Source organism: Paroedura picta, chromosome 6 (assembly GCF_049243985.1).
Source record: "Paroedura picta isolate Pp20150507F chromosome 6, Ppicta_v3.0, whole genome shotgun sequence".
NCBI lineage: Eukaryota > Metazoa > Chordata > Lepidosauria > Squamata > Gekkonidae > Paroedura > Paroedura picta.
Window position 1 is genome coordinate 84121200 of NC_135374.1, and position 144179 is coordinate 84265378.

Here is a 144179-nt window from a genome sequence, read left to right on the forward strand (position 1 = left end):
TGTGTCAAGTTTTCATATAGAAAACTTTCATATAGAAAACTCTGGTCTGTTTCCAGAGCCAGTTCATGGTATTAGCAATCCAAAGCAAAGTACTCCCCATGGCACCCTCCACTACATTTGAACCTCTGTGGTCCTTCCTCATTGTGCTGCTACAAGCAGTTTCTTGGGTGGTTTCACCAGAGAACTTGCCCAGGCTGCCTCCCTCCAAGCATTTCATTGAGGACTTTGCAAACTAGGGAGAACAGAAACTAGTTAAGAATATTTCAGCATTAAAATGTTGATTTTTGTTGGCAGAGAGAGATTCCTGTCCTGCCACATTTAAAATTTAATTTACTTCATTGGAAGTCCTACTCGTAGAGACAGAGCAAGTTATGAATACACACACTATATTAATTTCCTTTTACAAACACAGAAATGAAAAATAATAAGCAATCGTTATACATTTAACTCAAAGGGTCTTGTTATGAAATATTTCCTTTGGCATCGCTACTTCAGAGTCCATTTTAAACACAGGATTACAAATATTTATAAGTTTATTCATATCTCACTTTTATAAGATGTACAGTCATATCAGGAGATTTGATATAATACAATCGAGAAGCAGAACTTATGATGTCTGATGGATTCCTAAAGGAAAAGGCATGCGGATGTAACTAAAATTATAAAAGGTGTCTATTTACTTAACTGTATCACAATAGCAGAAGGCTACAGAATTTAATCCGGTTGGTTTTAGATGGAGTGTTTTCCCCCTATTGTAAAATTCCCTGAAAATCCTGTAGATTCAGACTGTGTATATCGAATTAAAACTCTTCAGTGATAGAGTCAGTCATACTGGCTTCACAGAATCCAGCAAAGCAACTGCTTAAAAGTATTTTTAAATGCAAATAAATATCAGATTTACACTCAACATAATTAAAACAGTATACATTAAAACAAAACAATAAATAAAACACCTGCATACTCCATGACAATGAAAGAGCTGAATTTGCCTCTGCAATACAAGAGTCATAAAAGTACTGCCTTTCAATAAACATTTCCCATTGCAAATGTGATATAGGGCTAGAACACCACAGTGTTAAGAGTACGGCTTTGGATAAATGAGACATCTGCTGGTCTACTGGCAAGCTTGTCCATGGAGACTAAAGCCTTCTACTCGGTACTGTCACTGTAGGCACTCTACTCATTTCAGCCGCAGTACTGCTGAACAGACTGAGCAGAATGCCTAGCCCTGAATGACTGATCATTCTGCTTAGACCGTGCTTGAGAGGTACATTACTAAGAAGCAATTAATTGATCATATATTGGAGGTGAAACTTAGAGAGTGAGAAATTCCAAGCATGGCATGTTGATACTAAACCATCAGTTTTAATACAAAATAAAACAAGAAGTTAGACCACAATGCAGTCAAAGTTAATGACCTTCAAGTGCTATCCTAAACAGAGTTGTGTGGGTTTTTGCCATAGAGTGATAGCCCACTTAAGGTGACTCCATAGGGCTTCCAGCTCAAGAGATGTTCAGTGGTGATTTGCCATTGCCTGTATCTGCATATTGACCTTCGACTTCCTTGGTGGTCTCCATCCAAATTCTAATCAGAACTGACCCTGCTTTGCTTCTCAGTTCTGATGAGACCAGGAGGGTATGGCTGTGCTTAGGATCATACTGATAAAACCCTACTGATTTCACACAAACATTTTAACATGTACCTAAAAACATCCCACTGACATCAACTTAAAAGTGTTTTTTAACAGGCTGAAGCATGCCGAAATCATACCTTTTTCAAAATACCTTAACATGTTATACCATCAGCTGGTCATTGTTTAGAATTCTTGTATCTATCCAGTCCTCTCTGATTTATCAGTCAGCATTTTAAAATAATGATTGAACTGTATTGATGTTCTCACTGGTCTTGGAATCCTTACTGATGAACTGTAATCACTACATAATAAGAGGAGACTACAGGACAAAGCCTTTACAGAAAGGCTTTAACCAACAGGAACTCTGTGGAATATTTCCTTTTTATACCTATCTAGGAATCAGGCTTTAGCACAAAGAGGCTTACTTCCAAGTAAACATACGTAGGCCCAGACTGCTATAGCCAACTTTCAGCAAAACCTGCCACTTCCATAACTTAAATGCTAGAGAACGTTAAAATAATCAAACAGGATGCTTTTAAATGAAGATAAATAAGTAACACCACTGTAGTATTTCTGAATATCATCACTTAGAAACAATAGATTTTCATGGCAAAAAGCTCAGATATCACGGGCCTGTATCATACTACTTAAATGAGTTCCAGCTGCAGAGAATGTTAAAGGTTTAACTGCCATTGCAGTCTGAACTCAAGCATTCGTTCCCATTGCCTTGGTCTTAGCAATCCATCCACGTCGCACAGGAGAGCATTAAGCATGCACTACAAGTAACATTTCACATGTTTAACTCTGTTGCACGTAGGGAACAATGGCCACATGCAATTTGTACATATGCACAATTCTTTACCTAGTTGTTTTATTAGACTTTTGGAACCTAGCCTACATGACATATATGGTACCCTTGTGGGGAGAAAAGAATTTGCCCCACACACTGCTCTGGATACGGCCAGTTGACAAAAGCGCATGGCAGGAGTGCAGGCCTGACATCATTCCCTCTCCTTCTACATGTACCATTGCCTGGCAGAGCAAAGATTCAGAAAGCCATTCTTTTGTTTGCTCTTAACCTGCACTAACATCGACACAGGCCTTGTCGACCTGCATTGTAAGATCGGTAGCAATTCAAGAAGGCCCCGAATGAACATTGTGCTGTCCCTGAATGTGGGTGGGTTTTGGCTGAGCTGGATTCTTTTCAGATCAGTCCCTTTTCAGCAGACCACGTTGCCTCCAGCTGACCCAGAAAAAAGGTGGGCCAACCGAAGCATATGTACTCAGGAGTAGTTTAAAGATTTGTGGGGCCTGTAGCACCATAGCCAGTTTAAGGACTTGCAGAGCCCTAGCAGAGTACAATTGCAATGGAAGCAGCCAGACTGCGGGTGCAAGGATCCCCCACAGTGAAAAAGGATGCCACTCCAAGTGTCCTTAAAGAGAGAAAAGTGGGGAGGAGATAGGCTACAGCCCTGATCCATAGGGAGGAGACGACTGTGCAAGAGGGCCTGTAGCACGTGCTATATGTGCTACATGGATAAACCAGCCCTGTATTAACTTCAGTGAAATCCTATTACAGGGAAATGCTACACACCCCACACCTACAGCACAGGGATCTTGGCATACCGTATAGCTGTCCATTCACAAATACAACCACTGATGCCATAATGCTATGGAATTCTAAAAGATATTTCATAAAGCCTGCCCAAGTTAGGCTGGAGCATTTTTCCTGTTGTTTAAGCTACTAAGCCAGCATGGTATAGTGGTTAAGAGTGGCAGCTTCTAATCTGGTGAGCCAGGTTTGATTCCCTGCTCGTCCACATGCAGCCAGCTGGGTGGCCTTGGGCTAGTCACAGCCCTGATAAATACTACCAGGGCTTTCTCAGCCCTACCTCCCTCACAGGGTGCCTGTTGTGGGGAGAGGAAAGGGAAGGCAATTATAAGCCACTTTGAGACTCCTTCTGGTGGAGAAAAGCAGGGTATAAAAAACCAACTTTTCTTCTAAGCCATTTTTAAAATGCCTGAGAATATGGTATAGTCCTCTCATGGACTTAAACGTCTTCCTCACAATGAAAGCAAGTTATCACTTCCTTGAAACGCTCCTGTTTCAAGAATTCTGAATATGAAAAGTTAACATATGGTATACATTTTGTTTCAAGATTTCCTGTGGAATGTGATAGCTTTCCACATTCCGGGAGCTTTGGCAATGGGTTACTTTCATATAAGTGATTTCCACCCCCACTGCCACCCTGTGTCTCCTGATTCCTGAGATGGCACAGGGCCATGAGTTACGTGGACATCCCTCTTGGCAAGTTGGAAAGTGCTCAGTCACTATTGAAGCTGACAGCACTTGATCATTCCGTCTGTATGCCTGGAGTTTATAATTTTTAAATCCTGTGGGACAGTAAGAAGCATCCTTGGGACCTTATAAAAGATTGTGTGTTCATTTCTTCAGCAACAGCAGAAAACAATAGCCAGAGAGACAAAAGTGCAGGAAAGTAAAGTTCTTCCATAATACAAATCAAACCTTCTGTAGCATAGGTAGCTGGGGCAGCTGCCGCCAACAGAAGGGCAGGTCTGTTTCCTGGTCAGCCCACCAAATCATGAGCATCAATTTGCTTCTGCTTCCATGGGTCTAGCCAGAGAGAAAGAAAATGAGGACTAGGTACACCCATTCAGTACTCGGTACACCCTTTCCTTTGAAATCATTGTCAGTCTATCTGCTAAGTAAAAGAAAAAGTTGTAGCAACTGGCATCTTCCTTTCTATGGCTGGAGATAGACAAGTTGTTTTAGGTTGGCATGAGATATGAAGCCCTGGATTCTGGGATTTTGGGGTGCTGTTTTTTATTGGTGGTCAAACAGCTTTACAGATTTTAGAGGCACTGAACAACCCTGGGGAAGGGGGTGTTTGATCAGTAATTAAGATAGACTAAAATGGGCACTGCATGGGAAATGATGACTTTGTTGGGTCACTTTTAGCTCTCTAGAAGAGGGAAAAAACTTCCTCCTGCACTTTTGTAAAGGCAACCTCTGCTGTTATTATTGCACGTTAAATGAAACCCAGGAAAGTGTTTCTGCTGTTACCTCGAGACGCAATGCTCTGCAGATTCCTCCGCAATGCTTACTTCTCAAGCTGGCTGCAGCTGACAGTTATCACGAACCATCTTCCACTTTTCCAAGAGAGAGGTTAATAATACAGTCCTTAGTAGAGCTATTCCAGTCTAAGCCCACTGAAGTGAATAGTCTTTTACTACGACAACTATGCCCAGGATTGCGCTGTGTAGCTCGGCCAACTATCTGCTGAAATGACTAAGAGCTGACAGTTTTCCCACGCCAAGGTAGCTTCTGTGCAGCGAAAAAGTACATTACACCATCATATCTGAGGTGAAGCGAATGGATTTATTGTGTCGCAAAAACATGGATCAGGCAAGTGCATTTCTGGGAAAATAAATGTACCTGCCACATTTTATAAGTGATACGCTCTTTACTGGGGGAAATGGTATATGAAGCGGACCCAATTAATTGGCACAAACAGTACTTCCCCAGTTGAATCCTGAACACAACTATCACAGTCCAGTTATCAGGTCAGTTATATATTATGTGCACAAAGTGCATGAATTTAACTAGTACTTATCTGTGCATAACTGTGCAATAGACAGCACTGTGATATGCAAATTCCATTCTTTAGCATCAAAGTATAAAACCAACAGTTCCCTTCTGGGAGGAAAATTACTACTGGCCCAGTCGTATTTTACTAAGAAAACATCACACCCATTGTCCATTTAATCCAGTATGCTGTTTCCAACAGTGGCTGGTACTCTGATACAAAGCAAGTGTACAGACTGTTGCGTATGCTTGAGAAGGATTGCATGACATTGGTACAGTCCTTATGAAAACAAAAGTATTATTGACATACGAAGTCCATACTGTACAGATCACCACTGTCAGAGAAAATCTCAAGTTGGTAGAAAGGTTACCTAATACGCAGAAATGTCTTCTATGGACAATGATACACAAAGCAATGCAGCTATGGGGTTAAGGTCCTGAAGCACCTCTTTTACTAAAGGCGGCAGATACCCCCCCCCCCAATAGACAACTCAAAGGTATAAAATGGTAGGTTAGCTTAACTGCCATTATTTTGCTCAAGACAGATATATGCTTTTTGTGCTTTGAAAAATCCCACTGGACCTGATGTTAAAGGGCCCAAATGGGTCCTTCTAATAGGGTTAGCTGACTGACCTACTCATCTATGGCAAATGGAAATCTGGTCATTTCTGTTAATAAAAACAGCTCAAGATCTGAAACAAACAACTGTTTTCACTTTAAAGCACAAATGTCTATGTTGTAATTAGTGCACGTATGGGTTAGTTATTGTACAATATAAATCTTTTATTAGTCCTCTCATAGTACATGGGGGTTCAGTTCAAGTGGAACCTGTCATGTTATTTTGTCATATGATGACCTAAATTATTATGAATCTCCTTTCCCCCACCACCACCACCGCCACCAAAACAGTGTGTTGCCAACACAGCAGTGTTCTGCTTCTTTGTGGTGAATTCAATGAAACAATATTGACTGCACTGAAATTAACTGGTTCAGATTCCCTTCTCCCACTTACATGCAGAAGCTGTATGAGAAAGGGAAGAAATATTTGCAATTTTCTGTGATAATATATGATTATCTCTTCTTATAAATACGTTTTACTTTTCTAATTGGAGTTATATACAGATTCATAAAGGATTTACTGCTTGACTTTAGTTCTCCTATTGTTCTCTAGCATAAAGCACAACCCAAAATTTGGCTCTTTGTGCTATTCCCATCAGTTTAATTCAGTGGGACTTTCACACATAACATTCCTTATAGCTTGTGTCCTTTAGCTGCGACCTTGAATCACCTATCTAGATTTTGTAGCACAGTCGTGCTACAAGCTCAAAACCAGTTTAACTGTCATGGTTTTTTGTGGGTTTTTTCCCCTGTAAAGAATACTGGGAGTTAACAGTTCAATGACAGCACTCAAGATGTCTGCCAGAAAATTCCCAGGATCCTCTGAAGCATGCCATGGCTGTTAATCTGTGTAAATCTGGTTTTAATGTTGCAAGTGTGCTATATAACTTATTTTGTGGTATTTGCTTGCAGGACTGCAGCTCTATTTAATTTTATGTTTGCACTACATAGCCTTGGCATCACGAGGTACTGGGGCTTTCACAAAGAGGTAGGAAAGTCAGGAATCATGTAGCAATATTTAAACATGTCGAAAATAAAATCACTTTACACAAAATAAATATGTAGAGAAAGAGGGGGTACAATCCTGACAATGAGGTTACAAGTTGGCTGGAAAGGGGGAGCACAAATTGCAACCAGAAAGAGGGAGCACAAATTGCAAATATCTACTTATATATATTTTTTAAATGCAGTGGCCTTTTTTTTTTTTTTTGTCCTGTGGACACTGATCAAAGTTCGCAAACATTTCAAACTGCAAACAGATTTCTTTTTTAAAAAAAGAAAGAGAAAAATACACTGGAAGGAAACACGACAGGCTGAATGACTTTATGACACTGTTATTGAGAGGCAAAGAATTCAGCTATGAGGCCTTGCAAGTGAAGGCATAAACTGAGTGGTAGAAGTTGACAAGACCAGTATTTTTCCCCAGAAGAAGCACCAGTTAATACATTGATCAAAAGGAATTTACATAAAAGTGAGGGAGACGGGGATCATCAACCCAGACACTTTGGCAATTTCAGTTCAAAGAATTTTCTCCCATTTTCAGAAGTACTACGAAACCAGTCTGATGTCCTTGAAATGAACTGATGCGAGAGATGTGTACAAAGTGTGTACCCTTTTTAAAAAATCTCAGCCACTGACCGTGTCTACCTCTATATGACACCGGCTTGGTTGTTGTTTCCTTACTGGAAAACAATTGCCAAATAATAATAACAACAATAATAATTAATATAGACTTTTGACCTTAGAAATATGGCACATGAATTGGGTTCAGAATCATGGTATTTTTGCTTTTATATATGTAATTCGTATTTTATTTACCAATCTCTAGAAGGCTCAGAACTATATTCTTTTGGCAACAAAACAGCAACTCCCTGGTCTGAGCACATAGGACCCAATTACAGTTCCTACAGAGTTGGTTATGAACAGAATAAGAAGGCGCAGCTATTTTCCCCCCGTTTAATCTATAATATATACAGTATTGCACTTTACTGGACTTAATTGCATTTCACTAAAATCAATGCTGCATCAGTATTATGCTTTTAAAAGTGTGTGTCCATCTTTGACAGATGAATCAACCATTCTAGATCCTGTAAAACCAGCCTGGCTTTCCACTGAGAGATCCAGACATTTGGAAACAAAAGTGGTGATGTAAACTTGCTCATATGGCACAAGCATCTCGGCTCGTTCAGATGGTGCTCAATAAAACAGATGTGTTCAAAAGGGTCCCCGTTACCACGCATTTGGGTCTCTCTCTTTCTCTCTCTCTTTCTCTCTCTCTCACACACACACACTCTCTTGCTGTTGTTTCTTCCATGTGAAAGATGTAGCCGTTTGGACACATTTTTGTGTTATTGCTGCTTTGTTTAAAGAAGAAAACTGCCTGGTCTCAGATCTGAAATTCCACGTTTAAATTCAAACCAGTTCTGCAGCAGCGGTAGCAGCAGCCGTCCACGACGATGGAAGAAATTCATGGGATTGAAATAATACTGTCGGCAACAAAGAAGAAACATCATCTTAATGGAGACCAGCCCCAAGGATACTTTTTTAAGCTTTCATGTTTCAATGTAATTGGTGATTTTTCAAATGGTGTTTAAAGTTAGGCACATGCACAAAATAGCAAAACTGGCAGCAGCAGACAGCATCGGGCTGACGGGATGATCACTTTGGCCAGGGTCAAACTCCAAGTGTTCCAAGAGTGACGGATTTCAAACAAGTCGGTGGGTTTTCCCCCTCACCAACTTCCCCCCCAAAAGTTGTCTGGATTCTTGTTTTAAACCAACATATCGTTGGGATCCAGGATGTTCTCACCCTAGCAATATTTATCTGGTGGCAACAGAAGAGTTTAATAATTAGCACTAAGCGCCCTTTTTAAAAACGAGACAGCAAGTTGGATGAGTCCTTCAGTCCTCAGGTCAACTGAATAAGTTGCTGAAAGGAAGGAGTGGGGAAGGACTGGCCAGTGTGGATCATCTCTAGAAGAACTTGTGAAAAGTAACAACTGGACAGATCCCAGCCAAGCTTGGAGATGAGCTAAAGGAGAGACGAGAGGAGGGAGAGTTATTGTCCATCCTTCGCAACGAACAGGCATCTGGGAAGGAAATGTCAAAGCCCCAGGGCCTCTGCGTGTTTCCTGGCCTTCAGCCTCAAATCCGCAATACTTGAGTTTTTGCTGTTGCTCTTTGCAGCTGCAGCCACTACTGCAGCTGCAGAAGCAGAATCTGCCAAGGAGGCAATTGGGAGTCCAAAGGGGGGAGGAGGGAACATCAGGTAAGGGGCATGCGCTGCCAGGTGAGGGTGGAGGTGAGGGTGTGTATGGGTGACTCCTTCCAGCTGCAGTTGAGCTTGGACCTGGGGAAAGAACCACACAAGAGAGTTAGGCCTGATCTACACAATGTAGCTTACCATGTGCCTAGCTGGTGACATGATGTCTGGCAAGAGTGCTGATTATTGTAAAAGTTGATATGCATTTTTTTAAAAATTCCACTGCAATGTGTGTGTCTCTCTTGGAGCTCTGGAATGTCCGTATCCCATGTCAGTGCTAACTATCTAAAGGAAGTTGTAGAATCCATTGTTATAAAGAAAAATCATAGACATACAGGCAGCTGGGAATATCCATTCTTTCAGGTGGTTTGGAAGCAGAACTCTATGGCCACCTGATAGTAGAAGTTTCATTCCTGGGAGTATGATGCAAATGTTCTAGCTGCTACAGGCTTTTAAGAACCCCATGAAGTTCTTGAAGCTGATGCTTATGATGGCAAAGCACCGATTTAAGATGCCAGATGCAGGTGATATAAATATATCAAGTAGAAAGATATTCCTCAGTAATGACTGTTTTGTCTACACCAGACCTCAGAAAAAGAAACTTTTGTATGATATGGTGGACAAATGGTCCATATGTGTTCATCATGTCTGCTTTCTAGAGGAGTAGGCATAGCTTGCAATCCCGTTGGATACTTGAGAGTTTCCTATAGTTGGAGGTGAGCATCACCAAAGTCATTTTTAGGGAATCCATCCTCATCAGTTCAAGGGGAGAGCCAAATTAGTCTGTGATTACAAACAATGAACAAGCGCTTTATGACTCCTTCAAGATAAATACAATTTTATTTTGAAGACATGTGCCCACAAAAGCTTATGCTGTGATAAGGCAATGTTAGCCTTCCCATGGACACAAACTTGTGCTTCTCGTGATCATTAAATAATTGTATGTCACAGCGCTGCCTTGGGTATCACTTAGGGAACTGGGTGGCTGGTGTGACAGGGGGTGGCGGTTATGCATCAACTATTAAGCAAAATAAGCACATGCTTGGGGCACCAAGTGAAGGAGGGCACCACAGAGGATTGTGTTGCTTATATTGCTTATCTCCACTGAGTGTTTAATTTGTTTTTAAAGTTTATATTTTATAAAGTTGTGGGATCTAGGCTAGGGAATGGCCTGGAAGGAAATTGCATTTTAAATCTCACCTTCAGCTCTTGTTGAGTCTTAATGTCTTGTCAGTTAAGCAATGGAAGGGTCAAAAGGCACAGCTTGTTGGGCTGTGTTGATGGCATCTGTTGGGCTTAATCCAGCCCTGGTGAGTGGGCATAGATTTCCTTTAGGGTGGGGCTTTCCCTGAGTAACTATTAATTCATGCATAAGAAATCTGTTCCCTTGCACAAGTGGGATACAAGGCAAGGAGGACCTTCCTGTGACAAATCAAAACAAAGAGGAAGCAAATGCAGGCAGAGTGCATTAAAATTGTCTTCACTCTAATCTACTGTTCACAGAACCCCTGTTTGGGCCTGGAAATCAGCTGCAACCTACCTTCCAAGATCCCTTTCCTTGCTACACCCTCCTGAGAGTGTGCTAAGTTCCAAAGGGGTCACCATGTTAATGTGCTGTAGCAAAACCAAACAGTAGTCTTGAGAAATCTTTATAAAACTAAGACTCATTATGGCATCAGTGAGAAAATGCATCGTTGTCCAAAGCTGATGGCGCAACATATGGGTTAGTCCTAAAGGTGCCACCAGGCTCCAGTTTGTTTATCCTGCAGTGTCCATTCAGCTATCGTAATAAAAATAGTACACATTGCCCTGGCTTGGATTTGCTGCTGCCTAACCCATAACAGAGAGCCTCTTGTGGCGCAGAGTGAGTGGTAAGGAAGCAGACATGCTGTCTGAAAGCTCTGCCCATGAGGCTGGGAGTTCAATCCCAGCAGCCGGCTCAAGGTTGACTCAGCCTTCCATCCTTCTGAGGCTGGTAAAATGAGTACCCAGCTTGCTGGGGGGTAAACGGTAATGACTGGGGAAGGTACTGTCAAACCACCCCGTATTGAGTCTGCCATGAAAACGCTAGAAGGCATCACCCCAAGGATCAGACATGACCCAGTGCTTGCACAGGGGATACCTTTACCTTTTTTTTTTTAAGGTAAAGGATACCTTTACCTTTTAACCCATAACAGACCCAAAATTCTGGAGCCTGGCTCAAGATCCTGCCAAAGTTCATTCTGTCCATCTCTCAAAGAAGGTTAATAATTTTTTCTGTGTGTGAATAGGAAAATGCAAGATGGTGTTAGACTAGGATATGGGAAGGCCAGGTTCGAATTCTGCCATGGAAGTTTGCAAGGTGACCTTGGGCCACTCTCAGGGTTGCTCTGAGGATACAACATAGGAGACAACTAGGAAAGTTGCTTGGAATCCCTATTGGACAGAAAGGTGGAGTACAAATGAAGCAAATAAATAAAGCAGACCTTGCAGTTTAAATAGATGTGATCCTAGACAGAGTTACACTCCTGTAATTCCACTGAAGTAAGTGGCTTAGAAGGGGTTAGCTCAGTGCCAGACTGCACTAGAAACAGTGGTTAGAGCTGTGATCAACACCTTCAAACTTTAACAGACATATTTGCAGCCCTAATCTCAGCAGAAACCCCTCTGCAGACTCCATGCACTTCAGGTCTCACGTCAGATAAGGAAGGGGAGGTGCAGAATCCATCTAAGGCAGTGGTTCTCATCCTGGGGGTCGGGACCCCTTTGGGGGTTGAACGACCCTTTCACAGGGGTTGTGGCAGGGTGAGCAGCTTGGCAGGGAGGGGCACTGCTACTGTTGCCACTCCTCCTGAAGGCGCCAGCCAATTTATATACAATTTATATACAATCATGAACACTTGCATAATTTTATGGTTGGGGGTCACCACAACATGAGGAACTGTATTAAAGGGTCCCGGCATTAGGAAGGTTGAGAACCACTGATCTAAGGCTTTATACTATTCACAATTGGACACATACTGTCACTTCCTCCTCTGATCTCTTCTCCTTTCTCCTAGTTGATCTCTTTCTGGGTAAAATGGCTATTTTAAGGTGTGCTTATTAATAGCCACCTCTCAAAACGCTAGAGAGGCTTAGCTGTGTTGAGGAGGAGGAGGAGGAGGAGTGCAAGGGCCATGGAGTGGGAATACAAAGCTGCCTGCAAGCTTGTGATTAAAACTATCTATTCCAGGTCAGAGGAACTGAGCTCTGACTCTGGAAAGCTCCTGCTGGGATAGTTTCTTAGCCTTTAAGGAGCCACGGGGCTGGATTTTACTGCTGCAGACTATCCAGGGCCACCCACCTGGAATTATCACCTCTGATGTGTAAGAGTGTGGCTATTCAATACTTCTTTAAAAAAAAAAAACTGAAGCGCCTGTCAGTCATCCCCGTGGCTTTCCATTCATTGCAAGCAGCCTTACTTCCGGCCCCTCCCCCAGCCTCGAGGTGCATTTGACTTTGCATCCCTGGTTATGAAAAGGTTATTTAAAAGCGTAAGGGAACGCTGATAATTCGGTGTGGGGAGGGGGGCTTGGATAGCCTCCCTCGGCTGGCCACTCGGGGTGCCGTCTGGTCTCGGGGTGCCCCTCTCCTCCCTTGCCCGGTGCTACAGACGGCCGCTTCCCATAAGAGGCAACAGGGAGGAAGCGGGAAAGAAGCTGGTGCTCTGCTTCGCGCCCTTTTCAGGGCAGGCGGGCAGACAAGAGCTCCGAGGTCCCCACACACACACACACACACACCATTCCCCCGAAGCCGGCGCAAGCTCTGCCTCCCTGGGGCTCGGGCGGGAAGGGCGCTTTGGGAGGCAGCCATGCCGGCGGTTGTCTGGCTTTGTTTTCGAGGCCCTCCTCCGTCCTTCCCTTCGCTGACCTCGGCCGGAAAGCAGAGCTGGCCTCCGCCACGTCTCCACCCAGCGGGGCCCCCAGCCCCAGGGATCCCAGGGGGGGGGAGGGCTGCAAAATTGCCGCCGCCTGCCCGTCTCCGGCGTCTGGCCTGGCCGCAGAAGCTCCGCGTGGCTTCCGGCCTGTCGCCCGTGCGGAAGGGGACCAGGCTCTTTGCGGCAGACCCAAGGCCCTGGGCCGGGACATGCCGGCAGGATCGGCTGGAAGGACACTGCCACGTTTCGCGCCAGCTCCTGTCGCCCTGCCTCTCGAAGGGAGGTGGGGGGGGGGGGTGAAGAGAGCGGGCACCACCGCGGCCATCGCCCTCCGGCCGTAGCAAGGCTATACCTGGTGCGGCCCTGGCGGCTCAGCGGGGGGGGGGGGGGTCCGCAGAGCATCCCCCCTGACCTCACTCAAGGGCGGCAGGGGCACCAGCCCAAGTGGCTGCGGGCACCGGCACGCCAGCCCCCCTGCCATTTGGAGGAGCACGATCCCTCCGCTGCCTGGTCAGCTCTGCCTCACCCAAGGACATGCCGGGCTGGGGCTGGCCTTCAGCTTTGGTTTAAAGGGAAATCGAAGCTGTACTGGAGGGCCAGAAGACCACCTTGATCTTCCACACGTCAATGGTGTAAGAAGAAGAGGAAGAAGAGCTGAGTATTTTGGTCTTCCGCTTTTCCACTACTGGAAAGGGTTTCAAAGCAGTTTACAATCGCCTTCCCTTCATCTCCCCACAACAAATACCCTGTGAAGTAGGTGGGGCTGAAAGAGCCCTGACAGAACTGTTCCTCGAGAACAGCTCTAACTGAGCTGTGACTAGTCCAAGGTCAACCAATCGGTTGCATGTGGAAATGTGAGAAATCAAAAGCCAGTTCTCCAGAACAAAGTGTCGAACTAGGCCTTGGGAGGACCAGGTTCAAATCTCTAATCTCCCCTGGAATCTTGCTGGGTGGCCTTGGGCCAATTACACACTCTACCTCACAGGGTTGTTGTAAGATTAGAACAGAGGAGAGGAGAAGAACGTGAGTCACTTTGAGGCCTCATTGGTGAGAAAGCCAGCTTATAAATAAAGTATTTATTTAATTATTTTTCATTTATTCTGTTTAGATACTGCCCCTCACTGTCAGGTGTAAACAGAACCAAATAAAAACTGCGCTTTAAAAAAATTCCCCAAAACACCTTATAAGGATCCTTCACATTTACCAAGCGATGAGAACCATGTTTCTTCCTGGTTCCTGAGGGTTCTCTTTCCTTTAACAGCAGGCCTGAAACTCAACTTGTACTAATGGGAGGAGTGCATCTGTTAGATTTCTACCTAGCACTCAGCTATGGCAGCTCCAGGAGCCCCACCACACATCAAAGTGACAAACGTGGCAGAGGACAAACCCCACTCATGACTCTTAAATTTGAACAGGTGAAGGGCGTAGACGCCTCCCACCAGTGCAGCCGCGCCAAACCTCCAAATCCTACTGAAAAGATTGGAGGCGACTTCCGAGGAAAGGATCTTGGGGCCAGAAGTGGCCTCTGAAACCCCTTTCCAGGATCTAGGACTCAACTTTGGCTCTCTGGCGACCTGCTGAGGTGAGAGCTCTGAGGCCGCGGGCCCCTCACGTGTTTGCCTCCAGACTCCCGCCCTGCTCTTTCCGCGGACCGTGCATTGGCAACAAACGCCAAGGGGGGGGGGGCAACTGGTCAGTGAAGGAAAAGAAACGAGCTACCTGCTGGAAAGGCATCCTCAGCGCGCCCATGTTGACGTAGGGAGCCACCCGGCAGGCGTCTAAGTGGCTGGCCGTCCCCAGGATCACCCCTGCAAGCAGAGACACACCTCGGGTGAGGAAGGAGCCCGGCCGAGCCCCGCAGGCGCCCCTCCTCGCCAGCCCTTCCCTCCGTCCTGGACCCACCTTTGTGCATCTGGTTCTCTTGCTTTCGGCACTTGGCTCTTCGGTTCTGGAACCAAACCTTCCGAGAAAAGAGAGAGAGAAAAGAGGTGGGCTATGAGGGCTGAAGCCAGGCCAGGGGGAGACGCGGGGTAGTCTGAGAGCTGGAAGCCAAGGCAGAGTTTGGTTTGGTTCGAGAGCCAGCAGCCATTCCCAAGGCACCTTACCTCGGGCGGTCGACTGAGCCTCCTCTGCAGGCACAGAAGAAGAGCCAGGGGAAACTTCTCTCTCACTCTTCTAGCTAGCCATGTAGGGAGCAGGCCCTATTCTATCACTCTCTGCGCTGTCACAGTTGTCCTTCCATAAATAAACTTTTTCCTCTTTTAACCTAAATCACAGCGTGTGCATATCTATGATCTATATCACCCTGCATATCTATATCACCCTGCTAATATTTTATACCCTCCGCTCTCCGAAGGAGTCCCAAAGCAGCTTACGAACACCTTTCCCTTCCTCTCCCCACAACAGACACTCGGAGAGAGCTCTGAGAGAATGGTTCTGAGAGAACTAAGAGAACTGTGACTGGCCCAAGGTCACTCAACAGTCTGCATGTGGTGGAGTGGGGAATCAAACCTGATCCTTCAGGTTACACCATGCTGGCTCTCAGGATAGGGCAGGATTAATCAAGGATGACACACTTTTTAAAAAATTGAGAGGACGGGTAAATCGATAACAAGTGATCAATTAGATTCAAGAGCGTAGCCCTGGAGGTCTGAAGCAGCAGAACAAATGGGGGGTCCAGGGGCACCAATAAGACCCACAAAGTTTTATTCAAGCTATGTGTGCACACACATTGTATCTGACGAAGTGTGTGTGCATACCTTGAATAAAACTTTGTGGATCTTAAAGGTGCCCCTGGACTCTCCATTGGTTCAAACAATTCGATTGTGAAAAAGAAGGAGGTTCGTGAGACGGTGTCTCTCCCCCCCCCCCTTCCATTCGCTCTGACTCTTTCATCACCACTGACAGCAGATGGGGGCACGTAGAATATAGGTGCCACCCTGTGTGATGGGTGGGCACCATGCCAGGTCTACAGCATGATCTCCCGCAGGGTGTCGCAAGAACACGCCCCCCCCCCCGCCCCTCAGAATCGTAGCTTTCCGTGCCCTTAGAGCGCAGGAGGGAGGAAAAGCACCCGGCAGCGGATGGGTGATGGGATGGTTGAGATGAGCCCTGCAAAGGGCCAGAGGAGTGCCAGAGCTGGAGGAGCCCACATCTCCACAGCTGGTATGGCTGGCTCGGGTGCATTCAAGTTGGAAAGATCCCCCAGAAACCGCAGCCAGTGCTAACAGCGAGTCAGACAAGCATCTGCCAGAGATCCTGTGCAAACCTCCTTTTCCCAAGTGAACTGCTGATGTAATCGGCATTCTTATATACAAGTTACTGAGCAGTTAGTTTCAGGACCAAACTTTGCAGGTGTGACCTGGGAGAAAGACCCATGCCCAACCCTCGGAGTCGATAGCATTAAAGTGGAGATGTTACCCAGCTGTGGTTTTAAGCACATTTATTCCACGGGTTGTTTGCCGGTTTCAGTGGGAATTCCTCCCCAAGAAGTGTACTGAACGGTGCCAGGGTGAAACCATTCTAAGACCCATCCACTCTGTTTAGGATGGCGCTGCCAGAGGGGCAGCCGGAGTGGCCTTGGCAACAGGATTACTGAACCAAACCCACTTCGCTGAGGTTTTGTCAGGATGCCTGGGAGAAAGGGGGAATGCTGCAAATCATGGAGGGTCCCTAAATGGGGTATAAATGAATAAAACAAAGCGCCACGGTCTTGGCGCAGGCTGGCGGTTTCAGAGAAACCGAAGCCTGCCCTTGCAGCGAGACCTCACAAAACCGACTTATCTATAAGTCCACTAAGAGGAGGGGGGATCCGGCTTCTATATTCCAGATTCAGTTGCAATAAAACCAATGGGTTTTAAGAGCATCGCCTTTTCTTTATGCCTAAATGACCCTAACAAAAGTGAGGGCGATCAATGGTAACCATGCCAAGGGATTTGTGCAGTCGGCATCTGCCCATTTTACGGATAAGAAGACTAGACAGTGTGTGTGTGTGTGGGGGGGGGGTGAATTGGCTGCGATGAGTTGGCTGCGAATAGAGAAGAGTTACTGCCCTTCCTATCCAGAGGAGAAAGTGAGGCCCTCCAGGAAGAACAAGAGAACAATCAGTGTGGATTGTGTTCTCAGAGGAGGAGAGCAAAACAAACCAACAAACGCGCATGCAAAAGATCCATCAACCCACCCAGCCCAACTGCGGGGGGATCAGCATGTCTCTTTTGTTCGGGACTGAAGGCAGAAGGTAGGAGTGCAGAGAGGCAGCACCTTGTAGCGGATCAACTATGCCTGTGGACATAGTTTCCCAAAACATACAAAACCAGACCACAGAAGGGGCAACCTGTGAGCTCCGCTTGCAACCTTGTTCGAAGGCTATTTCGGGTGGCAAGCGGGGGCTGGCAGCCTTCGGGCCCTTTCCATTCCGGCGGGACTCTCTGTGTCAGCATGAGCCGCCGAGAACCCTTCGGGAGGGATTCTGACCAGAAGAACCATGAAGTTCAGCTTGCAAAAGAGCTCCCTTGGGCGAGAAGCCTTGGCTTGTATTGCCGCTGCGTCTTCACAACACGCCTGAAGAGCCGCCGCTCAGGGAAGCAGCAGCCAGAGCCAGAGCCAGAGCGAGGCGGCCGGAGAGCTCCTTGGGCACCTGCGGCCGAGTGAAGCGCCCTGGGGGCCTGGGACTCTGCCGGCCACCGACCTCGGCTGGCTTACTCGGGCGCTTCCCCGCTTCTGCTGGCTGCGGAGCGGCGCCAAGCGGCCCTTCCCGCGGCCCCCTCGGACCGTTTACGCACTGGAGGTTTCATGCCAGGCTGCAGGCTGGAGTTTTAGTCATGGCAGGTAGGCCCACCTCTTCCTGCACCCACATGGGGGAGCATTTGGCCTGGTGTACCTCATCCGCACCCAATTTGTGCTCCTGCATGGAAGCCGGGGCAGTGAAGTTCCCAGTGCATAAACGGTCTCGGAGGCGATTCGGAAGGGAAGGCAGCGCCGCACCTCAAGCCTCACCGTACGACGGCGGGAAGGGCTTCTGAGCGCGCCAGGTGCAAGTCTCGAGGGCTTGGTTTATTTATTTTTAAAAGGCAGCCTGAGAACTGCTGGCCCACAGCTCAACAAAGTCCAAAGCCGTCTCTAGACGTTTAGTCGACAGACGCTCCTCCGAGATCAGGGGGGGATTGCAGCCCAGCACATGCAGGCCTTTGCTGGAACTTATCGCCATTGAACCTAGCAGGAGGAAACAGGCCTGAGATGCAGGATTTGAACCAGAGATCTTCCTCCCTCCACCCCCACCTCACCTCCAATTTATCAGGGCCTGACTCATCAGGCGCTAGGGAATCAAAACTGAAAATAGAGCGGCTTACTTTCGAGTAAAGTATTTATTACTTGTTAATGGAAAACATGCCGCCTTTCCTCTTGGTTCAAGGCGGCTCACAATAATAGTCCAAACGACACCAGCTAAGCCCGACGCAGACCGGCAGGGCAGGCCCTTGACCCAATACAGTCCTCCTGACCATCAGAGTGGGTCTCCCGTCTGAGCAAAGACTCGAGGGCAGCAGTGTTTTGAGGCGGCCTTGGCATGTTTGTTCGGAGGTCAGCCTACCTATGGCTGCCTCCTTCACCGCTTGCTCGGGAGTTCATGAAGCCCCTGGGCATGAATTGCCACATGCAGACCAGTTGGGGACCGGTGTCCATTCGATCCCGGTAGCGAAACATTTCTGTTTTTCAACCGACTGGGTGATCCCACCGTAAATCCACCGGCGGTGGCGTCAGCACGCGTGGCTTGTCTCCTCGGAGTCCCCGCTGAGTTTTTAATAGGCTTCACTTCCCGGCGACCATCAACATCTTTCCAAATCTGGCTTTAAGGAATTATTTCTAATCCTGCCATCAAGATGGTTTTCAGAGCTGGCAGCCAGCAAGCCGTCCCTGAATCCGGGAACACTCCCCTCATTCATCCAATGCGGAAGTTTGCGGGAGGGGGTCCCCAGTTCTCCCTGGGGTGTCCCATAGCATTGGAAGCGGGTCCCAGGAGAGAGAGGGGTTTTTTAAGGGGGAGGGGTGGAACTACTGTCTTTAAAGGCTTCTGCCCCTCACCCAATGCTCCGGGCCACGCCCCCTCCCCCCACCCGCTGTGCCGCGTTCCGTAAACACCCCGCCCCGCCCCTCGCCCCTTTCCCCACTTGCCAAATGGCTCGTCCGGGTTAATTAGCACTAACTGCGCTTCCTACCTCCCGCTCTCGCCTCCAGACGTTCTTGCGCCGCCTTAATGTCGGCCATTTACAATGGAGTAATTAGTGCAAAGAGAGGCTTCCAGAGGCAGTCATGATCCCGGGGGACTCGGACTCGGCTGCGATGCTGATGTGGGACGCGGCCAGTCCGGGCGCCCCTCCCCCCCACTTCCTTCTGGATCGGAGGTCTCCTGGCAGCATGGAAGCGGATCATCAACCCCAAGGAGTACCCAGGTTCCTCCCCCCCCCCACTCTCCTTCACCAAGGCCACGCAGTGCCCCCCCCCCACACACACACACACAGGCAGGCAATGTCATCTTTAGAAAGGCAACCCCACCCGGCCTTCCTGGCTGTCCTGGAAGCCTGGGGAGTTCTGGCCGACTCGAGCTTCAGCCTGGAATTGCCTTCTCCCCGCCTCTCTGCCCTGGGGAAGAAGCCCATTGATTGCAATGAGACTCCGCTTCACCAGTGCCGGAACTTGGGGACGCGCGTTAGGCCGCGCATCGTCCACAGTCCAAACTCTTCCCCTCTTGAGGACCTGCAGCCTGTGCGCCAGCAGGAACATCCCACCTCGAAGAAAAACTCCCCCCCCCCTCCACGCTAGTGCTACCACGAAGGAGTCTAAAGAACGGGGTTCTTCCAGTGTCTCTTAGGACCCTTCATATTGTGAGTATGAATTCCCAGGAGGCTTCACAGCAGCCTCCGTGCAAGCCCTGGACATCCTTTCAGTCGCATCATTGATGACCAGAAAGCTTCGTCCAAATCTTTCCCCCTTCTCGGGCTTATTCTTGCCGCTATGAACTGGAAGGGGACTGGCGTTCAAAAGGCCGCTGCGGGGAGGGGGCGCAGATCTTCTGCTCGCCCGGTAATGTGGCGAAGTGCCTTAAAGGACAGCTAATCGGGTGGTTAATATCACGTCCCGGGGGGTGCGGGTGGGCGGGCAGCCTTGACTCTGCAGTTAAGGATTCCGGAACGATCTCTGCCTGGAAACAAATGCACCTCGGCGACACCTGAGCCACGCTGGCAAATGGAGGAAGGGTTTTTGCCTCCCGGTGGCTGGCGAGTCATTGGCTCCTGATGGCGCTGAAGCGAGGGGGCAGAGGAGCCCAGGCGCCGCCGCTCGGCCAGGCCGGCTCTCCCCCAGCGCAGTGGGAACTAGAGCACCCCTTGCCTCGCTGCCCGGAAGGGGGGAAGGGAGAGGCGGCACATAAAAGTGATGGATTGGCCGGCGCGCGCCGCCATCATAAATCAAGCCGGGTGCGATTCCCGATCAATTCCAGCGCGTCATGAATATGCTAAGTGAAGCGCCGGACAGTGTTTTAGACAGTTATTTCTTCATTAAGGATCACTCAGTGATTTCTTTCACAAAAGCTCTAATCTGATTTCCTTTTGATTTCCATTAGAGACAGTGAATAATGACATTTAATTTAGCCCTGCGCCATAAAACCCGAAGATATTTGCTCGTAATTGAATTACTGCCTGCTCCTCACTATGGTCTCATAACTTTCAATTATAACCCTGACAGCTGGGCGATATGAGTTGCCGGTACAACACTAAAAATAAAAGGTTAATAAGGAGTAGCTACTGTCGGAGCTTCCAATTTATTTACAGCAATTTTCCGCACTAAATTGAAACGAGAGCCTTTAACAACAAGGGACAGGCGCTACAGATTGGGATTAGGAAGCAATTCTGCCAGGATTAAAATATCTTTGGGATTCTCCGTCATCGTCCCCCCCACCCCCCGCCCTTCCTTCTCCTTTTTTCACTCTCTTTTATCTGTAAGAAGAAGCCGATAGAGCCCTATTTGGCGGATCAAGCCGTGTTTTATGTTTTGATTTAAGGATTCTCTGTAAAATGGCTCTTTCTCGATTGCTTATTCTCTTTCAGTGGCTTCTTGCAGGCGGCAGGGGGAGGGGACAAGGAAGAATCTTTTCCTCGTTTGGAATTCCCACCTGAATCCAGATAATCATGTGAAAGAATGAAAAAAAAAGACACAGGGGAAAGGAGAAGGGGGGGAGAGAAAGGGGGGGAATATTTCAAGACCCGCAAATGCTTGAGACACCAATTTTCCTGTAACTCTGAATATCCTGTTAAAGGTGCCTGCCTTCGCTGGTAATAAACTGCTTGAAAGGAAGAGTGCAGAATTCAATTACAAGTAATTTATTTTATAGAAACACTACCAGTAATTTATTTTTATAGAAACACTACATCAAGGCTCTGGCAAGATATTATAGAGCTCGGGCTAGAAGGACCTGGAACGATGACATAAAAGTTGATGTCCCTTTCAGCCAAAGTTTAATCTTTTCATTCATTTATCTTGGACGGTTAGATCAATCTTCGACCGCGGGTGGGGGGGAGAGGGGAGCGAGGGAGGGAAATGGACACTGCTACTTCACCCAAGCAGTGCCCCCCCCACCCACTATCCTCTTTTAAAGGGCACCCAATCAATGGAAGGAAGAAGAAAGAAAGAAAGAAGAAAGAGAAAGAAAGAAAGAAAGAAAGAAAGAGAAAGAAAGAAAGAAAGAAAGAAAGAAAGAAAGAAGAGAAAGAAAGAAAGAAAGAAAGAAAGAAAGAAGAAAGCGGGGTTTTGAATTTTTTTAAAGTTAGAAGGCTTCTACTGAAAATAGAGAGTCAGACACCAGGAGTCCAAAACTGCCCAAAACCCAGTTCCTACCATTTATCTTTATGCACAGGCGTTTGACGCACGTGACGTGGAAGTCAGCCCGCCCCCCCCCCAATCAATCGGCACACGCAATGAACTTATTGGGGGATCGGCTTCCAGCCTGCACACCGCCGCTCTTCACAATCAGGAACTCAAAGCTCTCCGTTCAATGCAACTTGTTCCTCGCTTGCTTTGCGCCCTGTTTGGTTTCAGTGACCCCCACCCCCACCCCCACCCCTTTCCCTGTAGCATCTGGCGGAGAGAAATCGATGCGAGGACGATTGCCTGAGTTTACCACTGTCCCCCCCCTCCCCGCAATCCGGCCTGTAATGAACGACCCCTAAATGACAGAAGATTTCGAAATAATCCACAGCACCTAACCAAAAGCTCAGCAGAGAAACTATTCTGTGTGGGTGGGGAGAGGGGGGGTTACATACATCCTATTTTAGGGGAGGAGAAAGGAAGAAAGAAAAACCCCAGAGCAGATGGAGGCCCATGAATTCATACCCTTGTCGTGCAAGTCAAAGCATGGAGGGCCGTTTCCCCGCTGGCGGGAGTTAATCCGGTCCAACGCGCCCCTCCCAGCCGAGCTTTTTCTGCACCGGTTGTTCTCCGCAGTGGCCTCTCATCTCGCGCCACACGCCTCCCTTCTTTGAAGAAAGAGGGACCCTGTGCAGAAAGAGGCCTCTTGGCAGGGGCCGGTTGCTAATCCAGAATCCGGCTGGTTGCAGATTGGTGCGTGTGCACGGGGAGAGGGGGGGTCAAGCCTCACCTGGGAAGTGAAACTTCTCGAGGGCCCAATGGGGAGGGCGGCCTCAGGGCCAGAAGCGCCTCCGACAGCCTCTCCTCCCAGATGGCAGGCTGGGGGTCTGGGCACTGTCTGCCAGCTCTCTTTCTTCGCCTCCTGCCGCCCCTCGGAGCTTACCTGGACCCTGGCTTCAGACAGCCCCAGCCGCTGGCTCAGCTCCTCGCGCATGAAGGCGTCCGGGTAGTGCGTCTCGTCGAAGAGCCTCTCCAACTCGTTCAGCTGCTCCAGGGTGAAGTTGGTCCGGCTTCTCCTCTGCTTCAGTTTGGTCTGCCCGTCTTCGTCTTCGGACTTGACGTCCTCCCGCTTGTCTTTGCACTCGTAGATCCCTGCAAGGGAGAAGGGAAGGGGCACAAAGACTCCATTGGACACCGGACCCCGAGATGGCACCAGCAATCTCTGGGAAGCCTTCGGACTGCACAGAGCACTTCTTCTAGCTGAAACAGGGTCTGGGGTTCTTCTCCTCTGGCAACATGAATGGCCAGCGTCTCCTCCCACCTTTTTCCGTGGGGCTAGCGTATGTCTTCAAGCAGAGCTTCATTTCCCTCGCGCTCCCTTAGAGGAGGAATCAGTTGCGCTGCGTTCGAAGGGGCCTAGCTGAGCGCACACAAGCTGGGAAGGCTAGCCATTGGCGAAGAGACCAGTCCACCACCATCACGTCTGGTCCCAATGTCTATGTTTATATCCCCCTCCCCGCTGCCAAGCCTAGACGCCAGCGCAGAGTTATAGCACCAGATGTGTCCCTGATCCTCAACTTGGCAGCGCTTGGAGTCCCAGCGAGCTCTTAAGAGAGGAAATGACACCCTTCAGCTAATGCAGAAAGGTCTGGGAGAGGGGAGGTCCGTAGTGCCCAACTGGGCAAGCTCCGTGAGGGGAAAAGATGCCCTGAGATGGATCGGGGCCCCTGGGGAGTGGGGTTGGGAAAGACATTGCTTTCTGAAAAGATATGAGGATTTTCAAATGCCGGAAGGAAGGTGACAGACTGGATTTTTTTTTTTTAAATTGCAATAGTAACCTCTAACAACGTGGCTTCGGCCAGCCAGAGGGGGCACCTGGCATAAAAATGTCCTCCAGTGCGAGCACCGAGGGAGACTGGCATCTGCCCAGGACTCCAGGGACGGGCTGGGGAGAGTTTCCTGCTGGCTGCTAGGTCACCCGGGACTTGGAGACTGCAGGGCCTGAAAAGGAGCGATCAGGTGAATGGGCGACTCTGCCTTTGGACGGCCCGTTGTCCTTGGGAGCAGGAGGCTCAATTCCCCAAGGAATGAAGGAGATGCTCCTTCGGCAGGGCAGACCCGACACAGAGTGCCCTGGGAAGACCCAAGGCCCCAAGGCGACCTCATCTCACCCTGCAGCCCTCGGAGAACTTGGCCTCTTGCCCCTCCAGCTCCAGCTGCTCTGCTTCTTTTTCCCACCGTGCCTCACTCCTGCGCAGAACCTTCCCGTTCCAAAGGACGGTGGCCTGGTGTGGCGGGGGCAGAGATGGCTGTGCAAAGGTCGATGCCTGCTTTGAAGGCGACAGGGGCGAGGAAGTGCGGGGCATGGGGGGGAGGGGATGTTACAGCAGAGCCACCGCGGGTGCCTAAGGCCCCGGTTAAAGCGCTACAAAGGGAAAGTCCCGTTCTCTCGCCCAACCCGACCCCTTCATTTCCTGGCAACTCAACGGTACCAAGGTACGTGGGAGTCACACGTGAGTCAAGTAGATTTGGGCTTGCTGCTCCCATCCTTTTTTTTTTTTTTTTTTTTGCTGCTACAAACATGGCAATCCCAAAAGCATTCCGCGGAAGTAGAGCCCCCGGATTTCAGCACAAGTGAGAATCCGGAACAAATTGTGCGAGGATCTGGGCCAAACACGGCTCCTCCTTGACTGTCTAGCTCTATTGCTTGAGAGATCCTCCCCCCCCCCCCCGCAGCCTTTCCTGAAGCTACCGCCCCCTCCCCGCGGCTGAAAAGGTAGGGAAATGAGCGCCCAGCTTCACTTCCATGGAAATGTTCCCTGCTAATCGAATTACAACCAAGTACATGTTTAGAGTTGTGATACTGGATCTCAGCAACAATTTTACTTAGTGGATAAGGAACATGTATTTTAATGAGACACACTGAAAAGTAAAACTATCTTAGCATTCCCCTGCAAGTCTCAAAGCGACCATCAAGGGAACCAGCTGTCCTACGGACCCTTGGGCACTATCAGAGAGATATTTCCCTCTCTTTAGTGGCTAAGTTAACTGGAATTTAATGGCTACATTATTGGAGGCTAAAATAACGGGGTGGGGTGTGTGTGTGTGACAAAAACAGTTAGATCCCATGATGGTTTCATGTTGTTGTTGTTTTACTTTCTACCGCCTGGCTACAATGTTGTAACAGACTGTTGTCACTAATAGCAAGATTTCTGGACAAATGATCCAGAGGTCACTCGCTCCTTATTTCAAGACTCGGGCGTGTTGGATCGCAGCCTTGTTCCCTGCTCATGACGGTTCCACGGTCTCCCCTTCTTGCAAGTCCTTGGATGGAAAGAAGCTTCCTTTCCAAGCATTCACAAATAGGGTAACGATTTTGTTTCTGTAATGTGTGCTACACCTAGGCACCCTGGATGCCATTTGCCCTGTGATACTTTGAAGATCGACTAAAATGAATTATATATGTGAGTGTGAGAAAGAGTAGATTTATTCATGCTGTTTTATTTTATTCGATTGGCTGTATAAAGTAACACACAGCATTTCGAATATAGAGAGAAAGGGGGAATACAAGAGAATATCGTAATATAGCAGCGCAAGTATTTCAGCACAAGTGAGAATCAGGAACAAAGAGTTCCTACAGTAACATACAGTATTTTAATAGATATTCTAAAAACTATATTGTACTGTGTAGCGTGAATTAATCTGCTCCCCTTATACCAGCACACATTAAGCCGGCTGATAAGCATGTACCTGGGGAGATAGGGAGCATAATTTAAAACTATCACGAGGACTGTGTACATTTCCCCACCATTAAAGCGATTTTAATAGATACCAAAAAAAAAATACAGAATTACAAAACGAGAGCAAAGCTGAGTGAAAAGGCCTTCCTGGAAAGGCAGATTTTAAAAACAGAGGAGGGAAATCCAAAATGCCTTGGTAAGGAGACACTGTAAGGTCCAGAGTTCCCATATTGTTTCTGGAAGGGCAGGAGCCGGTCTAGACAAGCAGGGAACAGAGGCCTCGCCGAGATTGGGAGCTATTTTAAACCAGGGGCTTATGGGGAGGGGAGTTGTGTATCGGGACCAGCTGGCCAGGCCAGCTCTGATTCCCTCGCACGAGCCCCGGAGACGCGAAACCTGTCCGGATGGCCGCCAAGCACTTTCTCAACTTTCTCCTTCGCTCCCCAGCTGGGGCTCATTTCAGATGCCTCTTTCTTTGGGAAACCGGGAGCCGAAAAGAAAAGAGCGACCAGGCTGAGGAGCGAAAACTCGACTTAACAACAGGGACTCCACAGGAAGGCGCCGAGCGGCGGCGGAACAGAGGCAAAACGGGACTCTGTTTACAAAACCAAATAAAACCAAACAAAAGCTCCCGGGCACGTTCCCCTCTTCTTTTGCCCCATCTCCACGCCCCTCTGTGACCCCCGAATTCGTGGCACCCTTCCCCAAATTGACCCTAATGGACGCTTCTACCTGGAGGCGCAGTCCAACGGCTGTCTTGGCCCGAAGGCCAGGCCAAAACGAACGGATTCCCAGCTCCTCGCCTATTGTTCGGAGCCGAGGGCGGTGGGCAGAGGAGCTGAAGTTCCCAACTCTCCCCTAGCCTGCCTTTCCCCCAAGATCGGCCCTGGGGGGCGGGGGGGGGGGCTTGGGCCGAGGGCGCCTTACCTTCGGCGGTCCTGCCGGCGTGGTTGAAGTCCTTCAGCTTGTCCTTGTCGCTGTCGCCGTGCTCCTTGAAGAGGTGCACCGGGCAGTGGGCGCCGCTCTCGGCCAGCTCCTGCAGGCTCGGGCCGTCAGCGCTGCCCAGCTCCCGCGAGCGCGCCAGCCCGCTCTCCAAAACTTCCCGGTACGTGATGGTGTCCTTTTTGGAGCCCGGGCCCCCGCCGCCGCCGCCGCCGCCCCCGCCGCTGCTGCCCCCGCCGCCGCCCCCTCCGCCGCCACCGCCGCTGCTCTCCTTGCTTTTCTGGTCGAAGGATTTGGAAACGAAGGCGGTCAGTTCTTCCATGGCGAAGGGGCGGGCGAAGCAAGCCTTATCCACAGTGAGATCCTGGCCGGGTTTCCGGCACTCCGCGTCCTCTGCCCGAGCGGCTCCGATGGGTGCTGGGGCGCGGGAGGGGCGCGGGGGGTGCCTGCACGTCCGGGTGCTTTAAATTTCCCTCATTGCCCGCCGCAGGGCCGCGCAGAAAGACGGGGCGCTGGGCAGGGGTTCGATCCCGCCTGCTGTTATTTATGCCTTTCAATTGGAGATCACACTATTTATACGCGGCTCCCTCAGCCCAGCCCCCCAGCTCGGGCTGTCTCCAGCAATTACTGCCTATTCCACAGTCGCGGGCGGACTCGGAGGAGCGATCTCCCCCACCTCAGGCCAGCAATTGGCTTCCTTTGCATTTCATCACGCTTTGGCATCCCTTGCACCTTGATTTAGGGGAGCGCCAAAGAGCTGAGAGAGAGAGAGAGAGAGAGAGAGAGAGAGAGAGAGAGAGAGAGAGAGAGAGAGAAATCCAATGAAACTCTCCCCCTCCTCTTCCCCTCCCCACCCAGCCTCCTCCCAAACAGGTATCTCTCTGCAATTCCTCCCCCCCCCCCTTTCCAGCAGCTTGCAGAAACGAAACACCACCAAAAAATTTTTTATAAAAGCGGAGGAGGACTTGATTGGCCTTAAGGAGACCGCTCTGCTTAAGGACACACACCTAGAAGGCAAAGCTCGTCCGGTAACTCTTGCTAGACACCCGGGAAGGGGGAGGAAATGAAAGAGAAAGAATCTGAGTGTTCAATAAAAAGGTAACATCCGTGCAAGCTTGGAGGCGTGTTGTTTCTTGTGATCCTTTGCTTGTCTCCTTTGTCGTTGGTGGATTGATTTACATCTAAAATAGTCATCTCTTCTCCTCTCCCCCCCCCTTCTCTGTACATTCTTTAATATGTTCCTTTTTTGCTTCTCGTAAAGACCTGGGGGCGAAGGGAGGTTGATGCGTTTTGTCTGGTCGGGTTGTTCGGGACTCGGAAGCTTTGGAGACGCAGCCCGGATGGGCTTCATTGCTACCGAGGGCCGCTGGGGGTGGCCTTGTGAGTCCGTCGCAGCCAAGGCACCCAAAAAAGTCAGGTGGCCCAGGAAGAGTCCTGCCTTGCTTGGGGCAGGAGGGGGGGCCACTCGGCCAGAAGCCTCCGGCCCAGGAAGGCCACCCGCTCGTTAGTCTTCCAGATGGCACAGGGCTCTTTCTCATAGTGCTTTGTCACTTGCAGAGATGCACCAAGGGTCACAGAGATGTCTGTCTGTCTCCCCTCCCCCCCATCGTGAGGGACTCTTATGCGGGGGGGGGGGAATCTGTAACAAGCAGCAGCCCAGTATGACACTGCCTGCATTATTTCGAGCAACCTCCCCTCCAAAGACGTGCTTTCGCTCCTGCAGGGTCCCGATCCGGTTATGCTTACCTCCGTAAGGCTAAAGCGGTGTGCGCCGAACACCGGCGCAGCTGGATTCTATGCCTGTTTACTCGGAAGGAAGGAAGTCCCGAGGAGGACCTGTTCTTAGGGCTGTGGTCCGAACCTAAGAACTTGTACCGAGAAATCGCTCTCGTTGAGTTTGGCGGAGTGGGTCTGAAAGCCAACGTGCTTCGCCTATGAGCCTTAAAACGCAATATTGCACACAGGCACACACACATACAGCCGGAAGTAAGTCATTAAAATCAACGAGGCTTTAGCGTCCAGTAAATGGCGGTGAGTCCGGCTAACATTATGGTAATCAGCGGGGTTTTGGTTTTGGTTTTAATTGCTAAATAGGTGTCAATTCGCATCCTGAAGCCGGCATCTAACTCCAGACCGCGGGTTAACCCTGCAGTGACGGTTCATTCTCCCTACTTGCAAATGTGCAGACAGCCAGAGAGAGCTGCATATCAAGTGGATGCCCCCCCCCCCTTTGCTGGGCCGGAAAGAGGATGGAGATGAATGATCACATCCCAGATCACAAAGGAGGAATTCGCCTTCCTGAAGACGCCTCCTCAGTCCAGTCCTGCTCCAGACTCCCAGATCCCCTAAACACGCCTTCAGGTATAAGATCCTACGGATGACGGGTGAGGAGAGCTCCCGCAGCCATGCCCTGCTTGTTGGGAGTACCGAATCATTGTTTCCTTCCTAACACGCCTCCTTCTCTCCCCACCCCCCCATCCTAAAGCTGGCTCTTGTCCTATGCACGCTTACCTGGTGGAAAGTCCCCTTAAACACAGTGGGACCTGCTTCCGCGTAAAGGTGCATTGGATCGTCAATTCCACGTTTAGTCACTTGCAACGGAATGCCATGGCTTTTTGCACCGGACCTGTTTCTGGCAAGAAACCGGGGCGATCTCTCAGTGGTTCCCAGGGTGCTGGAGCCCGGCACAGGCGCGCACGGCCTCTTCCGCTGGGCCCCTTTCTTTTCTTTTCCTTTCCTTTCCCTTCCCACCCCTCCTCCGAAGGCTGTTCTGAATTAATTCACCCAGAGCCACAACAGCAACCTTGGCACCTCCGCCAAGGGAGAGGCGAGGTGAGTGGAGGAGGGGATGCAGGAAGAGAGGAAACAATTAATAAAAGCGCCTTTTAAGAGGAGATCAATTCCAGCGTGAATTTTAAAATCATTATCTGGAGGGACGAGGATTGATTGCAGCAGATGGGTCTCCTCCGACGGCTCTGGCTCTCTCCCCGGGCGGAGAGCGGGGGCACCCTTTGAGCGGAGGGAATGGATCCCGCCTCTCCACACACGCCCATGAGAGGCCAGCCCATAACCGCTGGTCCTCCATGGCCCCGACTCAACTCCTCAAAGGGCCATGATCCCAACAGTCCAGAATGTCGACCCCGTCTCCCACATCCAGCCATCTCTCAACAGCCAGCCACCCACCCACCTCATGCCGATCCAAGCAGCTCAGGGCACTCGGAGAGCTAATCTTCACAACAGCCCTGCAAGGTAGGAGGCCTAGAGAGAGTCCACTTTATTCTCTCCATTCCTCATGTGGAACCTGGCCTTCTCTTCCGAGGATCAGCAGAAATACTAGAGCTGCAATCTTAGGCGCCGCTTCCTTGGGATTAAATCGCCTCCAAGATTTATTCCCTAGTGACTATAGACTTGTGCTGTGAGTAGAGAGGTATTTCCTAGGAATACACATCACTGAGCAAACTATGTGTTGCTTGGGCCGGGAAGGGCAGAGCAGTTGGAGCTATTCTTTAGTTACACTCAAATGGGTAGCATTTGAAGTAGCCCAGTAAAACCTGTAGCACAATGGTCTGAAGTAGCACAATAAAATCAGAGTCCAGGAGCACCTTTAAGACCAACAAAGATTTATTCAGGGCGTGAGCTTTCAAGTGCAAGCACTCTTCGTCATACTCTTGAGTCTGACGAAGAGTGCTTGCACTCGAAAGCTCACGCCCTGAATAAATCTTTGTTGGTCTTAAAGGTGCTCCTGGACTCTGATTTTATTTAGTTACACTCTCACCCTTGCTCAGATGAGTGAGTAGTTTAAGAGTGCTGAGAAATAACCAATCCGAATGGCGTGGTCCTAGAATATTTGAATGAAAGGCTAAAGAGCAATACAATTATGCTAAGCTCTGAACCATCCCCGGTTCTGCCCCTTGAGACCAGTGGCCTGGGGAATGAAGGCCCTCAGCAACAGAGGGAAGCATTTTGACTGAGCAGCTGCTCTTTAAGTTCTGTCCCAAAGTGTTGTCATTTTGGTCATTAGGAGCCCTGCAGTCCTCCAAGGCCAGCCTCTTGAACAGGGCTGCTCAAAGCTCAGCTCCGTCAAGGGGAAGGTCCCGGGTGTCTTTGTCCCGCTTCCGAGTGAGCCCAAAGGTGGCCGAATAAGATGCTGCTGCCGCCAGGAAGACCCCCGCCCTGGCATTTAAGGTCTTTGTATAGAAAAGGTCAAGTGTGAATAAGAGTAAAAAAAAAAAAAAACAACTGGAAAAATTACGACCATTCAAACGCCGCATTACTAAAGCCTTGGATGGGACTTTGAGCGCTAGAATTTCGGGTGTTTGAGAAACTTTCCCCCCACCCCAAATCAATTAAATAAAGCCACCGATGTTCCAATGGGTGAACTTTGTGCCAACTAATGTTGGGAAGGGAGGTGTTTCCAGTCTCCATTTGTTGGGATAAAGGATTTCGTGATCTGGGATCTTAGTCTTTCCTCAACATCAGTGAGCCCGATATAGACGATATGAAGTGGGCCTGGCCAGATTTCTTGCCCCACGGTCGCTGTGGAAGGAGGAGGATGTTCCCAGACATCTACACTCAGAGGGGCAGAGGACACGTGGCTGGCAGGGTCGTCCACAGGCAGGCAAGCAGGCAAGCAGGCAGGCAGGCAGGCAGGCCGGCCAGCCCCATGTCTGGTTTCGCTTTGGCTCATTTTCTTCTGGCCTCTTTGCCCAGGAGTGTGCGCTGGTGTCTGGGCCCGAAGCCTCCTTTGGGGAGCAGACCAAGGCCGAGCCCCTCCCGGGCATTCAGGAAGAAGCGGGGGGGGGAGGGGTATCCATATAAGGGCCCTACTGAACTCCAGCCCGGGAAGCAAAACCACCTCGATATTTCTTCCCCTGACATTTTTACGAGCGTCCCGTGGCAAACATTGGTTCACCTATTTGCAACACAAATTAGGGTTCGTTCTCGTCCGTGAGTTGATGAATTGGGCCATGGAAGGAGGAATAAGAGGGGGGGAATGCCCAAGCCCGCGTGGTCAGGCAGAGGCGATTGGACGCGCACAAGGCGCCCCCCCCCCAAAAAAAAGGGATTGGGCAGGGCAACCTGGACGGTCTCCGCGGGGCTGGAGAAGCCTCTTCTTCTCAGGCATGGGTCTGGACTCCGAGCCTCTCTCGCCTGCCCTTCTTGGCAAGAACCGACTTCTCCACCAGCGGAAAGTTTGCTCGCCCGAGCTCTGCGGACACCAGTGGCCCCCGCCCCCATCCGCCAGCAACCCGGCCAGAAGGCCTTCCAGAATGGGCCGAGCTCTGCTCGAAGCCTGACTGCTGGCGAAGCCACCTCGGCCTCGGCCGCCCGTAGCAAGGCCAGGGGAGGGATGCCACAGCGCTTCCGCCGAGGGTCCCGTGAGACCCGCCACCTCCCATTCTCCTGCCCAAAAGACCTTCGGGCCCATCTCTGCCTGAAGTATGTGTGGGACCAATTCAGGTCGGCAGGACACGCCCGGAGACACCGGGCCAGTGAGAACTGGAGACCAAAGGCCAGGAGGATAGGGACACTCCCAGGAGCCCCACAACCCCCCCCCCACACACACACACCCTTTGCCTCCCATCAGAAGGGTTTCCGTCATTAGACACCCTTTTTAATCAGGATTGAGACAGCCGCCCCCCCCCCCAGTTTTACAACAACTGGGGGGAGGGAAAGAGAGGTTGTCTAAGACAGCCTGCCCGTTGGCTTCCCCCACTGGCCGGTCTGCCTTGCTCCTCTTCTCCGGCTGATGGGAGGGGGGGGGGTATACTGCTTCGAAGTTCGCCTTGGTGCCTTCGCTACCTGACCAGTCGACAGTCTGCTCATGTGGCTGCTCTCTTGCTCCAAGGCATTGGGTCATCCGCTGGGCCTCCAAGCTTTGGTTGGGGAGAGCAAGGAAGGAAGGAGCACCTCACTTTTATTGCCTCCCCGGCTCTGTCCCCTTGCAGTCCCAGATCTAGGCCAGCGCTCGAAGCACGAAGCACCAGGGTGACCGGCTGTCAAGCGCACCCCTGCCCTGCCTTGCTCGCTTCAAAGGCAGGCCTGCTGAGGAAGTTTCCCTTCGGGTCCTGAACGCTCCACGTTCGCTCGGGAGGGCCTGCGCCTGGACCGGGGAAGCGAGCCGTGAAGAAGGAGACCCCCGCCCGCCCGCCCGCCCGCCCGCCTGCCTGCCTGCCCGCCTGCCTGCCTTGGCAATGCGCTGGCCGAGGAGCCGGAGCTGTCTTTGGCGGCTTCGTGGCCCAGTCTTGGCTCCCTTTCTGCATGTCTGTCCATTGAGCAGTAGGCATAACCTGGCTTGTCGGGGCTCCGGCAGGAGTTCTAGCTGCTGGGAGGTTTTGGTGTGTTTGTTTTACATGAAAGTAACACCCCCCCCCCCGCCGCCGCCGCCACCCGCCTTCACGGCGCATCAGGCCAAGGCCAATTTGTCTGATGAATAGGAGCGGATGCCGCGCTAATGCTTCGCAGTTTTCCGCCGGCTGCGCCGCTTGGCGCGGTGTTTTGGCTGAGGTTCCCCCTCCCCCGCCCGACCCTTTCTTCTCCCAGTCTACTCAATATTTATCAGGATCGATCCAGGGATTTCAGAGGGCGGATTAGGTGCGCGTGTGCGCGTCTTTCCCTTAACGCATTTCAAGTGAGAGACCTTTTTTTTTTTTTTTTGGGGGGGGGGGGAGAAAAGAAAGCGCGCCCGTTGCTTTTTATGCCCTTTATTGATTTAAGCCATAGCCGCGTCTCCCGCCGAGGAGCTAATAGATTCTAATTCAAGTAGGGGCCCTCAATCCTGATTATGAATGGAATGGATTGATCCACCCCAGCCACACGGCTCCATCTACAAAATTGAATAAAAGGCGTGATTATGGCGAGGGAATGCGTGGCCGGCGTCACGTGACAGCCCTCCCGCCTCCGTCTCCTCCCCCTCCCCCCCCCATTTAAAGATTTATTTCAGGATCATCCGCAGGAGGGAAATGCGCTGGGATGAATCAGCTTTTATATTGCACACACACACACACACAGCGCGATCCCGTGGGAAGTTCTCTTGCGCAAAGGCCGCTGGAATGAGCAGGGCCTCTTCATGGCGAGCAGGCTGGGGCAAGACAACTGCGCCAGGGCCCACCGGCTGCGTGTTCCTGGGCGCTCGAGGAGAGATTTTAGGGCACTTTCCCCAAGCAGCGCCTGGACAGTTGCGGGATTTGCGCGCCTCCCCCCTCTTTTTCTCTCAAGTACCTGGTGCTTTGTGAGTGGGGAGGGAATGTCTTGTTAAGAAAGAGGGTTCCCCTTCAGACTTATCACCTACTGAATTTCTCCGTGCAAACAAAGCAGAGCGGATGGATTTGCTGAGGGGCTCAAGCCACAGCATGTGCAGGGGGAGAGGGCACGATCCAAACAATGCTGAGCAATTCTTTGGACTGGAAGGAAGGAAGGAAGGAAGGAAGGAAGGAAGGAAGGAAGGAAGGAAGGAAGGAAGGAAGGAAGGAAGGAAGGAAGGAAGGAAGGAACTAGCTGGGAGAATCTTAATCGATTAATATGTATGAACCGTTCATTTCATTCAGAATAGATTGTAAACGTGGTTGATCATCTCAGCAACGGCCCATGGCTCTTCCTAGGTCGCCTGTGAATATCTCTCATTCAAGCAGCGCTGGGGAAAAATTCAGGCAACATTGGTTTCCTGATCCTGACCTTTAACCCTCCCCCCCAAGTGTATGGGTACTTTAAGAATAAAATTCTCCTTTGTCCCATTCTGTAAGTGCGGGGCCTCTGGGCGACCTCTTCCTTACAGCCTCCCCCCACCCCCAAGAAGCCACGTCTCACAGAGAACTTCTTTAGGAAAGAGCCGATCTCTGTGCAGACCTTCCACTCTACTTTCTGCGCCAGCTAAAAATAAAGAGGCGAGCGCTTTGGGACACACAAGGATGCCGCATCTCTGGGACTAGACCGTGAGGCTTTCCAGGACAGCTTAGATATCAGTGCTCCAATTGGACCCCTGGTTTCTCCTCCAAAAAACAAGCCCTTCATGCCATCCAAAAACTGCCGTGTATTCAGGCCTGCGTTCTGGGGAAGGAAGAGAGTTCATAAAGTTTAGCAACTTCTGATTTATGGGCTGCACTGCGAGCGAAGAATTTCCGTGGAGGGCTGAAGACCTTCCCAGTAAGGGTGCAAAAGGAATCGGCCCTGAGATTGCCACCCCTTTTTAAAAAGGCCTCAGAGAGAGAGAGCGCGGTGTATGGGGGACATTCCTCTCCATACACCCTCTTTCTCCTGAGCAAGGGATAGATGGACATCTGCAGGGGTGTCATCCGCCCTGGAGAAATCTAGAAGGAGCTGAAACTGAAGCCTAAGAAGAAAAGGCTTCTGTTGAGCGTGAACCGGAACCGTCTGCGGAACCTTCGCAGCAGACGGCCGGCGGTGGAGTCCTTTCATGTGCGTGGAGGGCGATTCTCCGTTCTTCCTTTCACAGTTCCCTAGGATGATCCACAACGGAGTGAAGTAAAGGGGGGCATTTCTGTCCTTGGAGAGAGTTTCAGTGATCGAGGTAAAGGCTCCTTGAGGGAAAGACAAGCAGACAGAAACCCTCAAGTTTTAAAAAATATTTTTTTAAGGAACTATTGCTTTCCTCTGAGTTCTCAGGAAAGATTTACAGGATTATGAAGGCGGCAAGTGGAAATATTATACACTGGAAGCCTGGCGTCTCTCTGGGATTGTACACCATTTGATAGCAATTTCCAGATGTTAATATCTTGTGCGCGAGTACAAAAATCAGTGTATTAGGAGAGCGGCTATTATATTTGATTAATTTGGTGCCGTTGAGGAAACACTACTGTGTGTGGGGGGGTGTTTTTTTAATTCCCTTCATTTAGAAGCTGGTCTCATTCCCAGCTGGATGAATGACTTTCTAGGTGCAGACAGGATACACGCAGCCGGAAAGGGGGCGGCCGCGCAAACCTGGCATCGCGGGTTTAGACAGAGGTGCCTATCAGAGCTGCTGCTTCCCGGGGCGCCCTGTGCGGCCGTGGCGAGGGCTGACCGGCACCTACCGCCGATCCGGCGCACACGGCAGCTTTGCTAGCAAAATTAAATAAACACATTCCAGGGTGTCTCTGGCTTGCTCTTTTCCTCACTCATTTCCTCACCTCCGCGCTGCAAAGGCTCAGCGCGATCCCTTTCATCTGGGGCTCCGATGGACTGCGGTCTCCGGGACCCGCCTGGGGATCAGTGCCTAAGGTCTGGTTCGGAAGGACTCCCCCCGAAGAAGTCTGTCCAGCCCCCCGCCAGGGAACGGTGGCATAAACCATTCGCTTTGAGGCAAGATCAACTTTGCCCCAAAGTCCCAAGTCTAGATCAGCTTCCGACCCGGCCACATTTAAGAACTGTCCGCACCGATTTAAACGAGAGCAACTTCGGTAGCTCCCCCGCTGGAATGAGCAATGATTCCTTCCTAACTTCATTTTGACTGAAGCCGGCGGGATAGTTTTGAACGCGACTGGCTTCGTGGGAAATGTATTTGGGATCCCTTGTGGCATCTAGAAGAAGCCTTAAATCCCTGGACGGGTTTCCACCGGTCCGCATCGTTGCAGAGTCCAGCCGGCCAAGGGAAGTCAGCCGAAGGGAAGAGGAGCTGGAATCTCTGAAAGGGGGGGGGGGGGGCTGTAACTTTCGCAATAAAGGAGCTGAGGATATGCCAAGCAGTTCTTCACTCGTACCCAGATTCCCAGTATGCCCGGCCAGACGGACATTTCTACTAACATCAACTAGACATGAGTTTTTGACCTACCGATATGTCCCTATAGATCCATCAGTGCTCAGCTGGGGAAGCCTGACCCAGCCGATCCTGTGCACGTTTGCTCGGAAAGACGCCCCTCCGCCTTCCTTGAGATTTCTCTCTCTCTCTCTCTCTCTCTCTCTCTCACACACACACACACACACACACACACACAGAGCCCGTTTGCCAAAAGTCTGCCAAAACAGTCCGTCTGGGAAGGAAGTCATCAGCCAAGGAAGCGCATCCATTCAGGCGCGGGTAGCAGAAGGCAGCGATCCCGAGCCGCTCTCTGCAACGAAATGGGTTGCCAACAGTGCCCGGACAAATTGTCCCCCTGTCCCTTTAATGGAGGCTTAATGTGTGCAAATGAGCAGTGAAAGTTTTTCCTGGTGGGGGCCGCCTGAGAAGTAACATCTCGTTAATCCTCTATTCAAGGGGTTAGTTGGTGTTTCCCGCTGGCTCCTCGGCTAAGTCGGAGTCTGCTCTCTGCCCCCGGCCTTGAAAGAGGCCCAGTTGCAAGTCTCAACCCGGGCTAGTCCCTGGGCCACTTGAGAGGCGAGCCTGGCCAGCCAGTGCCTGGGGCGCGGCTGGGCTCAGGACCTCACGCCAGAATCCCTCCTGCACAAGGCGGGGGGGGGGAGCGTGGTGGGCTAGCGTGGTGGGCTGTGGTTGCCGGGCGGTGGGGGGTGTGCGTGTGCGTGGCGGTGCCCTCCCGCGCCCCATCTGCTCCCCCCCTCCCTAGGCCAGTGCAGACAAAGCGGGGGGAGGGGGGCGGGCCCGGCCTGGTGGCCGCTCTAATTGAGGGTCCAGCTGCAGCCCTGGCGCCCTGGCAGCGGCTGGCCTGGCGGGCTGCTCATGGCCTTTCCTCGCCCCCAGGGGCTCCTGGCCCGAGGCGAAGCCCGAGGCGAAAAGCTCAGCTCGGGTGTACAGCTCTGCTGGACAGCGGCCAGATACCCGCCTGCCGCCCAGAAAGCCTCACAGGCCGGGGCAACGAGGGAGACGGCAGCCAGGGCAGCTCTCCACGCCTGGCAATGCGAGGGGGGCGAGGGAGGCAGGAGATGCCAGCCGGCAGCCTTGGGGTCCGGCCCCTGCTTGCCTACAGGCGCCCGCCTGATGCGCACTTTCTCCATCCCTTTTGAGCTGGGGACACTGCGAGTCCACTCGGAGAAAGTGGCAGGTGGGTTGTTCTCTCCCTTGCGGAGTTCCCCAGGGGTTGGCCCTAAACAATGAGTGCTACCATGCAAACACCAGTGGCTTCTGTTTGGCCCCCACCCGCATACACACAATTCGATTTCCAGAGGGGGAGTTTTGTGAGTTCGCTGCAGCCAAGAGGAGAAGAGGTCTCCTAGTACCTGGGAGACGAGAGGATTGCCAGCTTTGGAGCCTTCTGGGAACAGAGACAAGTCCAAGTCAGGAAAGTAGCTCCTTTTGTCTAGTCTTGTAACTTTCCCATTTAGATCTTTATATGCTGCTTTTCCCCTAAGTGGGAGAACAAAGGGCTTTACAGCATCCTCCACCTCCTCCATTTAAACTACACAACAACCCTTTAAGGTGGATTAATTTACAAGATAACATCTATTACCATATTTGTTTCTCCAGCTTCTTCAGTAGGTCAGGGATTCCCTTTGGATATCCTTGATCCTAGTCTTCCCCTGGAGGTTTCACAGAGGTCAGTCAGACACCTCTGAGTTGACCTTGTCCTTTCTTTGGCCTTGGAGCAGACTGTCTCAACCCAAGCGTTTCATGTTGAATGGCCCTGAAAGGATTTCCAGAATGGGTGGGCGTAAATTTATTTTCATTTATTTATGTGGGTATGTATATAAAATTTGTTAAACATTTATCAGGTGATATGACCGTATATGGTCATGTTGACCTGCTTCCCTTCCCAAAATGGCCAGTGATATGCCTGGGGGTGGGAAGGGGAGGGGCCTGGGTGGGTATGTACACAGCTATGATTCCCAGCCATATTCTATAGGATCCTGCCTCTTCTGGGGGCTTGTTTCTCCATGGTAAAGAAGTTGCAAAAGGCTAACAGAGATATACTCCCTTTGACAAGGGAAATTTTACTCCTTAGTATGAACTTCTGTTCCTCCGTGGCTGGATCTCCCTAGCTCTGGCCATGGGATGGGGCCACCCACCCCAAGGGCTGCCTTTGGTACACTTCTGCCAGGTCCGACCCAGCTGTTTCTTTCCTGAAGGGCTGAAATCCACTTCTCAAGAGGGATTTCAGCATTATTTCTCTGCTGGTCTGTTTTGATGGGGGATCAGTCTGGAAGGTGCTCCCCTTCCCCAGCTCAGAAACATGGGCCTTTCCCTCCCCTCCCCAGCCTCCTCTAAGGGGCCTTTCAATATGCCATCCGCAAGTGATAGATAATGCACTTTCCATGTGCTTTTGCAGCAGGATTTTCTTGTGTGGAAAGGGAAAGGCAACTTTTAAAATGTATTATCCACTGCCTGTACAGTGAGTCTGGGTGCTTTTCCACTGGAGGAGGTCACACCTTTCTGGGCCTGAACAGTAATGAACAGAGCCCAGTGGAAAACTCATTGTTCCTTCTTCCTACCCTTCCACTTAGAGGCACAATGCAAACTACTGGATATCAAGAATGGCCCTAGTCTGATGTTTGACTGGTAAATGGTGATCTACAATTCAAGACCTAGCCAAGTTCTCCAAAACTTCTGAAATGTCTCAGGGTTCTTGTCGTTCCAGGCCACACTGTCTCCTGGAGCTGAGCTGATGCAGTTTGCTCAATGCCCAGTATGTCCAAGTGTTTTGTGAGTTTTCTAGGTAGGCACTGCTCCAAGGGCTCCAATGACAACTGGCAGGATGGTCACATTCTCCTTCCAGGAGCTCTCTGTTGGTAGGTCTTGGTATTTTCTGGTCTTCTCCTGTTCTTTCTTTTCTATTCTGCAGTCTCCTGCAGTCTTACTTCTATTCTTCAGTGATCCAAACCCTGGTTCTCATTTTTTCCCTACAATCCTGGTATCAGGAATACTCCAGGTGCTTTATCTGTTTGCAGTCAGAAGTCATAGAGAATTTTTGTGTTGCCATTCTCTATGTTCTTGTCTGGTTTGTGCTCCCATGAATTTCTGGCCGATGGGAAGCCACAGTATACTTCTTGCAAAGATTTCAGTACAACAGAGCTACAACTCTATACTGACAACATTCTTTATAGTCAGTTTTTAATACCAGGAGAAATTCAGCGCTATGTGGATTTGACCCTCCCCCCCCACAACCTTCCTCCAATGGCAACACTGGATCCAGAATAAAAAGTTATAAGGGAATATGTGCAACCAAGGCCCTATCGGTTCTTCCCAGGCAATGTCCAGTTTCTCCCCCCCCTTAAACTTTTGTGTAAAGCTCTGCGTCCAAAGCCACCTGCAAGCTTCAAAGGTCTGAACTGGATTCAGTGAGTTTTGCCACCCCGACATTTCTAGGATGATGGACTCACGTGGGGTGGCCTTATAGGTCTGAAGCAGCAGAACAAGGGTTGAGTCCAGTGGCCAAGGAAGTTTCATTCTGGTACTAGCTTCTGTGTGTCTTCAGATGCAGACCAAGTGAGCGTGCATACGAAAGCGCATGCCTTGAATCACACCTTGTTGGTCTTAAAGGTGCCCCTGGGCTGGACTAGAAACTTTCTTTCTCGGACAGTTAAGCCAACAAGGCAAGCAAAACAGTCCCGCCAGTCATCGTCAAGGCAGGCGCTCCATCCTGCTCATTCCAGAGTGGTAGCAAAAAATAAACAGGCGTTTTAGTCCAGGACAAACCTTGATGGTTTGAGTGTAACAGGACGCCAGTTGTATCTGACCGAGGGGGTGACCAGAGTTTATGCTGGACTTAAATGGCTCCAGTCCTTAAAAGTGGCCCGAGGCTCCTCTGAGTTTGGGCGATGAAGTCAGGTCTCTGTTACAAACTAGTCTGAAGCTGGCTGATACCGAACTTGGTAATCGGTCCACTTCTGTCTACTCTGGGCTGGGACAGGGGAACCGGCCAAAACTTTGGGCTGGCTCACAAACGGGCTGGCTCCCGGAGTCCCTTCATCAAAGTGCTCAATCGCCTATCCGATCCTGTGGCTTTCGCAAGGGATGCGCGTCCTGCCGCACTGGGCCTCAGTAGAAGGGCCTGCGGGAACGGGTTCATCGCGGGCCAGAGGAAAGCGCCCGGCCTCCAGCTGCCTGACTATTAGCCCTTGTGAGGTGGCTTGGTCTCAGCCCTGGCCTCTGACTTGGGGCAATCCCCAGCAGACGACTTTCAAGGCAAGCGAGCAGCAGAGGGGGATTGCCCTCGCCTTAGCCTGAGGGGCCTTCCTCGACGGTCTCCCATCCAGGAACCGAGTTCCGACCCTGTTTAACTGCTGAGCTCCTTCCCTTCTGGGTTTAGGGCATACAAAATGGTGAGGCCAGAATAAAGAATCAGACGGCTTTTCCCGTCCTCGGAGAGGAACCCCAGTTGCCCCTACCCACCCCTCCAAACACACACACACACACACACACACACACACACACACACACCATTAAGGGTGGCGGGGAAGACCCTCCTGCTTTCTCCCAAGTGGCCAGGGCTTTGGTTTGTAGGACAGTCGCCTCAAGGTCACTTCCCAGTATGTCCTTTCTCTTAGGTCGGTGCTCCGGAGGAGACCTGCCCTCTGGGGTCGGGCTGCCAGGTGGGGCGAGAATCGCCCAAGAGAACCGGTGGCTCGGCTTCTGCTTGGGGATGCCACCCTGGAAGCCGCAGCCAGCCCCTGAGGCCAGACGAGTGCCTCTTCTGTCTCGGCAGAGGGTCCCCGACGCATAAAGGAGCCTCCGAGGCACCCAACCGGAGACAGGCAGCAGTGGGATGGCTGAGGTGCCTCGATGGCGAAACGGGAGCTCCTGAACTGGAAGCAGGGCGCGAAGCTCCTGGACCGTTCATCCTCCCGCTTCCTCCCATCAGGTCCCTCTCACTTCCCCGCCAGCAGTCGGGTGTGTGTGTGTGAAGAACCCCAGGCAGGCACGACTGTGGCCCTGGGCAATAATAGGACAGCCTTTCCTTACACACACCCCTCTTTTTCTTAGAGGCAAGTTGTGAGGCCCTGAAATTACCCGGCAATGAATTGGGACCAGCCGAAAGCTTTTTAGGGACTGGAAACCGAATGCAGCCAGGAGAGAGGGGTCGTTTCCCTTTGGGCAGACGGAAGGGGGTGTGAAGAAAGCCCCCCCCCCCACACGCACACACACTTGCGGCCACCGCGCGGCAGGGCGGCAGCGGGGTGGGGGGATGAGACGAGTCCCGTCAGCTTGAAAGAGGCGTGGCTCCCCCTGGGTCGCCCGAGGGGGACGGGACTGCGGGATCCTTGCGGATGGGAGAGCGGAGAGCGGAGAGCGGAGACTCTGCTCCGGGGAAGCGAGCGGACGCGCCACGGCTGTGGACGGCCGGGCAGCAGGGAGGGTGCCGCTCGGAAAGGGCAGTCGGGCGGGGTCCTGTCGAAGTCTCGAGCTCTGCTGCTTCCCGGCGGCAGGTCGGGACCTTGGAAGGGCCGGCAAGTGCCCTCTTCCCAGCGGTCCCCCAGCCCTGGGCCAGAAGAGCAGGAGGGCGCCCAGGAGAAAGGCCGACCCGCACGGTGGGGACCTTTGCGCCAGGCGGAGAGGGGGCGACTAGCCCAAGGTCCTGGGCAGAGCAGGGACCGGATCCTTGACCCCCTCCCGTAGAATCGGGGTGGAAGCCCGCCTTAGGCTTGGAAGTTCTGGATGCAGAGACCCCCCCCCCTCCAGGTGCCAACGTCTCTCCCCTTCTGCTTGCTGTCAGGGAGATGATCACTCTCCAGCCACGCTTCGCAGGATCACCTTTGACTGTCTCAAGGTCACCCAGCTGACTTCCTGTGGAGGAGTGGAGAATCAAACCTGGTTCTCCTGACTAGAGGCCACCGCTCTTAAAACCAGGGCACCAAGTCCTGTCTCCCTGGGTTTCTTGACATCAGCAGATGTCTGAGCACCCTTGGCCTGGGGAGACAGCCCACCAGCCAGCCCAAGAAGCGCCAGGCTTCCAGTGCTAGAATGGAATGGCCCAGGGCCATAGACTGCAAATAAAAGATCTTCCCTGGTTTCTGCTGCCCTTGTATTTAGATCACGCAGAAGGAAAGGGGAGTTGAAGGGATCCCAGAGCAAAATGTCCCCCGCCCCACACACACATGCACCCCTGTCCTGCAAACCTCCCCCACCTGGAGAAAATGGATGGACATAACCCCAGTCACAGAAAGAAAGAAAGAAAGAAAGAAAGAAAGAAAGAAAGAAAGAAAGAAAGAAAGAAAGAAAGAAAGAAAGAAAGAAAGAAAGAAAGAAAGAAAGAAAGAAAGAAAGATGTCAGTGGCAAAAGAGCCTTAATACTTAGACTCATATCCAAATTATCTTCCCTTTTTATTCTAGCTCCAAAAATATCTTAACTAAAAACTTCTCTATTCCCCCCACCTGGCTTCCTGGTTCTCTGCAGTAAGCCATGATCCCGGGACATCAGCTCCTTTCTTTGTCTCTGTGTGTCATAGTGTAAAGAACTGGTTTCAGTTTTCCGTTTCAGTTGGATTTGGATTCTTGGTATCCAATGCTGCTCTGAGGCCATTTTAGATTTTATTCTCCAGAAGGAATCTTGTTGGCACAGCTGGAATTTGTCTTCTATTGGAGCTCCCTTCAATACTTCAGATACAAAGTGACAAGGCTGAGTTTGACCCTTAGAGAGACCTTCCTTTGTTAGCATAATGTAAACAAATAAAAAATAATTAATTAACTTCAAATATCCTTCACAACATTTGCCCCTTTTACATTTTATCCTCCCCACTTTGGGAGGTAGGTTTGGCTGAGAGTGGCCCCAGTCACTAAGCAAGCTTCCATGGCAGAGCAGAGATTTGAATTTGGATCTCCAGATCCTAGACCGATATTCTAACCACTATATCATGCTGGCTGTCTCTTAGGAAAAACTAAGAATGTTGGTTACTATTCGTTATTCTGGGGCCTGGCTATCTGGTTTAGAAAAGGTGAAGTGGAGTTCAGACTCAGAGGAGAATGATGCAGAGAGTCCTCTGCTTTTTCTTCTCACAGTGCTACAGACAGACCTGAATTGTAGCTACTGCCTTGGCCTCAACCAGTCTACCTAGGATGGCAGCTTGACCCAGACCAGCCAGGAAGATGACAATGGGCAAGATAATCTCTCCCCCCTCCTCTGGTGTCTCAGGTACAAGGTGCTTCAACGGGGCCCCTTCACACTCAAGTACATTGCCCAGGTTCTGTGAGGCACCACACCTTGCAGGCTTTAGACAGAGGCCGCGTCATGCTGGAAGAAGTGTAGGAGGAGAACACTTAGCTTAGACTGGTTGGGGCAAGGCCAGCAACAATGTTAAAGTGAAGAGGAGAACAGAAATCCCAAAATGGGTATCCAAAGTGCACAGTAGCAAGTGCAAAGCGAATGAAAGAGCTTCTGCGGTTTGGAGGAGTCTGCATGCAGCGCTGTCCATTGCAGCCTAATGGGCAGAGGAGCTCTTTGAGCCTTGGCAAAGCATGCTTGAGTCAGGAGGTAACAGCAAGGACAAAACACAGTCTTCTGGGTGCAGTGCTGAGAGCCCAGGAGGACAACACTCGAGGGACAGCACAGGGACTCCTCGTGTGTATGGACCTTATAATAAGCACGTTATCGTACAGGTATCATCTTCCTAAGGATTCTTCAGACAACCTTCTGAATTCTAACACTGACAGACTACAAAAGTCACTGAAACCTCATCAGACTTAGCCTGGCTTTGGGGTGGTACAGGGGACCCTTCCCATGCTAGCTCCAACCGGAAAGTGCCAGAAAAGGAGACATCCCATATCTTGGTGATTCCTCCTCTTCTCTTGCTGTTGGTTAACTGAGGTCTCAGGCCTGTTGTAAGCAGCTGTGGAAACTAGCAAGGTTGGCCAAATGGCCCCCAGATGTCAATTAGCTTCCTTTCCCCTTGCGTTGCCTTGCTAACCCTGGGATCTGGCCGGAGACCGCCATGTGCTGTGCTGTGCTGACTTCCTCATGGGGAATGAGTCATGCACTCCCTCCATGCTCTTAATTAGAAGATTAGCAGCTGCCAGTGGCAAACTTGCCTGCCACAGAAAAAGAATTTCCACTCAACCCAAAGCGTGGTTAAGGAGACTGTCGAACCAGTTCCCCTCCAGGGGCACTGGGCCTGCTTTCTCCATTAGCGCCCAACTGGAGAGAATATGAAAGGGTGTCTGAGAGCTGGAGTGCCTGCCCAGGCTCAGGAGGGAACCCACCCGAAAGCTTGTTGCAGCTGTACTTGGACTAAGACAGCTGCTGCTAGTGCTGGGGGTGAGGTAAGCCCCAGGGACTGAGGCTAAAGGTCTCTTGCAAATGTGCAAAGAGATGGTGTTGGGTATTTAGGAGGGAGGGACCCAGGCCACCCCCCACACACCTAAATCTTCTGGCAGCTTGCATAAGCTGAGAAGCTGGGTGTGAAACAGAGTGCAAGGTGATCAGGGGCAGTTAAGTACATTGCCTCTGGTCACCTTTTCTCTCCAAAAGTATTTATAGTTACTAGGCTCCCTGTGGGGATATCCCTTTCACTGTTACTTCATATTGCTTCATGCTCCCTTTTTCTTTCTTTCTTTTTTGCAGTATTCAGGGCAGACTTTGCACTGTAGGTTTCCTTTAGGAGTGAAACAGTGAGAGTACCAGGCATTTATGGTTCCTTTGTAATAATCTGTTTATTTGCAAAGACACTAGCGAGCAGGCAGTGCGAATGACACTGAAAGGAACAGGAGCACACCGAGTTTTGTCAGTTTTGTGTAGTAGCCTTCTCAGACCCCACAGAAGAAGAAGAAGAAGTTGGTTCTTATATGCTGCTTTTCTCTCCCTGAAAGAGTCTCAAAGCAGTTTACTTCGCCTTCCCTTTCCTCTCCCCACAACAGACACCCTGTGAGGTGCATGAGGCTGAGAGAGCCCTGATATTCCTGCTCGGTCAGAACAGCTTTATCAGTGCTGTGGCAAGCCCAAGGTCACCCAGCTGGCTGCATGTGGAGGAGGAGCGGGGAATCAAACCTGGCTTGCCAGATTAGAAGTCTGCACTCCTAACCACTACACCAAACTGGTGAAGAAACCACAATTGTGACATAAGCCATATGAAATCAGGCAAAGTGACACCACCTTCTCTCAGCCACACCCCTCCACACACACTGCTTTCCACACAGTGTGTAGGGCTCATGCAGCTATTGTTGCTGTTGGCAGCATCCTGCCACAATGGGTTCAGAGCAAGGGCTTCATACCGTCCCAATGACAGACAAAAAGGTATAGCTTCATCGGAGAAATAGCAGGTGTCCTACATGGCTCTGGGGTAGAATGACAGAGGGAAGGGCAGCTTGGGCCAGAATTCTGCAGGAGTGAATGAGCTTATGTTTTAAATAGCAAGTCATCTAAGTGTTCTGCTATTTCACTTCTGGCAATCTTAATTCCCTCTTTCATGCAGCTTGCTAGGAACAGAAATGAATGGTAGGAAGGAGAAGACGCAGCAAAGCCACTGCCTAAATGTTAATTTAAAAATTTTCACTTCACAGGAAAATGTCTGTCCCCTTTTCATGTTGAATCTTGCATCTATAAAGCTTCAATGAGTATTCTGCACGTATGTAAAAAAGAAAAGAAAAGGACTGGGAAGATGGAAACAGTATTCTAGTCAAGTAACCAAAACAAAAATTGAAACAAAAAAAATGTTATTAAGAAATGTATTATTTTGTCCAAAAGAGAACGGAAAGATGCGTCAATGAACCTCACAGTTTTAGTATTTTAGTAGTCTGCTCTATCAGCATCACCATTATATCTCAGCATAAACTTGCTGGTCCCCAATATAAACAACTAAAACAGCACAACAGTGCTGGAGAAATTCCCAAGCTATGCACAAAAAAAGATGTGCCAGCCTGGTGGAATGAACTCCCAAAAGAGCTGAGAGCCCTGGCGGAACTTCTTTGGTTCCGCAGGGCCTGCAGGACGGAGCTCTTCCACCAGGCGTTTGGTTGAGGCCGGTGAGGGAGATCTGCCCCCTCCTCTGGTATCCTGTCCTAGGTTACATCTCCACTGGGGTCCATACAGCAACAATTGCCAGCTTGGTATTTTTTTGGGGGTGGGTGGGTGTTGGACCGTGGGTTTTCTCTTTTTTTTGAGAGAGAATGCATGGGTGGGAATGGGTTTTTTAGCTGTATGATTTATTCTTGTTGGTTGTATTTTATCAATTGTTGTGAGCTTCAACAAGCTAGAAGTGGCAGTATAAAAATTAAACATAGAATCATAGAATCATAGAGTTGGAAGGGGCCACACAGGCCATCTAGTCCAACCCCCTGCTCAACGCAGGATCAGCCCTAAGCATCCTAAAGCATCCAAGAAAAGTGTGTATCCAACCTTTGCTTGAAGATTGCCAGTGAGGGGGAGCTCACCACCTCCTTAGGCAGCCTATTCCATTAAATTATATGTCTTATAAATTAATCCAAGAAAAGGGGGGATTCTGAAAAAAAACAATCTGTTGAAGATAGAAAGTAGTTCAGGAAGAAATAGAATGTTAAGAACAGCTGGCTGACAAAGAGAGGGAAGAATGCAGAGGGGAAATACAACTCAAGGCCCCAAGAATGGAAGGGGAGAATGTGAGAGGTAAGGTGGGATTTCCAGATTGTTTCCTCTCACCTATGATGCCCTTTGGGTTCCCAACCTGCCACTATATCTAACAGTCAATGAGCGGCCCTCTGTATGAATGATGAAATAAGAATCATGGAGCCATCGAAGGGAGCACTACTCTGCCATGCAAATAAAAATGTAAGTCAACAAATATAAACAGGATTTCCCAAAATGGTATGATGCTCTGAAGATGCTCTGAAAAGGCAGAAGTGTTGCGTGCCAGTTCAAGATGGTGAAGAACATGTAGGTAGCCTCATGCTGAGTCAAGTCATGGGTCTATCAAAGCCATAATTGCCTACTCAGGGCTTGTAGCAGCTCTCCAGCATCTCAGATGGAGGTTTTTTCACATCACCTGCTGACTGACCTTTCTAATTGGAGATGCCTGAGGTTTAACTGGGGACTTTTCCATGTTAAGCAGGAATTTTATCACCAAGCCATCATCCTCCCCAAGAATAATCCAAGAAATCAGTCAGCATGGTCCTGAAAGTCTAGAGAATCCTAGAGGGAGAGATTTTTAGGAGCTGGGGTGGGATTTCCAAAGGATGTGCCCATTGTAATTCATCAAGCCTTCTTCCATGCCATGTGATAGTGCTGTGTCTGATCCCTCCATATAGATTTTAAAACCACACAACAGGGTCTGGCACAAGGAGGAGGGAGATTTCTATATGCCTAGAGAATTCCTGCGGGTGAGGGAAAATGCTAAGTAAGGCCTACAAGACAGAGTGCTTTTGCCAGGACAGTTTGAAAGTCGAAATGCATTTACTGTGGTGCTGACATCTGTTTAATGTTATTGTTTTATTGGTTCATTGTTTTATTGGTTCATTGATCATTAAAATTCTACTGTTTTATCACTGATGTACATCGAGAGTGTTGATCACTGCCCTGAGATGGCTAGTCCATGAGGGGTGGTATACAAATCGATACAATAAATAATAAACAAATGAACAGTAGAAGGGATATGCCCTAGTGTTTTAGGATTGCTAATGCACAGTCCTTACGGTCCATTAATAAAGCAGTCCCCAACCTTTTTACCACCAGGGGGCGCTAACACGCATGTGCGGCAGCTCCGCTCATGTACGTTTGGGTCTGGCGGCATTCCGGTGGCTGCGCTTGCCTCTTCCCCCGCCTCTCACAGCAAGAAGCTAGCCGGGCTGTGAGCGAAGCAGCCGCTTTGGCAGCTGCTTCACTCATGGCCTGGTGAACTTCTCGCTGCGGGGGGGGGGGGGAGAGGCAGGCACGGCCACCGCCAGCCCATTACTGAGGCCTTTGCGGCCTGGTACCAGGCCGCAGACAGGGGGTTGATGACCCCCACATTAATAGACAAACGGAAACAAGTGGCTTGCTGTTTGTTTCCATTCAGCATAAGTCAAATGGCCTATAGACAACTCTTGGAACAGGTCAGGAGGTGAGGAGAAGTTGATCTTCTCCTTCCACCCAGCTCAATGAGGGTACTGTAATCCAGTGTTCTAGGATCAAAACTTTAGTTTCCAATTTCACAGTGTTATGGGATTGATTTAACAGTGCTCCTGTTGAAGAGCAAGGGGAATATAAGTTGTGGGCATCTAACTTCCACCCTAAGCCTCAAACATGAGGAATCAGAACAATAACAATTTAAAGCTGAAAGTCAGAGGTTAGGGCAAGCAGCTTTTACTGAGATGGGGGGGGGGAGAAGAACCCAAGGTGACTCACTTAACCTTTAACCATTTATCAATTTCAAGTCCAGACTCAAAAGGAAACTGCACTCTGGGACTGGGACTGGTTCATACCTCAGGAGCTTGTCCACCCCTACAGTACTTTCCCTGTCTGGGTGAGTGTGAGGTTTCCCTGCTTCGCTAGCACAATGACATCAATATGTGGATGACTACAAGCTTCCCACCATTCTATCAAAATCTCCTGGTCTTTCCGAGCTACTGCCTGAGGTCCTGTGATCAAATAGCTGGCAGACAACAAACTGAATTAGCTAGCTAGCTAGACAAGACAGAAGTAGTGCTGGTGAAGAAGCCAGATGTCTCAAAGGACCTTGTACTTCCCATTTTAATGGAGCTCATCTAACACTTTTTGCCTCGATTAAGAACCCTGGAGTAACTGCTGGAGAAGCAAGTTAATGCACCCACAAAATTGTTTTTGTCCAGTTCAGTTTAGCCTGTAAGAGGTCCTCCTACATTGACTTGGCCAGTCTGGCAACTTGGATCCATGCCATGATAACATCGAGACTGGACTACTGTAATGCAGTCTACGTAGGTCTCCCCTTAAAGTAAATTCAGGGGCTCCAGTTAGTTCAGAATGCTGCAGCTGGATTATTATTGGAAGCTAGGCAGAACGCGCGTACCCTTCCCATTCTTCAGTCACTCCACTGCCTACGGATTACTGGGTTGATTCAAGGTACTGATTACCAGATGCAAAATCCTTCATGGCCTTGGTCCATCTCACCTGCAGTTCACCATATCATTTTCGCTCATCCCAGCAGGTACCATCCTGCAAGTGAGCAAAATCGATAACCGCCTGTGCAGATGCATTCTCTGTTACGGCCCCCACCTTATGGAATAGCCTCCCCAGTGAGGTTAGGAGGGCTCCCACTCCCCTAGCTTCCCACAAACAACACAAAATCGAATGATGCAAGAGGGCCTTTTGCATAGGTAAGTAGAACTGTACTGCAATGAAATGGTCAGATAGATGCATTGGAAAAGGAGCTGTAATTACACTCCCGACTAGGCAGTTTCTACACCACACGTGTACTTGATTTAGCCTATGGAATCCATCTGGAGTCTCTGTGAGGAAGGCAGATGATAAGTGATCAAACAACAGTAATAAGCAGGGGAGTTGAGAAGATGGACATGAGAGCAACTGCTTGAGAGTTAAGCTGCTTGTGACTGAATATCATCTGAACATGAGTCAGCCCTCTCTCTGGCTTTTTCCCCCAACATTCAGTTTGGATGCCATGTCAAGCAGCCCTGTCCTTGTCCAGCTTGTAAGACTTCTCTGAAGCATCTGGCTGGCACAGTACAGGGTTCTAGGCTGGCTGAGGGTTAGAAAATAAATTACATTTGTGCTGGGGCTCACCGTAGCTTTGGTTTCTCTGTGGTCAGGGCACAAAATTCTCTTGGCCACGGTTAAAGGCATGTATATCTCATGGCCAGATCATTAAAGTGACCTAATTTCTTCCACAGATAAGTCGAAGTTCTCATGTGTACCTGTGCAGTTAGATGTCATCATTTCAAGATTAAAAAAGAGAAAGTAGGCAGAGGCAGCCAGAGCTGCTTTTCCTCATGATGTACATGGCTGCCTACAGAATAACAAGAAACTCCCTAGTTCAGCTGTCCCCAACCCCCAGTCTGGGGACCGGGACCGGTCCGTGGATCAGTCGGTACCGGGCTGTGGCTCCTCCTCGTCCTCCTCCCCGGCTGCTGCCTCGGGGGCTGCCCTGCCACTCTGCCACTGGCTCACCTTTGGTGCTCTCTGGTGGCCGCCATTGATGGGGCTCCCCCTTGGCTGGCACTGCACAGGTGCTGCTGGCAGCACCCCCCAGTGGGCGGTGGGAAGTCAGGGGTGCCGCCGGGAAAGCAAGCAGAACAGGGGCTGGTGGTGGCGATATCCCTCGGCAAAAGACTACCCCCACCCGGGGCCTCAGTAAAATTGTCAAGCATTGACCAGTCCCTGGTGATAAAAAGGTTGGGGACCACTGCTAGTTGATAAGAGAGTGACTCTTGTGTTCCTGTTAAAGCCTTTGTGAGGTGTTACAAGAAGGCACTTAAGGGAAGAGGCTGAATCGGATGAAGCTTCAAGGCAACTATACACTGAGTACAAGGTTTTATTATGTATAAGATAAGATGACGTTACCCTGATAGACCTCATGTTCTCCTGTAGTTGCCCGGAACCATTTTTTAAGGGGCCCTTCCCTTACACTAGCCTCTCTTCATATTTGAATCACCAGCCACCAATGTTCATGATATCAGGTGACACACGTTTATGGTAGCATATAAGCCATGTATCACCACAGGTCTCTTCTACAGACTTTTTATAATAATATTGGATAATCACAAGGACTGGTTTAGAACCCTGGAGGAGCGGTGTGACTTTTGGGGATAATCACCACCGCCTGTGCAAAATATTCTTGATTTGAACAGTCCCCTTGTCTTTTTCATTGATGACAAGGCCAACTCTGGCATATATCAGGATAGGGATATGTCTCAAAGGGCATGTGCACATGAAAGCTTATATCTTGAAGTTAAAAAATGTTAGTCTTAAAGGTGCCAGTGGACACAAACTTTGGCTCATTCTGCACACAGTGGATAATGCTCTTTCAATTTGCTTTTGCAGCTGGATTTTCCTGAGTAAGTCTATGTGAAAGGGTGTTTTCTTTTACATTAAAGACCATGATGTTTCCCTTATGGGTGGGGGAACTTGCTGGAAAGTTATATGAAATTATGTTATTTTGCATCATTAAACATACCCAAAGTAAAATCTCATCAAACAACCTGCCAAATATTTTATAATGTGATTGGTCAACAGACCCCCAAGTTGCAATGGTGGGAGATTGAGCATCTTTATCCTTCAGTCTTTACAGCTATAACTTATCTTCCATGTCTGGATTAACAACAACAAAAGCTGTAGGGTTGTTAGCTGTCTCTTCTTCTGTTTTAGAATTCACATCCCATAGTAGAAAGAGCATGAAGGACTGAATCTTAGGGATATAAGGAGCAAACTAAAGAAACTGGCAACATTTTGTTGTGGGCTCTACCCACAACTTGTACCTTCTAATCCCTGTAGGGATACCAGTCCTCAGGTGAGACCTACCCCACTCCATGGAATTCCAGCTCATCACCAGACTAAAGAGATCAGTTCCCCTGGAGAAAATGGCTGCTTTGGAGAGTGATCTCCATAGCATTAGACTCCACTGAGGTCCCCACCCCATCCCAAATCTCACCCACTCCCAGCTCCATCACAGAGCTGTCAACTCTAAGTCCTTGTGAGGCTGCTAAAATATACAAAACAAGGGATACATTGTCAGAATAATCAGCAAAATGAAGGTGTGGGGGGAGGCTTCATAATAATCAGGGGGAAAGACTTAATATAACTCAGGAAAGATGCTATGGAGAGCACTTGAGTTTCAATTAAAGGGGAAGGGAGAGGGAAATCAGTGTAATCTAGAATTTGGAAGTTTAGAGAATCGGGGGGGGGGGGGTTAGAGGTGTTATTTTTATATTATTCCATCTCCTCCAATTCCTCATGAGCCCACATCTTGTGCTATACAAAAATCAATCTTGCAAATGCATCCAAACCTGAATAATCCATAACAAATATGTAGCCCATCTACTCTCATATATCTGTTTAAGTCAAACTCACTACACATGAAACTGACCTATATAGTCAGGTCACTGGGCCATCAACTCAGTCTGTTCCAATTGGCAGTGGCTTTGAACCCCAGTCAATGAAAGATTATTCCCAAAATCTGCTACCTAAGATTTCTCTTCATCTACAGCTCCATAGAGCCAGTAACTCCTTTGATAAGCCTAAGAAAAAAGAACTTCTTGGATGAAACTTTTAGGGGAAGGGCTGTAACTCAGTGGAAGAGCCTGCATTTATTTATTTTTATTTATTTATTTATAATTATATTTATTTTCTGCCCCATTTCCTGAGACTTGGATTGTATCATAGTAAAATGAGATATTACATATATATATATATATATATATATATATATATATATATATATATATATATATATATATATAATATAAAAATCTAAAAACACATTACAATCGTCACTTGCCTAAATTTTCTTCTTTTTGGAAGAGAAGGAAAGAGGAGGTGGGAGGGTCATTTCAGCCCTAGATGATGTGTAGATTAGGACTTTGGTGGGGAGGGCAGCATAGTGCAGATGTTATGTTGGGCTTCAACCAAAGGCCCTGGTGGAACATCTCCATTTTACAGGCCCTGCAGAACCATTCAAGCACCAGTTTGCATACAGAAGGTGCCAGGTTCAATCCTCAATATCTCCAGTTTAAAAGAAGAGGTAATGTGAAAGACCTCTGCCTGAGACCCTGGAGAGCCAAAGCCAGTCGAGTAGACAATTGATGGACTGTGGCCTGATCTGTACACCGCCCGTGGCGCCGCGGGCGCCACGGACTAAATAAAACAGTAAGGGGTTCTGGGGCGGGATGTGTCCGGGATGAGGAAGGGTCCGGATTGGACCCTTCCTCATGACAGACAACCGGAGGGACCAAACGGCAGGCGCGAAGCGCCTGCCGATTGGTCCCTCCGATTCCCAGCCCCAGCAACTGCAAGCCGCGCTCAGCGCGGCTCGCAGTTGCTCCCGGCCTGACGCGGTGAGAGGCGCGAAGCGTCTCTCACCGCGTCAGGCCGGCCCCAAGGAAGCCCCCGCCGCAAACACAACACAAGACTCCAGCCGCCGAGAAGCTGCAGAAAAAAAAGAAACACCCCCGGAGGAGCCTTTCGCCGCTAGCGCGACGAGAGGCAGCAGAAAAAAAAACCCCTGTAGGAGCTCCAAGCCGCCGCGCCGACGAGAGGCAGCAGAAAAAAATTAACCCTGTAGGAGCCTTTCGCAGCTCCAAGCAGCAGAAAAAAAAACCCCTGTAGGAGCCTTTCACAGCTCCAAGCAGCAGAAAAAAAAACCCTGTAGGAGCCTTTCGCAGCTCCAAGCAGCAGAAAACAAAACCCTGAAGGAGCCTTTCCCAGCTCCAAGCAGCAGGAAAAAAAACCCCTGTAGGAGCTCCAAGCCGGCACGCCCACGAGAGCTAGCAGAAAAAAAAACCCTGTAGGAGCCTTTCGCAGATCCAAGCAGCAGAAAACAAAACCCTGTAGGAGCCTTTCCCAGCTCCAAGCAGCAGAAAAAAAAAAACCCTGTAGGAGCCTTTCACAGCTCCACGCAGCAGAAAAAAAAAGCACCTCCTGGTGTCCCCTGGGTCCTAGCGCCCATTGCATTCCTGGTTGCAATGGGCTTTCTTGCTAGTTAAATATAATTCAGCTTCATGATCACTCTGAAGTGATCAGGTGAACGGTTTTTATAAGCCCTAAGAACTAGATCTATTTATCTTATAATATGGGTAGATAGGTATATATAGTAACATCTGTCAAATGTTTTACATATTTTATATTGCAGAACAGACATCTAATTTTACATACTAAGTTTAAAAGCCAAAGGATTGTATGATGTTTAAAAAGAAGTGAATATGCACACTTGGAACTGCAGCAACTGTTAAGTGGTATATACTAGTGGTCTCCAACCTCTGGTCCGGGGATCGGGACCGGTCCGTGGTTCAGTCGGTTCCGGGCCGCGGCTCCTCCTCATCCTCCTCCCTGGCTGCTGCCTTGGGGGCTGCCCTGCCACTTTGCCGCCTGCTCACCTTTGGTGCTCTCCAGTGGCTGCCATGGCTGGGGCTCCCCCTCGGCGTGGCGCTGTGCAGCTGCTGCTGGCAGTGCCCCCCAATGGGTGGTGGGAAGTCCGGGGCGCCGGCAGGAAAGCAAGTGGATCAGGGGCTCAGGCAGCAGGAGTGACATCCCTCAGCAAAAGACTACCCTCCCCCGGGCCTCAGTAAAATTGTCAAGTGTTGACTGGTCCCCAGTGATAAAAAGGTTGGGGACCACTGGTGTATACAACATGCTAGGCCAATCAGTTGTAATCCATTTAATCAGCAGGTTAATTACAATTTTAATTCATGTGACTGCAAATCAAGGGTATGTTTGTTTATCCTTTGGGGCTATTGTGGCTCTGTCAATAGGGAATGAAAAAGGAAATATTAAAAATGGCATTTCAATAAGGTTATTATGTTGCACCTCCATCAGCATCTCAGAAAAGATGCTCATATTGAGGATTCGGTAATGTGCAAATTGCTGTACATATGATGAATCGATTGATGAAAGAGCAGTTGTTTAATCAGTGTGTCAACAGCCCCCATAAACATTTTATTAATGGTGACCTTTGCTAAAGAATAAGAATAACATACCTACAGTGGATTCTACCTGGGAGGAAGGAGTATAAGATTTCTTTTTTAAAGTCCAAACTATTAAGTCCATGTCACTGATAAAGCTAAAACCCACGGAGAATAATTTGAATCATAGAATCATAGAGTTGGAAGGGGCCATGCAGGCCATCTAGTCCAACCCCCTGCTCAACGCAGGATCAGCCCAAAGCATCCTAAAACAACAGGCTGAAAATATTGGAATTGGAACAGGCTGAAAATATTGGGTTCATCCCAAAAGTCATTTTCTTCTTTAATAGGAGTCAGCCACATTGTGTGAACCAGAGCAAGATTCTAAGTATACCTGCTGAGGCTTGCTTAGTCAGAGAGCAACCCTAAGCAGATCTGCAGAGAATCCTTCTTAAATCTTTTCAACGGGGCTCACTTCCAGAAAGCATTCTTACCATTGCCCAGTGAGTGACTTCGACTAACAGAAGGGATTGTGTTGTTGCTGGCTTCCCCTTCCCACTGTACTCCCTTGCTTTCCCCCCCCCCTTTCCTCTTGGGTGTCCCTGTTCCCAAAGAGTAGTCCTTTGAGAAGCTCAGTGGGCTGCACAGATTAATTCAAAAACTTTTCCTTTGTCTACTGGCAAAAGTGACTTACAGCAGTGTCCGAAGAGCTTTGGCTGCAGTCTCCTGTGAATAACATTCTAAATTCCCATTATGTCGGGCATTTGAATTTGGTCATGTTTTTGTATGTTAATAAGCTTCAACAATTATTTATCTAGTCTGTTGATGTATTATATCTGTTCTATGCATGACCCATTTTGCACACACACACACACATACACGTATATATGTATATTTATTGTGGCAGGTTGTGGTTTAATTAATGACCAGAAGTGGAGACTATTTATACTCAGTGTACGTCAACAAGGATTGGGTTAATTTTCAGCTAAAAACCATGTGAAGGACCATGAGCACTATTTAAATTATTCAGTACAAATACATTTAAATCGAGCATAATAGGTGAATTCATCGCTGCTTTTTGCTTTGCAGCTTAGGATAGGAAAATGACCTCTAATAATAATAATAATAGGGAGAAAAATACCTCCTGATATAGAGCTTGCACTTCAGTTGCCAACTTGCCACTAAGGACCTGATTAGCTAGAAATTTATGGGAATCTGCAATAACTGGTGTTTGCCTCCTGATAATGTTTTCTGACACATTTCAGGAGACTGAGCTGATCTGTGTTAGAGATCACTGTACAGACTCTGCAGTTTATACCGGCAATAAGTAGACAGAAGGTCCATTTGAGACCTTTAGCTATAGAGAAGCACATAAGGAAAACGGTTTCCATAGAAACATGCCCCAAAGCTGTCGTTAGTATAGGAAAAATAGCTTTATGATTATTTCAATGAAGTCTCATCTCTTTTTTTTTTGTTTTGTTTTCAGTACTAGATAAATAAAATAGGTACAAGGTCAGTGGAATGTGGAAATGGTGCCTGAAGTGTGTCATGCGGTGCTGGTTCAAGCATTCTGCATCACACCTTTCCACGAAGGTAAAACGGTTATTAGATTGTGGACAAATTTCAAAGAGGGAGCAACTTTAGTGTGTGGTGAAGAAGAGGAACAAGAGTCTAGTGGCATCTGAACAGTCGTTGCAACATGAGCATTTATATGTTGCGCATGGCAAGGGCCATAAATGGTGGCAGCGGGGGGGGGGGTAGATTTTTATCTATGTTTTCACTGTTGTTCTTGGATGCAATAACCAGACAGACAATTTTTTTTAAATCCACTCTTTCAGGAGGCCACAATTGATTCACTTTTTTAAAGGCTGACATATTTTAAGGCTAACATGTCTTGAGACTACCTGTTGTATCTATTGTGTTGCATCCTGTCTGTCCCCTAAATCAGGAGTAGTCAACCTGTGGTCCTCCAGATGTTCATGGACTACAATTCCCATGAGCCCCTGCCAGGCTGGGAGGGGCTCATGGGAATTGTAGTCCATGAACATCTGGAGGACCACAGGTTGACTACCCATGCCCTAAGGAGCTTAGGATCACATCTATGGGTCTGTCCATTCTGTTTTATTTTCTCAGCAACAACTACACTATGGGAGTCCAAAAGACAATGACAGTTTCATGTCACCCAATGGGGTTATTTGGACCCCATCTCCAAATCTAACCTTCCTATTATAAGAACCTCCAAGGTTCATTCTAATAACTGTGATTAATTGTACCAGCTTTTTTTATTGATGAGACTTACATGAACAAGACATATAAGATGGGGTTACAGTAAGAGGCAGAATCAATTGAGATTGCCCTTTCTCTCTCTTGCCCTTTCTCCCTCTCCAGGGTGTTTTAAACTGATTTCAAAGGTAGCAACATTTTATATTTTCTTATTTATTTATACACCCTATCATTCTTCCCAGTGCAGACACAAAGCATTCTCTTTCCTCCATTTTACCCCCAGAACAGCTCTATGAGGCAGCTCAGGCTCCAAATGTGTGACTGGCTCAATGGGCAAACACTATTTGAACAATACTATATTAGTCACCTGTTCATTTCTATTCCTTAGACGGAATGTCCAAAATTAAAGTTCAAGTATTCTTCTGGTCGTATAGCCAGGGTACAAGTAAGCCAGTACAGAATTTCTGGTTAAAAAGTGACCAAAGTGAATCTCCCACTTCTCTTTTTTAACCTTTCCTTGAAGACAGAAAAGATACAACATTTTAATTCTTTTTACAGTTATGTATAGTTTAAGCAAAAATTGAAGAAGGAGGAGGAGGCTTGGTTCTTATATGCTGCTTTTCTTTACCAGAAGGAGTCTCAAAGATGCTTATAATCGCCTTCCCTTTCCTCTCCCCACAACAGATGCCCTATGAGGTAGTTGAGACTGAGAGAGCTCTGATATTACTGCTTGGTCAGAACAGCTTTAGCAGTGCCGTAGTGAGGCCAAAGTCACCCAGCTGGCTGCCTGTAGAAGAGGAGCGGGGAATCAAACCCAGCTTGCCAGATTAGAAGTCCACGCTCCTAACCACTACACCAAACTGGCTGATTGGGCAGATGCTTCAATCCAACTCAGAGTTTACCAATATCTCCCTGCTCTCCTCTTGCATTCTAGGTAGAGAGATACCACAACACTCATTTCATCATTTGTAAACAGCCCTGTGACCATTGTGAATGAATGCTTTACATCACAATCCTATCAGTGGGCTCACAGTAGAATAACCTTGTAATGATTGCCCTCTTAGTGTGCGAAAAAGGCCATCCAGAGTGGTTTGTTTGTTTGTGTTTAAAGGAATGGAATTCAAATATCTGAAATATATAATAAAGAAAATTAATAAAGGGGAATTAAAATACTGCTCACAAGTAATGATGTGATCATGGTTCCTTAAACGGTTTGTACACAGTTATTTTGCTGATCACGCTGATCAGAATTTAGTTTTGGCTGTTTCCTTAAACACTTTATGAAATGCTATAGAAATGTACAAAAGCATCTGAAACAGAAAACATGATAGCAAGGTAACCATAAAGAAGTGCAGTGTAAACTGTAGTGCTTTCACAAGGCTGCCATCACAGGTTTCTAGAAAGTTCTTGACTCTCTATAGCAGGGGTAGTCAAACTGCGGCCCTCCAAATGTCCATGGACTACAATTCCCATGAGCCCCTGCCAGCAAATGCTGGCAGGGGCTCATGGGAATTGTAGTCCATGGACATCTGGAGGGCCACAGTTTGACTACCCCTGCTCTACAGCCTTAGTGTTGCAATGTTGAACAATTCACTCAACTTCTTAATGTTTTAATCATATAAAATTGTCACTGAGGCTGACTATGAAAGATAAAGCTGAAGGGTTTGGGAGACATTAACATTTGTTGTGTTTTTTCTCTGTTTAGTTAAATGCCATCTTTTCTCTGATCCAAGAAGTGAACCGGAACATGCCTTTTGATTAACTACCAGAAGATTTGGGCTTGTGAAACTGACTGCAAGGAGGAAGGCTTCTTGTGAGACTCAAACGGTGGGATGTCGGTCTCTGTTTTTGGCATATATTTCAAATTATGTCTCTTGGACTAACAACAAGATTGGTTGCAACCGTTATATTATTGTTGCATTACATTGTATTACTGTTCACATTATTGTATATTTATTCGTTTTCGTAGAATTAAAAACCTCTGAAAGCAGGGAGGGGGGCAGGAGGAGGAACACCCTGACCAGCTGTACCATCTTGCCGAGGGTTTGTTTCTTCCTTCCTGCTAAGGAACTAAAAAATTGTGACATTTCCAGAGGCTCACTGTTTGTCAACAGATTACAGGATTTCTCAGTGGTATGTCCATGCTTCTGGAATGCGGAGATCACCTTCAGCTGCGCAAGGCCTTGGGCATGAGCTGAAAGCTCTTGCCCCTTTGGCTGTAAGCCCATGCTTCATAGGGTGTCTTTGGATGAGCCAAGAAATGAGACCAGGACCCGTCTGAGACATACTTCATTGTTCTGTTGTTTATTAGATTATGTATATAGCAAGTAGAAATACACTGATAATTAAAATCAAGTCAGGAAATGTAAAATATTCTTTAAATATCTCCTACTTCAAACAGGGTTTCCCACTAGGCAGGAGAACTAGGGAAATGAAAGACCAGAAAGATTTTCCGGCATATCTGAAATCCCCAAGAATGAGGGGAATTCTTTTTAAAAATCCAAATCAATTTCAGGACAGCCTGGATGATGCAGGGGTGATGCCTGGATGGTGCAGCAAGGTTGGCAAGGATCAGTAGTTTGAAATTAAGCCAGCACCTTGGAAGCAAAATGGAGAACTGGTCATAGAGGTACTATATTACAGTAGTGGCCATCCAAAGAATGCGCTCATTACCTTGTAGCAAGTATAGTCCTATCTCTAACTGGCCAAAAACTCAGGTGTTAAACTGTGTACATTGTAAGATGCTGGAAATAGTATAGAATATATACAGTCAGGGACCTGTGAACAGTCCACTATGTCTCCTACCATGATAATAACCTGGTTGTGTCCCTCATCCTCCTTGAACCACATCTCCTACATTGCTCCCACAATGTTCTTGTACCCTAGTTACCCTCCTCAAACAGTCTTCTCTTTTTGGTACCCTCACCAAAGAATTCCATTTGTCAGCGATTAGATTATGGGATTTCTTGGTGGTATGGCCATTCCTCTGGAATGTGGAGATCACCTTCTCTTGCCACTTTTAGGAACACAGGCATCCTGTTTGTTCAGAAGGCATGTGGTAGAGGATAAACTCTTTAGAGTGTCCTTTTAACTAGAGATGCTGGTTTGTAACCATGTGCTGTTAATCATGTTTTTTTTAAATTATGTATTGTTTATGATGTTTATGAACATGCAGTTTTTGTTTCTGGTCAACTGCCTTGAATCTGAAAGGATAAAGCAGAGTACAAATATATTTTAAATAAATGAATAACCTTCCCCTTGTAAATGTGGACCCACGGTAAACAGGATGTATATGCAAAAGCTATCTGCCTTATATTACTTTAACTGATAACAGATCATTCACAACAGGATATTAGAACATACACTCCTATACAAAAATTCAATCTCCCCATCCCCTTCCATATCTTTGATGGAGATCCATAAAAACTTTTGATCACTCCCATTTTTCTTTTCTTTTGATCACTCCCATTTTTCTTTTCAATTAGCTGCTGGTTACCCATCTCTTTCTTTGTGTTCATTCCTTCCTGTACTCTACCTGGCTTTCCCCTTTCTCCTGTCAGAACTCCCAAAACATTTTTTCTTCCACCAAAGAAGTAAACCAGCAAATATTCCTGTTCCACTGATGCAAGTCTACAGGATAGAAAGTGCTGCCCCGAGCTGAGTTGCAGTCTTCCAAGTCCAGGGATGTCAGCTCTTCTTGGGATGTTACAGTTAGCCACCTTGCTCTGCTTGTGGGGACTTGGCTTGGCTACGATTTGAAACAGAGCAGGAGAGCAGCAGGAAGGATAGGTGACAGATTGCCCGTTTAATGGATTCTTCATATATCAATAGTCCAAGACAACGCCCTCAGACTGGCCTTGCTGTATACTGGCACTGGCTAAATCCTTCTTGGACCATTCACTTGGCAAGGATCAGATCACAACAGTGAAGGGCAGATGTGGAAGCAAGCCCTGTGAATTTCAGCAAGACAGGGCTTTGATATCTGTGTGTAGCTGATTCCAGGAGGCTGAATCCCAAGCAGAAATTATCCTTCCAGCAGAGAATGCAAGGGTGAATGTTTTCCCAAAACAATAGCAAGCCAAAGCTGATTTTCAAAGCGCTATGTGTTGGGACAGCTGTGACTTTTTAGGAAAAAATTAATGACTACAGTATGTAGACCATTCACTGAGGAAATAGTGGAATTCCCTGACCAAATTGCCCATTGGGAATTTTTCACAGAGTGAAATGTAATAAGATTGGGCTAGACAAAGCAGTGCAAAGGGGCTGGAAAGCTGGATATTGGATGCAAAAGAGCTACATGTGTTTGGGCAGGCACTGAAGGTGTGTGTGTAAATCTAAAGATCCTTGAATCATTTGTGTCTGCACGAAAGAAGTCACTGAAGGTTTTACTGCTCATAAGGTTTCTGCAACTCAGACTGCCTTTTGTTTGGTCTGAATGACTGTTTGCATGAGGTTGTCATCTGTTTTGTTTACATATTAAAGAAATTAAGGCCAGTGAAGCATTTATTGCCTTTAATTTACAGAATGAAATAGCGACATGAAAAAAGAACAAAGGTGCTTTATGTGTATGCATATGGAAAGACAGTGAACATTTTTACACTTTCCCAAATGCATATCTTAGTCAAAGTGAATACAGCCAGACTTTTCCAGACTTTTCCCAGACAGCAACAGCAGGTTTATACTAGTACTTTATAGAGAGAGTACAATTTATTCTAGTGCTTTATACATACAGTACACTTTAGAAAAGAGGGGCTACACTAAAATCCTGACTCTAAATGTAAACATATTTATATGCAATAATACTAGGACATACATCCAAGTTATGAATCATAGAATCATAGAATCATAGAGTTGGAAGGGGCCATACAGGCCATCTACTCCAACCCCCTGCTCAATGCAGGATCAGCCCAAAGCATCCTAAAGCATCCAAGAAAAGTGTGTATCCAATCTTTGCGTGAAGACTGCCAGTGAGGGGGAGCTCACCACCTCCTTAGGCAGCCTATTCCACTGCTGAACTACTTTAACTGTGAAATTTTTTCCTGATATCTAGCCTATATCGTTGTACTTGTAGTTTATACCCATTACTGTGTGTCCTTTCCTCTGCAGCCAATGGGAACAGCACCCTGCCCTCCTCCAAATGACAACCTTTCAAATACTTCAAGAGGGCTATCATGTCCCCTCTCAACCTCCTTTTCTCCAGGCTGAACATTCCCAAGTCCCTCAACCTATCTTCATAGGGCTTGGTCCCTTAGCCCCATATCATCCTTGTCACTCTCCTCTGTACCCCTTCAATTTTATCTACGTCCTTCTTGAAGTGAGGCCTCCAGAACTGCACACAGTACTCCAGGTGTGGTCTGACCAGTGCCGTATACAATGGGACTATGACATCTTGTGATTTTGATGTGATGCCCCTGCTTTGTTTTTTTGATTTGATGCTTTGTTCATTGTCTGATGATGCCATCAGCAAACAGTAACTTGTATGTATGACAGATCACCAGGAATGATTGTATAACATTAAGCATGTATGTATGTAAAACATATTGATGGCCCTTCTCCAGAAAACCTGTTTGTATTGGCCAACATAGTCATAAAACTGAATACAAATAATTAAAATTTACAAACTTAAATGTTTGTATTATACAGTTTTTATGCTAGAAGTAGACTGTACAAAAAATACCCCACTTTCCTCTACCAGGATGAAACTCAAAGCGGCTTACAACCACTTTTCCTTCCTCTCCCCACAACACGCACTTTGTGAGGTGGGTGGGGCTAAAAGAGCCCTTATGTTATAGCTCTGTGAGAGCAGCACTATCCGAGCTGTGACAAACCCAGGGTTATCCAGCAGGTTGCATGTGGAGGAGCTGGGAATCAAACCTGGCTTGCCAGATTAGAAGCTGCCGTTCTTAACCACTACGCCAAGCTGGCTACCTCCACTACACCAAATCTGAGTAAAAAGAAATATTTTGGCCTAGGACTTCAAAGACAGTAAGTTAGATTCCAAGCAAGCCACAAGGGAGAGGGCATCCTAAAGTTGAGGTTCCACCATTAGCAAAGAAGAAGAAGCCAGCCCCCAGTTTCCACCTATCTCACCTCTGAATGGGGGAGGGGCCAAAAGAGCATGGCTTGTGATGAGGATCTTAACTGGCAGGGGGAACTGGGCAGGAGGAGGCAGTAATTCAAGTACCATGGCCCCAACCAATTTAAGCACCTTAATTGTAAGAACCAGCACAGGAAACAGAAGGGCAGCCAGAATAAATCTTTGCACACAGAGATGATACAATCCCTGTGTCTAGTTCCCAGTAATAACTTGGCTGCCGCATTTTAAGAAACTGTTCAGATGACTTTTAAGGCAGCCCCATGCAGAACACATTAATGTGATCAGAGCATGGCTCACTGTGGCAGGATAACACTTTCCCCATAATGACAGCGTCCTGAACAGAATATTTTGACCATTAGCAAGTTCAAGTTCTCAAGTTATTAAATGGTCATTAAGTTCTGAGCTATCGAACGATTCATATAAATATATATAGTTGTGTGAACACATCTCAAGTCGCATTGGCACTGAAGCCTAGGAAAACAATTTTCCTTCCTAGTTCATCATTGTAATTTGAATCCATTCCCTACCATGAGGAAATGGTCACATAAACTTTTTCAGTCTTCTGTGGATCATGAGATACAAAGCCATTTATTGCCCAATCCTAAATATGTTTACTGGGAAACAAGTCCCAGAGGCATCAATAGAACTTGTTCCCTAGTAACATGTTTGGTATTGTTGTCTGTTGATTCTGAATTGGGTTAATTCTGTAGTCTTTGCAAAAAAATAATAATTTTCAGTAGCTTGGACAGCAAATTCCAAGTCTGATTGCAACAAGAAAGCAAATGCGGCATGGAATTGTTTAAAATCTTGGTTAATATATTCCAGCAAAGATTAAGGAATGGAATAATTAATGTGAATATAAGAAAAAAAGCTTTTTCAGTTTGAAATATGTCAATGCCACCTCCCGTGATTGACTGAGGCAGTTTCCAGAAACATAAATACTGTACAATATTTGCAGAATGGCAACCTTCAAAATAGTATATATTCTAACAGCACAGATTCTAGATAAACAGACTCTAGAACAGACTCTAGATGTAGCATTATTGTTATTCAGTGTCATTGGCAATGATCTGGCCAAAGTTAAGCACTTTATTGGACTCAGAGTGGTTTGAATATATGCCTAATCTCTCTTCGAATTATACCAGACTTAAGCCTTAGCTGAACTGTGTCCATTACTTTTTGTGTGACATAACTTGAGACCAGGTCTGAATAGCTACCATCAAATCAATAATCTGATAGATAGATGTCTCTCTTTGTATCCCATTCTTCTTCAAGGTGAATGTGTGTAATGCCTTCCTTCCACTTTAACCTCACATTAATTCTGTGAGGTAGGTTAGGCTGAGGAACCAGGAGTGGCCACAATAACCCAATGAACTTCACAACTGAGTGATAATCTGAACCCAGGTCTTTAAAATCCGGTCCCAAATCCCCTATTCATTATAAAACTGTAAGGAGCCCAGGTGGGTAGCACACACAGTTGATCCCCAGTTTTTTGTCAAAATAATCAAAAGTCTCTTGAGACTGGGACCATAGTTCCAGTAGAGAAGAGGTTTCATCATTCCCTCCCCAGCACCATTTTATCAAGACAATGTGGCCAGGGGGTTCGATTTGTCTTGTATGTTACAAATAATAAAAATAATAATGTGTTTGGGCCTAAATTTCATGGCTACACAAGGGTATGAATTCAGCTGCTTGTAGTCTGTCAAATATTCCATTTATATGCTACATTTCTATTTGGCCACTGAAAGATCATACCCATAGACAGTGCAAAATAAAAAAGGAATATTGTATAGTCATTTAAAATGCACAAATTGTAGGACTCTAATGTGGATGAGGTGCCCCGCATGCTATTTTAAGCCAATTACCTTGCTATTTCTAGTGGTTACTTCATGGTACATTCTTTGTAAGCTTCCCTCGTCATGTGTTCTCAAATGTTGACTGGTTTAACAATGTGACTCGACAACACCTCAGATGGCCAACATTTCCCCTTCTAGCCCAGTGTAAAATCAGAAAAGAGTCATTCAACAGATTGCCTAACTGAGCAACTAGTTTTACCAAATAATGTTCTAGAGATGTTTGGCAGCAAAAAAAAAAAAAAACCTCTCTTAATTAGAGCCTTTTAAATTAAAACTAATGAGGCTAAAATGGTTTCTGGGGTTTGGACAGGGCAAGTGACTGTTCACATTAAGCAGGGACAGCTTAAGTGGAATGCACTGCATTTGGAAGCATTTAGTAAGATCTGTCTTATTTGAACCACATCCTAACATTTCTCACCTGGTAATGTACACAGTCTGCGTATCTTCAAAAGAGTCAGCATTTGCCATTTTACTTTATGAATCATATATAGCAACAAAAAATCCCCCACTTTTTCTTTTCTTAGTAATACTCACGCATTATTCTAGGATGGCATGTTGTCAACACATGTAGTGTTATGTACTAAAAATATGCATGCCCTTTGCTAAACCATTGGAGGGTTTCCACTGAATGCTTGCAAAGGCCTCCCCTAATTGAACCGACCCGAACTCACATGGGTTCAGATTTAATCCAATCAGCTCTACATCACATGTCTTTCAACATTTACAAAATATTTTTTTCTAATTGTGACTGGGATGGAAGCAAATGAATCAGGAATAGATTTAAATGAAAACCAGTCCAGCTTGTGTATAATGCTTTAGCTCTACATCTGTACCTAATTAGGATGCTCAATTTCCCTAAACTCAAGTCATAAAATGGAAGTAATCTGTGGCCTGTTTGTCCGTCATTATAGAACTGCAAACCTACAAATCAACCCTGGCTTGAATGGCTAGCGTCCGGCTGTACACGGACATTGAATGACGCATGGGAGATGTTATTGAGCAGCAGTCGGGAACAAAGTCAGGAGAAACATTCACAAAGAAATGTGCACATAACCTAGAAGTTGGGGACGTGTCTGAGAATTCACAGAATGGAGCATATTATGTAGAAAACATATGTGATTATTTAGACCCTCATTATGGCATCAGACTTTTAAACAAGAAACATCTCATAATACGTTCTGTTGAAAATGTGCATGGCAACAGATCCAGTTATAACCAAGTTCCTGCCCATACATTTTTTTAAAAGCACCCAGCTTGTATTTTCCCAAAGTAGCATAGCAATGCTTGCCCTTTTGGGTTGGCAAGAAATAAATAAGCAAGGAAGCAAACTGCAGTTCTTGGCATTGTTTTTTTCTGGGTTGTGAGTTTGTGAGCTAGTCTTACAAATTGCATAGGACCCAGTGTACCCAGGCCTTACAGGTCTCTTCAGATCCAGACAGGAGAAAATATCGTTGAAACCTATCCTAGGAATCTTGGATTGGAAAACACACACATCAGAAAAAAAATTAGACACCATCATAATCTTGGCCTGCCACTGGAACCTCATCTTCTCAAAAGCAAAGCTTTGCTCAGACACATAATCATGGCCTAGTATCTAGGTACACAGCTCATTCATATGTGTAACTCAAAATGCATTGGGGTAGGCAGTGTTAGGTCTTTCATGGAAATAAAATCTACAGGATTCAGGATACAGGTATATCATGGCTGATGGGGTTACTCTTTTGGATGCTCTGGCACCTGCTAGTTTGACTCATGGCTCCTCACTAATTCCAAATTTAGTATGTGTGCTGCCAAGTTACCAGGAAATATGGAGATTTTGTATGTTTCTTGAAAAGTTCTCCAATGGATAAATAAGCAGCATTAAAGAGTAAACAAAGGCATGTATTTGGCAATTCAAAGAAGGCAACAAACTGCTGTATAACCAAACAGATGAGCAGAGCCTGGTTTTAGAAATCCCTGAAAAACTGTGCAGAGTTATAGGAGCAATGTACAAGATGATGGTGGGATGCTGGTGCCTTCAGGATGCCAGGCGGAACTACAGAATAGGCACAAAAGTGGTGATTTTGACAGTCCCAGGAAAGGGGCTCTTTATGAACCAGCTCAGATTGCCTCCCTTTTCGGATCAAAATCCTCATATCTTTGTGAAGATCATAAAACCGATAAGGAAGAATACTACTAAGGCACAAAAATGTCTACCGATCTGCAACCTCTTGGACAGACATACAGAGTTACGAAGGAGGAACAGAGGCAGATGCTTTGTTTATACCCAAGATACCAGGAAATTACAGAAGAGGGTACAAAAATAGACATATCTATACCGCTAGAAAGAAATATAAGTAGAGGATGACATTTGATATCCCCAAGGTAAGGAGCCAGGACAAATTGAAAAGAAGACCTATCAACACAGTTATCTTATGTTCCAAAATTTGCTTGTCTTTGTTTACTGGGAAAATCCAGTGTCATTTAATATCGCCCAATCTCTCTCCAGCTTTTTGGAAAGCCTAAATGCCAGTTTCCTATCTTCTGACCTCTCTTCTGCCTCCCATTCTCAGTGCTGAACCAATTTTCTAATGTGTGTGGGGGGAAGCTCACTTGGAACTCTGTGGGTGGGAAACAAGACTTGAAGGGAACAGTTTGGAGTGGAGAACAAGAAGAGTCCTGCTGGAGTAAATCAATTATGTCCAACATGCCATATTACTATTTAAATCCAGCATTACTTCTCTGCTCAGAATGGCCTTTTACCAAAGCAATAGGAATTTAGTTATGCACAATCAGGAGCAGATTGTAGTTAGGCCTATGTTTTGCAGCTGTGTTTTCAGTGTGAGCTTATAATACAGTGAATAAATGTTGGCACCCTATACTCCTTTACTATCTGTAGTATGTTCCATAAAGGACAATATGCTTTCAAAAATTAGCAAACAATTTTTGCTTTGGAGGTCAAAAGTAGTTCTTTGGGGCTTTAAAACCATCCCCTAATAAAAGATCTGCACCTCTCAGATTTCAGGATGTCGGTAGGTAAGGACAACATGATTTCAATATGTTTATATGTTCATAGGTATGAGTTATCACTTGGATTACATTGCCCCCTCTTTACAAGTGTATTTTAATTTTTGACTCTCTTTGGTTATATTGCAAAAATATAATTGTAAGAGTTTTATTTTTAATAAATGTTATACCATTTCTATTAATTTGATTTCTATACTGTCCCTCTTTGTTACCCAAGATGTATAATTTAAAAAAAAACAACAACAAAAGTATCTGTATGCTTGAAATGCATACCAAGAACACACACCCATTTCAATGGTCTTTTAGAGTTGAGACCAGAGAGTTGGCTAGAGATACAGGTTTCCTGAATTACTGGAACACTGGTACAGGGAATACCCCCCAAGTTCTCCTTAAAACATATCTCTATTTAAAAATAAATCTTAAATTACGCAACTATGACTGTCTTGTCAACCTAATCCAGTACTTAAGTACCCTTCAGGATGTGCCAAATCCCACCATGGTAGCGGTACTCTCTGTGGTAGTTTGACTAGTAACCTATCACATTTACAAATTGCATTTTGTGGTAGTTCTTATCCACTGAAAGGAGAGAGAGAGAAAGTATCGTATCACAGTGTGTCATCTTTTACTTTAACCGAATCTACCAACATCTTGTACAGTTGTGTTGTAGCGTCTGGAATTCCAAGATCTGCGGGGAAAATCCCAGTAGACATGCTGTAAATCCACCTCTTACTAAAGTGAGATTTCATTGCATCAGTGTTGTATCATATATACACAATTTGGTGATGCTGAATGAACAGTTGGCCTTGAACTCCTCCTAGACCATTAGGTCACAGCACAGGTCAGTGAAAAGGTAATTTTTCCTAGATTTGTAATAAGGTCTGGGATTTGACCTCTGGCCTTAATATCACAAGGTATTCATTATCTCCATATGAATGATATACACAGGCAAAGAAACATACATTTTTTATGGATCTGGATGAATGATCACTGTTGGCTACCTTGTATTTGATGGTTTTATGGCCTGGATAAGCTTCTATTAGTAGAGGTCATCAGTTTCTAAAACAGAACTCCTTAAAGGTAGATTCAGGTTTGGAATCTAACTCTCTGGTGTTTGGACAGGAGAACAAACACAGCAGGGCTTGTCACTTGTGGGGATGCTTCCATGTTTGGGTGGAGATGGATGGGACTAGCAACAAGTCTCTTTTAATTACTTCTTTCCACAACTGGGAAATCATCTGTCATTAATCACTAACTTTAACATTTTTATATCCCCCTATGTTTTTGTGAATAAAAACTGAGCCCAAAGGGCAGAAATGCTGTTAATTTTCCTGTTTGATGTTTCTGTATTATTTAGATGTGGGAATGTCTGTTCAAGTTTTACAAGCACAATCCAAACCATTAAGGGAACCAGGATACCTCTTGGTGGGCCAGTGGCTTACTGCCCCACCCAGGCCAAGCCAGTCCTCTTGCAAAAATGCTGCATCTGGTCCACCCATTTTCTGCCTATAGGATTGGCAGCTCCAGGAAACACCTGGATATCTGGGAGGTATCTCTGAAAAAGGTGAGATTTGAGGCATAATGCCTAACAGTCCAACTTCCAAAGTAGCCATTTTCTCCTGGTGAACTGATCTCTATAATCTGGAGATCTCCAGCTACCACTTGAAGACTGCAACCCTACTTGGTCAGCAGGGAGCAAAACAGGCAGAATTTGGTCCTCACAAACCCTGTGTGAGGTGAAGGAAGCTAGGGGAGCAAAACATCACTCAGCCAATGGGAAAGGCAGACTGCCTCTTTCTTCTTTCCTCCCTCTCCCTTGGGGGGTGGGGAGGAAGAGCAGGCAGACTTCCTCTTCCTCTCCCGTCCTTTGAGTGGACTCTTTGGAGCAGGTCCTGGTGAGACCCTTTCCCAGGGTCCATTTTAATCTTCCAGTTCATCCCCATTCTACCTATTTCTTGCCTGCCTGACCTGCCATTGCACTTAGAGTTGCCAAGGCAAGACAGGCAACATTTCCACAGATGTTTCCATGAGGAAAGCTGAGGTTGAAATATTTTACACCTATATGGTAAAAGCATAGGATTTCCAGTGATTCCTCAAGTCCCTCCATCTCTTTCAGGTATAGCTGCCAAACTGCTGGTTGAGGAGAGGAACCCCCTCCCCACATTCCCATTGCCTGCCACTGCTTCAAGTGGCAGTGGGGCATAAATGAGAAACTAAAATGAATGGTAGGGTGTCTGATGTACACAAATTAAATTATAAATAAATAAATAAATGAACAAACAAATTAATAATCTTAAAATGGTAAAAACTCACCAGCATCACAAGTGCAATGATGCTTCTTGCGGTTCCTAGAACTAGCCCTCACATTCTCAATGATGCCTCAACATACCTTTTCCCCATCCCGCCACTCTCTTGCCTACTTGGGTTTCCTCCAGAAGTGATGTAATGACATAGCCAATGGCACAGGTTTTTTCCCCCTCCTACTTCTCATCAGAGAGGTGTCCGACAAATTATAGGAGGAGGCTTGGCAACCCAAAGGGTGCTCATTCATGTTGACAGCAGCGTTAGCAGTCTGGTGGGTGCTTCCCACCAGTGTTCCCTGTAAGCAGTTGCTCATTAACACAGGAAGCTCTGCTCAGCAGTCAACAGGAGCTGCACATGGCCTTGTCTTGCCCATTGTCCATTATAAGATTACAAGAATGAAATAGGAGGGGTAGGACCCAATGAAGGACCAAATACAAAGCAACCAATAGGGGAGTTGATTCTTTAAACCAGCGGTCTGCAACCTTTCGGCCGCTGTGGACTGCTGCTCCGAAGTGGGGCGAGAGGGCAGCCTGGGGGCCCACGCACACGCGGCAGCCCCAGCGCAAATGCTCATGCGCGGACTGCCGCACATGTGCGTTTGCACCCGGCAGGGGTGCAAACGCGCGTGCGCAGCAGTCTGTACATGCGCGTTTGCGCCGCCGCCATGCCAGTGGCCGCGGTTCCCCTTCCCGGCCCCTCTGGGCCGCCAGCAAATCGGCTGCCAAAGCGGCCGATTAGCTTGCGGCTCGGCAAGCTTCTCTTCCCCTCCCTCCCGAAACAAGAAGCTTGCCGGGCCGCGAGCTAATCGGCTGCTTTGGCGGCCGATTTTCTCGTGGCCTGGCGAGCTTCTTGCTTCAGGGGGGAGGGAAGAAGGAGCCACGGCCCGGCGCCAAGGCCTTCGCGGCCCGGCACCGGGCCGCAGCCCGTGGGTTGGGGACCACTGCTTTAAAACAAAGACTATTATAACAAATTCTATGAACAGCTGCTCCTACTCACGAACACCTTAAGCTAGAAGTAGCTGTTCATAGAATTTGCTATACTAGTCTTTGGTTTGCTGTATGGTATTTAGGTTAAAAACCATATACACCAGATTCTCTGTTAAGAGCTTGTTCTTCTAAATTGAAGTTGCCAGTTGAAAACAATTTGAAATGGATGTCCCTTGATGAAGCTATGCAGCAAAATGCATTGGGATCTATTTAGATTTTTGAATATTAAAGAAACTGATACTTGATGACTCCTTGGAAGTCTGTTTATTATACTGAAATATTTGTTGCACCATATTGGAATCCCAGTGCCCTACTACTTGCTTTGCATCATTAGATTACAGCAGATATATTCTGCTCAGGAAGTGGACTGCTACACTCAAAAGGAGGGGAAGGAGTCAGAGGGAATGTTGCTTCCTACTCATCATCTGTGACCATCAGTCCCATCAGACTTTGCCCATTGCCAAGACATACAAAATACCCTTCTATCCCCTATGGGGTATGTAGCCTGATTGCTCCCTGCTATTGCAGGAGAAAGCCATAGCCTCCTCTGCTTCTCCCTCTTCTGCCCTACTATATAGCATGTGAAAGCAGACTTTCATCTGCTTGCCTAGCATGCCTTCAGATAATGGAATAGCTCTGGCAAACAGGACAATCATACATAGCACCCCAAGGTGATAATGTAGTGGAAAGTGAAAATGCTAAGCACAGAAACACCATTTGATATGATCCTGTCTGCAGATTCCTTTGTCATGCCCATCACTGTTGTTGCTAAGGCACTCTTTACTGCATAACATGGGAACCCCAGAATTCAGGGTCCTAGAACCTTAAGTCCAAAACTATGTCAAAATGTAACTAACAAATTAAAAGCTAAATTGAGGTGAGAAAATGGGAAAGTTCCCAGCAGTGAAAGGAATCCTACAGGCTAAGAAAATTTGCTAAATTGTTGATCTCAACACAGCCAGTTACTGGAAGACGCTCTTCTAAGTATCTGGAAGCAAAACATAGGTTAAGTAATTTGTGGCTAAGTTGCAGGAAATTGTGGAACAGCTTACTCTAAGTCATAATTAGAATAGAAACTATTTTTCAGAGCAGGCTACCAAGACAATCTGTAGGAAGATGGAGCACAAATGGTTCAGAATTGTTAAATCTTGTTTAGGTGTTTGCTTCATGTATTCATGTGCAAGTCCCTTCATAAGATGCAATCAGATGATGAGTTAAGGAGACAAAGACACAGAGAGGTATAAACACCCTTTTGACACACTCACTAAAAGCATTAGAAGCATTTTTATTTAAATGTGGCCAATGAGAGAGCAATCCAGGGAAGGAGAAGCCTAGAGATGTCATGTCAAGGAACCTACACTCTCTAGTGCTGCAGGAGCTAAACTATGCATGACTGTGTATGCTAGTGTCCTTCTTGCCATTCCTGAAAAAAGCCAGCTTGGTGTAGTGGTTAGGAGTAGCGGCTTCTAATCTGGCAAGCCAGGTTTGATCCCCTGCTCCTCCACATGAAGCCAGCTCAGTGACCTTGGGCTTGTCACAGCTGTGATAAAGCTGTTCTGACAGAGCAGTAATATCAGGGCTCTCTCAGCCACACCTACCACTGTTGTGGAAAGAGGAAAGGGGAGGCAAATGTAAGCCACTTTGAAACTCCTTCTGGTAGAGAAAAGTGGCATATAAGAACCAACTCTTCTTCTACTAGACTAGGTTGTCTACCTCTGAAATGAATTGCTGGCCAACCTATATTTTCAGTTGGCATCCTTGTTTTTAAATGGGTAAAATTATAATCTCTCACTTGTATGACAGAGATCAAGGTGGTAGACCACACCCCTACACCACCCCACACTGACCCTTGTAAAGTCATAGGGTTTGCCTATGGGCCTGTTTCCTCTTTCTGTTTCCAGTATGCACCAGTATAGATACCCAGGCTTGATTTTTAAGTAGGAGTTTTCAGACAAAACGATATGGCTTATATTTCTTCTTTCATGTGACATTCAGCAGCTGAAGATAATTCTTGGAAAACCTGTTAGTGATATGCTTTATTGGTAGGGACCTAGTTTTGCCCTGAAGCACTGCTTCTATAGCTCCATTCTTGTTAATGTGACTTCTGTGAATCCTTAAAAAGATACTTTTCACTCAAAGAAATCTCTTGAGATTCAACCTGACAAGAGTACAGGATCCTCACGGGAATCAGTATATATTTTGTCCAAACTGCACCTACAAAAAGTCAAAAGATTGCCACAAAATAAAAATTCATTGATTCCTGGGCTGTAGGGAGGAGAAGATTGTTTTTCATGCCATTTAAAGCAGTAACAAGTTTTTATCTTGACTTTTGGTTGTCGCTTTAAAACAAAGAATTGTTTTTAAAATATTTGTGTGTTCAAGAGTGTTCTGAGGTTATAATTTCCATCCAACAAGAAGATCTGGTGTCTTTCTGTAATTATTTTTAAATTTAGCTCTTTTGACTAATTAGCCCTGTTGACTAAAGCTGAGTGCTTTCCAAATGATGTAGCTTAGGAGCAGAATTCCCTTTACACTTGTGTGATTTTCAAAATATCACTTATTCTTTTAAGTGGGAAATCTTCCTTATCTGATAGATTTCAGCTAATTTGTTTTAATGGGGCGGGGATAGGCCCGAGATCTATGTTTTGCACTACTGTTCTCTTTTTTTGAAATTAATGTCAGGGGGAATTAGCTATACAAAAAGACTGAATTATTTATGCCTCTCCCTGGTCCTGATTCTTTGGGATTATGCAAACAAAAAATTCCTTGCACTTTCCAAGGCTGCCATTTGGAAATGGCATGAAGAGGAAAAGAGCCTCTCTGTGCATGTGTGCTACTGAATATTTTATTGATAACTTATCAGATGACAATTTTCCATTAAACAGTTTGTCCCCACTTTGTCCCTTAAAACCCATGGACTATCTGTTGTTGACAGTAGAGCCATGTCTTAGCAGTCAAATACCTGCTTTGTATGCCAGAGTCCCCTGCTTCAGTCCCTAGTGTCTCCATTTAAAAGGATTAGGTAGGAGGTGACATGAAACTTGGAAAGCTGCTGCAAGTCAGAGCAGAGTAAAATGACCTCACTAGACCAGTGGTATAAAGCAGCTTTTAGTGTATGTGTGGTGGAGTCTGGGAAACAATACATACCTAATAGCTACAACTGCACAAGGCTGAAACGTAGAGTCCAAAAGAAATCAATGCATCCTTTTCATACTTACCTGAGACTGCGTTCATACACATTGGATAATTTTAGTGAGCATTTGCAACAGATGATGGTCACTAAAGTGTACTATCCAACATGTGTGAAATCAGGCTAAAGTCCCATTGAACACAGGGACATTTACACCTAAGCATAGGATTGGTCTATTAAGTACTTTCAGCACTATTGTTATTGCTTTATTTCAGGGAGTGTAGTCCTAAAGTTTTAAACCTGTTATCTGGCTTCTGGGTTTTCTTGGTATTCAACCCACTCTCCATTTTTGTTTTTAATCATTCTTAGGTGTAAACAAGCAAGATATAAATGCTCGTTATCAACAGAATGGTACCAATAATGTGTAAGAAAGACACAATCTATATATATAATTTTAAAAATTTACCACTCTGAAATGGCTAGCCATTAGAGCCCTCAATTTGAAAATACATTAAGGAACAAATTATCAGGAAAATGAGGGGAGGGGGAAAGAGGAATAATTACCACTCTGCATCTCAGAGAGTGTTTTTCCATTAGCTACAATTAGTACACCAAGACTAAATTAAAATTATGCCCCATTTCACATTGATTGCAAAGACACATTAAAGGCAGAAAAGAACAAGACGAGAGGGTTGAAAAGAAAGATAATACCCTAAACAGAGTAATTAATGGGATAGCATTTGTGAATCACCTAATCAGTCACTGTGACTTTCCCCCCTTTTAACTATTATTTAACTAATTTATGTTAGGTAAGAATCTTAGTTTGAAGCTTTGACTATATGGACACCATCAGGAACAAATTCGTAGTGACTCAAAACAGGTGAAGAATCATTCCAAATGAAAAGGGCTTGATACATCTATTCACCACCAATTCTACTGTAGGTATTGTTGGTCAAGTGTCCCTTGGTGACTAATGGTGTCAGAATAGTGTTTCCCTAATCACTTCATGCCCTGACCTGGAGAACCCAAGCTAGCTGAGCTTGGCAGTTCTTGAAAACTAAGCATGTTTGGCCCTCAGGGTTGCTATGCAGAGGCAGGGAAAGGCAAATCATCTCTGAACATTTCTCATCTTGAAAACCCTACAGGGTCACCATAAGTCATCAGTGACTTGACAGCAATGCCCCCCCCCCCGTGTGACTGATTCATGTTACAAAATCCATAAGGAGGACATATCAACTGCTGTCGCATGTCCCATCCTGGGAACACACTTCCCATGTGCCTTGGGGCACAATTTAAATCAGGAACATGAAGGATCTTAACCCTTTTCCCCACATCAAAATGGAGACCATGATTCAGGCCAGTCTGGAGATTACAAATATGAAAACAGCACTGAGAACATCACTATGTCTGGTCTGTCATAGCTACAATGGAAGGGACTCACAGACCTGTGAGACCAAATCTCTGAAGGAAAGTATTCGATAATTTGTTATTTTTGGCACCCAGTCCTTTCTGCCATCTTTCTTTCATATTTGGGGGGTTTCGTGATTTTCTACCTTGCTTCTTAAAATCATTGTCGTTATATTTTTAATGAAAATAAATTCACCCAGGCATTTTTTAAAAAATACAACAATCACACACACAATCCATCCCAGGACACTAGGTTTATATTTACCCGTATTTGCCGGTGTATAAGACGACTGGGCGTATAAGATGACCCCCCAACATTTCCACTCAAAATATAGAGTTTGTTACATTACATTACAGTACTAAGGGCCACTATGGGCAGCTATGTCTACCCCAACTGAAGTGCACCCGGAATATAGGACGACCCCCCCCCCACTTGGAGGCATGTTCTTCAGGGGGAGAAAGTAGTCTTATACGCGAGCAAATACTGTCCATACAAAAATAAAAGCAATATCATCAAAAATGAAATGAGCCACAGTCTAAAGATAAATAAGACATAGCATGACAAGCACTGTGGATACTGAAAACAGACCAAATGAATTGAAGGGCAGAGCTAATATCATTACATATAAAACTTTGAAAATTCCCAAACCCTGTGTCATTCCATTATTCTGGTGCTAGCATTTTAAGAAACCTGAGGGGAAGAGAGGTGTATAGAAGGAGAGTCCTGTAGGGCTACCTAATACCACTAACAGTTGAAGCCAAATTCCAGTACAGGAAACCTGGGAAGAGCAACTCAACAGGAATACCCAAAAGAAGAATGTCATCAGGCGGTGAGTTCCAACGTACTGATTATGTTACAGCAGTATGCCAGTGACTAGGATTTGCATCTTCCTAGAAATATCCTAGAGATAGTGACAGATTTTATTTTCCTGGGCTCCAAGATCACTGCAGATGGGGACTGCAGCAAAGAAATTAAAAGACGTTTGCTCCTGGGGAGGAAAGCTATGGCAAATCTAGACAGCATCCTAAAAAGCAGAGACATCACCCTGCCAACAAAAGTGTGTTTAGTCAAGGCTATGTTAATCCCAGTTGCAATGTATAGCTGTGAAAGTTGGACTATAAGGAAGGCCGAGTGTCAAAGAATTGAGTCTTTTGAACTCTGGTGCTGGAGAAGACTCTTGTGAGTCCCTTGGACTGCAAGGCGAACAAACCGGTCAGTCCTAGAGGAGATCAGCCCTGCCTGCTCCTTAGAAGGCCAGATCCTGAAGATGAAACTCAAATACTCTGGCCACCTCATGAGAAGGAAGGACTCCCTGGAGAAGAGCCTATTGCTGGGAGCAATTGAGGGCAAAAGAAGAAGGGGACGACAGAGAATGAGGTGGCTGGATGGAGTCACTGAAGCAGTAGGTGCAAACTTAAATGGACTCCGGGGAATGGTAGAGCAGTGGTCCCCATCCTGCAGGCTGCGGCCCGGTGCCAGGCCACGAAGGCCTTGGCGCCGGGCTGCGGCTCTTTCTTCCCTCCCCCCCAAAGCAAGAAGCTCGCCAGGCTGCAAGCAAATCGGCCGCCAAAGCAGCCGATTAGCTCGCAGCCCGGCAAGCTTCTTGTTTCGGGAGGGGGGGGGAAGAGAAGCTTGCTGAGCCGCAAGCTAATTGGCTGCTTTGGCGGCCGATTTGCTGGCGGCCCGGAGGGGCCGGGAGGGGGAGCCGCGGCAGCCAGCATGGCAGTGGCGCAAACACGCGTGCGTACTCCAGAGCAGCGGTCCGCAGCGGCCGAAAGGTTGCGGACCGCTGTGGTAGAGGACAGGAAGGCTGGAGGATCATTGTCCATGGGGTCGTGATGGTTCAGACATGACTTTGCACCTAACAAGAAATATCACCTTGGTCATCTAGGGCAGGGGTAGTCAACCTGCGGTCCTCCAGATTTCCATGGACTACAATTCCCATGAGCCCCTGACAGCATTCTGGAGGACCACAGGTTGACTACCCCTGATCTAGGGAAATTATTTATGTTATTTATGTCATCATGAAGGTGCAGGTTGCCAGGGCATCAAAAGAAGCAGCTGTTTTCACAGAGCTCTGTGTTCCCCCTTGTCTCCTATGGTCCTTTAGCAACCAAGATTTGGGCCTGAAATGTTGTCCTTCAATACAATACATGATTTTTATTATATATATTTAAATAGCTCAAGGTACAGCAGTAAAGAGGTGGTGAAGCTTTGCTTTGTAGAGCCCATGAATGGCTGGATATATACCAGTGGATTATCTTTATTCTTTTTAACATAAAAGGAATGTAGAACCTTATGGAAAGTGGGATTGTGGAAGATATCCTACTGCAGCTTTGTTAAAACTAAATAGGTCTGATTTGCTTGGATGGAGGTTCTCAGGAATCCTTTGTTAGCCACCTCGATGGAGGCAAGGTATTTATTTATTGTATGGCAGAGTTATACTCAGGAAGCATAAAATAATATAAAATGTATAAATAAGTCGATGCAATGAATATGCAGAGCAGTGAATATGCAGAACACTAATGTCTAAATTTTCAATCCATTCAGTTGCAGCTGGGGAAAGTTTAAAGAGCTCAGTCACATCTTCCTGAAAGCAGAACAATCACATTCCTGTCACTGAAAGAAAATAGTTTGGTGGGCTGCACCTCAATTACATTCAGGTCCTGGTATTTTGGCTCATTTAAACAATGGATCTGTACCATGGTCAAAGCCTGTTCATATTCTATTAACCATCTTCCATACTTTACATGGCAAATCAAATCCTGTGAGCCTCTTGTTGGTGTTTATCAGGTTATCAGTACTGGGTGAACTGATTGCATCCATGTTTGCAGCCAATAATTCCCTAGATCAAAATGTTGTGATTGCAAGATTTGTGCAGATCTTATTGCGGGGTGTCAGGATTTTAGTCTCAATACGTCTGTGGCAGCCATGTCCTTGTGGATGGGCAACTTTCTGTTTTCAATTATCTTTCTTTATTCACAAAGAAGTGCACATTGTCTTCAAAGATGCAGTTGATCAATGTGGCACAACATGGGTAGCCAATAGGAGTGGGTTTAATACATCAACTGATGGTTCTCACTGTTGTATTGAGTTGGACATCAAGTTTGTGAACGTGGGGCTGTTGAGCCATATTCAAACACTATATTCCACAGTACTATACACCAACCTCAAAGCTGAAAATTTCATAGCATTTCCGCACATCGGTAAAAATAGTGTTATGCCAGCTGAATGGTGTAACGCTAAATATTATCATGCCTCCCAGCTCCTCCTCACCTTTTTGCTGTCTCGCTCTAGTCAGCCACCTTTTTCCGCTTCTCACCCTCCACAACTGCTGCTGAAAATGGCGGAAGAGAGCAACATGCTTTATACTCTCTTCTGCCTGTCAATCAAGTGAGGCAGCCAATCCTCTTTCTCCATGTTTTAAAGGTCCCACAATGCCCACTAAGTTTTTAAAATTAATACTTCTCCATTTAAACACCTATGCATAGATGCATAGTGCTTTTTGAATGCCATGGAATCATTATGGAATCATGAGTCTTTAGATACTTTTAAACATTAATCTCATTCCTGATTTTTTTTGGGGGGGGACTTTAGAGGCATGCTTTGTGTCACAACTTTGGAAAAAATACTTTTATTTAATAAAATACTTTTATTCCTGGCATCGCCTGCAAGCTTGTGTGCCTATTCGTTGCTCCAGGCTGTTCTCCATTTTTAAAAAGTATTTCCCATCCCCCGTTGGGTTCTATTAAGGTAGACATGCAGTTCATGGAGGCAAGATTGTTACTGAGATGGATACAAGGGCATTGTGTTTTTCATGGACTTGGGATAACTTGTCATTTATGGTAGTAATCAGTCAAAATTTTGAGGTTCTTGGTCTGTATTTCCTCAGTCCTTTCAATTGATTTCTGTCTTACTGCAAATGGCATGTCATTGGCCTAAGCAAATTTCCTGGATATCATCACAAGAACATCAGAAATGTATAGATTAAAAAGAACTGGAGCATGGACTGAGCTCTGGGGTAGACAGTTATTAGTTTCTTCTGCTCACTGATTGACTGACCCATAATTACTTTAAAAGTTCTATCTCTCAGCATGTTATTTATGAAGTGAAATAAAGTTCTGCAGGGGAAAACCTGTAAAAACTTGTGCAGCAGATCATCCCTCAAACTGTGCCATAAGTGTAGTCAGATCAATAAAAACTGCTGATGTCTTAAGACACTTCTGATACCCTGCCTCATTGAAAGTTGCTAATCTGGTCCTCACAACTGTAATGGGATCTAAATCCTGCTTGTTCTATGGCAACCTGTTCATTAATTCTGTCTCTAATGCTGTTCAGGATTAGCCTCCCAAGCAGTTTATAATAGGAGCTCAGAAGGGAAATAGGATTGTAATATTCTGCCAAATGTTTTGGTTTTCTAGGTTTCAGAATAACAGCTATCTTTGCTTTCTTGAATTTCCCTAGAAGTCTTCATGTTCTCATGATGTCAGTGAGAAACTTTGCAAGCCAATTCTTCATGCCGCTGTTGATCAGGAACTGAATACAGTCAAAGTCTAGTGTCTTTCCACTCTTGATGTCCTTCAGTGCCTTGGAAATCTCATCAGCACAGAAATCCTCTGACAGCTTGCAGTCTTCAGGGCAGGTGCATTTCATATTCTAGAATTCTTTTTCCTTCCTGATTGTAAAATCTCAGTCCTTCAGATCTCTGGACAGGGAAACCAATTGGGCAGCTACCTGGTTTGATGTTACCTCCAGATTTCCTCAGAGTACAGGTACTCTTGCACCTAGCTTTTTCAACAGGGTCTAGACTTTCCTACCTGAACACCTGAAATCCAAATTCAGTCCATTTTTATCTATGTGTAGAATTGAGTTCATAGCATACTTAATCTGTAACTTCTGGATCTTTGTAATTTATTTTTTTTGTACAACCTTTTGCTCCTATCATATTTTGATCATTGATATAACAGCTCCAATGAATCAGTGGTAGCTATTATGTATGGGAGGGACCCATCCAAGACACCTATCCAGATTTTCACTGAAATCTTTCCTATTTTCCCTCTTAAAGTTCCATTGTGGTCTTGGAAAAGACCTGACTACTGATATTTGGATTCATAGCATGAGGAGGCAAGATTTTCTTTCCCTTCTGTTACTGAGAAGCCCTGGTTATCTGTTTTCTTCTTTCCTGAAGAAATCTGGCTGCCATAGTATAACATTTTGACGGTTTGCTCAGTCTACCAAGCTGAAGAAAGGAACAGGAGCACCCTTTAACTTACATGACTTAAATGGCACTCAACAACTTTTTATATTCCAAAATAACAAAATATTTTATTCAACGTAGATGGGAAAGGTCAGATGAAATCAGGTGCAAAATTTCTGAGGTAATCCAATATAGATTACTTTGAAGTTAAGTCAGTATATGCACCGACTTTAGTTTTTATATTTCAGGATTATAAGAGTTTCTATTCACAGTTACTTAAAATCTTTATGTTGAGAGGCTTTTGTCCTAGTATTTTTCCACTCTAGTTTGAGTTTCTTTGAGTGTTCTCTGACTCTTGGTTTCCAGAAGGTTGGTACATTCTTTCCAGTACCCAAGTTCCCTCTCTTGAAACACCAGTATTTGTCTCAAGTTTTTAACTGACTCTTAAGGCCTCCAAGGCAGCTTATAATCACACCAGAACTGAGATCTCCCCACTCTTCGGAGCTAACTCCTTGTATGACTGAGTAGGAAAATTCTCCTCTCACTAGAAGATCTATTCTCTTTCTTTGGTTCAAATAGGAGCCTCCATCTAATGAGACACTTGCCCTTGACAACTTTCCTCAGTTCTCCTCTCTGTGTTAAAATGCTCTTAGTCAAGATTGAATTCCAAAACTTGTCAGTACTCTACACTTCTCAGCTAGTACTGAAATCAGACTGAATTCTCCTCAGCATCCACTTCAGAAGTCTTTCTCTCCTCAGCTGATGCGAACCAATCAGATCTCTTAGAACAGCCTGTCACTGGAGGCTCTTTGACTCTGTGAAGAATTAACCCTTCACAGTCCTTTATCTGTTTACACAGCACTTCTAAGCTTTTAAAAATGCAGACTGTCACAAATTCCTAGGGGAAAATGCCTTTAATAATCACCTCTGCTTCCTATGTGATTTATTCTCCACAGCAGTATTTCCCCATATTTTCATTTTGAAGGCATGAGAGGGTTTGTTCTTTCTTTCTGGTCTGAAATAAAAGACACAATTCATCACATATTAAAACCATGTATGTGTATTTTTCCATATAGGCTCCCAAAATAATAGGCAGCTCAAGAGCTAGAGAGCTAAATTTTCAGCTCAACCCAGTTCTTGGTGTCCCACCCTTCTCTTTGCCCACTCAGACAGGAGTAATCGAAGGATATAAACTATCCAAGCCCAAGCTATGCTCCCGAAATCTCCACCTCCCTGTCATCTATAGTTCAAGATGCTTCCAACATTTTTCACACCCAAATATCACATTTCCCTTTGAAGGTCCACATTTTCTGCACTTGTTCCCTACAGCATTTGGGAATTTTCCATTTTTCCAGCTTTTATTTCCAAGTTTTTACATCTTGCACAGTTTGCTATAACTTTAAGCTCCTCCAGCTGACTAAAATTTCCACCCATGTGCATGTGAGTGATAAAGGTAAAGGTAAAGGTATCCCCTGTGCAAGCGCCGAGTCATGTCTGACCCTTGGGGTGACGCCCTCCAGCGTCTTCTTGGCAGACTCAATACGGGGTGGTTTGCCAGTGCCTTCCCCAGTCATTACCGTTTACCCCCCAGCAAGCTAGGTACTCATTTTGCCGACCTCGGAAGGATGGAAGGCTGAGTCAACCTTGAGCCGGCTGCTGGGATCGAACTCCCAGCCTCATGGGCAAAGCTTTCAGACGGCTGCCTTACCACTGCGCCACAAGAGGCTCTATGTGAGTGATAAAACACTCTAAAAGTGCAATCTTGATGTTCCTGTACATGTACTTGTATCAAAAATATTTGTCAAGTGTTTACCAATGTATGGAAATATATTTGTTCATCTATAGAATGTCATACAAAAAGAAATCTGATACAATCATACTTATGATCACATCAATGCTGATTTTGCCAACGTTTTAGCAATTTAGCAATTTGTATATAGGCAGTGGCACCATAAATGGGAGGAAAACCTCAATAATAAATGGAAGGAAATGTATAGTTAACTGTGCTTTCTAATTCAGAAATTTATTTTGTAAATACTCTTAGACAAAATAGGGTAACAAGAAATTCAGGCCAGCAACAGTAAAGGGCTCATTCTGCACATGGTAGATAATGCATTTTCAATGCACTTTGGAAGAAGATTTTTCCTGTTTTGCACAAGAAAATCCATCTGCAAGAGCACATTGGAAGTGTATCATGCAACATGTATGGGGAAGAAAACCCTGCTCACCGCACAGTTGTAGAACAGAGCGCATAAAGGAATTCTGCAGTATTTCAGGGTAATATAACTGCCCATACCCTTGTAGAGAGAAGAGAGGTCAGTGCTGCCCAGGCCCTCCTTGTTCCAATGAGTGGTGGAGGCATTACATTGTGGCTTATTCTTCCAGTGCAGGCTCAGCCCCACTTAGAACACACTAGAACATTCCAGTGGACTGCTTGGGAAACACCACACTATAGCAAAGAACACAAGTGGTGCAAGAGAAAGATAGATTCCAGTTTTCAAAATAAGATGCTGAAGATTTTCTCTCTCTTTGTGTAACACTGATTAAAAATGGTGAGGCCCTTTGGGAATGAATTTTTTATTTGAAGGTTAAGCCAATATTGGAGAAATAAAATAAAATAAAGTCAAGTGAATCAAATGGCCCAGAGCATCACAACCACAGTCAATTGCAAGACTGTTTTGGTTACAAAATGAGCAACCGACTAATTGTGTAAATGCTGTTAATTAGCTGTGCAGAGCCCCTAACCGGGCTTTTCCCTGTAACTAATAAGAAATCAATTAGCTAATGAAGTGGCCATTAAATGCTATGCTAATCTTTGCCAGGATATTTTTTAATGTTTCTCCTTTTTTTTCTTTCTTTATGATCCTTCCTAATTGCCACTGCCATACGGAGCTCACAGCTTTCAGCATGTCTAATGAAACATCATTATATCATAACTGGCATTCTTGGAAGAGTTAGTGGCAAATCTGCTTCCCAATTATTTTTAATTGCCAGACATACTCATAACTGGGCCCTTTTACCAATCGGTTCAGAGCCCTGCATTGTCATGTAATATACACAAAGATAATGTTTTCCTTTCCGTTGCATATAAAGGCTGGCTGTCGCACCGGCTGCAATGAAGGGTGTGCATTGCAACCCAGACAAGAAGCCAAAGTGATTCCCTTTTCACCGCCTTTGATTGGAGACTAGACATTGCCTTCCCACTGAGCAGTTAGAATCAGAAAATCTCAGCCTGCAAGTATTGCTACATAACCATTTGCTATTTCTGAGCAGCAACCTTTGCAGAGGAGAATCGTTAAGTTCCCCAGAACTACATCAGATGGTTGCCAGGGCAGGCTATTTTCTTGGGGTTCTTCTATTCTAAGCCTCTCCCCACCTTCTAGTCTACTCATCCCTAAGCTTTTCCCTCATTCCTTTCCTTGGCAAAAGGCTGCTCTGCCAGTCACGGATTTTGATCCTTGCCTGTGATGTCCCGGGGTAGAGGACTGTCTCACTCTTAGCCACAGGATGATTTCTGCCACTGGTCAAAACTCAGCTCTCCTGCTTTATTTTTATTTATTTATAGTAAGATTTATATACCGCAGTTTGCCAAGAGATCTCACGGTGGTTCACAAAATAATTTGTATATTATTAAGAAGTTGTTAAGTTTGTCCTTTTATTTAACTGTATTGTCCCATGTCTGGGGCATTTAATATAGGGTGGTCTGAAAACTAAGAACATGGTCCAGTGGGAAATGCTTTTGAATTCTGAAATGAATGAAGTTGTTCAAGAGCCAATAGAAATATGCTGTCAGATGCTAGTGTTGGTTTCCTTCTCCAGGGTTTCTAACAAAAGGGATAGACTCTAAGAAGAGCACAAGGAAGGGGGTCTTCTCCCTTGTTGCCTTTGGTCTGGCCCTTCCTCGCTGGTTCACCTTTTAAAGGGCTGCCCTGCCCACTTCCTCTATCCTGGGGGATGGGACCATAGGAGAGGCACGTCCTAGGCTCAATGGACAGCTGCTACCATTTTTTGTGCCTCTGCCCTTGGGAAGCCTTATAGGTCTTCTCCTGTGGCTCCTGTTGGCCTAAGGATGTCACATCAGGCTGTTGCCTGTCCTGCCCTTTCAAAGAAGTGTTTGTGACTGTGGAACACAAGGGCATTTTATAAAAACATAGCGAGACCATTCTGTTGCTGTCCCATAATTCTGGATCTTGACAGTGATCACTCAATGATCCCACAGCAGATAATTTGGTGGTTGCTCCCATAACTTTTCTCCACAAATCTTGCAATGTGCATTTTAAAACTTCAAATGCAGTAAGAAGTGGGATGCTCGTGTCATACTATGAGTCTACCAGCTACACTGTAGTAAAGTTTTACCTTTTGTTTTTTTGCTACCAGTGCTGCAAGTTGTTTAGTCAGCAGCTGACATATTTAACAGCATTTCGACGGCAGAAAAATGTGCATACCTTAGGCACCTCTTTTCCATCCTTTCTAACCCATGTCAGCCTTCTTCTCCATCTGTGTAGCTGTGGCTGAGGCTTAACTTCAGTTTTCAGGAAGACTACAATCTTGGCAGAAGTCTGTAAAAACATATATCTGAAAATGACAGTAGTTTCCAGGACAACTGTTGATTAAGGAAGTACACAAGCCACAGAGAAAAGAGTCTTTTTTGAGAGATCTTGATCATTTTGTAAAGAAGGAATATTCTCCACCCTCCCTCTCTGTGCAGTGTTTTCATTTCCCTGGTTTCTGGTAAGTAAACCATTGCTTCCACTGCAAATAGTGCAGGTCGTGGAGATAAATTATGCCAGAATGTTCTGATTCCATTCATAGGTAGCACTACAATTTCTACAATCATTCTGAAGTTGTTGGCCAAGTTTGAAAGTCCTAGCTTTATTTACTGTTGAGTTATACCATATTGGTCAGACTGCATGTGGAGTACTGTGTGCAGTTTTGGAGGCCTCACTTCAAAAAAGATGTGGATAAATTTGAGAGGGTACAGAGGAGAATGATGAGGATGATCCAGGGCCAGGGAACTATGAGGAACAGCAGAGAGACTTGGGAATGTTCAGCCTGCAGAACAGGACCTTAACAGGGGACACAATTGCTGTCTTTAAGTTTTTGAAAGGTTGTCACTTAGAGGAGGGCAAGGAGCAGTTCCTGTTGGCAGCAGCAGTAAACTACATGTAGAACAGTACTGGCTAGATATGGGGGGGGGGGATTCACAGTCAGAATAGTTCAGCAGTGGAATTGGCTGCCTGTGGTGAGCTCCCCCTCAATGCCAATCTTCAAGCAGCAGCTGGACAGATACTTATCAAGAATGCTTTAGGCTGATCCTGCATTGAGCAGAGGGCTGGACTAGATGGCCTTTATGACCCTCTTCCAACTCTACAATTCTATGCCTGCCACAGACAGAAGGATACAATGACATGCACATATTTTAATTATTATAGATGTTTGTATCTCAGTTCCAAGTTCTAGCCAGGTTATAAAAACAGATGCTTATAATAACTCAAACAGCACAAAACACAACATATGTTTTTAAATACAAATGATTCAGCTGACCTTTAGAATATATAATTTCAAACAATCTCAAAATATACTCACAAAGAGCATCAAACCACCAGTGCAGTCAAACAAGCTTAGGAAGTCATTGGCCTGCCTCCTACATTCCAGGAGCAAGGTCTGAAACTTTTCTCCAGCCTGAAGAGACTTCACATAGTATATTAATATGCATCTATAATATACTCAAATGGATGTTCCTTCAATGGAACAGCCACTTATGCTGGAGGGAGGCTTGTTAGGGTGCATAAAGGTCAGGTTGAGGTAGGATCCTGCCTATTCTGTCCTTCTTTCAACAAGAAGCCCTATGAAATCACACCACTTTTCATGGTCTGCTAAAGGTCAACAATGAGGACATTTCTCTTCTTCTCTGGCACACCATTATGTATTGTGAAGGCACAACAACAATAAAGTCCAGCAAGGAGGGGGGGGGGCTTCCTTGGACTGTGGCAGTTTTCACAGTTCTTATGAACAGAGTAACTAGGAGGGATTAATAAGAAGAATTCAATGGTGTGTGGTTCATACAGAGAGACACAGTCCTTCAGGTATGTCGGCCCCAAGCTTTGAAGGGCTTAAGATGTTATAATTGGACTGGGAGGATTCAAATTTCTGTTCCACCATGAATTTACAGAGGGATCTTGTCTAGGCTGTCCTCCTTGTCCCACAGTTTTCTTTCAAGGCTGATGTTGAAGTGCATATAATAATCACTATAAAATATTTGGTGTGCTGAAAAGTGCTATAGAAATTAAAAACGGTAGAAATGTTTATGATCACTATAATTGTAGCTCATTATAAGCAAAAGAATGCAGGTAATTCGGAATGTTGGGGTTTGGTAACGTAAAATGTCCTTTTAACAGACTGAACATCTAATAATGTGATAATACAATTATTGAGAAGCTGTGATTCTAAACAGAGTTCTCTAAATATACTTGTGCTGAAGTAGATTTGATCATGGTAGGACTAAGGTTCTCCCTCTCTCCCTCCCTCCCTCTCTTTCTTTCTCTTTCTCTCTCTTCTTTTCAATACACAGGACATCTGTGAGTAACATACATATGTGAGTGCGTGTGTGTGTGTTTTAAAGAGTGTTTTCAAAAGGGATTCTGTTTTGGATGAAATGCAAATTGAATTGGTTAATTCCGCACCCCTGTTTTGAGGAAATCTGCCACCAGCAGCTGCCACAGTTTCAGATGTCAGGAGGATGCAGATACATTGTGACATTTTGTTCATTAAATAAACAAACCAGGTTCACACTAACTGCATTAGGTAGAAAGCTCCATCAATTCTCATACATTTTGTTCACGCAATGGGACGTGACAATTGTGCCTCAGCTTCATATGCACTGTATTGAAGAACAAAGCGGGGGGAGAGAAAACATATACTCTGTGGCAACTGCGACATCGCTTAGCATACAATCCTGGAAGTTGATTTGGATTAATGAGACATATAACTCCTTGCCCAAGGCTACTCACAATAAATATGGCTACAAACATGGCTACTGGAGGGGAAAGAGCCATTCTCATTCCCTGGGTTCTCCCAACCCCCATACATAAGGCTTTGATCTTGTACGTTTTGCCTGGGCTGACATTTTCCCTAGGACTGCACGATAAAAATCCAAAGAGGAAATACATCCATATTTGATTTGCAAAGGAACAGCTTTCAATATAGTATTAGTTAACATATTAATTTATCAGATAGACCTTCAAAAGCCTGAATACAAGTTATTTAAACACTTTTTCCTCATGTCTGGGGGGGGGGGTACCAAAAACTTTATATACAAGCCATTCCACATTTCAAGGTCCCAATTCATGTTGTTTTAAGTTGATGATCAAGGCCCCATTAGCCCTCACCTGAAGAGCCCAGGCCAGCTTGATCCTGATAGAACTCGGAAGCTAAGCAGGGCCAACCCTGACTAGTATTTGGATGAGATTTTGGTGGCAGTTCCTCCAAAATCACTAGGGACATCCCTTTCCTGGCTGCCAGACAACCCTCGGATCTCCTGGCTACACTATTGTCATACAATAAATCAGGGTCCCAATATTCGGTTCAATATGGGATCCCCATGTCCATCATGCCCACTTTGTGCATTATGTCTATTGACAGATCTGGCTCCTCACTCCCACTAGTAAGACAACAAGGAAATTGGCCCCCTGGCTGGATGAGGAGTTAAGTAGCTAGTGGGGTTTTTTGCCTGCTGCCTTTTAGTAGTTTTAGCAGTAATAGGAATGTAATTAATGGAATTATGGGGTTTAATTCTGTTTTTATCTTTTTATTGTTGTAAAGCACCTTGAGCCCAATCGGGAACAACGATATAGAAATCTGAGTATCAAATAAATAAATAAATAAATAAATAAATAAATAAATAAATAAATAAATAAATAAATAAATAAATAAATAAATAAATAAATAAATAAATAAATAAAGCCCCATTGTTTTTGATGGACTTAGACTGTGCCCCAAATCTCTGACACCATATTATGCTGACATAGTTCTATAGGCTTCAATTGGACAATGCAAAACAAATATATTTAATGTTCATTCTGAAATACATCATCCAACATCATCCACTGCAGGACTTCCAGGAGAGCAACAGTGAAATCTTAAGCCATTATAAGTCAACTGAAGCCAATGAGCTTAGAAAGGTACATTTCCCCTTATGAATGCACTTCCAAGTCTGCTAAGCACTGCAGTTAGGCTGTGTTACTAAATATGGTTACTTATAAGTAACCTCTACTGAAACCAGTATAATTTCTCTCAACATAAGAAGATCAGGATGAAAATGGATGCAGTGCAGTACCCATCCTCACAAGAACACTGCAAAGTAGGTTACAATTATGTCCCTAATGTAGACTGGGGGCCATTTCGCACGGCTTCAAAATAGCACAATGGTTGCTAATTGAAAACGCTACTAATTTGCCTTAACGCACGACGTCGCAGACAATCTGCAACACTCCTGAAACCAATCAGCAAAAAGCGCTTCGTTGTAGCGCTTTTAGGGGAATCCAGAAAAGTGGATTCACCCTCCGGATAGCGATACACTCCTGCAACCAATCTGCAACACTAGCGCTAAAGACCTGTGCGTTACCATTGTTGCGGGTTCTTCAAAGTCCCTCCTCCTGAGCCTGTCCTCCAAACTTCCGGCGAAGCGATCGCCATTTTTTTTTCTCCGAGCGAGCGGGGATAAACGCACCAGCGAGCCTCTTTCTGTTTAGAGGCTTCCCTGGCTTCAGTCCTTCACCTTTAGTCACTAAGCACAAACCACATAAAAGCCCGTTTGCTGAAATAAAGTCCCTTTATTTTTTACACTTTAATTCAGCCGAAAATCGGGCCCGTGAGAGGGGGGGGGATTTTTTTTTATCACTCGAGGCAGCGTGCCAACGATCATACAATCAAACGACAGCTCACATTAGGCAGCTGGATGGGTCTCTCCGTTGCAACGAATCTACCTAGATTCGTTGCTATGGGTCTGTTTTTTTTTTTTTTTTTTAAACCTTTCTTAAAGGGAAAGGGGCTGTTTGGGAGCATGCTAACGGCTGCCCATTGGCTGCTTGACGGCCAGGGGCGGGACGAGCTTGGCAATAGCGCTTCCTTTCTAGCGATTTCTGCCGAGACCGGAAGCCTGTGGGAAACGCTAAAAAACGCAACTGATTCCACTACAAAGGCAGGTATGCATAACGACGAATTCCACTATTTTAAATGGCAATTTTTCATTCCGCAAACAATTTGCAACAAAGATCCCCGTGCGTAAAGGCCCTGGGAATTCGCAGAGAAGTTGTAATTTGCCAAACCAATCTAGTGAATTCATGGCTAAAGCAGATGTTGAATCCAGGTATTCCTCTTTCAGGGATAAGCTACATAAGCATTGGAAGCCACTATGTATCAGCCTTGAGCTGAACCAAGGTCTGGGTTCAAGTGTCCAGGGAATCTTTCTCCCTGTCACAAACCACCACCCAGAAAACCTGCTTCCTCATTTAAATACCTGAGTTTTACCTTCCACTCATACCCTTGTCAATGCAAAACAAATGATATTTAGTTCAAAATAGATACAACATCACAGTACTAACTTCAAACACCTCTGCCCCTTTGGTACAGGATTGTTTCCATAAGCCTGGCTTTATTCATATTCCCTACAAGAAAGCTGCTGTTGATCAATGTCCAATGTTCAACCTTTTGACCAGGCTTCAAGGAACCCTGGAGGTAGTGATATGCCCCTTCAGAGACACAGGCACTGAAGTAAGATGCAGGAAGTAGCCAATCAATCGATAGATCATTCACCGTCCCCAAAGTGATGAAAGAGACCCGGCCTGTAGAGAAATGGGGAATTGGGCTCCAGTGACATCTAGTGATGTCAGCAGTCATCCAAACATCTGAGAAACTTCTGCATAACCCCTGAGAGCTCTTGCATAACCCCAGGGTTCCCTGGTGCCCTGGTTAGGAATCTCTCATCCAGAGCCTAACTGAAAGAGCTAAAATGTTGTTCTTCATGCCCTCTTTTCTTGGGAATGTTCAGAAAGAGGCAACAAGTGATTTCAGCAAAGGCGCTAGGGAACAGGAGCCTATCCCAAGGCAGTTTTGATATCAGTCCATAATAGTAACTCAGAAGGTTCAGCAAATAATAGTAAAGATGTCAGATTCTGCCACTAGATGGCTGATACGCACTCACACAGCTTTACATATGTAAAGAAGAAATGAATCTGGAACACAAAACATTGCTTTCCCAATGAACATAACCTCTCAACCAGTATTATATCCCGTACTAAAGCTAGAATGTAACAATAAAGGGTCTACTGAATCTAATAAAGAGGCATTGCTTTCAGGCGGGAAATTGTGGGGAAAGCATACATGTATTGAAGTGTTCTCTGAATTGAAAGGGGAAGATCCTGTACACATGAGGTCTGCAGCCACATTTAATCTCCCTGTCTGACAAACTGGACTGGAGTAATGTGGATTCTTTAGGCACTTGGGCACTCAAACAAAACAAAAGCAAGAAAGGAGGAAAACTGGCAAACACATTTGGAGAGTAGAAAAGTCATAACAGAGAAAATACTTGTGAAACTCCGCCCTTAAAGAAGAATGGTTCAATAGGAGCTCCTCTTCTTCAGATGTCCTTCAGAGTGGCCTTGATTATGAGCAACAAATCAGGAGGTGATCCAGTTGGCATCATTATCCCCTGTGCTTTGGAACATAAGAAACCAGATGACCTACACCACTGTGTGAGCAGGTGTTTTCCACCAAGGCCTAAAATTGCATTGTAATAACTCCAAGATTAAGCAACTGAAAATGTTGTTAGAAAGGAATTTGCACACTGTAAAAGATGGAATATTTAGGAATTATATATCAAAAGCCTAATATGCCTTATCACAAAATGCTCATTCTTAGAATCAGTTCTACCTTATTTGATTTTTTGCTATATTCAAGCACCTATGATGATTAAATAATGCTGAACAACTCAGGCTAAAGTAGTTTAATCTGTAACCTCAGACTACCATGAAAAATGAATACTGATCCTCTATAAATACCATGGAATAGGATTATATCTGCCTTAATCTTACTGCACCATGTTATAATTTATGGAGCAGTGGGGAGGGGGGGGAATCTCCAGGGAGTGTATTAAATCCACGCCACCTGTCCTTCTGCTAATAGTCCAGCCAGGCTTTTAAATGATCAGAAACAGAACAAGCCTCTATCACCACCTGCAATATATTTCAAATGGAGGCACAAAGACTCACAATGACTGGAGCAGTCAACCGATTAAAGAGTGATTAATCATCTGCATTGTACTTAATCAATTATCAATTAAATTTCAATAAATGTGGATTGTACTCTCAACGTAGGAATAAGGGTCTGTTTCAAATGTTGACGGGAGGGTCAGTGGATTCATAAACCTGTTAGAAATACAGAATCTTTCTCATTTCTTCTCTCAGCACATGGAATTAAAACAGCCTCAAACATTTTTTTTTAAAAAAACTGTGTGTTTTGAGCTGTCAGCCAAGCCCATTAACATTTGCCTCCTTCGACAAAAAGCACTAGGGCAAAACCTTTGTATTAAATCATTAAAAGCATCTAGGCTCCCAAACTCATCTGACTGCACCTTTCTGTCTGTTACACAGCGGAACCGATCTGCTGTTTTATAATAACACAACTCCAGAATTTTGTCAACACTGGAGAGAGAAAGAGATGATGCAAATGCAATAGAGGTGAACCTGCCAATTCCTCCCAGCATGTAAGATAACCATGAAAGCCACTTTTGGGGCTGATGTTCTCTTTCATTGAAGATTAAGCCCCCATTTGTTTTCCAGCATTTGATGTATCATTCCTAATGATCTTCTAGACTCAGAACCAAAGTTGTCTTCCTGACAGCAAGTGCCAAGAACGATTACACACTCTGTGCCAGAGATCCTCACCTCGATCCAGCTTTTTCCTGGAATCCAATCATTGTCAAGCTAGACAGGAGGCCAGGCTGCCAACAGCCGAGGGCATCACAGCCAAACACCTCCCTGCATCCCCTCACTTAAAATAACTACACAGACAAGGGAAGGCTATTATTAGTAAGAGAAACCAACAAAAAAGCTGGTGTGTTTATATAATTAGGAATGGGTTTAACCCCACCCACCCCTTTTATCTTTGTTCTGTGATGACTTTATAGGGCACATTACAAGTAACATGGAATTATCTTTCTGCCTATCAAATAGTGGACAAGAGTGCTAAATACGTACGTGTGCAAGTGAGCAAATGATAAACATACATGTACAGGGAGAAAAATCTTGCACAGAGACATTTCCAAACATATTAATATACAGCTTTAGTTTTGCAAGCATTTTGCTGCTCCTCTGTGACTATGTCTGTTGCATAAACATTTCATTAAAAGTTAATTAAAAGGTGAAGTTCGAAATGCAGTTTCCTTTAGTTAATCCTCCTAAGACAGCTTGGTATGGCAGAAACATATCTATTGGGCTGATATTAGAAAACAAAAGGGCAAATTGTCTAATTAAGAGGTTGGTGTTTACAACAGAGGTTTTCTGGCTGGCAAGACTGCATTCCAATTAACTTGAATTCAATTTAGATTTCCGCTACCTAAATTGTGCGTAGGGGTAAGATTGGGTCATTCCCAAATGACTGTTTAGCACCCAGTTGTGAAATCTGCTGATTCAAGTGGTCCTCCGCTCTTCAAATATTCCCACTAATTTTATAAAAGAGAAATCAGCTTCATGCTAGCCACATCTGACCAAAAGCTGGGAGATTTGGGTTCAAATTATTGCTGCGTCATTGGTAACAAACCAAGCACAGTACATAGAAAATATGTCCCATCCTGCAAAAGTGTTCATGTTCCACTGTTCTACTGAAGTTATGGACTCCAAAAGAAAAAAGTAATCTACAGATCTAACCTGAACTACCAACCACTTTCTCGTTCTCACACAAGAATGCCCAAAATTTCCAGTTTGCTCCCCAGGCTACGTATAAAATATAACAAAGAACTAAAATAGTTTCCTGAGTGTTCTGATGTTGAGAAGTTTGGTTATGACTGTGGACTAAAATAAGATCTTTTCTGTATGCTTTGCAAGGTGTTACTATGTAGTTTGACTGTGTTACAGCGTTCTTACCTTGACAAAAAAATTGGTGCCACAAATCATGAGAATAAAGAGTTGCATTCTTAAATGTCTTGTGCCCATTCATTTTCTTGGCATCAACTGTATTAGTTCTACACAACTCATTTGATTTAAATTCGCAGAGAGATAAATTTAAGCCTACAGGAAGAGGGAAATGTGGTTGAGGAGACTTCACATACTACAGTTGTGTTTCGTTTTCAATTTCTAGTCAATATATAGGGATAGCTTCTCTGAAACCAAGCTTTGTGCCTATATACAGATGTGCCCTAATTTGAGTTGACCTATATGGATTGTCATAATGTGTAATTGTGCAATGTGCCGTGAGTTTCAATGAGAGGCAGACTATAAATAATATAAAATAAAATAAAACAATCATACTGAATATCTCACATAAAGAAGTTTGCATTATTGATGTGACCCATCAGTAAGCACAATAGTTACATTTTGGTGTCATGTGATCACACTAAGGGCACAGGAACAAATTTCAGACAATTTAACGTTGATAGCCACTAGGGATGCCAGACACCAGATGGAATCTAGAGATTCTCTGGAATTACATCTCATCTCCAAACTACAAAGATGTACTTCAGTTGAGCTACCATTGGAAACAGCATACTGGACTGATTCAATGGAGTTTTTTTAAATGTTATGTAGCTGTGGCTCAGGGGAAGATTATTTGCTTCACACCCAGATGGTCCCAGACAGACTCCCTGGCATCTCCAGTTAAGGGGATCGTGCTGTAGTGATGTGAAAGATCTCTACCTGAGACCCCAGAGTAGGCTTTCTCAACCAGGGTTTCATGAAATTCTGTAGTTTCTTGACACTCTTGGAAGGGTTTTCTGAATATATACAATTATATATATATTTTAAAAAATTATTAAACATTTATTAGGTGCTATTGACTATATATGGTCATGCTGAATGCTCCCCCCCCCCCCCAAATGGCAAATAGGGCTCAGTGGGCATGTACATAGCTATGCTTCCCAACCATATTCTGCATGATTGTGCCACTTCTGGAGTTTCTTGATAGACTAATGGTCTGATAGTATAAGGCAGCATCAAATGCTCATGAAGAACACTACTGAAAATATGCAGAATACTTTCAAAGGTATTTTAATCCTCTCAGACTTTCTGTGACTTTTTGTCTGTAGTGTGAATGTCAAACCAGCATTGGCTAGAGTGAATGTGATGGAATCTTTCTGAGCTATGACAGTATACTTGCCAACTGCACAAGGGATTGGGTTCATTTCCCTGATAGAGAGGCAGATGCTTTGAGATTCAGTGGTACAGTGAACACACAGCATTGGGCTTGGAACAGGGAGACCTAATTATAGTTTTCGTCCTAAAAACCACTAGATGAGGTAATACAACTTTCAGCTTCAGGGGATTCATATAACTAAATGACCATCTTTGAAAATAGATTCTCCAATGGAAGAAAACTAGCAAGACAGGAAGCATACTTCTGTCTGATATATTGGCATTCTATGTGTAGGGAATTGTTTCTTTATGTGGTATGCATTCAGTCAAGTGAACCATGTGATCATTACCAGTTAGGCTACAGTTTGTAGCCCTTGATCACCTGAGAAACTCAGAACAGCTTTTGCAAGTTCCTGTAGGCCTCTTCAAACAACCAAAATCTTGGGATAATCAATTAGTGGAAGCAATATTAAGACCCCAAGCAATGGGCAAGTGATCTTCTTTACATATTGTTTGTAGGCCCTTTAGAGAAGACTGAATCACAATATGGGAGTGACAAGCAGATGGGATCCAACCCTTCTGTCTCTGTATTGATTATCCTGAGATTTCTATTATCTTCACAGGGATTGGGTCCCAAGTCTAACACAGAGCTGTTGCAAAGGAAATGGGTAATAAATAGCATGAACCCAGAAAAGATGGAGTTTCCAGTGAGACACTATGGCAGGCTGATGTCTCTGAGGTAGCAGGGAAGCAATAGAGCCGGAAACACTAGCTGGAATATGAATTCTGTCATGTTATCTCTCTGGATTAAATGGAGATTGTGAAATAACCCACTTATAGTCTGGGGGAAGCTGTTCTCCATGGGTAAACTGTAGAAATGAAAGATTTTGCGGTTAGTTTGGGGGTATTTGCGGTTAGTTTGTTCAAAACCCAGAGGCCTGAGATAACATCTACACTGGCAGTCTATATGGGAGAAGCAAGCAAAGACTTAATTGGAAGATATTTAACATTTCTGAAATTAAAAGGAAGGGACAAGAAAAATTATGAAATATTTTGCAAGAAATTTTAAAAAAAGATTAATTAAAGAATTCACTAGGGAATACAAATATTTCTCAACAAGGGTTTTTACAGGTTATATCTATGCTAACAATTTTTAAAATGAAAATAAAATTGAAATATCCAAAAAAATTGAACTTGAAACTAAGTCAAGGAAATGGCTGACAAAGAGAAGAAAGAGAAAAGAAAATAATATTGAAATTACAAGAGGAAGATATAGTATTAACGGACAATTTAGCTATTAAAATACTATTCTAATTTATACAAAGTACTTGTATCATTGATGAAAATAGATGAATATTTTAAAAAACAAAATTTACCCAAGATTATAGAACAAAAACAAATTATGAATGGATTCATAACAATAAGATTATTTGTGTAAGCTATTTAAAAGATTCAACTAAGAAAGGTTCCTGGACCAGATGAATTATTACATCTATATTACAAGTGTTTTAAGGATTTTTACATCCTTTTTAAAACATGAAGAACTCAATTTTACAGGAGGAAAGATGCCAGAAATGCAGGAAAAGGCGAATATAACATTTTAACCTAAACACAAATTGACTTTGATGACAAATTATAGGCCATTATCATTATTGAATAATGATAAGTTACAGTGATTTTAGCCAAAGGCTCAAAATGATCTTAAAAGAATTTATTCATGAAGATCGCTGTGAGCTTTTACCTAAAAGACAGTTGATGGATAATATTTGAATAGTATTAGATATTTTGAATATTTTGTTTTAGAAAAGAGAAAGAAAAACAAGCTGCACTGTTTTTTTTGTTTTTTGTTTCTTTGTTTGTTGCAGAGAAGGCATTTGACAACTTGAACTGGACATTCTTGTTAAAAGCTCTGGAAGATATGAATTTCAGTGACAATTTTATAAAATGGGTGAAATTGATCTACTTCACAGGGAGCATAAATAATCATTAATGAAGACCTAACTAAAATATGTGAGATTTAAAAAGGAACAAAACAAGGTTGCCCATTGTCCTCTCTCTTGTTTATTTTAGTTCTTGAAATATTGAACAGAGATATAAGATAAGATGAGAGGATTGGAGGTGTAAAGATCAAAAAAGAAACTTACAAGTTAAGAGCCTCTGCAGATGATTTGGTGTTAACTCTAGAAGATCCCCTAAAGGGATTATTATTAATTATTCAATCAATTCATAGACAGAGGGTTGCAATAGGAGAGAGAACATAAAACCACCAGCAACTTGCTTGTGGAGCCCCACAAGGAGAGGTCCTCTCTCCCATCCTATTTAACATCTTCATGCACTCTCTCGCACAACTGGTATGGAAGTTTGGGCTGGGTTCTCATCAATATGCAGATGACACCCAGCTCTTCCTCCTAATGGATGGCTGCCCTGACTCTCCCCCAGAAGTATTAGCCAGCTGCCTGAAAGCCGTGACGAGATAGCTCAAGCAGAGACATCTGAAGCTCAATCCTTCAAAGATGGAGGTCTTGTGGCTAGGTAGGAAGGGGCCATGTGAGGAAGCATGTCTGTCCACCCTGGATGGGGTACAGCTCTCTACGGCTCACTCCATCAGGAATCTGGGCATGATCCTGGATGCTTCCCTCACAATGGAAGCCCAGGTCGCAAAGGTAGCGCGGCTGGCATTTTACCATCTCCACCAAGCCAAGTTACTAGCTCCCTATCTGGCCCCAGAACACCTAGCTACAGTGATCCATGTGACGGCCACCTCTAGACTGGACATCTGTAACTTGCTCTATGCAGGCCTGCCCTTATCCCTGACCCGGAAACTACAGCTGGTCCAAAATGCAGCGGCCAGGATCCTCACAAAAACACCATGGAGGTCCCACATTCAGCCCATTATCCATCAACTGCAGTGGTTGCCAGTTGAATTCTGGATCAGTCTAAAGGTTCTGGTAATTACCTTCAAGGCCTGCAAAAAGGAGCTCTTCCACCAGGCATTTGGTTGAGACCAGGCATAACCAACAACGTCTGCACCCTCCCTCCCAGAATTCCATCAATGAGCTCTGGACCTGTTTGCACTGTGCACTGTTGCACTGTTTGCACTGTTACAATTTCTAGCTATTAGTATTATTGTTATGGTTACTTATATGTTATGGATTGTTATGGATTGTTTCATGTATTGTTTATACGTTTTATGTAAATCACCCTGAGCGTCCGGGGAAGGCGGTATATAAATATAATAAATAAAATACAAATAAATAAATAAATGCTTTGTTACAATCCAAGTTCAGCATGCAGACATATCCAAAATTACACAGCTATCATTCATACAACAAATGGTACAACTATTAAACTGTTAATATCATATTAAACTATTAAAAACGTTAATGTCATATAAATCTATACATAAAAACAACAGTACATTTACTAGGAGTCCATCAGTTTCTTCTGCTTTATTGACCAAGCCGCTGTGCAATATTTTGCTACATTAAAGATAATTTTGGTAGAGCTATCAGCTAGGAGATGACAAGTATAGAAGTGGTCTGCTCTGCCTGGAAATATAGACAATATTGGCAAGACATATTGGGTGCAAATATCCTGGTAAAATTGGCAATATAGGTTCACATAATCAATGGATTCTACCATCCCCAACTGACATGGACAAAAATGAAAAGCATAAGAAATACGTGCATACCTCCTTTCTATCAGAGCAGATGGTAGGGCATTGAATCCAGCTAGAGAAAATGCTCTACAACATTTAGGGTACTCTAAGGTATATAAATACCTTAATGGGGAAAAGGTTTTATCACTATTCACTCCTACAGGATTAGAATGTATTTGTGCTCTGTTATTTTGAAGGGCGATATCCTAACAATTATCCTGGCTTGTTGATACCCCAAATGTATCAATGTGGTATTAGAGAGGCCAAGTTGATGTTTATCCTCAATCTTTCTCATCCATCTGGATTGTTAAGTATCTGAGAAAATTTGGGGAGTTAAGCGGGAGGGGAAAAACTTTTCTTAAGCCATTTGTATAATTTATTTATAATTAATTTTGAAAGACTGTTGAAAGAAAAATCATAGGTGAAATTTAAGGTATTACAAGATGCAAAGGAAACTGGATTTCCCCGACTTCAAATTACACTTTGGTGCTGTTTAGTTTGGATGAAAAAGTGGGTGTTGCTGAGAAACAGGAGATTATTGGAGTTAGAAGGGCATGATTTGAAATTAGCCAAATGTTTTGGGTAGAATATACAAATGGAACAATGGGGATATATATTCAAGTGGACAGCCATGTTGGTCTGAGGTAGCATGACAATATTTGAGTCCAATAGCTTCTTTAAGCCCAACAAAGATTTATTCAAGGCATGAGCTTTTGAATACATGCACTTTGTCTGAGGAAGAGTGCATGCACTTGAAAGCTCATGCTTTGAATAATTCTTTGTTGATCTTAAAGGTGCTATTCAAATTTTGTTAATCGGAACATATGTGGTTGAAGGGACTCAAATTTACATTGTACTCTAGACAAATAATTTTTAATAAAATGATATACTGTTGGTATGTGTCACCAGTTAAATTAGCTCAAATGTATAAATGTATTTCAAATGTATAGTGCAAAATTGAACAACATGAAGGGACATTTGATCATTTACAGTGGATGTGTAATAAAGCTAAAATAATGTTGCATACCAATACATTCATTAATATAGAATTGAAACTAGAGACTTACCTTTGGATTGAATGGAACAAAGAAAAAGTCATGGAACTTTTATATATGATTACAGTGAGGCTATTATATGCCCCAAAATACATTATCCACTATATAAGCATGGTTGGTGAAGCTAATGAAATTTGCAGAGATAGTTAAGCTTATTTCTTTGATCAGATATCTGTGTCAATATCTACATTTATGACTGGCTGGATACCTCTTATAGACTTTTTGCAAAAACATAAACATTTTACTGATGATTTGTGGGTTTGATTATTACAATAAAATGATAATTAGAAAACAATAAGATGCAATGCTTGTAATTTTAGAGTATGAGATGTTTGCAACTTTATGCGGATTTCCATAGAGAAAATCAGAAGCTTCTTTTTATTTATTATTTTTAAATATCTTTTGAAATTATGCTATTTTAGTTTTTGGTAGATTTTATCTTTGTATTAAAAAAACTTATAATAAAAATTAATGTAAAACTAATCTAGGAAAAACTGCCTTATCGTATGATGTGATAAATGGTATCATATGATAAATGGTTTACTAAATGCTTATTTTACTGTTTAATCTCTTCTGAACAGCATTTACATATGCATAGAAAGAGTGCAAGAGGCTAATGAAGGGAGGGGTGTGAAGTCATTCTTAGACCCAGTTATTCTGATCAGTTCCTTATATAGGTAAAGTTACTGCTATAAATCTAAAACTGAAATTAGTATTTTATTGCTGATTTTTATGTCATACCTATATTATCCTGGCCTGGTAATGTATTAATTAAATTAAATAACATTAATAAATTAATGTAATAATAATTTTTTGTCTTTAGATTTATATAATTGTCTCTTTCTCCTCCCCTAGACAGAAAAAAATGCTGAGGAACTAGATGGACTACGCTCTCACTTTTTCTAGTTTTACTTGTACTTTATTTTCTATTTAGTGTTACCACAAAAATGCAAATTTTGTAACAGGTTTGTTTTTTTTCTACCGTGAGCCCCAGTTTTTTTATGAGAAAATCAGGTTTATAACTCTTCAATAAAGGTGATACATAAATAAATAACCTGCTTCCAGTTCTTTTTAAAATTGTTCTTTGTTATTTCAAAAGCCACAGGATATCTTTTCCACATTGGTCTTTACATGTGAAACTCCCCGTGCATTGAGGTGATAATATACCCCTTAATTAGGAGCTATTTAATGCTCTTGATTTTGCTTTTTAATAGAAGAGTTACAAGCACTCTGGCTGTGAACAAAGCAGTCTTAAAATCCCTGGCCAGTAAGTGGCTTTTTAATTTGTTAAACTGGTTGCAGCTTTCATTACAAGATTGCCTTCGCTTTTCCCTTTCGCACCACCAGCCACGGTAATGACTGCTAGATGAAAATCTGAGCCTACATCCAGCAAGCATTGAGAGCTGATCAATAACTTTGTAGGACATTTTGAAAGTTATTTTTTAAATCTGCAAGGGCTGTGGATTTCATTTTTTGTGAAAAGTTCAGTAATATGGTTTCTGGTAATGAATCTCTAGTTCTCTATACTAATCAACAGAAGCCTTTCCTACGTCTGAACAATTGAATTGTCAACATATACATTAGTCACAGAACTGAATTCATGTGGCTATCAATCATGAGATGATTTTGTTGCTTTTATTCTTTGAAAAATTTTGTTGTTTTGGTATGAATTTACTCACTGACTTTTAAAGCCCAGAAAATAGCCACCTTGGCCAGTACATTTAATAGAAACGGAAAATAATTTCCCCCTTGTTTCCATGGTTATCGCAGAATATCAGCCCAATGATGAATTAGCCAAGTCATTGAACTACAATATTCAAAAGACTATTCTATGTTTTACAAAGTTTCATGCTCTCACTGTTTCCCCAAAGCAGGAAGTTCCAGAGCAATTTTCAAGGACAGCTTCCCTTGGAAGTGAGTACAAAGGATTTGAATGGTGGTTTGCCATATCTGATGATTTCTCAGGGCAAAAAGAGAGAGGTTGAGCTGATTATGAGCCAATAAATGGGTATAGGCAGGCTGTGCTCATCCCAAAGCAGTCACACCACCCTAGAAGTGTCAAGATGTCTTCTGCAAGACAGTTTTCAAAACCTCAAATTGTTTTCTTTTTTTCTTCTCTGGCCTCATTCCCATTGATTTTTAAATTTTTCTTGACACTTTTTTGTTGGTTTTACAAGAAGCCCATGCTGGCCTTTCTCAGCCCTCTCTACTTCCTTAAGCCAGTAGGGTTGAAAGTACAACCTGAAATTTGAAACAAGAGGGAATTTTAATAGTCTGGTTTTCTCCATCATTGATCTCCCCAGTCTGCCTGAAGGTTTTAAGAAAACAGCCTTGGACAGTTATGAGTTTAAGCAAACAGATGGAGAAGGAAGAGGAACTGCTTGACCTTAGCTCCTGCTCAAAATCCTACTAGGGTTGCAAACTCTGGCTGGGAAATTCCTGTAGATTTGGGAGTGAAGATTGGAGAATGTGGCATTTGGGCAGGGAAAACCCTGAGAGATATATAATACCATATAGTCCACCCTACTGAACCTATTGTTACAATGGTATATTGATATGATATTTATATACCTAGATATATTGATATATCAGTGATATCACTATATGATATACCATGGTATCAGTATATCAATATAAGCATTTTATTGGTCAAACAATAAAAAGGAGGAATGTTGTGATGTCATTAGCCATAATGACAACACCTTCTCTGAAAATCCTGATTACTGAAGCCCCAAGAAACAGATACCAAGGAAATCAGGAGAAAGTCGAGCATGTGGGAAAGCTCCAGGTATACTGATGGTGCAGTGACATAATAAATTCAGTTGAGAATTTCACAGGCATCCCTACTCTTTCCCAAATCCCTGTTTCATTTCCCTACTCTTCCATGTCTTCCCACCAAAAGAGCACAATCCTTCTTTTCCCTTGGCCTTCACTGTCATGATTTTGCTCCCTCTGTCCTCTTGGCTAATCAGCTCTCAGCAATTCTTCAGAATAGCCAGCCTGCCTGTTGTACTCGGATGTCACTATGGAAGGTCAGGAAATTTTCAAATACTGGTTATGAGCTAATAAGTTTAGGTGCAATATTAATTTTTCAATGTTTTGGTCTTGCCAGTGTTTCCATTGTCAGATTAAACTGTCTGTTTTCCTTCCCCTTTTTCTTGGGGCTTGTTTCTTGTTTTTTAAAGAGCTCTGGGTATACTCTTTTGAAATTCAGGCAGTCGGTTGGTAGACCTGTTATCCATTGTAGCAACTCTTTGGACCTGGCATGTATCAGATGAACAATATTCCACTGCTGAAAAATAATACTATCAATCTTTGGCATTAATATTCAACAAATCAGGATTAGGAAAGACTATGGATGTGTGTGAGTATACAGGCATACATATGTACATTCATATGTTCATGCTGGTAAAAATTATAGGTAATCCAAGTGTATTTTTAAAAATGCAAGATCTTTTAAAAAGAAAGTTTCCTTCTCTCCCACGCCCCAAGTATTCCTTCCCTGTATTGCCAGTTAAAATGAACTGTCAGAGCCGGGATAAAGATACAAACAGGATTGCATACCTTACCAAGGCTACAGTGACTGGTAGACTTTGATCTAATTCTATTTGCTGCTTTATGATGCATGGAGCTGTCAGATAAAGAGGTGTTCAAAAAAAAAATCCACCCAGGCTGTCAGGCCTGACAAGCCCTGTGATGGATTACAGAGAAAACAAAAGGGTTATCACCTTAACCACAAACATTTATGTCTTTTTTTTATAAGGGTGCCTCAATCAACGTGTAGCTACTAGGGCGCAGGTTGTTGTGAAGCCTGTAGGAACATAGATCTGGTGACACATGTGGAAACAGCATTTTAAAAGTACAACATGCCTGTGTTGGCACTAATACGATGCTGACATGGTGCAGTCATGCTTACTCAGATCAAAGAGGGGAACCTCAGAGTTGTCAAAGGAGCAAAGATTTTCTCTGAAGATAAGTGTTCCATTTCCTCACTGCCCCCATCTTACCAGAAGTAAATACAGTCAAAACAGCATAAAAGGAACCAAGCTATAAGAAGGTCAATATTTTAAGTAGATCATATAATTAATTTATGTGACATAACATTCAATGAGTGGCAACAAAGTTGTTAGCCAATGATGTTGTGTAATTTGAAGGAGATGATGTTTAATTTTTGCCTAATGTATATAATGAACTTAAAAGAGTTTAACTGCTGCACTGTCATTCAATATACCTGAGATCAACAGCCAAGGACAGCATGCACTGATTCTTATCCCTCCACCTTTTCACATTGCAGATCCTTGTTTGTGGCACACCAGTAAACTTTCTGTTGAATTTATGACTTAAAACCAACAAAATGGTATGTTTAAAATTTATTTTTTAAAATTTATATCAGCCTGCAGATGGGCCACCAAGACAGCTAATGTGTTAAAGTATACATAACAACATTACTTTGTAAAACCCACCAAAAATAACAATATATTATTAAAACAAACCAGAACCCATACATACATAGACATAAAAACTGCAATTAAATCATTGTGCAGGCAGAAAGGAACAGCAGAAGAGGACTGAAAAATCTCTCTGGTAAAAGAGTTGTGCTATTATCAAGAAGACCGTCTCCTGAGTTGCCATTTACAATCCCCCACCGCCCCCGCACATACACACACAGACAAATGGCTTCAGGAGTTCACCTCAGAATTCCAGAGATAGGATGCTCAGCACAGAATGACAGCTCCCCACCATGAAGACTGAGTGAGCACACATGCACACCAATGGTGGGCCCAACATAGATGGGACACCTAGCACTGCTAGGTGAGCACCTGTGGAGAATACGCCACAAAGACAGCACCACCCACCTTTCAAGGCTGAAGTGTTACCCAACAGGTTTTTCAGTCCTGGCAGCAGGGCTCTGAGGCTGGCTCTTCTTCCACCGAGCAAAATTCTGAAACTGGCAGGAAGTTGGAGGTTGAGAGTTGACTCCTTATTAAGCCTTTCATGGTTGAGGATAGCCTCCTGATTGGGTCTAAACTACCTAGGTGGGTCATTCCTGGATGAGGGCTAATCAGGTAGTAGGTGACTTGTCAATCTGGTTTTTATAAAGTTTATTTATAAGAGATTCACACCTGATATAAGAGATCCACACCACAAAATAGTTTGTATAATGTGCTTTGTTTATTGAACACACTGGAGTCCAGTCTCCTATGGCATCCTACCTACAGTTTCGGCTTCCTACACCAGCTGGGCTGCTGGTAAGGTTGGTGACAGGGAGCTGAGTGTCCTTTCATTGGTATTGCCACTGTTTTGTCAAAGAAGGAAGGACTTGGGGAACAGCAAGGAATGCCAAAGCAGGTGCTGACAAAACAAAAACATTTTCCTGTTTTACAGTTTGGTGCCTGTCCAACATCCTTAGTGCTCTGCATGGTCAGACAGTACTCCAAATGTATCTTTACAACATTTGTTGTTGTTGTTATGTGCGAAGTCGTGTCCGACCCATCGCGACCCCATGGACAATGATCCTCCAGGCCTTCCTGTCCTCTACCATTCCCCGGAGTCCATTTAAGTTTGCACCTACTGCTTCAGTGACTCCATCCATCCACCTCATTCTCTGTCGTCCCCTTCTTCTTTTGCCCTCGATCTCTCCCAGCATTAGGCTCTTCTCCAGGGAGTCCTTCCTTCTCATGAGGTGGCCAAAATATTTGAGTTTCATCTTCAGGATCTGGCCTTCTAAAGAGCAGTCAGGGCTGATCTCCTCTAGGACTGACTGGTTTGTTCGCCTTGCAGTCCAAGGGACTCGCAAGAGTCTTCTCCAGCACCAGAGTTCAAAAGCCTCAATTCTTTGACGCTCGGCCTTCCTTATGGTCCAACTTTCGCAGCCATACATTGCAACTGGGAAGACCATAGCCTTGACTAAACGCACTTTTATTGGCAGGGTGATGTCTCTGCTTTTTAGGATGCTGTCTAGATTTGCCATAGCTTTCCTCCCCAGGAGCAAACGTCTTTTAATTTCTTTGCTGCAGTCCCCATCTGCAGTCCCCATCTGCAGTCCCCATTTACAACATATTTAACAGTAAAGTCTAGGATTAGTAGCATGAGTCATCTGGCTGGGAGGGGTGGTATAGAAGTCCAATAATAATAATTAAAAAATAAAGAATTAGCAGTTTTATCCATTAGGTAAACTGCAGATTAACAGATTATATTAGTTTAGGTCTCTTGGTAAAAGTATTTACACACGCTATTCCCTGCTACTTTTTCATACCATTGCCATTCATGCAGATTTCTGTTGGAGAAGCTGGGGAGAACTGGAATTATTATACACTAGAAAGTCTGATCTTAATGTGGCCCTGGATGATTAAAAAGAACCTACCCATGTGGTGGTTGATTTTGTTTAAACTTGGGCATTTTGCCTGCATGTACACTGATAGCACATTAATATCCATCACTTGGGCGGGCACTGTGTTAACATACTGACCCTGCACATAGAACAGGAAAGAGCATAGTTTAAATGGCAGGTTGGGCAGAAGGAATGCCATGTGAATAAATTACCTTGGCTGCCCAGTGCTAACTCTAGATGCCCCCACTATAATACAGTGGGAATCCAGCTAGCTAGAGCATAGAGTGATGTGAAGCATATGATATTACTTATGGAGGCATAAAAGCAATCTGCTTTAATATCAGACACTTTAATGCAAAGAATGGCAGGGTTACCAGAGGTTAAAGTCAGGCTGGTGTTTTTTGTATGTCTTTAAAAAAATGTATTAAAAAATCTATAACCCCCCCCCCTCTTCAAACTAAATGCTAAAAAACATGCAGACATTTTGGTTTGTTTTTGATTCCCCTCCCCACTATAGCATGAAATGGTAAAAAACAGCTTGCCCTCTAAACCAATTGCAGATGAAAAAAATGGAACACTACATCTTAATCATTCAGCACGAAGGACGGAGACATTCAACACAAAGCAACATTTGGAGAGTGGGTTTTGTGCCTCAGGATGATGTCACTAAGAGGTAAAGTATACGCGCAGAAATGTCTGATGTTCTGCAATTCCCATTAAGGATGCAATGTATGAATCACAAGTCTTGGTACTTCCCTACTTTAAAATATTCACTTCTATCAGAAAAAGGTTATACATTGACTATGCTAATATTCTCCATTTAGTGAGTTTTTTGTTAGTTTACATGCAGAAGCAGCCAAGCAGCAGTTTTTGAAAGTGATAATTGTGAAATACACAAGGAGTGATGCACCCCGCGATATTTCTGAACATGTACTTTGGTTCCACGACAAAGTTCTTCATAAATCTGATATTGCTAGCAAATTAATTTTATTATCAATGAAAATCAGACTATGAGGAGCTACAGGCCATTTGGATCAAATGATGACATTCCTTCTTGTAATGGTTCTGAATTTATCAGCATACAATATGTATTCCCTCTTGTCTTGTGCCTACTGGACCCCCCCCCCTCTCCCGGGAAGAAAGCAGTCCGTTGACATTAACAGGTGGAGTAGGTAGCATTGTGCAGATCCAGATTCTGTGTGTGTGTGTGTGTGTGTGTGTGTGTGTGGAGAAAATGAATTATCTGGACCTATCTCATTCCATCCTTAGTTTTTATAATGGAAACTGTCTTTTTTGCCTTGGAGAAAGGTGTTGACTGGGAGAGAGATGGGGAATGCGATCATGTTGATCTCTTTGCGGCATTTGATATAAGCAGAGTCAAGGGAGTAAGGAAAGCTGTTCCAACAGCTCCATGCTATCCTCAGGTCATGGGGGGCATGTTCATACAGCAGCTAGGTCAGTGAGGCTTGTCTTCCCTAGCTGGCTCTAACCCACTCTTCTATTTAGTCCTTGTTCCCAGTCTTCCCAGCTTTCCATACCACCCTACCTGTGCATTTTGGTTGTGATGGGTTGTGATTTGAGTCAGGGGGATCTTTGCACATTTCAAGAAAGTGTGCTAAGGACTGCAAACTTAAATAATAGTTTCTCTTGCAAAATGTTTTTTAAATCCTTTTTTGGGAACAGGTGATTAAATCAGCCAGAATTTATGACAATCCTGAGTTTTTGAGGCAAGAAATGTTCAGAGGTGGTTTGCCACTGCCTGCCTCCACATCATGACCCTGATATTCCTTGGAGGTTTTCCATTTTAATACTAACCACAGTCAATCCTGCTTAGCTTTCAATGTCTTGACAAGACCGGGCTAGCCTGTGCTGTCCAGGTCAGGATTGGACTATGACTAAGCCCTTTTTAATGTAGTTATACCCTTATGATTTTATAACTACCTGTATATTGAAAGCAGGCAGGCAGGCAGGCAGGCAGGCAGGCAGGCAGGCAGGCAGGCAGGCAGGCAGGCAGGCAGGCAGGCAGGCAGGCAGAAAGAAAGAAAGAAAGAAAGAAAGAAAGAAAGAAAGAAAGAAAGAAAGAAAGAAAGAAAGAAAGAAAGAAAGAAAGATCTGCTGTGTATACCTACCCCCCAGTTAGAGATTCTTGGGAATGTGGCATAATAAAAAAAGAGGGAGAGGGGAGGAGTGGAAATGTTTTAAAAATGAACAAAGTAAATTGCATGGAAGGGAGCAATGCAATAAAAATACTTTAGGAGCATATAAATCAAAGTTTCAAAAGCAATATCCTCAAAAAGGATGCTTTTCATGTGGACCAACTATCCAAAAGATGCTGCGGAGTAAGATTGAATACCAGGCTTAGGTGCGGAGAGAGCAAGTGTGAAGAATGAGAAGTGACTAAATACATATTCAAGCTGGAAAGGTGCATATGCATAGTATGGTGTTATTGCACTACCGCAGAAAAACACACTAACCATATACTGGCTTGATTACACTTGTACTGTGTATGTCCCTCCAGTCTGGACAAGCTCTCTACATTTTCTGTTACAGTGACTGGAACAAAATCATTTTTCTGTAAGAAAGTGGTTGTGGATGATTCAGTCAATGGAGACTGCTTGGCATAGATATTACTGTGATTTATATAACCCTGGCATCCTAGCGAACCACTCAGCCTATAGTATGACTGCAGCTGAAAAGGGAATACAGCCTCAGATGTTCATTCTATGGGCCAAGCAAAGCCTTTCAGTTTGACTTGTACATTGTTGTCAGTCACAATGGTAGATCTACATATTGTGCGTGACAGTCTTCCAGAAACTGTATAGATTATATCATTGCACTGAATTGCATATGGATGTGGTTAGTCCCTTTTAGCATTGTTCTGTGGCTGGACTAAGGAATTTAGCATGGAGAGAGATCACTTCACAGAAATGACAACTATTTATTTACTGATGTATGCCAAGTTTTTTTACAGTGCTGCTGTTGTGCCTCTCACACCTTCTTAGCTCAGTTCACTAATCACTTCTCTCACTGGCACCAAGGGCTGGTGTTTGGATTATAGACTTGTGGCATTTGACACCCACAAAACACAATTTATGTAATACCTGGTTAGGAGCACTGACTTCTAATGTGCTAAGCCAGGTTTCATTCCCCACTTCTCCTCCACATGCAGCCATCTGGGTGACCTTGGGCTTGCCACAGCATTGATAAAGCTGTTCTGACTGAGCAGTGATATCAGGGCTCTCTCAGCCTCACCCACCTCACAGGGTGTCTGTTGTGGGGGGAGGAAAGGGAAGGTGAATGTAAGCCGCTCTGAGACTCCTTCAGGTAGAGAAGAGCAGCAAATAAGAACCAGCCCTTCTTCTATTGGAATCAGCACATTACAGAAAGCCTCTGAAACTCTGGGTTTTGTTACATTGGTTGTAATAAAGGTATTACATGGATGATGACTGGAGGTGGGGTTGGATTTTATTATTGGGCCAAGAACTGGTGCCAACCAATCAGGACAGGTACAATGTTCTATGTTCATTAGAAAATCAGCCCAAACGCTAGCTGTCTCTGCTTTCATTCATTGTATGTCACATTTCACTGTACTCGATATACAACAGGTAGGTCTAGCTTGATCCCATCAGCTCTTGGAAACTGAGCAGGGTCAATGTTTGGAAGAGAGATCCCCAAGGAAGACTCCATAGAGGTGGCAAACCACCTCTGCTTCTCACTTGCCCTAAAGGCTCCTTGCTGAGGTCACCATAAGTTAGCTGTGACTTGACAGCATTTTACACACACAATATATATATATAACATTGACAGTGTGATTCACAGTCATTGTTTACTCATTGGTTATGTGCCAGGCATATTACAATTCAGTGTACAGGTGTTGTGATTTGTTTTTGTTTTGTAGTTCCTCAGCAAACCTGGTCCTCTGCTGTGCTTCATGTCCTGGTGCCCAAGGCCATGCATTTGGGACCTCTGTGGTGTTCCCCAATCCTGACCACCAACACTTTCTTCTTTGTTCCTGTCCATTGCCTCTTGGTAGCTGCTGGGATACAACATCTAAACAGTGTTTTCTTCTTGCAAGCTACATGTTGTCATCCATTCAGGAATCCCATAGCCAATATGACAAAGTGACAATGCCATATAGCCAGTTAGACTGAGCTGTGTGACAATGTCACACAGAATCATAGAATCATAGAGTTGGAAGGGGACATACAGGCCATCTAGTCCAACCCCCTGCTCAACGCAGGACTAGCCTCCTAAAGCATCCAAGAGAAGTGTGTATCCAACCTTTGCTTGAAGACTGCCAGTGAGGGGGAGCTCACCACCTCCTTAGGCAGCCTATTCCACTGCTGAACTACTCTGACTGTGTATTTTTCCCCCCTGATATCTAGCCTATATCGTTGTACTTGTAGTTTAAACCCATTACTGTGTGTCCTTTCCTCTGCCCCCAATGGGAACAGCATCCTGCCCTCCTCCAAATGACAACCTTTCAAATACTTCAAGAGGGCTATCATGTCCCCTCTCAACCTCCTTTTCTCCAGGCTGAACATTCCCAAGTCCCTCAACCTATCTTCATAGGGCTTGGTCCCTTAGCCCCAGATCATCCTCATCGTTCTCCTCTGTACCCTTTCAATTTTATCTACGTCCTTCTTGAAGTGAGTCCTCCAGAACTGCACACAGTACTCCAGGTGTGGTCTGACCAGTGCCGTATACAATGGGGCTATGACATCTTGTGATTTTGATGTGATGCCTCTGTTGATACAGCCCCAAATGGCATTTGCCTTTTTTACTGCTGCATCACACTGCCTGATCATGTTTAGTTTACAATCCACGAGTACCCCAAGGTCTCGTTCACACACAGTGTTACCTAGAAGCATATCCCCCATCCAGTAGGTATGCTTTTCATTTTTCTGACCGAAATGCAGAATTTTACACTTATCTTTATTAAATTGCATCTTGTTCTCATTTGCCCCCTTTTCCATTGTGTTCAGATCTTGTTGAACTCTTTCTCTATCTTCTGGAGTATTTGCCAGTCCTCCCAATTTGGTGTCATCTGCAAACTTGATGAGTAGTTCTTCCACCCCATCATCTAGATCATTAATAAATATGTTAAAAAGTACCAGGCCAAACACCGAGCCCTGAGGTACCCCGCTACTCACCTCCCTCCAGTATGATGAAACACCATTGACAACAACTCTTTGAGTGCGGTTCTCCAACTCCCTATCCACCTAAATATCTGAAAATCCAGATTGCAGTCCTTCAATTTATCCATCAGAACATTATGGGGAACCTTATCAAAAGCTTTACTGAAATCCAAGTAAACAACATCAACCGAATTTCCACGATCCAGCAAACCTGTCACTTGGTCAAAAAAGGAAACCAGGTTGGTCTGACAGGACCTGTTGTAGACAAATCCATGCTGACTTCCTTGGATCACCAAATTGTCCTGCAGATGTTTGCAGATCACCCGCTTTAATATCTGCTCCATTATCTTACCTACAACAGAGGTCAGACTCACTGGTCTGTAGTTTCCCGGGTCATCTTTCTTCCCTTTTTTGAAGAACAGAATAACGTTTGCTCTCTTCCAGTCCTCTGGGACATCTCCAGTCCTTAAAGAGGTCCCGAAGATGATGGACAAGGGTTGAGCAAGTTCTCCAGAAAGTTCTTTGAGCACTCTCGGGTGCATTTCATCCGGCCTAGGGGATTTGAACTCATCCAGTGCAGCTAGATGCCTCTTAACAACCTCTCTGTCCATGTCAGCCTGCCACCCAGACACTATCTCTTGGCTACTGCCATCTCTAGATGTTCCTAAACCCTTTGACCTCACTCTCAGCTTTGGCCTTTCTGATGATTGATCTACAGTGCCTAGTAACCTGTAGGTACTCTTCTTTAGAGCTCTGCCCTTCCCTCCATTTCCTTCCATTTCCCTTTTCTTTCTTAGTTCCTCTTGAAGTTCTCTGTTCATCCAAATAGGCTTCTTAGAGCAAAAACAGTTCAAAGTGAATGCAGGGCTTCCGCCCTCACCCTGAATGGGCAAACACATTTGCCTTTCTTTGCAACCTCTCTCCTAGAAAATGGAGACTGATTTTCAGATGGGGCAGAAGAGTTGGCAAAAGTGGTCCCAGTTCAGTTTAGCAACACTGCTGACCAGTCAACCCAGGAATTATGCTATCAGGAGACTGTTTCATGCACAGGTCAGTAGAGAACTGTGTTTGGATATTTGTGGTCTAGATACATATCTGAAAGTGTACCTTATTCATATTCTTCAGATATAAGGAATCCGGGTGGTATTTGGGATTTTTTTCAGGATACTGGTTAATGGGTCCCAAAAATTCTGACAATAGTCAATAATGTCCAGGACTATTCAGGGCTAACATTTTAAGGGTTCTGGGATCATTTTTGCTTCCAATTTATAGTGTATTCGTGTCAGGGTCTTCTTTCAAAGGCTTGTTATAGACTTTCCAGGTTGATTTGACACTGGTTCTGTTGGTCTTGTAATTCTGCTGCTTGCTCGTTTATACTGGTTTGGGTTGGGTTGGGCTTGCTATGCTGGCCCTTGATTCTACTGGAATTCTCTGGTTTGACATTAGTTCTGTTGGGCAATTTTATTTGCATTAGGAGGCTTTTGGCCAGTGCTGGCTTGCTCTTGTTTATCTGGCTATTGGTTTGGAAAGCATGGATTCCCCCCCCCCTATAGGAAACCATATAGATAAGAACTCCCTCCCATTCAGATATGTCCACTTTGTGGGGTTGCAATCGTAATTTAACCAAATGTTCTACTGTTGCTTAAGTTTGCTTATTGCAGATGACTCCTCATTGTTGATGAGACAGTTACGGATCTTATAACCACTCTGAGCTGCAAGTGAGCGTGGTATATAAATGTAATGGTTGGGTGGGTGGACGGATGGACGGACACACAGACAGACACACAGACAGATATGGGTAGGTAGATAGGTAGGTAAGTAAGTAAATAAGTAAGTAATTTGTTGGGTGCACCTTTATCTAATCCACTTGAAACTTTGGGAGGTTCTTTGATGGAGAGGCACAACAAAGCTCCCTGTAAATTTTGGTGCCCTTTGCTTTAAAGCAGCAATTCCACCACCATGATTCTCCACAAGGAATAATGACCCTGACATTTCATAATTTCTCCCCCTTAAAAAATATTGAATACCAAAATGATATTGACAGATCTGAATAAATCAGAATGTGCATATTTATGTCCTTCCCAAAAAATCTGTAAAATACTACTATTCCCCCCAGGTTTACATCCCTGCAAGTGCGTACATCACTTGACATCTCTGTGTTTGGTCACTCTCAGTTTTTTTTGTAACATTACTTTTATCCCTTCCATGCTCTGATCTTGTTCAATACTTTGTTGAACATATGTAGCTGTTATATTGGCTCATGTTGCCCAATCCTGCAGAACCCTAAGATTTTGTTTTACAGTGTAAGTTCTGCAACTGAAATATGACTTCTCCAATTCATTCTTGAATGTTTCCACCCAAGCACAACAGAAAAAGCACTAGCAAACCCGCTAAGAATTAAAACCCACCAATCAAACAGATAATTTTACAATGAGCATATTCAACTGAATAAAATTACACTGCACTTGTGCATAAATTGCCAAGCAGCTGAGTTATATGTATGTTTATTCAAGAGGAAGTATGCATAGGATGGCAGCCAGGGAGACCTGAAGGACTGTTCCTGCTCAGAGGGCCTGAAGATGGAAATAAATCAAAGGTCCATTGATATTAATATGCCAAAGAGTACAGCAGCATTAAATCTTTTGTGATCCCTCCCCTTCCTTGTTTTCTTTTCCTATGGAATATTGACCTATAATAATATCACCTAATAACTTTTAAAATGTCAAACTACAGGGAAAGATTTGCTCACTTCCATTTTAATCAGATGAAAAGTTCCATAATTTTAAGACAATGGAACAGAATTTCTTTTCATGAAATGAAAGGTCCTTGTAAATTAGATGAAATAGATCTAGTTCCTTGTGTATGGACATGTCTGCTATATAAGGCCTTAAGAGAAAAATGGCCTGACCTGTTAAATATCTCAATATGTGGTCTGCAGGAAAATAAAATAGTTCTGGTGGTTAATTTAATATTCATCTTTTGTAATATACTCTGTCAGAATGTTGGCAGTATTTCTCAACATGTTAAGAGGGAGAGAAGTTAGTCCTTTTTAAAAATCATACTACATGGAAATGTGATATATTATATGTATTTTTAGCTTTTGCATTTTATGTTGGCTTTGGCTGCTACGTAAGCAAGACAAGAAAACTGTCTGGGAATTCGTCACATGAAATATTGAAAAGCATCTGAGGTAACATCTGGGGATACTAAAATATCTGTGAAAGCGAATTGACATGAACAGGTTGCCATTTGGTGTTGCAGTCCTCATGATGAGCTTACGTGTGTGAACCAATTGTATATGTATCTATCATATTGGTGTAAAAATGCACCACATCCTAAAATTAACATACCCCCAAATATGTGTCAAGGTTTCACAGAACTGGTTCTACTGTCTAAGTAGGCTCAGAGGTCACAGAGAAAATTTCTTTGGCTAGAAAGAGGGAAGGAAAAAGGGGGATGGGAATCATTCATCTTCCCAGCAGACACAAGCTATAGAAAGGCAGACAGCTCTAGGTAATAGGCAACATTATACCGCACACTTTAAGGCACACCCAAAGAAAGACACACCTAAAGCTTGGGAGAATGAAAGACAAGAGCCCATGAGGGAAGGGTGGTATAAACTCAAAAAAATAAGAGCCGATCTTCCTTCTGGGGCAGAAAAAGAAGGAGGGTTTACAGAGGGGAAAGTTATAAAGAAGCTGGACATGAAGAAGAAGCTATCTTAACCATTTGGCCATCTTTCCATTTTGACTGAAAGCTACTCTAAGCAGTCTCCATGTTAACCAGGACTCCATCTTAAGCACATGTGGCTCTGAACACTGGAATGAGGTAATGGACTATTTCTCAGTACTTGCAACTTGAAGAATCAATAACCGATCTTAATTTTCCATCTTTAAAATTGTATGAAGAGCTGGAGAACTGAGGTTTTATTGCCTTTTTTGCCCTTGCTCAATCTATTGCCTCTTCATATGCTATATGCACTTTTTATTAATAAATTTCTATTCATTTAAAATGTGGTTTGACTAACCTTTGACTCACATTAAAACTCCTGTTTGATGATCCATATGTACCAATAGATGAGAGGCTATAATTATCCTAGTCCCCAGGGGCATCAAAAGCTACGTCTACAAAGGGGGGGGGGGGACTACACTCAACTCCATGGGTACAGAATTCCCTTTAAAATAGACTTGATGGTAGCAACAAAAGTTACCCAAAGAGAGAGAAAGAGAATCTAGGGCTGGAGGGAAAAGGGCCAGGCTTGGCAGGTGACCCAGGAAGTTCAAATAATTTCTTCAGTACACATGGGCAGAAGAAAAGGTTGGTGGATCCTGTTTCCCCACAAATATGTTATCCTGCAAACAGAGTCTTCTTGTGCATACATAAATTTGATTTCTAGCACTCGACCAGACTCCAGCTCATTCATAGGCCTGTTTTCCCCTCACCTATTCGGCTTTTAATGTGTCCATCATCTCAGTTCATTCTTGCAGCTCATGCTTCTGATGAAACCCCAATGGCCTATGGTTCTCCAAGACAAGACAGAGTCCTAGCAGAGCTAATCAGAACTCTTCTGCTGACAGCACCAGCCTACCTCGTCCTCACAAAATCTCACTGCTTCAAGTGAGCATCTGTTTCCTGACAGGCATCTGAAATTCCTCCACCCCTTGGGGGCAGCACTTCTGCTTCAGCTCTTTTTATCACCAATCTGCTCTTGCTGTCTTCCTTTCCTCTCTCTGGGGCTTCACATACCCTCAATCCCATTTTTTTGTTTCTGCTGCTCAGGGGAGAAATGGAAATTAATTCTAGTTTAGGAGCTTCTTTGATGTGGGCTTTGTCTAACTAATGGAACAGCTAACTTAATTTCAGATCTAACCCTTTACTTGAAACTTTAAGAATTGTTTGTCATTGCACTGCGGTTTGTGGTGGATTAGCAGGGGGGGGGAATTAATTAAAAGGTAACAAAAAGTGTGCTCGTGAGACAAAATATGATTTGCCTGTTTTTGTGGGTTTGCAGGGCTAACCAGCTTCAACTGCAGTGTAAAGAGAGATAACTCAAACCAGATAGGTGAACTAGATGATTGCTTAGGGCCCCTGGCTTTCAGGAGTGGCAAATTAGGCTGTTTGCATGACTTGCATACAATGAAAATGAGATTGTTTTCTCCCCTGCCTCTGGGTCATCTGTTGCCAGGCAGGAAGAGTTTAAATGTGCAGAGCATCTCTGGACCACCTCTGTGAACTGGTCCTTGCTACTGCTGGCTACCCCTTTTCATGTCTGAAAGCCTTGGGGAGCTGAGAAGCACAATGGGAGGTCTCTATTCCTTCCCCCCAATGTAGGGTAGAAAGGTTTGTTTGGGTATTTGTTATTCTGGCCACATGGCATTCCAACCAGAGTCTGGGCAACATTATTGAAATAGGAGGGGGGCGTCATTCCCTTTCCCTTTCCCCATCTGCAGACCAGATCGGGTAGGACTGGTTGACTGAAGTTGTCCCCTCCCCAGGGGTTCACACATGACATTTTCTGAGCCTTATTGCTAAAAATATTTTGTTTGCTTTGAAGTGGCTTCTATCTCAGAGAAATTGGAGATTTGAGAGCTGGGGTTAGTCCTTTTCTTGGGAAACAGTTTACTAAAATGAAAGGGCATCTCCAGGTGATGGGCATTCAGTCCAATGACCAGGGATATTTCATTTCTATGACCAAGCCTAAAACAAGATTGGAATGGATCCAAACAATCTGATCTATTTAGGAATCCCTGAAGTTGCCCATCCTCCTCTTGTTCAAGAAGGGATGGTAGTTATTCAGTTTTCCTGGGTCCAAAGTAGATATCTTTAGGAGTGGACACACAACTGCCCTCTTCAAAACATGGATGACCACCACCTCTTTCAGGGAGACAAGTACTATGTCCTGGACCTGGTACATTTGAACCTTTCCCCGCCCCTGCAGATTTAAGTAGCCCAGAGATACAAGAGTCATACAAGCAGCTGGTAGGTCTCATTGCCCACATCCTCCAGCTGGAAAAGCTGAAAGGTATCTCACACAACTGGACAAATTGGCACTGCAGGACCATCTTATCTTATCCAATGTACAGTCCAAGTCACAGCAGATAGAAGAGATTTTATGCATAGTGTTTAGGAAAATGATTGCAGCAGGCTGCAGAGCAGTCCAACTTCTCCAGTAGGCTGGAACCAAATAATATTTTTACAATTGTATTTATTTGAGCATTTAACCCACTTTTCCCTGCTTATAAGTTTTAATGGATTTGAAAGGTAGCATTTCATTGTTTGTTTGTTTGTTTGTTTGTTCCTTGCATGTATATGCTGAGGGCAGTTCACAGGGAAACCTACCTGTTTAAATTTTGGACAGACTTTTAGAATACATTGATAAAGCTGACAATTACTCCTTTAACAAAAAGTTAACAATGTTGGAATCCAACCTTATTGGATCAGGCAATGGTCCATCTTGTCAAGTTTCCTTTTTATACCCAAGTGGTAAGGGGAATGCACATGCTGTGGAAGCAGTGATAGGATGTCTCAAGCAGAGCCGTCTGAAACATCACCCTTCAAAGACGGAGGTCCTGTGTCTGGGTAAGGAAGCTCACTTACCCAGTCTAGATGGGGTCCAGCTGTCAGTTGCCACCTCAGCCAGAAACCTGGATGTGATTCTTGTCTCCTCCTTATCTATGGAGACATGAGTCTTGACAGTAGCATGTCTGGCGTTTTTCCATCTGTGCCAAGCCAAACTACTAGTGCCCAACTTGGCCCTGGAACATCTAGTTAAAGTCATCTATGTGACAGTCACCTCTAGACTTAAGCACTGAAAAATACATTCAGCATAAGTATTAAGTCTACTTTTCCTTATATTAAGAAACGCAGCAAGATCATATCCAAAATTATGCCATGTATATGGTGGGCCAGTGCACCTCTGGACAGTGCATGGTAAACACATCGAGTGATGACTTGCCAATGTAGAACACTGCTCAGAGATTAATCACAATGTTACTAGCATGCAATGACACCTCAAGTGTAATACTTTTCAGTGGAGACAGTTCGCACATTAAGCGAGGAACAGAGCATGCATGCATGTGTGGATTAGCCCTTAGAAAGTCACATGCAGTAAGTAAAAATATTTTCTCATAATTTTGTTCCCTGCAATCAGCAGATAGGGTGGAATCCTAAAATGCCTTTTCCCCTCTTCCAGCTCAAAGAAGCTCCCTCAGTTCTGTGATTATAGAATGTGACAGAAGAATGCCTTAAATCTCAACTGTGGGATTAAAGCATTATAACCCTTTTAAAATCAGCCAGACAGCTATCGCACTCGTAATAGTTTTTACCATGCTTTAAGGCGATGCCTCACAAAAATGGGCTAACAATAGTAAATGCAAGGCTATTTTTCTTCATGTTTTGTGCATCCAAGAGTGTAACCTAAACAGAACAAAACCCTTCCAAATCCTTTAAAGTCAATGGGTTTATGAAAGGTGTAATTCTGTTTAGAGTTGAACTGTAGCTCTCTTCTTGATCTGGAAAGGACTATGCAAGTTGTTTCCTCAGAATGTCTTTCCCAAACAGCTAGAACAATCTTTCTCCCATGCTACACAGGAACTGATTTTGAAATTGAGGGAAGAAGGCCAAACTGTCCAGTCAGATGTCCAGATGTTAGGTAACTTCCGAGTTCAGGCATTTCCTTAAAATGTCAAACCTTCACTGTATTTTGCTCACGAGCTCTTAGTTTTACTTTTAAGCTTCATAGAGTTTTCATAGTCTTTCAGTGCTGTGCAAGTAGCTTTTGTTATAAAATGGTTGCTCCCTTGGATGAGGATCATGGAAGAGGAAAAGCTCTAACCATGGGGAAAAATGCAATACAAATAAATAAAAGGTGGATCAGACCATGATAACTGGTTTCTCCAAGGCTGCAAGCTATATGGATATGTATCTGTTGGTAAGAAACAACCAAAGTGTGTTCCCTATGCAAATGAATCGGGAAACCAATACCTGAATAAATATTGTGTTTAAATCACACAGTCAACTCTATGGGTGGTAAATGTAACATGAGACTTACTCAGCACATCTGTAAAGCAGATTCTGGTACACTATACAGATTAGACTGCATTCACTGTAACTTGTGAATAAGACTGAAAGTATAGGGCCGTTTCATGTGTACATTGGATGTGTAATGCATAAAGTAATGAACTATAGTGATAGCTCTTTATCACAGGTTCCCTCTCACTAAAATGAGTGAGGCATGGTGAAGAAGAAAATTCAGCCACAAGAGGGCAGATGTTACTATTCCCTGTTGCTCAGGGCATTTTACCTTTTGCTAAAGCCCATGGCAACACTGGGGAATGTTCCAAGGGCACAGAGAGCATACAGAGTGTCACAAAGCCTGGAAACAGATTCACAACAACAGCAACTCCCCCAGAGAAGAAGTTCAGTCGATCACGTCAAAGCTTACTAAACAACACCTAAAAATCTATTTGTGCTTTAAAGGCTAACGTTTTCTTGGCACATAAGTTTCTGTAGACCATAAAATGAAATGGCCTCTAGTCCCTGAAATTCCAGTTCCATTATAAATTCACAAGGATATCACAAGTAAAGCAACAGCAACAACATGACTTTCCCTCTGGGAGTAGCACCGCAGCCACTATGGAGGGGGGGAGGGAGGGAGACAGCAATTATCTGTTAAATTCACTGTTAATACCAACCCTAGCAGGTCCTGAGAAATCAGAGGGAGGGACCAGTAAATCTAGGATCAACCAAACAATACATTCTTACAGAAAACTCTTCACCACAAAGTTATCACAGGTGCCCCAAAGTCACTTTTATGTAGCTGCTGTTAGGGATGCCAACAGTCCTGGAACATTGTTTTAACATCAGCTTAATGTGGGCAGCAGGAGCTTTTTGTGGCATGGAGGTAAATAATGTCACCTGGTAAATAAGATCTCACTAAACTCGTTTTATGTGGACAGGATGGTCTCTCCCTCCCCCCCCCCCCCCCACCTTGCAAGCGGTTGGCAGCCCTATGTATCTGACTTAATCCCAGATTAAATATTCTGCGTTCATGGTAGTTGTTTGCTTTTTTTAGCTTCAGTTTCTGCACATGAAAGATGGTAATTGAAAGAGGAAAGGGGCATAGAAATTCTACTGTAGGTCTCCATCTTTGAATGATTTTCTTAGAAACCCAGCAATTCAGATGGATTAAACCTCAGGTAAGAGGCCTGTGTTCTGGGCACAGGCTAGAGATAAACTGCAGCCATTTCTGCATGGATGGATAAAATGCGAGTGGCTTCCTGCTTACAAAAATGGAATGGTAAATCTCACGTTTGCAGCCCTCCTCATGGGGAGACCCTCTCGTGTTTTCCCTCTGCCCCATCTTGGCTTTTTGTCTCCTTGCAAGGCTGCAAAGGAAAGCAACACGGATTTCTCTCTCCACTCCTTGGCTTGTCAATCACAGGGAGTGGCCAGTCACAACACAGCAGTTTTCATACAGACTGAAACTTTCTCCCCAGCCCCAAAATTAATTTTTAAAGGCACTTCCGCATTGTGATGCGGTAATGCCACAACACAGAAGTATTTTTAATAGTAATCAACACTGCCCCGTTGCTATGGAGGAACGCGAGAACAATAAAGCATTCTCCCCCCTTTTTTCAGGGGGGATTCATTTTCTTTTTCACTTTATTTTTGTCTGGGTGGATTTATGAGACCCTGAACATGATAACTAGAGCCCAAAAATACATTTTGTGCTAATGGTTTGCTTTAAAACAAGGTGCTCAGACCCCTGTATGATCAGGAGAAGGCAGCCAGATCACCTGTCCAGCTCATTCCCCACCTCCAGATAACAGGAATGGGGTTATGTTTTGCCTGCCTGATCTCAAAAAGGCCACCCTTGACAATGTAGGTTTTTATTTGCACTGCAACACGGACCACAACATTAAAAAAAACTCAAAGCAGGAAATTGAGAGGAGAGTGCAGGTGCAGGGGCCGGACAAAACTGGCCAGATTATCGTGCATGTCCCCCTCCATGCGGTCTTATCCCTGGTTGCTCAGTGGTTGCTCACCAGTGGTTTGCACGGTTTAGTATGGTAAATCCAGTTTTCTGGATTCCCACAATTGCAAGATACAAATGGTCAAATTGCAACCCAGCTACTGGACAGCCTTGGGATGTTGGCAACATCATGTGGAGGGGGCTGTATATGACACCAACATTTGAAGGCTATCCAGGAACATTTTCCTCATGCGGAAATGGCTTGTATTTTGAAAGTCTCAAATGAAAGGAATGTGTACCTTTAGGTTCCTTTAGGCTTATGTACTATAAGCTATAATGTAATTGTTCTCTACTCCATTCTGCAAAGAGATGCTAAATATATTTGTTTACTTCATTTATGCACCTTTCTCCTGAATGGGGACCCAATGCAATTTAGGAAAAAAATTAAAAAAATAAAATATAAAAAATCTTCTTGTTATCCTCACCACAACCCTGTGAGGTCAGTTAGCTGAGAGTGTGCAGATGACCCAAAATCATGCAGCAAGCTTCTTCAGCAGAGCAGGGACTTGATCCTGGGTTTCCCAGAATCTAGTCCAATGCTCTCGGCAATCACACCATACTAGAAAAGACAGTGAGAAGATGCAACAATGGTGGGTGCACAGATAGTCCCATGGGCAGAAGCTCTTGTACATTCTAGAGTTTGATGTGGGAAAAGTTACATGCAAAATAAATCATTTCTTTAAGCTACCGTTCTTTGAGGATGGGGAGACTTTGTTCCTGTTTGGGACAGACATGACCGGAAATATTAGGTTGGTAACCTTGTTATTAGAAACTGGAAATGATTAAGATCCCAGTGATCACAAAGGGCTGTCATGCAATAAAGTGGATTCTTATAGATCCTTAGAACCAGATTGCATGCATGGCACCTGATCAATTTTTTTCCTCAGATTTTTGCAAAGTATTTTCCCTTTAAGAAAACCAAGAAGCCACATTTGACTCCCAGACGAGAGAACAGATTTTGTCTAGCTTTGTAACATTTTTGGTCATTTATTCCTATTCCCAAACTATTCTGCAGAAGCATTGTTTTACCTAGTCAGCTGCATCAAGCAGTTTTCTGGAGATGCAGCAGACACATGTTCTAGATAAATATAATATCCCTGCAGAATTAGGGGGGCCTTGTGATTTGTCATGTTACACTTTGGGCAGTATGTTGTATTCCTGCAAAGCATAGGATAGTTTCATATAATATAACACATTAAGAACGTTCTTGTAGGCTGATTTTTAATATGTATACTATCAAAAAGGTTTGCATCTAGAGGTAAAGACTGGTCATCCAGTAATTTGCAACCTGACAGGGCATCCCTATTCTACCCACCATTACCATTGCCTGAATCTGAGGCCTTTGGCTTCAGTTGTTGAACCACCCAGAGACTGTGTTTGATGCTTTTGCAAAATGAGTAATCAGCTAGACCAGACATCTGCATGATGTTTCTGTATGGTTTACCAACATTTGTAAAATAGACATATACCAGTGTGTTCAACAACCATTACAAGATATTTTTTCATAGTTATCTGAGGCATGGTGGACTGATGATGTTGTCACTGTCCCATGTCAAAGCAGCTGATGGTGGGACAAGGGTACGTGCAGAATCTACGTAGCATGCTCCATCACTGACTACAATTCAAGACATAAAATGGACTGCTGAGATAGCTACTTCCAGGGATTAATGCACACTGGACACTCCTCATATGACCACCACAGCTCATAGGTAGCAGGTTACTGTCAGCATACACAATGGCTCCCATTCCAAAATGGCTCAAGAAAATAAATTCTAAACCAAGAGCCAAAGATCAGCTTGATGTTCATTGAGCATGTGTCCCCTGTAGTGCTAGAAGTTACAGGATACTGGCTTTCAATATCAAAAGGACTAGAGTTTTGGAGTTCTCTTAGCTAAGACTCTCCAGTAACACATTTTCTTTTAAACCTAAGAGCTATAGAGAATGCAGTTCTGATTGTGTTACACTTGGCTTTTCAAAAGGTCAAGGAAAGAACTTATGTGGAAAAACCACAATCATTAATGTATGTAGAAAACAGAAATGGTGATCAATCAAAACTGCTCAAACTGCTCACCTCTTCTCTTTTTTATTCCAAGACATTGAATCTCATGCAGCGAATACTTTTTTCTTTTGATTGCTTGAATCCTAGCAGCAAAGATAAAAGAGACAAGTTCTTTTAAAGTTTAAAATCATAATCAATACTCAGATGTAACCTTCATTGCTACAGAGGGGGGAAGAAACTTGCCTTCTTATCTCTTTGTGCAGGGAGGAGTAGAACGCCTGTGTAATTGGGTGGAAGGCGTCAATAGATTTAATGTAGATTAGGCCAGAAGCCACTTTCTTATCTATGCTGCTAATATTTTGTCCTCTTTTATTTTTACAAAACAAGTAGGATGTTTTGTAATGCTTTTTTTTCGGGGGGGGGGCATTGATTCTTCATGGCTGTTGCAAGCAAACTATGTGCCACAGTGGAATCCTTGAGAATAGATTCCATCATTGATGCTGTCTTAACACAGTGACATATTTCATTCCATCAGCAACCATGCTTATGCTCACTGGGACCATTAGAGGGTTGCTGGAGCCACTCAGGCATTGTTGGGGAATGGCCCCAAAGGGTTGCCAGCTCCAGATTGGAAAAGCCCTGGAGATTTGGGGGTGGAGCTGATATGGGGCACAATGTCACAGAGTTCACTCTCCAAATCATCCATTTCCTCCAGGTAAACTGATCTCAGAAAGACCTTTTTTGCTGGCGTAGAAGCTGGCATTTAATTGTTTACCAGTGGTCCCCAACCTTTTTATCATTAGGGACCGGTCAACGCTTGACAATTTTACTGAGGCCTGGTGGGGGTAGTCTTTTGCCTAGGGATGTCGCCACCACCTGAGTCCCTGCTCCACTTGCTTTCCCGCTGGCTTCCCTGACTTCCCACTGCCCACTGGAGGAGGATAGGCCTGGACCCACCATGAATACATCATGAAGGCCAGTCATGCCCATCGCTTAGGGATGGCCTGGCCCTTCACCTGGCCACCTGGCAAGCTCCAAGGTCTCCCCCCCCATTTCCCACTGGACCCCACCCGGCTCATGGTCCATGTTACCCCTGGCCCTGAGCAGGGAATGCTGTTTCCACAGTCAGACCACGTTGTGACAAAAAATGTTGTCTACTATGAGATCCTCCTCTGATGGCTGCACATAATGCCCACACCACACTTTCCAGAGGTCAATCCTCTTGCCAACTCTACTGACCATATGGACTATATATCCTTGGCAAGCATCTCTCCACTCACACACCCTCATTCACACCCCTCCCACTACAGACCACACCACGCACCACTGCAGCCACTTGCACTTGCAAACTGAACACCTCTCCACTAACTTCTCCCTCCCCCACGGTGTAGCCCCCACTGTATTCCTGGCTTGGCACCTAGTAAGATGGTATAAAATTACTGTAGGAAAATGGCAAAAAGAGGTGTGGTGTAACTTAGCTGCATTGTAAGAAAGGTGTCAGGATGAAACTCCTAATGAAACAATTCCTAACAACATCTGCATTCCCTGTCTTTCTCATCTTTGATGTGTTGGCTCCAGCAGTGAAGAAAAAGAAATATACCATGTCTTTTCCAGTATATATCAAAAAAGATTGACACTCCTGTAAGCGCCTCTATTCTTGGGGAGCTTGCAGTGTTCTCTGGTCTCCTGACAGCAGAGACCATTCTTCAAGGGGATGAAAATGACATCAAGCCAGCAGCATGAGCACCCAACAGGAATAATTCCAGATTTTTTCACTTTAATGGAAGGGGGGTTGGATTCCCCCAAACCATGATCTTAAAGATGTTTAATAAATAAGACAGATTAGCACTTATGGAAAAATGTTCTTCCAAACTAAACTTCTGCGTGGCATGACATTACTGAGCGAGAATGTTCAAAATTATTTGTTTGCACATTTCTTTTGCTTTCTTTTAGTTGGCAAAGATGCCCACCAGTCCTTTTTGGCACTATTATTTTAGTAAACACTTTTTAAAAGGTCCAAAATCACTCATTCCACATATTCTTCCATATAGCTCTTCCACAACAATCAAACCTAGATAATCTGGTGCAACCATGTTTGTTGCACTTCTGAAGGAAAGTCCAGAACAGGGGTAGTCAAACTGCGGCCCTCCAGATGTCCATGGACTACAATTCCCATGAGCCCCTGCCAGCGAATGCTGGAGGGCCACAGTTTGACTACCCCTGGTCCAGAACGTAGCTGGAACTGCTTGGACCTGCAAAATAAAACAAATTTCACCAGAAACAATACAGGAAACAAATAGGAATGGGTAATGATAGCCCTACGGTGGCACTACTAGCAATGTGCTTAACAGGTATATTTCTTTAAAATAATTCCTCAGATTCCCGGCACAGGAATGAATGGCCCAAGCTAGCCAAATCTAGTTAGGTAATCTATGAAGTTAAGCAGGGTTAGCCCTGCTTAATTGAGTACTTGAATGGGGGAACACCAATGAAGTCCAGGGTTATTATACGCTGTCTGGCAATGGCAAACTACATCTGTTCATCTCTTCTCCTGTAGACTTTATGGTGTTGCCATAAGTTGGCTACAACTTAACATTACTTTCCACCACCACCATTACCCCATACATAGAACTGAAGTCTAAAAGTGTAGCCCTAAGCAGAATGATACCATTCTTAATCCACTAAATGCAAAGTGTTTATAAGTGTGCTTTAGTCACCTCCCTTATTTCCTTCTGCATCTCAAGTTCAGCCTCAAGAGTTTGATCAGATGGCCAAAATCCAACCCCAACTGCACCAGCCAAGTCGCCATGTGGTCAAAATGCCTCTCACTGACCTCACTCTCTATATTCCTAATGATCAAGTCATCCACTAACAGAAGCCTCCAAAAGGTACCCATTTCCAGCCTCCAAAGGGTATCTTCAGTACAAGAGGATATTGGGCCCAAGGGAGGGGTCCCATGTAAGGGATCCCATCTCCACTTCTCAGACTGATACCCTCCAACCTCAAGACTCTGAGGGGCTTTACGCACCGGGATCTTTGTTGTAAATTGGTCACTGAATGAAAAATCGCCATTTAAAGTAGTGGAATTCGTCGTTATGCATACCTGCCTTTGTGGTGGAATCCAGTTGCGTTTTGTAGCGTTTCCCACAGGCTTCCAGTCTCGGCAGAAATCGCTAGAAAGGAAGCGCTATTGCCAAGCTCGTCCCGCCCCTGGCCGTCAAGCAGCCAATGGGCAGCCGTTAGCATGCTCCCAAACAGCCCCTTTCCCTTTAAGAAAAGTTAAAAAAAAAAACAGACCCATAGCAACGAATCTGGGTAGATTCATTGCAACGGAGAGACCCATCCAGCTGCCTGGTGTGTTTGAGCTGTCGTTTGATCGTTTGATCATTGCCACGCTTCCTCCGAGTGAACCCCCCCCCCTCTCACGGGCCCGATTTTCGGCTGAATGAATGTGTAAAAAAATAAAGGGGAAATACTTCAGCAAACGTGCTTTTCTGTGGTTTGTGCTTAGTGACTAAAGGGGAGGGACTGAAGCCAGGGAAGCCTCTAAACAGAAAGAGGCTCGCTGGTGCGTTTATCCCCGCTCGCTCGGAGAAAAAAAAAATGGCGATCGCTTCGCCGGAAGATCAGAGAAGAGAGCCAGGGGGAGGGACTTTGTAGAAACCGCAACAATGTTAACGCACAGGTCTTTTTCGCTAGTGTTGCAGATTGGTTGCAGGACTGTATCGCTTTCCGGAGGGTGAATCCACTTTTGGGGATTTCCCTGAAAGCGCTACAAGGAAGCGCTTTTTGCAGATTGGTTTCAGGTGTGTGGCAGATTGTCGACGACGTTGTGCAAAACAGCAAATCAGTAGCGTTTTCAATTGGCAACTATTGTGCTATTTTGAAGGCGTGCAAAAAGCCCCTCACTCTTCACAACAACAGAAAAGCTGTCAGCAGAGGAATGGGACCATTCTGGTAAGTCCCTGAGGGTCTCTTCCCTAAACCTTGTTCTCCAGGTCAGCAACTTAGCCTCAAGGGAACAAACCTGCTCCATGCAACAATCATGCAAACACGATTTCTGCCCAGTAGGTAGACAAGCACACTTGTGGAATTCTCTACATAGCTGTGGGTAGCCTTGCTGGCTTTCTACCTTTATAACAGGTTAGTAGTTTAAAGATATCCTGAGTGACGCAGAGTCCTCAGGTCTGATTCCCAGGCTAAGAGCCACAGGCCAAGAGCCCTTTGACTCTCACCCTTTTATTCACATCTGCCTAGGAGGAGCCTTACAGTTCAGAGGCCCACAGACCCTGCCTCCCAGCAGTCACAGGAGAAGTTGGGGCTTGCAATCAGCCCCAGGCAAAAAGAACTTGCTCAATGAGCAGCAGACCAGACTGTAACAGCAGTCCAAAGGACCAGTATTGCTTTTAATGCCTCGGTCTATCCGAAGCTCTTCAAAACTTTCAAAAGGATGTCTAGAAAGCCCTACATGTGCCAGCAGCAGTTGATTTAACACAACTCTAACAAAGGCAAAAATGCATTCAAGCAGTTTCTCCTTGCAGGTGTAGCATATTGAAATATCTTTTCTCTCACTCGGGAGTCTTCAGAACTATCCCACTGAAAAATATTTTTTAAGCCTCAGCTTGTTCCCACATCAAAAAGTGTGCTCTAAACTTGAATGTGTGTGAGGTAGGGGGAATCCTTAAAATCAATGTTGTTGCTGTGGATCTAATAGACTTCGCCATATTCTGGGCAACTGTAATTTTGAGAGCAGCAAATATCATTATGCTGTGTCTCAAGAGGCCCTACTGTTTCAGTTCCCTTTGTAAGCCTGTATTTTCTTTCAAAATATATTCAAGCAAAGGTTTGACTAGGGGTGTTTTCCTTGATCAGTGTAATCCCTCTGGTGATTTCAAGTTATTGGTTTCTTTGTAGACTGATAATAGGGCAATACTCTCTCTCCTTGGAAATGTTTGAGGCAACCCCTCATTTCTTGTGTTGTAATGTCATGCACATGATTTCCCCCAGCTGAACACAGTTTCCCTACCTCTACCCCCTTTCAAAGAAGCTTTTTCCCCTTCAATACTCTGCTTTTGTTGTCTTTTTGCTTTGAATAAATAATTGTCTCTTGCAGTAAGAGGGACAGATTCCAAGTCTATCTAAAAAGTAGAAATGTCATGGGCTCCTGGAACATTTCTTCCTAGAAATGACAAACTCTATCAAATCCAACATCAATTTTCTGAAGACCACAATGGGAGTAGTTGACAAAACTCAGAAAATCAATTTCAAAAATGTCAACTTTTGATAGACTGGCAAAACCCTGAAAGAAACTGTTTTCTGGCCATATCTCTTTTTTATGACTTTGATTGACTGATCTTTATTTTCTCTCAACATCAGGGTTTTTTGCTTGTTGTTTTGTTCTGAAAACCAGATGGATATTGTTTGTTTAGAGATAAAGTTCATAAAGGTTATAGATCACAGAGCACAGCAGAAAAGAACATATAGAAAACTATGGGGCATTTCTCCAGTCTGTTTTATCTATGGGTGAAGTGATTATTGTACTGAATAAAGTATCAGGAGGAAACCCTGGAAACCCATTACAAGTTTGAAGGTACTTCACGGGTCCTTGCATTTCTACCAGGGTCAAACCATGACTTTATTGAAAGATTGATAGGTCACATCCTGGAGATTACCTTCAAATTTACAGTTGAACCTGGAAATGAGGAATCCATGTCCTCCCATTTTCTCCTTTCATGCTAATCATCCCTGAGGTTGTCATGCAGCATACCTGTTCAGTGCAACAGGTAGAGGGCAGAAAACAATAGGTATATTAGTATCACCTACGAAGATATGTGATCATTAGCATATCTTATTTTCTTACCACTTTGGGAAAACCTACCTAACCATCATTAGCACATTCATTAGCTCACAAAACCAACATTTGATACTGGCTAATTCTAAAGAATTTAATGAGTTTTAAGATGTTTTAAATTGTTTTTAAGGTATTTTATTCTTAGCAATTAAAACATTGTGCACCACCCTGGGCTGGCTTGCTGGGAGGGTGCTATAAAAACTGAATCAATAATTAATTAATTAATTGATTGATTAATTAATAATTAGCTCCTAAGAACTATCCCCTACCACTCTTACACAACTGGATTTTGCCCCTGTATTTTTGTTTCCAAGCACAGAAATAATTTTTTTTCCTGAACCCTACCTGCTTGTCCTATAAAAAAAGACAGAATACTTCCCCAAAGTGTAATTTTGGACTGCTTTAAGGCCACCTGTGCCTTGAGAGCTGCTGAAGCCTACAACTGACACATGAAATGCAGTCTGGTTTTTCTGCTGTTGGATTTACCAGCAGTAATCCAACTGGGCCTCCTTCATTGTGTTGGACTTCTGCTAGATCTGAAGATCAGTAGTAATTTTCTTACCTTCTCTCCCCGTCTCCTTTTCTTACGTCTGATTGAGGTAACATATTCATATTATTTGTACTTCAAATTACACTCTTAATAATTTGCTATTTTCCCCCCCTTGATTCTTGCATTATTCTCCTTTAGTAAACTATTTGTCTCTCAGTTCTATTTGGCCTCCCTTAAAGTGCCATGCAAAGTTGTGCTTCATTACCCAGACAAAGATCATTAATACCGGGGAGGGGTAATTGACCCTACTGGGGTTTTATGGTTCTTGGGCCTGTATTGCTCACCAGGACATTTCACCTCCACCTCCAAACTAGACATTACAGCATACCACAGGATAGAAATATATAAAGTGCAATAGCAACATCCATCAGGTATAATGCCAACTGAATGTTCATGTGACATTAATGATTTTTTGTCTCAGGGTGCATTTACCTTTCTTCCTAGTTTGGATATTATAGATGTTTTCAGCTCCTTGAACAAAATGCATTTCCACAAAACTGGCCTCAGGAACCCAATACGGAGAAATTTCCTTTCTTCTGCAGTCCTTCAGGGCCAAACTACAGTATCCTCAGGGATGCCTTGGGGATGCTGCCTCATTTTAGGAATGGAGTTTCCTTACTTTATAAATCTTGCAGAGGTCTGATTCTGCTCAGGACTGCAAAACATGGGGGGGGGCTCCTTCTGCCCCACCTCCCTTCTCAAGAGCCCAGACACCAAAGTAGATTGCAAAGAGTGCTTACGTTGGACCATGACTGATATAAACGGCTAGGGAAAAAGTCATTAATTTTACTGGATAGAATTTTCAAGGAACAAAGAGTTTCTGTTCTCTATCTCCTGTTCCATATGAGCTTTCCCTTCAGAAGAAGAGTTGGTTTTTATAACTTACTTTTCACTACACTACCGTTTCTTCTCCCCTCAACAGACACCCTGTGAGGTAGGTGGGCTGAGAGAGCTCTGACAGGACTGCTCTGTGAGAATAGCACTGTCAGGACTGTGACTAGCCCAAGGTTACCCAGCTGGCTGCATGCGGAGGAGCAAGGAATCAAACCTGGCTTGTCACTACACCAAGCTGGCTGTAAACCACTGCACCAAGAAAGTGGGTGTGAAAGTTTATTTCCTCTTATGATACATTAGCATCTGATACAATAGCTCTGCTAACAAATGTACAATCTAGTTGTCCTCTCAGCATTGGTGCTACCTTATGAGTTAAACAAACTCTCTTTTTTCCTCCATGCAATAGCAGGAACCCTTTGAGGAAATGGTTCACTACATATATTGCCTATAACAGTTTCCATTTCTTGGCCATGTGGCTAAGATACATTTATGCTTGTAATAATATTACCTATGCAGGACTGATCAAGTAGGATTAGATGGAAAAGCTGCTAGACTTCAACACAATGGCCTTAGACTGGTAGCTCTGAAACAGACTACGTTGCTACCCATCTAGAGCAGTGGTCCCCAACCTTTCTGAGGTTGGGGACCGGCAGGACATCGGGGCGCGGCCCGCGACCCGCGCGGGCCACGCCCACGGGCCGCGCTCACGCATCGGGGCGCACCCACGGGCCGTGCCCGTGCATCGGGCCGCGTCCGCATGGGCGCGGCCGGCCCTGATTCCCTCTCCCCGCCCTTCCGCAATAAGAAGCTTCCCGGGCCGCAAGGTTGTGGCCTGGGAAGTTTTTTACTGCGGGGGGGCGGGGAGAGGGAGCCGCGGCCCGGCGCCATGGCCTTTGCGGCCCGGCACCAGGCCGCGGGCCGCAGGTTGGGGACCACCGATCTAGAGTACAGATTTTTAAGAAGAGGTGTCTATTACTTCACTGATTACAATCTGCATAACTTAAGAACATAAAAATAAATGTAACAAACTTTTAAGGATCTTAATGATGTCATTGCAGTTTAAAAATAATTTGTTGAGTGAATTTCATGTCTTTAATTTGTCAACTATTTTTCTTGTATCACTTATACAATACTGAATGCCCCAAAATGCTGCCTGGCTTCCAGACATCATTTAATATGGTCTTGTGCCAAGTTATAGCATTAGATACAATGGTGTTCTCTTTTTTAAAGGTAGAAGTGAGGACAGCGCTCGCCTTTATGAAGTACTAATGAACTGAGCCACATGGTTTAGCTATGATTATGTCAACAGTTTAGAACTAATCTGGATTGAAACTCAATAGAGGATTTCATTCACCTAGAAAATACGCAAGTTAAAAAACAGCTTGGAGGGGGCATTAGTGCAAGGCCAAATGTAGGGAACATTTGCATACAGTTGAGACAATTGTGTGTGGGGGGGGGGAGAGAGACCTTATCACTGAAAGAAAGCCAAATATGTTGTTTGAGTAGCCTTGATTTACAGACTGAGATTGGGTGTGCTTCTTCCTGGGCTTTCGTAGGATAGGGAGATAATTTTTTTAATTTGTCTTTGAGCTTCTTAAGAAAAGCAAAGAGCAAAATGAAGTATTAGAGCATGAGTGTGGAAACCATGTTGCTCGATTCTCTCTCTCTCTCTCTCTCTCTCTCTCTCTCTCTCTCTCTCTCTCTCTCTCTCTCTCTCCAGTCTTATGAGCCAGGCATTTGAATCATAAGGACTTCTGGGATGGGATTTTCACCCAGAGATCTCCATTCTTACGTGGATTAAGGGGATTAAAAACCATTAAATGACCATCCTCTAACTCCCCAAAGCAGATTTGCTTTTTTTTTTCTATCTTTCTTCAACCAGGGCAGACTTGGGGGTAACAAAGTACCACACAAAAGACTCCTTTAGCATGACAAAAGGCCAACCAATCCACTGAACTGCCGTGTATTAGACAATGAAGTCCAGGCAGTCTACTCAGCTCATTTTCCTTGGAACAAATGGTATCAAACTTGGCAATGGCATTGTTTTCCGAACTTGAGCACCGGGTTGGGTGGTTTTCCCCTCTATTTTTTATGTTATTTTCTCATCCAAAGCTCAAGGTGTCATATTAATTATTTAAATCTGCAGAAGATTTCAGCTGTATCCTCCAAAGCTCTGCTCAGTGCCAGAAGGTCTCCAATCTGCATTAGCTTTTGTTAATTAGAGCTGAAACAAGGGCTTTGATCTCAATGAATATAATAACACCAAAAAAAGAGCAAAACTTCCTGTCTGATTTATCTTTTACGTATTTTCTGCCTTTGCTGTTTTTCCACTCTATTAGACTTTGATTTACCTTGTCTTAGTAACATTAAACAAGTCTGCTACAAAAGGAGTTAAGCAGCTTCAAAAGCCTGATGGAATCGGTAGTTAAATGCTACACAAAGTGGTCCCTGCATCTTTAAAAGAAAATGACAGTTATTGTAAATTTTATTCTAATTTTTAGTTGCATTGTGCAATGGAAGGGGGGGGGGCTTGGTGCCAGCAAGGATATGTCTCTACTGATCTCAGCCATCACAAGTTTTTTCCTGTTGGGATTGATCTCGCCTCATTAAGAGACTTGTTTCTAGAACTACAGTACAGATTGAACAGAAGGCCAGTGAGATTCAGCAAGATGGTCTATGTGTCTTCCGACTCTGCCGGAGTTTGCAGCCGTGCTTAGATCCAAGGGGGTCACCGCCAGGGCTTGCCTTGTTAAGGAAAAAAAATCCTCATTAACATTTTTCTCGTATAGAAAGCTCTGAATGGCAAATTTAAAGAAATGAGCAAAAAAAATTAACAAATTGTTAGTGTCACACAAGACTACTGCTTTTGCTGCCACCACCGCAGCAAATAGTTGAAGCAAAATCCTGCACACAATATAAGGGGGAATTTTTTATGATCATGAAGAAAGATTCTACACATGGGCCTCATTACAAACAGCACTCGGCTCTGAAAACGTCTCCTAGATTGTTCTGAGCAGAACTCTGCAACCCAGAGACTAACTACTCTTGGTTTATCATTTTAGAAATAATAAATTAAAGGACAATGTACAAATTCTGGATATAAAAATACCAAAGGCAAAGAGAATAGCCTTAAAATAATGGCCAGGATTGCAGAAGAGATTTTTGGATGTAAAAGAATAGCAGGCAAAATAGAGGCTTTTGTTTAAGAAGAAGAAGAACAAGAGTTGGTTCTTATATGCCGCTTTTCCCTACCCAAAGGAGGCTCAAAGCGGCTTACAGTCGCCTTCCCATTTAAATGTCTGTTTCTGCCAACAAGTGAGACAGCAACATACTATTGCTCTGCACCAACAGTTTTGTTCAGGCCTGGGTTTTAAGGATCACAGTTACGGCTCATCTCCAGGTTACAGTGTCCCCAGAGAAAAGGGCTGCTTTGGAGGGTGGACTCCAGAGCAGGATGCTCCATTTAGGTCCCTCCCCACTCCAAATCTCACCCACTCCCAGCTCCACTCCCAGAGCGTCCAGGTATTTCCCAACCCAGAGCTGGCAACTCTAATGTGTCTCGTGCATACATAGCATCCCTGTGTTACCACTTGCTTAGGGTAAACCAGAAGATACGCATTTGATAACTATATTAATAGAGAATCTATGTTCACAAAGGAATGTACACGGGCAGCTGCCCCTCTGTTGAACTGAAGGAGGAAATCTTCATTTGTGCATCAGTAGACCTAAAGCCATCTAGACCAGAATGTCTACTTCTCTCTTTATTAGCATAAAACGACTTCTGCCAGATTGAAGTTCTTGCTGTAACTAGATATGCTTGAACTAGAGCTGTCAACTTCCAGGTGAGGCCTAGAATTACAACTGGTCTCTAGACTGAAGAAATCAGTTTTCCTGGAGAAAATGGCAGCTTCAGAGGGTAGACTGTATGGAATTACAAACCTGCTGTACTCCTCCTCTTCCCAAATTCCACCATCTCTGTCTGACATATTTTTTTTAAGTTGAGGTAATATCATGAATGTGGATTATGGAATAGCTCAGTCATCCTAAAGGTAATTCACTGAATAGCTGTCACCAGTGCTTTAGTAGTATGGACAAAGGGACACTGTAGAAGATATTCACAAGAGCATGCCTTACCTTTCTTTAAGCACAGAGAACATTCCCTCTGTTATGTGCAAAGTAAGATGGTGTTCTCTCTTTTTGCTTTCTCTATCATTCACTAAGGCAACTTAGAAACATTCATATAAAGAGACAGAAAAACAAGAGCTCTTTTTTTTTCTAAAAAGGAATCCCAACTTCTGTTCCTTCAAAAGTTCATTTCTCAGTGAAAAATGAAGATGTTCAAACATCTAAGATGGTGGTTCTGCAATGTTTTGAAGTAGGACCAACTTCTTAATGTACTATGGTTTGCAATACAGTCCTATACGAATAATGACCCACTTCCAAAGTAACTCCATGTTCTGGAATCTTGCATCAGTTAACACTATCTTTTTACGTTTTAGTGTTCTTTATGAATAAATACATGGCTATATCAAGCAGCAAGTTGCATTTCACAGCCATTTCAGACACTCAGAAGAAGCAACCTGAGATATGCTATTGGTCTGAAAGACCGTAAATAAATATTAATTGATATGTGTTTGAGCCTCCCACAGCCTTCTTTCCTAGCTCACCAGTTCTTCCCTCTCCTTCCTACCCACAAAAGAGTCACTGGCCTAAGGTTTTGTTAAACTGAATGTGTGAACATTACTACAAGTTACACATCATTTGTCTGCATGAACCTCTATCACATGAAGCAAAGCAGATGCTCTGCCACTGAGCCATAGCCCCTTATCACAAAGGCTGTACCAAACATGCCCGCTTTGTCATATGACCATTCCTTGAACACTCCCACAGAGAAATTATCTATCCATCAGATCACTGGTCCATCAAGATCAGTATTGTCTCCTCAGACCAGCAGAGGTCTTTTACATCCCCTACTACCTAATCCTTTTAATATAGAATTCCAGTGATTGAACCTGGGACCTTCTGCTGGCAAAGTAGATGCTGTGTCCATTAAAAAGCATTGTGTTTTGGATGATTTCAATTAACATGTACTTTTAGGTGTGCTCATGGGCTGAGGCGGGCCTTGACATTTATACAAGCCATTCTTCACTTGATGCTATCTAGTCAATGTCAGCATTTGTGAACCAGCCCTATAGTCACACACGCGTCAAACCTCAGCAGAATGAAGAAAGTTTCAAAGAGCAAAACTCATTTGTTTTCCATAGAATGCAGGCTTTCATTTCTACTTAATTTTAATAGCACTACAAATTATTCAGATTTTGTTTGACAAAACTAAAAGAAGTCTTCCATATATAAATGCTCATCCCTATCCAACACTGCCAAAATTCTCCCAAGTCCACCATTTTAAGTAGTCTTTACACCCTCCCTCATGGAATTTGCCACATTTCCACACAAAACATTTCCCCTTTGGTGTGCTCTCCATGTGTTGTTTTATTTGTAAGTTATGTACACAGCATTACATTTCTGACTGCAGACTGCATCTGATATATCTGACAAAAGATGTTAACAGTCATGGTGGCCAGAAGCTATTGGAAAGCAGCCAACATTAATACAAAATAAATAGAAAGCAGAGGGCAGAGGTATTTCAAAGCACCAGGGCAATATGTTGTATGCTTCTGGCTTGTGTAATATCAAACTCTTCCTTCAACCGATTTCTATGCTGTTTGGAAAGAATCAGGATGAATTTTGTAAGCAATGCAGGACCGTCTGCTTTATGTATTAAGACTTATAGTAAGGATGGAGAGGCAATTTTAAAGTCATTGTGAAAAACTACATAGTAATTACAATTAAACTAATAATGAGACTTAGCAAGATATGTTGTTCTATACTATGTACCTTCTTTTCTCCTCTCTCTTTTTCTCATGTGGCCAAAGAAATGCTTCTATTTAAAGCCCTTAAAATTAAGAGGTAAAAGTATTTTGCATGAATATCTATTTCCCTTTTGGTTTCTCTGGCTCAACAGTTGAGTTACATTTTTATCACAAAATTCATGATTGGTCATAATTTCATAACCCTGAAGATATGAATTGTTTTAGTATCTGTCATTAGAAGGACTGAACAGTGTGTCATCCTTTTCCCATTTCATAAGGATTTCATTTGGCTTAAGTGTCTGCCCCATTGAATAATGCAGAAACTGTTGGTTGAGTCTGGGGTTGGGCATGTGAGAAAGCAATCATACAAGTGTGTCACCATATGCTGAACTCAGTCAGATTCCTTTCAAATCACACAGCCATGCACAGCTATTTCGTTGTATGAAGCTTGGGCTGTAGGGTGATACATTTATTTGTCTGTTTATTGCATTTATGTACCACCCCTCTCTGTGAAGAGACTCGGGGTGGTTTACAACAATCAGTTTAAAATACAATAAAAGCAATGAAACAATAAATACCCTGAATGCTCCAATATCCCCACTACTTCTCCATGTATCCTGTATTCAGTATTCAGGGGTGGGATTTTATTCTGGAGAGGGAAAGAGGGAGGTCCATATGATGTTATTTGTTGGTTTTGGCCTCAGCCGTATGCCTGGCAGAATAGTGCCACATTGCAGGCCATGTGGTACTTGAATAGTTCCATCAGGACCCAGGTTTCAACTGGCACCTGGCTGGAACCAGGGCTGTAAAGGCCCTGGATCTAGTCAAGGTCAGACACACTTCTTTTGGGGTAGGGACCACCAACATTTGAAGTTGGTTAGCATTTGATGACTGCAATGCTCTTCTGGGGGCATACTGGGAAAGGTGGTCTCTCCTTATTTAAAAAGGAGATATCACATCCCTAGATCCGGAGGCACTCAATGCAGGATTGTACCAGGATTGTTCCCTTCCAATGCATTTTAAGTTTGTGAGACAATTACCAGTACAAAGCTAAGCTCTTCTAAGGTAAATAGATCCATCGCCTCCTTTTCCCATTCTAGACCTTCTGTGAAAAGCCTTGTCCTGAGTGGGTACACCAGGCCTACTTACTGCTGTTTGTGCTCCTAAGCAAGAGAAGATCCACTCTCCACTCACATGAAAGGATCATGTCAGTCTCCATCAGTTTACAAGATAGAATTGCAGAGAGCAAAAAGGCGGAGATGTCAAAAGCTCAGCTGATAAGAAACTATGCTGAAGGCAAAAGAGCTTCTTCAGAAAAGCAAATACGGTCGACTTAACTCCCCTCAATCTCGTTCCTTTCTTCCCCAGCTTCTTTGGCGCAAATCATGTTGTACCTGCTAGCTAGTTAAAGTAACTAGTGCTGAATAAGCATTTCCTTTTCTCAGTGGGAGTGTGTAATGAAACGAAGTCCTTACCATTTAAAACGGAATGATGAAATGGGTTGGAAAGACCAATTATTCTGTTCGCCAAGGGTTTTATCCCAGCAATCATTTAACCAGGCTTGAAATGGTTGCTGGCTCAGAGGAATTAAACTGGAGCACTGCCAACTGCTGAAGAGAAACTTAAGGAAATGGACTCCCATTGGATACCACTGTTTGAATTGTTTGGGGAGGGGGGGGAACACCCAAACACAGATGCATGCACTTGCTGCATGGCTTTTCTCCCTGCAAATTCTTCACAAGAGCTGGTATTTTGTCGCAGTTCCTTTCCTTCCATAAGTGGAAGTAAGAGGGACAACTATAGAACAGCAAACCATCTACCACAGAAGAATTTGTTCCTAAAGACAACATGTGATGCCGTGATTCAAAGCAAATCTTTAATGGGAAGAATATCATTATTAATAATATTTCAGTTGCTCGCCTATTGAGTGCTGAGCATGCATTACAGAAATCAGGATATTTTATGCAGGTGTTTAGTAAATCTCCTTTTCAAGATTTCTAGGACGATTACCTGTAATTGCAAAACAAAAATAGAGATGAGGTTACAGATGAGGCTACAGTTTACAGCTTCCTGTCAAGGGAATTATCAAATGTTATATTACGAAAAGCTAAAAACTAACAATCAAAATATTAATATGGTGCCCACTTTGTACTAACTTAAAGCTTTCAGAGTTCATATATTCAGCCTAACATACTCAAGAAATCCTTACTTGTATTTGAATTGAAGGAAAATAAAACTTCTAAAAGATGGCAAATTAAAACAGCATTTAACACCATATATTAAAGTAAGAAATCCCTTGGATTGTCTCCACTATTGCAAAGTTAGGATGGGGGACTGGCAGCTATTGGGAGTGGCCCATACTGATGCCCATGCCATAGAGAAGGCCTCCAGGTGGTCATCGGGCATCACACCATTGCAAGCAGCACCCAGCCCTGAGTCTGTGGAATTCAAGCTAATACACTGCCAAGCTGTCCTCCAGCCTCCTCTGGAATCGGGAGCACAGACAGGTTAGGGTGTATAGCTCCAACCCCCCATGGGGACTTGACATGGCCCAGTGTGCCCCATCAAATATGAGCCCTGGTTGCCAGACCCTAAATGCCATTCACTGGTGGTATGAAATCCCCCAAGTCTGAATTTCTCTGAAGGTGCCAAGATGTTCAACTTCTCTGTTTGACTTCATTTATTTATTTAAAATATTTTCAAGCCACCTTTCCATCCAATGCAGGGCCCCCAAGGAGGCGAACAATCAAACATTAAAACAAGAATTAAAACACATATAAGTACATAGAACAATGAAAAGAAAATACATAAACACAAACAAAATGGTCAACAGGAATCAATGAGGGAATGTTTGACAAAACAAGGAAGTCTTTGCCAGATGGCAGAAGAAAATGATAGAAGGAGATAGACCTGTGGAGGAAATTGCATCATTTGGTGTCACAGCTTTCTGATTATACTTCCCACCTAGTTTCACATAGCAGAGGCACCCAAAGCAGGGCCTTCAAAGATGAACATACTGGCCAGGTAGGTTCATATGGGAGAAGGCTCTCCTTAATGTATGAAGTCCCCAAACCATATACAGCACATTGACTTGTACCCCAAAGCAAATTAGGACCTAGTGTATGCAGAAAAAGACGAGTGATATGGCCCCTAGCACCTGCTGCAGTTGTAGTTTCCAGACACTCTTCAAGTGCAGGCCCACGGAAAGCTTATTGCAGCAGTCTAATCAAATTTGCTTTCTGAGGATGTACATTTAGTCATTTTAAAACTTTGCCTATGTTTTCAAGTTTGTCAGTGGGCTAATATGAGCCTGAGGGGGGTGTCTTTTTGGTCCATTAGTGATTGCTTAGTTCCTTTCCTCCTCTCTCTCTCTCTCTCTCTCTCTCTCTCTCTCTCATTTCTAAATGGCAAGGAGAGAGGCAAGGGGAATCTATTTCCAAAGGCCACTGGTGGCTCTTGCATCACTGTTGCTGATATTCCTATTGGTAACTTTAATATTTAGATAAAGGTAAAGGTAAAGGTACCCCCTGTGCAAGCACCGAGTCATGTCGGACCCTTGGGGTGACGCCCTCCAGCGTTTTCATGGCAGACTCAATACGGGGTGGTTTGCCAGTGCCTTCCCCAGTCATTACCGTTTACGCCCAGCAAGCTGGGTACTCATTTTACCGATCTCGGAAGGATGGAAAGCAGAATGAAGCTAGGTGCTGGGATTGAACTCTCAGCCTCATGGGCAGCGCTTTCAGTCTGCATGTCTGCTGCCTTACCACTCTGCACCACAAGAGGCTCTTAATATTTAGATAGAAGCCTGATATTTGGGAAAGGGTTGAATACAGATCATTTGAAACAGCCCTTCTGTGTATGCATTGGTAATAATAAGACATACCACTCTAAGGAGGTCTGCTCAAGGGAGGGGTTTCTAGACCACCAATCTTTTGTGGTTGTAGAGGGATGAGAGCCCAGGGTATAATGAGTTTTATGGTGTAAGCAGGTTTTATGTTGTAATTCTTTGGAAAGTGTCAGTATATAAGCCTAATAATAATAAGTGCAATAATCAACCAAGCACCACTTCAGCACCAGGCAGATAACTGAGGGAAGGGGCATTCCATAATTGAGGTGACATACTGAAGAGGCCCAAGAAAAGGCCATTTTCATGAACATTATTACTTCTTCAAAACTGAGCAGGAGAAATAATAAAATGTAATTTATAATTTCCTGAAGTCTGTTATTCTGATACCCATCTGTCTGTATAGAGAGTTAGAGGAGAGAAGAGAGGAGAGAAGAGGGGAGGGGAGAGAAAAGAGAAGGAGTTGGTAAATAATTGAAGTGACAGAAATATTTTCTAACCTATTTATTTGCTTCATTTAAACTCTGCCTTTTCCCCCATCCTCTTCATTTTTCCACTGCATCAATGGGAAGCAAATGAAATAAGAAACAAATACATTAAAACTGCACACTTCTTATATATGCCATGGCTTTGAAATGGTCTGAAACCAGTTTAAGTGCCATAACATACTACAAAAGAGCTTTGTGAAACTGCTGAGAATTCGTGATAGAGATGGCGAGCCCCTTCAGTTCTGCTGATTCCTAACCTAGAAGCCATGACTTTTAGATGGGTTTAAAATACATTTGTAGTGCAGACATACCCTCATTAGAGGTACATCATGTCTTGAAAGTATTCACTCAGTAGTCATTGACACAACCTCTATTCAATCTATTAATACAGTAATTGACCAGTAAAAACACAACATCATAAAGTCTTTAAGTTGTCATCACTTCATCCTGTGGCTCTGTATGTCCATTGTGTGTTATCTAAGAGTTGAAAGGATAAGGAATTCACATTTTCCTCTCAGCCTGGAGGGTACAGTGGCCTGTGAATGTAAATAAATACAGTGATGTCACCACTGGAGGGGGAAGAATAATCAACTCTCTAATTTCTCTGAACACCCTTTCCCAACAGCATCAGCTCTGAATTCTACCCTTGAGTTTCAAAACAACTACTTTTTCAATTTCCCCTCTAATATGACTGATTTCCCCACTGCTACCAACCTCTAATAATGCCCCGTTTCTGGTGCAATGAGACATTTGCTGCCTAGATATGCAAAACAAGGTTGACTTTCCTTTTGTTTGGTCAGGCGTCTGCCCACCTTTCAGTCCCACTAAAGGATACAGAAGATTAGCTGGCAAGGCATTTAGCCAGTACTGTCCTCTTTGGAAAAAAAATTAGTTTTGCTTGTTGTATATGCCAGTCTCTTGCTCCAGGATCCATCTCTGCAAGGAAATCTTTTAATTACCTCTTTCCACGCCCATCCGCCGAATGACAGCTTTCACCACTGGAGTTGAGTTCTTGGACATTAGCAATTGAATAGGAAGCCTTCATACTGTATATCATTTTAATCTTTCATGTTTAAGTCAGCCAGATGGCTTATTATTATAAGCTCTGTTTAAAAAGAGAGAGAGAAAGAAAGAAAATCACACAAACTTTCTATCAGAGGATTTGTACGATGACGGGGGTGGGGAAGGAAGGCGGGGGGGGATTTTTGCATCTCACAAAATAGACTGAATTTTAATTGCACATCATAGTTTGGCAGTAATTTTCCCGTAATTACCATTCCTCCTAAATGAATAGGTGGATTAAATGGATAACTAAAATAGCATTGAAAGTTCCTAGCATGGACATTTGTCCTTAAAAGATGGGACAGTTAAGTAAACTTGTCAGTTGCCTATGTGGAATTCACAGGGCTTCAACAGTTTCTCTTGCTTTGCTCTCCATTAAAGCATGAGTTATAATTTTTTTTTACAGCTAGCTTTGCTCCACTTCTGCCAAATGCTTTCTATTATGCTGCATACAGAAGCTTTTGATTGATGAAGCTAAAATATGAAAGCTGTTTCATTTATGCTTTGGATGGCATTCTGTAAATATCATGCAAGAACACAGCCAAATCCCCCTGGCTAAAGGCCCAATCCAGCAGACATTTTGCTGGGTGGCAGGACCACTTACACAAATGGCCCATAAAAGTCAACCAGCTGACTCCAAGGAATTAAGTTTCTGCTGGTGCATGACTGTTAGCTGTATTTGGGTCAGGTGGCACTTCCAAAGGTATATTGCTGTTGCAAGATGCAGTTAAAATCCCCCCCCCTTCTAATTCCTGGGAGACATGGGCTATGTTATTGTTAAAAGTGTTGTGTTGCCCCGGTAAATCCCTGAGATACATGTTATTATTTTTTTTTAATCATGCCTGTCCAAATATTATAACTAAGATCTTAAATGTAGCCATTTTGCAATTAGGGTTAATCCCCGTGTAACGTTATCTGCTGAAGCCTGGGGTTCTCCGAGACAAAACTGTCATTAATTGCAGTTCAATCAGGAGTGGACTTGCAGCACTTTAAATAAGGAGCAGATGGCAGTGCAGCTGAGGTCCAAATCATGATATTGTACATTCTTTTAATAATAATGTGCATGCTGCATTATTTCTCCCTGATGGACAGCCATGCTGCCATTTTCTTTGATTCGCCCAAATATGGGTCAGATTTCCCAGAAAAGTCAGTATTCACATTTCAATGCAGGTCAGTAGTTCCTGTGCCTTTAATAACCGCAGGGGGAGGAGAGTTTTCCGTTGGAAGGAACATGCTGCTTTTTCAGGAGATAGAGAGGTAGAAAAGGGTAGTAGTAAGAGGAGAATGGAATTGAGAAACCACACTCCGTCTCCATTGCCAAGGCTCAAAGGCAAACCTTGGTGACCTAAGAAGTAGTAGTGCTATTCGCTGTTTAAAAGAGAGAGAGAGAGAGAGAGAGAGAGAGAGAGAGAGAGAGAGAACATTACGTGGATTACTGCTGCACCATAAAGACTAACACTTTATTACTCCAGCAGGGAAAAATGGTCTCGTCTACAAAGCTTACAAGAGAGTAAAAACTTCTTAATCCATAAGATGCTGCAAGTTATCTGTTGACCTTGGGACCCATAAACTCTTTTCTAAACTCAGATACTGGGGATTGGTTGTGATACTCAGAAATGTGGGGAAGGTACTCTGTACATGCTCCTGGGCACTCTCTTTTTTGTTAATGCCTCATGTTCTAGAGTTATGCCCTCATGTTGTAAACAGCTTGTGGGATAAATGCCTGGCTAATACTGATTCCTACCATAATGAATACATAACAGGGCACCCCCCCTCCCCCAATACTGAGAAGGTAACTAATTTGGCATGATTATTAATGTGGTATAGAGAGAAGGCAGGAGAGAGTCTTTTTAAAACATTTTTAGCAACGTAATTTCTGCCATTCAGTTTTTCAGGCAGCAAGAGGGGTGCAGCAAAAGGAGAGAACGGCTCAGGGAATATTGATGGGCAGAAGAAGAAGAGTTGGTTTGTTCATCACAAAATAATGATCACAAGCTTCACAAGACTGGATGTTAAGAAACACAGAAGAAGAAGAAGAAGAAGAAGAAGAAGAAGAAGAAG

The 144179-nt window shown here is 44.3% G+C and overlaps 1 protein-coding gene and 1 long non-coding RNA gene across 4 annotated transcripts; one reads left to right on the forward strand and one right to left on the reverse strand.

The window, feature by feature from the left end:
- Positions 1–515: 515 nt before the first annotated feature.
- Positions 516–29475, reverse strand: SHOX (SHOX homeobox). 3 transcript variants are annotated; one of them, XM_077343360.1, is made up of 6 exons: positions 29065–29475; positions 26539–27310; positions 22815–23023; positions 14918–14975; positions 14732–14823; positions 516–9207 (listed from the first exon to the last, which is right to left on the reverse strand). In XM_077343360.1, exons 2-6 carry the CDS (start codon positions 26873–26875, stop codon positions 8962–8964), a joined length of 942 nt encoding a protein of 313 aa, XP_077199475.1. In that variant the 5' UTR covers positions 26876–27310; positions 29065–29475; the 3' UTR covers positions 516–8961. The 3 variants fall into 3 exon arrangements, with proteins under 3 accessions (XP_077199475.1, XP_077199477.1, XP_077199476.1); XM_077343362.1 differs by having other exon boundaries at positions 516–8345; positions 14735–14823; positions 29065–29465; XM_077343361.1 differs by having other exon boundaries at positions 14735–14823; positions 29065–29455.
- On the forward strand, positions 27477–62654 carry LOC143840179 (uncharacterized). The gene is made up of 3 exons (XR_013232057.1): positions 27477–27651; positions 58788–58909; positions 62189–62654. It is a non-coding gene; the product is annotated as an uncharacterized LOC143840179 (long non-coding RNA).
- The last annotated feature ends 81525 nt before the right edge of the window (positions 62655–144179 follow it).

Bases quoted from the DNA above. Each gene is read 5' to 3' on its own strand.
- SHOX (XM_077343360.1), bottom strand. From the start codon at position 26,875: ATGGAAGAACTGACCGCCTTCGTTTCCAAATCCTTCGACCAGAAAAGC. The intron at 14,824-14,917 runs GTGGGTCCAGGA...CTCTGCTTGCAG, and splicing joins AGAGAACCAGATGCACAAAG to GGGTGATCCTGGGGACGGCC. The intron at 9,208-14,731 runs GCTCGTTTCTTT...TTCTTTCCCCAG, and splicing joins GGATGCCTTTCCAGCAGGTA to GTCCAAGCTCAACTGCAGCT.